At 41.1% G+C, this 114,578-nt stretch overlaps 4 protein-coding genes and 1 long non-coding RNA gene across 8 annotated transcripts; 3 read left to right on the top strand and 2 right to left on the bottom strand.

Moving 5' to 3' along the window:
• Window positions 1-6,258: 6,258 nt before the first annotated feature.
• BRK1 (BRICK1 subunit of SCAR/WAVE actin nucleating complex) lies at window positions 6,259-18,862 on the bottom strand. The gene is made up of 3 exons (XM_036332153.1): window positions 18,704-18,862; window positions 7,840-7,922; window positions 6,259-7,589 (listed from the first exon to the last, which is right to left on the bottom strand). The coding sequence occupies exons 1-3, from the start codon at window positions 18,819-18,821 to the stop codon at window positions 7,563-7,565; spliced, it is 228 nt and encodes a 75-aa protein (XP_036188046.1). The 5' UTR covers window positions 18,822-18,862; the 3' UTR covers window positions 6,259-7,562.
• A 3,281-nt stretch (window positions 18,863-22,143) lies between these two features.
• FANCD2 (FA complementation group D2) lies at window positions 22,144-97,827 on the bottom strand. Of its 3 annotated transcripts, none has more exons than XR_004971500.1 (44): window positions 91,660-91,766; window positions 89,054-89,157; window positions 88,603-88,663; window positions 81,953-82,005; window positions 75,658-75,736; window positions 72,931-73,055; window positions 71,520-71,607; window positions 70,695-70,799; window positions 69,626-69,726; window positions 69,147-69,255; window positions 68,886-68,921; window positions 67,283-67,426; window positions 64,882-65,016; window positions 63,115-63,246; window positions 61,475-61,585; window positions 58,524-58,633; window positions 54,916-54,976; window positions 54,164-54,283; window positions 53,449-53,522; window positions 53,011-53,157; window positions 52,424-52,524; window positions 51,663-51,778; window positions 50,523-50,631; window positions 49,897-50,007; window positions 49,303-49,415; window positions 46,171-46,311; window positions 44,815-44,931; window positions 43,996-44,124; window positions 43,739-43,857; window positions 39,076-39,186; window positions 37,694-37,824; window positions 37,406-37,499; window positions 36,799-36,921; window positions 35,813-35,906; window positions 34,519-34,590; window positions 33,761-33,799; window positions 32,701-32,775; window positions 31,884-31,958; window positions 30,785-30,931; window positions 28,866-28,961; window positions 25,560-25,727; window positions 24,564-24,654; window positions 22,396-22,531; window positions 22,144-22,256 (listed from the first exon to the last, which is right to left on the bottom strand). XR_004971500.1 is itself a non-coding variant. In XM_036332147.1 (44 exons), exons 2-44 carry the CDS (start codon window positions 93,850-93,852, stop codon window positions 25,650-25,652), a joined length of 4,359 nt encoding a protein of 1,452 aa, XP_036188040.1. In that variant the 5' UTR covers window positions 93,853-93,883; window positions 97,685-97,827; the 3' UTR covers window positions 25,467-25,649. The 3 variants fall into 3 exon arrangements, 2 of the variants coding, with proteins under 2 accessions (XP_036188040.1, XP_036188041.1); XM_036332147.1 differs by lacking the exons at window positions 22,144-22,256; window positions 22,396-22,531; window positions 24,564-24,654 and adding exons at window positions 89,328-89,395; window positions 93,789-93,883; window positions 97,685-97,827 and having other exon boundaries at window positions 25,467-25,727; window positions 91,660-91,800; XM_036332148.1 differs by lacking the exons at window positions 22,144-22,256; window positions 22,396-22,531; window positions 24,564-24,654; ... (13 more) ...; window positions 43,996-44,124; window positions 44,815-44,931 and adding exons at window positions 89,328-89,395; window positions 93,789-93,883; window positions 97,685-97,821 and having other exon boundaries at window positions 46,227-46,311; window positions 49,276-49,415; window positions 91,660-91,800.
• Window positions 23,713-24,566, top strand: FANCD2OS (FANCD2 opposite strand). The gene has a single exon (XM_036332152.1). It carries the CDS (start codon window positions 23,720-23,722, stop codon window positions 24,254-24,256), a length of 537 nt encoding a protein of 178 aa, XP_036188045.1. The 5' UTR covers window positions 23,713-23,719; the 3' UTR covers window positions 24,257-24,566.
• A 94-nt stretch (window positions 97,828-97,921) lies between the features above and the next one.
• EMC3 (ER membrane protein complex subunit 3) lies at window positions 97,922-112,684 on the top strand. 2 transcript variants are annotated; one of them, XM_036332149.1, is made up of 8 exons: window positions 97,925-98,279; window positions 103,649-103,706; window positions 104,048-104,141; window positions 106,444-106,548; window positions 107,252-107,333; window positions 108,822-108,901; window positions 109,701-109,783; window positions 111,486-112,684. In XM_036332149.1, exons 1-8 carry the CDS (start codon window positions 98,125-98,127, stop codon window positions 111,612-111,614), a joined length of 786 nt encoding a protein of 261 aa, XP_036188042.1. In that variant the 5' UTR covers window positions 97,925-98,124; the 3' UTR covers window positions 111,615-112,684. The 2 variants fall into 2 exon arrangements, with proteins under 2 accessions (XP_036188043.1, XP_036188042.1); XM_036332150.1 differs by lacking the exon at window positions 106,444-106,548 and having other exon boundaries at window positions 97,922-98,279; window positions 111,486-111,624.
• LOC118668053 lies at window positions 99,010-103,178 on the top strand. The gene is made up of 2 exons (XR_004971501.1): window positions 99,010-99,192; window positions 101,521-103,178. It is a non-coding gene; the product is annotated as an uncharacterized LOC118668053 (long non-coding RNA).
• Window positions 112,685-114,578: the final 1,894 nt, after the last annotated feature.

Raw genomic sequence — 114,578 nt, 5'->3', positions numbered from 1 at the left:
CCCAGGAGGAGTGGAAGAGGCCGAGCCCCGTGCAGAGAGGTCTGTACAAGGACGTCATGTTGGAGAACTACCAGACCCTGGTCTCTCTCGGACTGTCCCGTCAGAAGCCAAATGTGATCTCCTTGTTGGAGAAAGGGAAAGCACCCTGGATGGAGGTATTCGTGAAAAGACACCGTGGCCTGAGATGCTGCAAGGACGCCAGACGCGTTCAGGTGGGCGGGGCTGCGTGCCCGGCCTGGAGGCAGGTCCCGCAGCAGAAAATGCCTGAAGAGCAATGTATCTCCGAAGCCGAAAGAAGCCTGCGTTATCCACAGAAAATGTCTGAAGAGCAACGTGCCTCTGAAGTTGAAAAAAGGCGGCGTCGGTGACAGAATGTATCTAAAGGGGAACTATTGGCACAATGTACCTCATTAAAAATTAGGCTACACATGCGATCATTTCTCCAAAAAAATGAGCAGGTTCAAAAATTAAATGAAGCCCTGGCCGGTTTGGCTCAGTGGATAGAGCGTCGACCTGCGGACTGAAAGGTCCCAGGTTCGATTCCGGTCAGGGGCATGTACCTTGGTTGCGGGCACATCCCCAGTAGGGAGTGTGCAGGAGGCAGCTGGTCGATGTTTCTCTCTCATCGATGTTTCTAACTCTCTATCCCTCTCCCTTTCTCTCTGTAAAAAATCAATAAAATATAAAAAAAAAATTAAATGAAGACATTTTGGATATACTCGATGGAAATTTTTACACATATTTGAATGATGATTTTATTGATTCAACAGATGATGCTGAAAAGGAAAAATTTCCCATCGAATTTCTTAATAGTATTACTCCTTCAGGAATGCCGTGTCATAAATTAAAATTGAAAGTGGGTGCAATCATCATGCTATTGAGAAATCTTAATAGTAAATAGGTCTTTGTAATGGTCTTCAATTTATTATCAAAAGATTGTGACCTAACATAATCGAAGCAGAAGTATTAACAGGATCTGCAGAGGGAGAGGTTGTTCTGATTCCAAGAATTGATTTGTCCCCATCTGACACTGGCCTCCCATTTAAATTGATTCAAAGACAGTTTCCCGTGATGCCAGTATTTGGGATGACTATTAATAAATCACAAGGACAATCTCTAGACAGAGTAGGAATATTCCTACCTGCACCCGTTTTCGAACATTTTCAGTTATATGTTGCTTTCTCTCGAGTTCAAAGAGCGTGTGATGTTAAAGTTGTAAATACTTCAGCACAAGGGAAATTAGTAAAGCACTCTCAAAGTGTTTTCACTCTTAATGTGGTGGAATACAGGGAGATATTAGAATAAGTTTAACCGAGTTATCACTTGTTTGTATGAGTGTTATTTTTCTATCATGTTTTTGGATCATGTTTTGTTGTTTTCATATCATTGTTTTTATATCATGTCTTATTATATCATGTTGTTATTGCTTATTAATAAACATTATTTCAAAAAAAGCCAAAAAACATGTTATGGTTGGGAAATGCAGATCCTTAATAACAGAAGGATGTGGATTAAGGCACAATACCAATCTCACACTTGGTAGTCTCAAGCCCAAGATGCCAAAGGAAACTGTGCCCCCACTTCTTTGCAAATGCAAATGTTAATGCCAATGGACACCACTTAGCTACATGTGACAACTGCCCTTTTACTCTTTCAGGTTGTTAATGAGATCCAGGGAGAGGCTAGTAAAGGACCTGCATGGCACAGAAAACAAAACCGACTTGGGAGACCCTGAATGGATCTGGCTCTCACTTGATCCGGGAATAAGACCTGGGTTTTAGTGTTGTCTTTGCCACGATGTAACTAGATGGGCGTGTCACACAACCTGTCTGGGCTCACTTCTTCATTTTCAAAAGGCAGGAGTGGACTAGATTCTCTCTAAAATTTTTTCCCACCTTTAAGTTTTACGAGCTAATCCTAATCTTTGGACAACCTTTGTTCAGGCTGGTTTTTCTCCAGAAAACAAACTTGAGAGCACTGACCCAACCTGATTTTCTTATTGTATACTCTACTTGACAGCCACTGCCTTCAGAAATCAGCTGTACTTTTGTGGTTACTAATGGCACCACTGCCTGCAAACTTCCCTAACACATTCTTCACAGGCAAGTGGAGGCAAATGTTTTTTTTTGCAGGCAACAGTATGAAACTGAATACAAATGCTGGCAAGGAGCCTAGAGATAAATAATAGGCTCTTGCCCTAGCCGGTTTGGCTCTATGGATAGAGATAGGCCTTCAGGCTGAAGGGTCCCAGGATGGATTCTGGTCAGGGGCACATGCCTGGGTTTCGGGCTCGATCCAGTAGGGGGCGTGCAGGAGGCAGCCGATCAATGATTCTCTTTTTTTTTTTTTTTTTAATATATTTTATTGATTTTTTACAGAGAGGAAGGGAGGGAGATAGAGAGCCAGAAACATCGATGAGAGAGAAACATCGATCAGCTGCCTCCTGCACATCTCCCACCGGGGATGTGCCCGCAACCCAGGCACATGCCCTTGACCGGAATCGAACCCGGGACCCCCCAGTCCGCAGGCCGACGCTCTATCCACTGAGCCAAACCGGCTCTGGCCAATGATTCTCTTTCATTGATGTTTCTCTCTCCCTCCCTCTCTGAAATCAATAAAAATATATTTAAAAAAAATAATTGGCTTTCTATCCACTTAGTATGGCCTATAGTAACACTGTTCACAAACATGGGTCTAGCTTTATGAAATAAAGGTGGAAAGTTCAAAGTAGTGAGTGACTCTGAACTTTAAGTGAACTAAGTGAATCTTGAACAAGAGCAAGACAACAGAACTTGGTACATCTCTAATGCCCAAAAAATCAGTTCCCTATTTTCCTGCTTCTGAAAATCGTTCAAGCTTAGTTTTTAAAAAGATTGAAAAACTGCTTTATTATCAAGATATGTATAATCTATTTATGCCTAATAGCTCACTAGTTCAAACCCCTTACTCTAGTTTTTTTTCCCCCCCCAATAAATATATGAATTAAACCAAATTACCAAGTAGAAAACACTTTCAAGTGTATGGGAAAGAAGAAATTCCCTTGAGGGCTCTTATGAAGAACAGAGATTTTTTCCTATTTAGCTCATTTCCATTCAAGTTAAAAAAAAATAGGAAAAGTTCTTCATAATTATCCTTTAGAAATCATTAAGATTTCATGAGGAAAGAGGCCGAAACCGGTTTGGCTCAGTGGATAGAGTGAAGATTTCATGAGGAAAAAAAGAGAAGCACTAAGTGGATAAGTTCCCTACAATATCTAATATATGAACAAGAAAAAGAACTAATTTTTCATTATGGTGAGATGAATGAAAACAATTTGGACTAATAAAATCTGGGTATATTTAACATATCTTTGAAACCCATTCTCCTTATTGTTCAAATCAAAACTACTATTGCCCTAGCTGGTTTGGCTCAGTGGACAGAGCATCAGCCTGCAGGACTGAAGGGTCCCAGGTTCAATTCCAGTCAAGGGCACATGCTCAAATTGCAGGCTCAATCTCCAGTAGGGGGCATGCAGGAGGCAGCCGATCAATGATTCTCATCATTTTTTAATTATTTTTTTTAATTTTTTTTATTGCTTAAAGCAGGGGTCCTCAAACTACGGCCCGCGGGCCACATGCAAATACAAATATTGTATTTGTTCCCGTTTTGTTTTGTTACTTCAAAATAAGATATGTGCAGTGTGCATAGGAATTTGTTCATAGTTTTTTTTTTAAACTATAGTCCAGCCCTCCAACGGTCTGAGGGACAGTGAACTGGCCCCGTTTAAAAAGTTTGAGGATCCCTGGCTTAAAGTATTACAAAGTGATTCTCATCATTGATGTTTCTCTCCGTTCCTCTCTGAAATCAGTAAAAATGTATTTTAAAATAAAACTATCCTGTCAACACCTTAGTTGTTAAAAAAAAATAGAATGACTTACTAAACATAAGTAAAAATGTAAAATATTAACTATCGTCCTCAGTGAGGGGAAATTTTAGTACAGGAACACACTGGGAATACTGCCGTTTGGGTTCCAGACCACCCCCAGCATCACAATAAAGTGAGTCATAACCTTTTTGCTGGTGGAAGGGCTTGCCTTCAATTTGTAAAATAATGCAACCTTTGTGGCATCTAATAAAATGAGGTATGCCTATAATCAGAACTCTAATTGCTTAAGTTGAAGTGACACATTGAGAATTAAATAAATCATTTAGCATAACACTATTTATAGACTGCAATGACCTGTGAGCAAAGATGTGTATAACTTGAGAGTAAAATCCTTTTCTGGAACCTGACCAAATAAGCTCTTTCAGAAGGGAGTTATAACTGCTTCTGGTGGCTCCAGATGTACCTCTAACCCAGAGATAGAGGAAGTACTGGAATTGACTAAATTCCAGTACTTCCAAGACTTCCAGAAAGTATAACATATTATTAAACCTTCAAAGAAAGGAAGCTGTGAAGTGACACTAGACAATATAAACATCAAGACAGAGCAAAAGCCCATGAAGCCTTCTTTACAAAAGGATGGTGAGGAGGCATATAAGACAAATATAGGTATGTAATAGCCTTAAAAGTATCTACTGTGAATATAGTGAAACAGTTCTGGCCTACATATGAGAAAATAAGTTTTAGATCTGGTTATACCACATTCAGAAGTAGAATGGTTAGAGCAGCCTGAGTCAGGTAGGTATAGGTTCAAATCCCAGTACCTTCACTGATATTGTATGACGCTGGACAAGTTCAAGCTTCTCTAAACTTGTTCTAAACCTATTATGTGGAGTTAAGAATGCCTCCTTCTCAGGGCTTAAAGCTTAAATAAAATAAAGTACATAAAGCACTTGGTAACACTAGCACATGGTAACACTCAATAAATTATAGACAATATTAGCTATATATCCTTGATCAAGCCAAGGCATTTTATAAATGGAGTGATAACACAGAAAATCACGGACACCTTTAAGTGCCAGATAAAACGGAGCAGTTATTACTACTAGAAGAGGTCAGATTTACTTGTCTCCCATAACAAATGTTACCAGTGGCTCTCTTTACAAGCAGCAGATTACCATTAGCATCAGGTATTACTTAGGGTGCTAACTTTTTTAGAAACATTACTTTGATATTAATAAACTAGAGGCCTGGTGCATAGATTCATGCACCCCAGTGCATGGAGTCCCTCAGCCTAGCCTGCACCCTCTTGCAATCCGGGATCCCTCAGGGGATGTTGAACTGCCGGTTTTGGCCCGATCCTAGCAGGCCAGGCCGAGGGACCCCACGGGTGCACGAATCTGTACACGGGGCCTCTAGCATGCATATAAGATCTTTGATTAATCTCTTCCCACCCTTCCTCCTCCCCCTCCCCTTCCCTCTGAGATTCATCAGTCTGTTCCATGTTTCCATTCCAGTGCATTGAGCGTCTGCCCCCTGGTGGTCAGTACGTGTCATAGCTAATGGTTGAATAATCGCTTAGGTTTTTATATAGATTAACTGAGCAATATCTATTGGGCCATAAGAAATTTATCAAGCATTTTCACATGTAATCTCATTGGAGGGCTTTTCCGGCTTATAGGTTATCATCACTTTTGCCCCTATTATTATCTCATGTTATAGTCCTTGTATATAGGAGGAACTCAATAAATATCTGTTAAATTGACTACAGAACACCAGATAACCTAAAACTTGAACTTTAGAAGTATGTAATTCTTTATCCTAAATAGGGGAGATACTATGAATAATGAACTCAAGTGACTCTTAAAAACACTCTGAGGGTGAGGGCATGATTGGGGGAATGAGGGGACATTGGGGGGGATATGGACACATTTGTAATATCTTAATCAATAAAGGGAAAAAAACACTCTGAGATGAGCTCAATAATGTTCAAAAAATAGCACTACCAAATCAAATGTCAGTTTTGTCTCCATTGCAAAATTTGATTTTTATAAAGTTTTGCTTGTTTGTGTGTGGTGTTTTTGTTGTTAATCCTCACCCTAGGATATTTTTCCATTGATTTTTAGAGAGAGTGTAAGGGAGGGGAAAAGACAGAAACATCAATGTGTCATCAACTGGTTGCCTCCCACACATGCCCCGACTGGGGCTAGGAATCTGAGGTACATGCCCTTGACTGGAATCGAACCTGGGACCCTTCAGTCCTTGGGGCCAATCCTCTATTCACACTGAGCAAAACCAGGTAGGGCTAAAATCCATCCCATTTTTAAATGAAGGCACTATTTTCCAAAGGTCTAAGCAAGGGTTCTAAAAGTACAAAGCAGCTTGAGCTCTATAAGTCAGTTCAATTGTTATTTATTGATTACCCACCTTCTGCAAGACATTCAGCTGGGTAATATAAGAAGAGGCACCCAAGTACATTGTAGGAGTCAGACACTAAATTAGAGAATTCATCAACCCAGAGCTGTAGTATTAGCATGGTAGGATGGCAGGGACTGACAAAAGGAAAGGGGCAATACTGAATGACTTCTAGGTGACTGTATAAGCCTTTGAACAAGGTTGCAAACTTTGGAAATGACAAGTTTTACATTCTTCTGTTTAAACTATTAGCTTTAAAAAAAAAGTAGACATTTGGCTTGTACCTTATAAAACCTGGTTTTAAAACCCTGGATTGTGGTTAAATTGTGTGAATGCTGGTAGTGCAATAGAATGTAAGCATCACACTTCATTCAACGATGTATCTTTTATTGGGACATATCTACAAAGTAAGCACTTGGCAAATACCTGCTGAATGACCAAATGATTCCCAGGATAAATTAGTCAGCTCAAAGTCCAAATATGAGAGCTCGGGCTGGTAAGCCACCTAGGTTTTGATCAAGCAGCTACACCTGAAAGTTTTGTTAGAATAATAATTCCACACATCAGATTTCTGTGGAATAGAGGAGTCCCATCTCTAGCTCCTCTCCCACCACAATCACAGCAGTCAGATAAAGTTGAGGAGTTTATTAGGGAAATATCAGAGGTAAACACCCCAAGTGACAGAAAGAAAAATCTGAAAATGTCCCTTCAAGCCAAGTGGAGACCTGGCCTTGACCGCCCCATAAGGACAAAAAACTGGTAGATTAGCAACAACATTCTCTAGCAGCCACCTTGCCAGGGCATGAGTCTCTCAGCCAGGACTGTCTGCTACCTCCCAACAAAGGTAGGGAGGAGAAAAGACTGTTTATAGAATCAATGCAGAGGCAATGAGAACTGTAAGGAAAATCTGAGAGAGAGAGAAAGAGATAGAGGAGAGAGAGAGGAGAGAGAGAGGAGAGAGAGAGAGAGAGAGAGAACACCTTAATAAAGAGTCCCAGGCTTTTGGCTCTGAGTGCCTCAAATACATTGACAAGTAGTTTTACAAAATGTTACTGAAAAGGTAAAATGCCTAATGTTTTCAAGAGTTCCCCTGGACTTCTCCCCACATGCCATATCACACTGCCAGATGAACATGGCAGAGCCCAAAGGCCACATTTTTGAAGAAAGAAAAACAAGAATAAGCCCTGTTGCTCTTTAAGGAGAGAGAAGTGGAAGGCTGCTGGGATCTTTCCCACGTAGGCCTGTGTTCTGTAAAGCAACTTCCCAGCAGCAGTCTGGCACAGTCCTAGGTGAGGGTCTCACCTTTTGTCACCTGTAGAAGGAAAACTGACCATTAGATAAATTCAAAAGGATTAGAGGTATTTTAGATCCTAAGCAATAGAGTGGTAGAAAAGAAGATAGTTTTAGAGTCTCAGAAATCTGGTTCAAATTTAAGCAAGGTACTTAACTTCTCTAAACTATTTCTGCTTGCAGTTTGTTTTAGCAAGACGTAGCAATATGCATTCTCTCTTGCATAGCCACTGACTAACCTCATAAGGAAACATCTTGGCCATCATACTCACCCTTGCTTCAATGTACTCTATTCTCCGTTCAAGGGCTGTCAATTTCTCATTTAGTGTTGCAAGTCTTGAACGACAAGACATATCTAGTAAAAGGAGAATGATATTCAGGATTAATGTCATTCCAGACACACACACACACACACACACACACACACACACACACACACACTCCTAAGCTGAAGAAGAGGGATGATATATCATGTAGAGTACAAATGGGAGCAGGTAGGCAAAGCAGAGGAATGGAGAGGACAAGGTGAGAAGTATCTTAGGAACACAGCTGCTTATAGTGGATCTGTGGTAGGCAGAGAATATGGCTCCCAAAGATGTCCACATCCTAATCCTTGGAACCTGTGAGTATGTATTCTACATGACAAAAGGGAGTTTGTAGATATGATTAAAGTTAAGAATTTTGAGTTCCTGGATTGTCTAGATGAGCCCAATCTAATCACAAGCCCCAATGTAGATGAGGAAGGAAAAGTAAAGGCAGAAAAAGACTCAAAGTGTGAGGGGGCTCAACTTGCCATTGCTGGTTTTGAAGATGGAGAAAGGGGGCCATGATCCAAGAGCTGTAAGTGACCTTTAGAAGCTGGGAACAGCTCTCAAGAGACAACCAGTCTGCCAACAACTCAATGAGCAAGAAATCACATCCTCTCCAAGAGCCTCCAGAAAGGAAGGCACCCTGCTGATCATGATTTCAGCAGTGAGCCAGTCTTAGACTTCTGATCTACACCACTGTAAAATAATAAACTTATGTGGTTTAAGCTGCTATCTTTGCGGTAATTTGTCATGGCAGCAATAGGAAACTAACAGACCAATGCTGTACAGATTACCATTTGGTAATAGGCAAACTAAGAGTTTCAAGAGAGGAAGAATAAAAAGAGGAAGAAAATAATCTCAATAGGGAGGAAAAGCAGATGCCAAGAACGCAGCACAGACTGTAGGAAGAAGGGAAGGTAGCAGTGTTTCTAAGCTAATGGAAGCCACAGCAGTGCCATTGTCTCATCAATATCTGCGAAGGCCTTTCATAATCAGAGAAAACTTGAACATCAAATATCCTGTGAAGTCCACATTCCTTCTGCAAAATTCCTTTTATACCTTTTTCAATCTTCTTTCACTACCTCACCCAAAATGAAATGTAGGTTTTCCTTAAGATACCTTTCTTCTGCAAATTTCTCTAACAGACTTGTGTACTCTTTCTACAACTATTCTCAATACACAGGAGAAAAAGGTTTCTAGGCATGCTAATTATTTCCTACCATTTCTTCCAACACGGTTCAGTCATCTATATATATATATAAAAAGGAAGCAACTGGAACACCGTAACAACTGGAACGACCAGTTGCTATGACGCCCACTGTGAACAGCAAACCAGCCTGATCAGGGGGTGGCGCTGCCAGCCAACCTCCCGTGGCCCTTCCCCACAGCCGGCCCCAGCCCTGATCAGCCTCTCCCACCCCAATAGGGAGTGGGGCTGACCGGCCAATCTTCTGCAGCCCTCCCCAGCTGGCCCCGCCCCCAATGGGCCCCCACCACCCCAATCGGCCCACAGCCCTTTCCCACAGCCCTTTCCCGTGTCAAACCCCACCCAAGATAGGCCCCCCACCGAGATCAGGGGCAGGGCTGCTAGCCAATTGCCTGTGGCCCCTTCCCCCAGCCAGCCCCACCCCCATGAGCCCCCACCACCCAGATCAGCCCGCAGCGCTTCCCCTCAGCCAGCTCTGCCCCTGATCGCCCCACCACTCAGGTCAGGGGCAGGGCCAGCTGGCCAATCACCCATGGCCCCTCCCCCAAGCCGCTGGTCCCCTTGGTCCCCCAACCCCATTCAGGGATGGAGCCAGCTGGCCCACCACCCACAGCCCCTTCCCACAGCCGACCCCACCCCTGATCAGCCCCCACCACCCTGGTCTGCCCACAGCCTCTCCCCCGAGCCCGCCCCACCTCAGATGGCCCCCCCTACCCCAAAAGGGGGTGAGGCCGGCTGGCCAACTCTCTGTGGCCCCTCCCCCCACCTGGTTCTGCCCCTGATGGGCCCTCACCACCTCATTGACCTGAAGCCCCTCCCGCTGGCTGACCCCACCCCTGATTTCCCCCCACCCCAATAGGGGGCGGGGCCAGCCAGCCAACCTCCTGCAGCCCTTCCACCCACCAGGCCCACCCCCGATGGGCCCCCTCCCCCCAGCCAGCTCCACCCCCTATCAGCCCCTCCACTCTGATCAGAGGCAGGACTGGCTGGCCAACCACCCATGGCCTCTCCCCCAGGCTGCTGGCCTCCAATTGGTCTCCCCACCCCATTTGGGGGTAGGGCCCACTGGCCAATTGCCCATGGCTCCTTCCCACAGCTGGCCTGGCCCTGATTGGGACGATCAGGGTGGGCATGCGACCAACTTCCCACCATCTCCTCCTCCTGACAGGCCCGGCCCTACCCATGCATGATTTCATGCAGTGGGCCTCTAGTCTATATAATAAAAGCCTAAACAACCATTACGGCGAAATGACCAGAATGACTGGTCACTATGATGCGCACTAACCACCAGGGGGCAGATGCTCAAGGCAGGAGCTGCCCCCATATGGTCAGTGCGCTCCCACAAGGGAAGCACAAAGCCAGGCTCACGGCTGTCGAACACAGCAGTGGTGGCAGGAGCCTCTCCCACCCCCGTAGCAGCACTAAGGAGCAGCAAGCCGCCAAGAGGTAAGGAGCAGCAAGCAGGCGGGCGGTACAGAGTGAGGAGTCCCGAACGATGAGAGGGTGCAGGCCGGGCTGAAGGACCCCCACCCTCCCACCCCAGTGCATGAATTTCATGCACTGGGCCTCTAGTCTCTCAATAATCTTCACTTAAATCTAAAATATCCACTCACTGAGACACACTCCCACTCAATGATTTAACACTTAGCTCACAACCTTTCTTTTCATCTCTTCCCTGGATGTTATGCAAAAGTGCTTTGGCACCCATTTTGAGACAAATCTTCCTATATCCTGATCTTGCCTTAATTTTCATTTCATCATATGCAAATCTTACTCATCTGAACATTCTCCTTCAAGGCTCAGTTCAAATTGAATTCTAAGAGGTCTTCGACAGATGGATATAATTTTCCCTCCTCTGTTATTTACCTAAATATTTATGGCTAAATTTCTAATTCATAAGTTACTTACATAGTTGGTCTTCAGTTATCATTTCTCACTTTGGATAAAGATTTAACAAACCGTGTTCACCACTATTACTTAGGAATGCTTTGGTAAAGTATGACATATCTATGAGAGACTATTAAACAGTCATTAACAAATCACCAGTTTGAAGAATAATTAATGACATGAGTAAATGTTCATGCAACAAAACCAAGTGATACTTAAATGTTTGTGATTTATAATTTATTTACATGACTGTTTCCCCAGTAGAATGAATTAATAAAAGGCAGACATTCCATTTTTTTTAAATAGATTTTTTTACTGATTTTAGAGAGGAAGGGAGAGGGAGAGAGATAGAAACATCAATGATGAGAATCATCAATCAGCTGCTTCCTGCACTCCTCCTACTGGGGATCGAGCCTGCAATCCAAGCATATGCCCTTGACCAAAACTGAACCTGGGACCCTTCAGTCCGCAGGACAACGCTCTATCCACTGAGCCAAACCAACTAGGACAGCAGATACAGGCAGTCCTTAGGTTATGTCAGACTCCACATAAGTTGTCCCACTTATTTATTAAAAAAAAAAAAAAAAGTTCCATCATTTCGACATATGTACATATGTGCTTTATATTTTTTATTATTTACTTACCACAAGTAAAGGTCAGGAACTGTTAACTTTCTTTTAATTTTTTTTAACTGTTTCACTTCATTACTGCTGTGTATGTGCTCCATGTGAGTGGCGTAGGTGCTTATAGGTAGGTGGGTTCTGACTTATGGCGAAAATCTCCTTACGTCCCAACGTAGGAACAGATCTCCGACATAACCCGAGGACCTACTGTATTGTCTTTTATTAATCTTTGTAATCTTAGGGCTTTGCCTGGCACATAGATGTTTATTGAAAAAAAAAAAAAAAGATTCTGGTATATTAGTGGAACAGAAGTTTGACTCTAGTGTGTCTACTAATTTTTTTTTAAATTTTTATTTATTGATTTTTAGTGGGAGAGGAAGGGAGAAACATTGGTTTGTTGTTTCATTTACTTATGCATTCATTGGTTAATTCTTGTAATGTGCCCGATCAGGGATCAAACCTGCAACCGTGGCATATTGGGACAATGCTCTAACCAACTGAGTTAGTGAGCCAGGGCTCCACTAATTTTACAAGTGAGAAAACGAAGGCCTAGATAAGTGGAGTATCCATGATGGGTAACTGACAGGACACAAGGGTGGCAGAGCTGAGATCAAAACCCAGTTTCCTCACTACCCAGCATGGCATTCTTTCCCATTACACTACCACCATCCTTCTGAGCCTCTGAGGCCATAATTTATTCCCCACATCCCTTAAAATTTGCTTGCAGCCTGACTCTTCCACTTTCTAGTTCATTTTTTTCTTTTTGTTTCATATTAGATTCTTTCTCACTCACCCATCTTCATGGCTACTCTTCATTATTCATTTTTAGAAATAGCTTCATTGATATCTAATTTATTACCATAAGGTTCACCTGCTTAAAATATATAATTCAATGGTTTTTAGAATATTTACAGAATTGTGCAGTGATCACCATAATCTAATTTTCATAATCTCTAAAGGAAACCTCTACTAGTGCTCTGGACAGGTGGCTCAGTTGGTTGGAGCATCATATTATACACCAAAAGATTGCAGGCTCGATTCTTGATCAGATCACATACCTAGGTTGTGGGTTCAATCCCCAGCTGGGGTGCATATGGGAGTATGGATTTGCCTATTCTGGACATTCTTCTTTAATTTTTAAAAATAATTTTTAAAAATTCATTTTACAGAGAGGAAGGAAGAGAGAAACATCAATCAGCTGCCTCCCATACACACCCCTGTCTAAGAATTGAACCCTCCAGGAATTGAACCCCTGACCAGGAATTGAACCCTCCACCTTTTGGTGTACGGAATGACACTCCAACCAACTGAGCTACACTGGCCAGGGCTCTTCATTCTTCTTTTCAATCTTGTCCTTTTATGTGCTAGTACTGCTTCTTCTAATTCCCAGGTCTAGCTTGAGTAGAAGCACCTCAGCACCCTACTTTTCCTGGATATACTTTGCCATGACAGCCCAACAGGATCAAGTCTCTTTCAGTGTGGTTTTTAGAAGCTCAAAGGCACATCATGTATGCTATTCAGTAACAACATGAATGTTATCACTGACAATCTGTCATTTCCCATAAAAAAAGAGCCAAAAATATCCAAAGAAGCAGGGTGGTAAGAGGGAGGTTTCCTTCCTGGATTGCTGTTCTGTTCTAGCTCTGTCAATCTGGTCATGAATCAGAATCCAAGAACAACATGATGCTAGTGGCCTACGTGAATAAGCAGTGTTGAGAAATTCAAATTGTTCAACTCTAGAAACTTCAGTTATATACATTAAATACATACTGGTTCAAATAAAACATAAGGAAAGCATTCAGCAGCTCAACAAATCTGAAACCAGGGTGCATTTATGTGAACATTATCACCAGACTTTAACTGAAAATGCCAGTTGTCCTTGTCAGGGTGCTTGATGGTGTAATATAGTAATCCCCCCTTAACCACGGGTAATGCATCCCAAGTGTAATTTATAAACTGGTCACACAGAGATTAATAATAACTATTAATAAAATGGAACAATTATAACAATAAGTAACGTGTGCGTGGTCTCTCTCAAAATTTCTTATTGTACTACTAGAGGCCTGGTGCACGGATTCATGCACACTCAAAGTAAATTAATTAGAAGGTGGCCAGCAGGGCAGGACTGGGTGAGATGGGCTGGACACGCCCTGGAGCCAACCTTCCATAGTCCCTCCCTGGCCGGCTGCACCTGGGGCAGCGCTGGGGCTCAAAGGGCATCTGTGGACTGAGCGGGATCCCTCCAGCAGATGGGGGTCCCTCGGCCTGGCCTGCGGGGATCAGGCTAAAACCAGCAGTCCAACATCCCCTGAGGGGTTGCAAAGTGTGAGAGGGTACTCTGCAAAGTTGCTGTCGCTTGGCAGCTCCTGCATTGAGCGTCTGCCCCCTGGTTGTCATTGTGCGTCATAGCTACCAGCCAATGGGTGGTTGGCCAGTCGCTTAGGCTTTTATATATCTATATCTATATATCTATATCTATGTCTATATCTATATCTATCTATATATCTATATAGATATATAGATAGATATAGATATAGACATAGATATAGATATATAGATATAGATATTCATCCCTTTTGTGATGATGAAGACACAATGCCCATGTGATGAGATGATGTGAGGTGAGAATGACATAGGCACTGTGATACAGTGTTAGGCTACTGACCATATATAACAAGCACTTTTATGGCTTCTCTTTGGCATACCAGAATTATTAGCATCACTACTCTTGTGCTTTGGGGTCATTATTAAGTAAAATAAGGGCTACTTGAATACAAGCACTATGAAACCATGGCAGCAACCTAGCTGGGTACTAAGTGACTAACAGACAGTATCTATAGCGCAGCTATGCAGGACAAAGGGAGGTGATTCATGTCCTGGACAGAACAGAGTGGGACAGTAATAGATTTCATCACATTGCTCAGAATGACCCACAATTTAAAATTTATAAAATTGTCTGTTTCTGGAATATTCCATTTAATATTTTCAAGCCACAGTTGACCGTAACTGAAACTATAGAAAGTGAAACAGTCAATAAGGAGGGACAATTATATCCATTATCATTGCTGACAAATGCCAGTTAGCAAACAGCTCCTTCTCTGAACTCATGCACATAGCCTTAGCCTACAAAAATCAAATCTTTCTCTTGAATTATTTTTTTAAAATATATTTTATTGATTTTTTACAGAGAGGAAGGGAGAGAGATAGAGAGTTAGAAACATCGATGAGAGAGAAACATCGATCAGCTGCCTCCTGCACATCTCCCACTGGTGATGTGCTCGCAACCCAGGTACATGCCCTTGACCAGAATCGAACCTGGGACCTTTCAGTCCGCAGGCCGACACTCTATCCACTGAGCCAAACCGGTTTCGGCCTCTTGAATTATTTTTGCAGGTAAGTCTTATTTCTCCAACAAAATTCTAATTTTTTTTTAATTTGTCCATTTATTTTTACTTTCTCCTTTCCATGACACCTGACCCACAGCTGGATCACAACAGGCATGGTATATTGCTATATCTGTCGGTGAAGTATAAAAACTGAGATTTAAAAATAGTCACATTCTCTATTTTTTGTTATACTTCTCTAGCTTTAGAACCCAGAAAAAAATATATAAAAATAAAAAACTGTCATCTGTCAGGCCAGTGTGGCTCTGTGGTGAAGCGTCAACCCATGCACCAAGAGGTGGCTGGTTCAATCCCCAATTCCCTGTCAGGGCACATGGCCAGGTTTCTGGCTCCATCCCCAGAAGGGGGTGTGCAGGGGGCAGCCAATCTATGTTTCTATCTCTCTCTTCCTCTCCCTTCTTCTCTCTCTAAAAGAAAATCAATAAAAACATATTTAAAAAAACAAAACCATCATCTACGACAATCTATTTTTAGAAACTTCAGTTCCAAATACAAAATAGGCCTAGTGCTAGGATGTTATCACTGCTTTATAATCTGTGCATTCTTGGGTTCAGGTGGTCCTCCAACCCTGAAGAGAAAACTACAAAGAGATTGTAACTGTACTCTCACCAGCTGGAATCACAGAGTAAAAGCTGTTCTGACAGCTGTTCCATTGGCTATCTTGCAAAAACTTCCCTTTCCAAAGCACAGGGTGAGGATTGTGGGACTGCTGCCATTTCCAAAGAGCCCAGATGTGTCCTCAAAGTAAACTTCTATTAAATCTTTGCACCACCAAACCATAGTATCATAAACTCAATGCAAGCCCCACAGATACACATCAGAACTAAGGAGTTATGCTAAGGGCTTAGAATAGAAAAATACATCACATATACACTCATTTTGAGTCATCCAATGCCAGGACAGTATACTCAAGCGTATTCTTATGATTTATCCAGTTTCTCAGCCTGTTGGTCTTCGCCTAAACTAAAAGTTTTCACCAGCTTTTTACCTGCTAAGTCAGATTGCTTTAACTTTTACTCTTGCTTCATAATTCTGTTCTTACTTATTTTTCAAAACCTGGCATGGTTCAGTGGTAGAGCATCGACCTGTAAACCAGAAGGTCATGGTTCAATTCCTGGTCAGGGCACATGCCTGGGTTGTGGGCTCAATCCCTAGTGTGGGACATGCAGGAGGTAGCCAATCAATGATTCTTTCTCTCTCATCATTAACATTTCTATCCCTCTCTCTAAAATAAAAAAATATATTAAAAATAAACAAGTAAATAAATGAACAAAATTTTCAAAAACCACCTAGTAATTACTCCTAACATCAGGTCATTGCCATCACTTTAAGGGAGAATAACAGCCAGCTAAGGGAAGCCATTTCTTCCGGCACCTAAAGATTAGAATTCTGTGTCTATTTCCTCAGCCTTAGACTTGTTGGAAATCTTGAATAAAAAGAAAAGTTTTTATTCTCTATCTAATCACAAAATGTGACTCACACACATTTGATAAAATCTCAGAGCAGGTATTTCTTTACTAATAAAATAAGAAAAAAATACATTTCTCCTTGGCAAATACTAAGCTCAGATTTTTCAATTTTCAGTCAGTTGCAAGACTCACCCACTATATAAATTTAGTGGCTATGATATGTCAAGAAGATTTATGTCAAAGATAAATGTGAATTAAAAGTTTGTTAATATAGCCCTGGCCGGTGTTCTCAGTGGTTAGAGCATTGCTTGGATATTCTATGTGTACATATCCGATATTATGTACCAGATGAATGAAGTCTTTTTTAATTCTACTTTTTAAAGTTAAAACACTCTGTGTCAGTGATGTTTCCAACTATTTTCCACTGACTTTCCAGACGAAACTAAAGCTATGATCTTGTCATCATTCCATCTTTCCCTTAGCATGCAATCTTTTGGTTTCTCTTACCTGGTCCTTCTTTTGAGGGAATGTTATGAGTAAAGAATGCTGTGAAGAACTCCCTTAATTAATGGAAAAGCAGAAGAAACCAGTTATGAGAACTAACACTGAAAGATTTTGCATGGAATTTTTTTAAAAAACATCTCTGAGGAAAAACTCAGAATATCTGAGTATCAGGGTAGATGTCAGTATTTCTCAAATGTTTTCAGTTCATTAAAATCAGTCTAGTTTTTTTGAATTTCCGTCTCCTGTCTCCAAACCCACTTATCTTTCACTAAACCATGTTCCTTCCCTCAGTCCTCAAAAAATTTCAAGGTATTTGAGATCTATACTTTCTTGATATCATTCCCTATTACAAACTCTATAGCAAGTTTTTTGTATGAATATGTATTATTGACATATAAATTCACACTATTCTCTCAATAATATTACCTTCATCCCCAATCCCTGGAAAGTGAGGAAGTCCACCATATCAAGATACATCAAGCTTATAGTCCTATATACCTTATATGTAAATATATTAATAATTATTTGACTCAGGCTTGGCCAGCAAGGCTCAGTGGTTAAGTGTCAACCTATGAACCAGGAGGTCACAGTTTGATTCGTTGCGGGCTCGATCCCCAGTGTGGGGCATGCAGGAGGCAGCCGATCAATGATTCTCTCTCATCATTGATGTTTCTAGCTCTCTCTCTCTCCCTCCCTTCCTCTCTGAAATCAATAAAAAAAAAATTTTTTTTTAATTATTTGACTCAGGAAATGGTTCTTGTTCTGTGTCCTCCATAGTCCTGAGAGAGTCTTGCACTGAGAACTAGTTTCTCTTGCTGATGCTTTCTGACAAATTCCATGCTCTGTCCTTAGAACTCACCAGTCCTCTAGCTAGGAAATAATACATTTTAACATCTTTTTTAATAGATCATTTCCCCTACTTAATTTTAATTGCTTACTTTTGCTGAATTCATGGAACAGAGCACATGAGTTTGAAAAGATCACTAGATGTGGCCCCGACACCTTGTGATCGATCACTAAGTCTACCCAGTTCTTAAACATCTGAAGGACATGGGATGGGGTTCTGTTACAGGATTGCTGTCCAGAAGAATACGGAATAAAGACTGTCATGAGCAGGCCATGCCTAGGAAAGATTTTGCCAGAAGCAGAAAGAACACCTACTGCCGGTAGATACTAACAACACAGAGAAGATTTCCATGACTCCACACGACCTGGACCTGACCTCTGACCTTACCCCCTACCACTCTCGGCACAGCCAACAGGGGAGACAGGAAGGAACGGACCGGAGAAGGCTGAACTGGGGCAGGCAGTAAAAGGCACGGCGCTCAAGGTTTCCACTCGAAACTGAAGGAGATGGGGAACCGGCACGGGTCTATCCACAGCGCAGCGACACGGCCACGGCTAGGTTCTAGGGTGCACTCTGAATACAAGTGGGAACTGGAAGGGAAGCGGGGCGCCAAGGAAGCAAAAAGACTACTGACGAGAGGACGCCCAGGGTGGATGGGGCTGCCTGACATGCCTGAGATCAGAGGCAGGACTGTCTGGGAAAAGGAAGAACTTGCCAACGGATCCGGAGTAATGGCAATAAGGCCCATGAGCTTAGCGTGGAGCAGGGTAACCCTACAGGGACTGCCCAGTGGAGCCTGGGGTCAGGGAAGGAGGAGGAAGGTGGGGCCTGGAGGAGGAGGAAGAGAAAAGCAAGAGTCGAGGTCTCCCGGAGAGAGCCCGTCAAAGCTTCTCAGCGCCCGGCCAAACCTCCGAGACCTCCCTCCATCCCGCCGCCCGCCCACTGACCGAACGAATTGAGAAAGTCCGCGATTTTCTTGATGCTGCTGGTGATGATTTCAATGTACTCCCGGTTCGCCCAGTCCTGGTGAATTTCCCGCTGCACAGGATCCTCTTGTCCCGCCATGGCCGCCGCCTAAGGAAGTGCGACTGCGCAGGCGCCCCGATCCTCCAGCACGTCCGTGCGCCTGCGCCGACAGCCCACACCCTCCCTCGGCACCCACGTATCAGCTGGCATCGCGGTGCGCCTGCGCGACGTGACGTCCTCGCCGGCGTTGGCTCTGCTCAACTCCGACCCGGAAAATGGAGTGGGCATGCGCCAGGAGCCCCCCACCCACCGCAATACCGGGTCGCTGGCGGTTGGCGGGAGCGTGGGCCCGCGTCACCCTCCCACTCCGTCAGCTGCTCCAGACTTAGGTTATGGTCTGTGTCAGCAATAAGTTGGGCATAATCGATTAAATCACATTAAGCCCAAGTTACTTTTAAAATGCTTTTCAACAACAGAATATGATGTTCCACCTTACATTTATCAAATGAACAAAATGTTTATATATATATCACAATAATACCCAGCGGGGGGAAATTTGTAAATTAATGACAAGATCGAGCGCAGGTGAGTTCAGGGTGGTATGCGGGAGGCAACCAGTCAATGTGTTTTTCTCACATCAATGTTTCTCTCCCTCCCTCCCTCCCTTCCTCTCTTCCACTCTCTGAAAAACAAATGGAAAACAATATCCTGCCCGGCCAGTGTTGCTCAGTGGTTGAGCATCAACCTATGGACCAGGAGGTCTCGGTTTGATTCCCAGTCAGGGCACATGCCCGGATTTCGGGCTCAGTCCTCAGTGTGGGGCGTGCAGGAGGCGGCCAGTCAATGATTCTCTCTTATCATTGATGTTTCTATTTCTCTGTCCTTCTCCCTTCTCTGAAATCAATAAAAAATATATTTAAAAACAACTGTGCAATAAAAAACCCATCTTATTTGCTTTTAAAACAAGAGGAAAATTAAAAACTTACTGAAAAAAAGTTTTGTAATTCAAAATCATTTTAGTCTCTTCCAAGAGTCGTCATTCTCTGCCCTTCTCTGCATTTTGACGACCCCTCCAATCTCCACTTAGCTCTCCTTCGACAGGAACACACACACACACACACACACACACACACACACACACACACACACACACACACAGCATCTGACAGTTCTTAACAAGCTTCTCAGACTATCTGGCCTTCCAAACGAGAATCGCAGCCTGACCCTTCCCCTGGTCCCCAGCCTCCCCACTTCAGCTTCACCCAAAGAGCAAGATGAAAGGTGACAGCTCTAATTTGTGTTATATCAGTGATGGCGAACCTATGACATGTGTGTCAGAAATGACACACGAACTCATTTTTTTTGTTGATTTTTCTTTGTTAAATGGCATTTAAATATATAAAATAAATATCAAAAATATACATCTTTGTTTTACTATGGTTGCAAATACCAAAAAATTTCTAGCCCTAACTGGTTTGGCTCAGTGGATAGAGCGTTGGCCTGCGGACTCAAGGGTCCCAGGTTCAATTCCAGTCAAGGGCATGTACCTTGGTTGTGGGCACATCCCCAGTAGGAAATGTGCAGGAGGCAGCTGATCGATGTTTCTCTCTCATCGATGTTCTAACTCTCTATCACTCTCCCTTCCTCTCTGTAAAAAATCAATAAAAAATATTTTTAAAAAATTCTATATGTGACACGGCACCAGAGTTAAGTTAGGGTTTTTCAAAATGCTGACACGCTGAGCTCAAAAGGTTCACCATCACTGTGTTATATAGTTCCCAAAGTGCAAGGCCAACGTCTGGGTGTTTAAGGGAAGGGCAGGTGGGCCGTTAGTTAATTCCTCCCCAAGTACCTCCTGCATACTGCCAGACACTGTGGTAGCCAGGCACCAGGGATATAGGAGTCAACTGGGTAGATCTGTCTTCCCTCAGCGGTCTGGGTAATTGAGTGATGCTGTCAAAGTTGTCGGATCACTCTTATTATAGTGAAAGGTTCTGTTTTTCAGCTTGTTGAGAATGGGACAGCATCGTCTTTCTGAGGTTTAATAGAAAGCAGAGAAAGGTTTTCAGTCAAGAAGTCAAGGGAAGAAGACATGCATCTTTTTTCTTGTTCTAGATAGGCGAGCATTTATACTAGTACATTCTGTCTCCTTGCACGGGGATCATTCCAATGCAGCAACTAAAGCCTTCAGAAGTCTGGGTAACTCTGCCTGAACACCTACTGAGCAGGTTTAATAAAGACTTTTAAACTAACGATCGGTCCCGGGATTTTGAAGCACGTTCCTGACCACACCCCTTGAAGTGGGTAGGCCCCTGCTCTGCAACTAGATCAAAGGCACATCGATGTAGCGCAGCAGGGAGGTGCTGGAGGGAGCGGGATTCGAACCTGCACTTCTGGACCTGGTATTCCAAGGAGTTGGCGGTGGGGAGTCCAGCCCAGACGGCCCCGCCCCCCTAATACCCCACCCCCTTGCGGCGCTCGGGTCTCTAGCCGCCCCCGCCCCCCTCCCTGGTCCTGGGTCACAAAGGCGGTTGCCAGGCGCCTGGTGGAGAAAAGATGCGGCGGGGACCAGTAGCTTCCACTCTGGAGCGTATGGCCGTGGAGTTCAGCAGGTGAGCTCCCAGCCCGGATGGTGGGACCGGGCCTGGGCTCCCACCGCCACCTCCACCTCTTCAGCCAGAGCCCTCTGGCCCCGGCCCGGCCCGGGGTAGGGGACTCCCAGGGAACAAGTCTGTTTTCCGGCTGGGACGGGAAGCTCCCCCCACAACAGGCAGCTTCAGCCCCTCGGATTGCAGTTTACAAGGACCTCAGCGGCACTTTGACGTTGCCTTCTCTTTCCCAGGTGGGGACATTGGGGGACCCGGTTCCTTGGAACTGGAGGACTAGTATGAAGGGGAACCCTTTTGGGCCAGAACACGGTGTTTCCCATTGGGGAGTTATTAGAGCAGTTTGAATAGACTTCCTAGGTTCAATCCCCCTTGGAGAGGATGACAGTGAGTTCTGGGTGGTAGGAGCGGGGGATGAGGTGAAGGGGGTGTGAACCATCTTTATGTTAACTTGCCTGAAAGTGGTGGAAAGACCTGGGGTGAGAAGTCCTTCTCATCCCATGCCGGTTCCACTGAATACTTAGGCTGGACATTTGACAAAGCCTTTTCTTTTTTTAAATTTTTTTAAAAATATATTTTATTGATTTTTTACGGAGAGGGAGAGAGATAGTTAGAAACATCGATCAGCTGCCTCCTGCACATCTCCTACTGTGGATATGCCCACAACCCAGGTACATGCCCTTGACCGGAATCGAACCTGGGACCTTTCAGTCCGCAGGCCGACGCTCTATCCACTGAGCCAAACCGGTTTTGGCTCTTTTTTTTTTTTTTTTTTTTTAAACACCTCTAGCCCCTTTTGCTAAAGGTGAGTCAGGAAAAGGATACTTATTTTGGTCACCACCTTGCCATGGTTGTGTACCAGAGTGGCACTGATCCTGGTTGTATGCTCCCAGGGTCATGATCTCAAGCATCAGAGGCCTTTGGTAGGCTGTTTGGAATAGATAAGTACCCCTGGGGTGTCAGTTTCTCATCCTAAAGCAGCCCAGATATTTAAACACAGTATGCAAAAAGGCCAACATAGGTCAGGAGACACCAGTTGTAGGAAATCAACAAATCTCTATACTAACCACTGTTAGAGCAGGTCTTCTGGCTTGAAATGTTACCAATTCCTTTTAAAAAATGAACTTTACTGTCTCATAAAGGATGGTGGAGGTGTTAATTTGTCACACCATTACTGGATGGAATCAAATTTGCTGCTGTTTCCTTTTGGAGAAAAGAGAAGGGACAGAGAAATACACTTGGCTAAAAAGAAAAGGGATCTGTTATGTCCCTTAACATAATAGTGCATGCTCAATAAATGTTAGCGTCTCCCGAATTCAGGAAAACCCTTTATATACTGACAATTTTAAGGTAGATTGAAGGAAAATCCAAGTTCTACTTGAGTACATTTTTGAGTTAGCAACATCCTCCCAGACCTTTATCTTCAAAGGGAACAGAAAAATAAAGTTCTTAGCGAGTGGGTCTCCCGTAGGTAAGAAAACAAAAAACACATCTAGAAGAACCAGAAAAATCTTTAGAAATATTTAAAGACTGGCCTTTAGAAACTATTTTCCTACCAGCCTGGTATACTTCCTCTGAGATGGCATAAGTAGCTCAGGGTTCTGAAAGAACAGCTCCCTTGTGTCAGAAAACAGGTTTTTAGGGCCAAGAGACTGTCTTGCTAATTAAAAATAGTGAAAGCCGAAGTTCCTTAAGAGGAGCAGTATATGTTCTCAAACTATAAGTACATCAGAATCCCGAGGGTTTACTTAAGCACAGGTTTCAGGGCCTTACCCCCATAGTTTCTGAGTTTGAAAGGTGCTAGTCCCGGGATATTTTGAGACCCACAGGTCTAAGTACAAGGGATTCAGAGTCCCACATATTGGGTAAGATGGGGCCTTTCTGAGCTTCTAATCACAATTAGTGTCTCATCTTGAAGCGCCAGCAGCCTCTGCAACCTCAGAGGTGTCTTTAGCAGTTATCAACACAGCACAGATCCTAATGGTGAACTGGGATACTCCATTTAGGGCAAATCTACAGGGGTGGGCAAAAGTTAGTTTACAGCTGTGAATACACAAGTTTATTCTTGTATTATTTATTAACTATTGTATATTTATTATTATTGCCCACCTCTGTATTCCTCATCTGTAAAATGGGTTAAAATCTACCTTCAAAGACTTGTGATAAGGTTTAATAAAGTGTTAGTACACATGGCACTTGACAGATTCAAGACTTGTTACCATCCCTTACTACTCTTTAAAGATACTAGTACCCTAACATCTATTGGACTGTTTATGGGGACTAGAGTAAGTTAAAGTCAATGTGAAAAAGATGTGAATTTGAATGGCCATGCCCTCACCAAAACCATGCTAGGGAAATTCCATGTTCTGATTCCTTTCCTTTAGACTATCAATGGCAGGATACCAGCTCTGGTCACCATGGACCCCACTGGATGAGAGCTTCCAATGGCTGCGGCACACAACACCTACACCTTCTTCCAAGCACCCCTTTAGGGCTTCCCCCTGCTTCCCACACACCCCTTCTGACCTTGAAGTGCAGCTGTGCTTTCAAGAGGTCACTCTAGTCCTAGATAGCCCATTCCTGGAACCTGGGGTGAGTCCCAAGTTACCCTGCCACACATCAGAGCTCCGAACCATAAACAACAAGAAAGGGCTGGTCAGGAAGCCCCAGCCTGTCCGCCTCAGTGGAGTGGATTCGGTCTTTGGCAGGGTCATCACAGCTCAGCCTCCAAAGTGGACTGGGACCTTCAGAGTTTCAGACAAGTCAGCCTTTTGCAAAATCATCAGCCGGGAGCACCAGTGGCCCACTGGACTTAAGGAACCTCAGATTCAGATGACAGTGACCATGTGCAAACAGATGCTGCGCTCTATTCTCTTGCTGTATGCAACGTACAAGAAGTGTACCTTTGCCTTGCAACACTCCAAGTAAAGGGCCCCCCACCTGATTCCTGTTCCTCACACCATTCCCTTTGCTATGTGCCTGAAGCTTGCAGAAACCTATTCATGTAAAGGAAACTGGCATTGCCCAACCATCTTGCTTTTCTGTAAAGCAGTGAAAATTCAGGAGCCTCTTTCCTCCCTTCCCCTCCAAAAAAGGGCCAGTGACAGAGCAAGGAAGAACAATTTCCATTGAAATGTTGAACAACCATTTAAAAGAGAGTCAAATTAGCATTGATATGTACATGTGATAAAGAACTATTAAACAAACCATATAAAAAAGCCTAGTGTGAACTCACTTAAAACATCCATAATGAACTGGGGAAACAAAGGTGTGTCAAGGAAGGAGACGTCAATTTCGATATACCTGAGGATGAAGGGGTCAAAAATCTATACGTGGGTTAAGGATTAATTTTAAAAACAAAAAACAAAAAACCTCCTCTACTTGAAAAAAAACAAACATCTAACCAGTCACCTCCTAATACCACTAGAGAATACCAAAGTGGGTAGAAATATTAACAAATATTATAAGAAAGTACCAAAAGATGTTAACAAGTATTAAGCAATATTTGTAGCTCAGCAAAAACTTGGTAGCAGCACTGAAACTGGGCTTTCTGACCAAAGACGTGAGACTTTCCATTTTAGCTCAAGTGTACTCCTAATGTTCTATTTCTAAGAAACTATAAGTAATTAGGTAATAGTTATAACTTGATTATAGGTATAACTCAGAATAATGTGGAAATAACCATTACATATACAAATTCAACATGCGAGTTTGATGGTGCCTTTTCCCCTTTTGTCTTACATCTACACGATGACCAAACGTTTTTTTAAAGCAGCCAAAATATTCATTTTTAACCTTATTTGGGCACTGACAAGAAATTTATCACTCCTCTAAAAAGAACACAAAGATCTTCTTATCGCAAAGAAAGATAATTCTTACAATAGAAAACATGATTTACACTGGTAGAACTAATGTTGGCACCGGTCTTCATTATTTTTCTGCTGAAAACCCAATTCAATTTCATCTAATCCCTAAGTAAAGGAAATCCAGAAAGAGGAAAGAAGTAGCTGAAGCAGAACTTAAAACAATTTATTTGTAAAACTGGTTCAAACATAAATTATAAAATAAATTCAAAACTAGCTCCCAAAGTCCAGAATCATGACTACTCCGCAGTACAGCACTGAATGCTACACTGGAATCCTGAGCCAGGGCCTTTAATGTTAGAGGATCTATAATATTCACTATTAAGTTGAATCAATAAAGCCCCCACTTTAAGGACAAAATAGGATGCTTCTAGTGAGAAAGGTAGACAGATTTCAAATCCTGAACACAAAGTGCTAAGAGGCTGGCAGAGATAAGGAGGCGTCCATCTTTCTGTGGTCTAATCAGTGTCGTCGTCGTCACTCTCATCACTATCTTGCTCCTTTTCTCTATCACTTGCTTCATCTTCTTCACCATCCTAAGGGCAAAGGATAATTAAATACTTTAGGTCATCTGAGTGAGCCTGTATAATACTGCTCTCACAGGACTTAAAACTATACTGTATCAATGTTACCAAAATTAATAAGTTTTAAATCATTCATCTGAAAAATGAGTTTTTTATCATGACCTCTAACCCAAGACTATGGAGGGAGGCCATTTGAAACTGATTAATGCCACTCGGCAACAACCAAATTTGCGTAATTTAAAAATAAGCCATGGTCCTTCTATTCTACTGCATGTATGTGACACAGGAACATAGTGGATATTGAACATAGAATGAAATATTTGTTAAAATTAAAAATTCTGGCCCAGCTGGTGTGGCTCAGTGGTTGGATGTCGACCTATGAACCAGGAGGTCATGGTTCGATTCCCGGTCAGGGCACATGCTTGGGATGCAGGCTCGATCCCTAGTGGGGTGCCTGAAGGAGGTAGCTGATCAATGATTCTCTCTCATCTTTGATGTTTCTTTCTCTCTCTACTTCGCCCTTCCTCTCTGAAATCTGTTAAAAAACCTGAACAAAAGAAATTTAAAAATTCTGGCCCTGGCCAGTTTATGTCAGTGGTTAGGCAGCATCAGCCCATAGACCACAGGCTCGAGGGTTCAATTCCTGGCCAAGAGTATGTACCTCGGTTGTAGGCTCAATCACTGGCCCCAGTTAGGGCATGTGTGGGAGGGAACCAGTCAATGTGTGTCTCTCACATTCATTTTTTCCTCTCTCTCTCTCCCCCTCCTTCCTCCCTTTCACACTCTAAAAAAACCATTGGAGCCCTAACTGGTTTGGCTCAGTGGATAGAGCGTCGACCTGCGGACTAAAGGGTCCCAAGTATCATTCCAGTCAGGGGCATGTGCCCAGGTTGTGGGCTCAATCTCCTGTGAGGGGCGTACAGGAGGCAGCCCATCAATGATTCTCTCTCATCATTGATGTTTCTATCTCTCTTCCTCTCCCTTCCTCTCTGAAATCAATAAAAACAGAATTAAAAAAAAAAAATCAATGGAAAAAATATCCTCGGGTAAGTATTAAAAAAAGAAAAAGAGCCCTAGCCGGTTTTGCTCAGTGGATAGAGCGTTGGCCTGTGAACTGAAAGGTCTCAGGTTTGATTTCAGTCAAGAGCACCTTCCCAGGTTGTGGGCTTGATCCCCAGTGGGGGACTTGCAAGAGGCAGCCAATCCATGATTATCTCTCATCGTGGATGTTTCTATCTCTCTCCCCCTCTTCCTCCCTCTCTGAAATCAATAAAAATATGTTAAAAAAAAAAAGTATGTATATATATATATATATATATATATATATATATATATATATATATTTTCCCGATGAACCCTCTGGCCCGCACCAGGGAGTTGCTGTCATTTCTAAAAAAAAAAAAAAAGAAAAAAAATTTGTAAATTAAAAATCTGGTGTACCTCAGCAGTAATCAAGCATCAAATTTTCTCTGGCCTGTAACTCTAATCTGGGAGGGATTTTAGGAGAAATAGGATACTGCCTGTCTCAAATTTTTTTTTTTTTATGAGAAAAAGGTAGAGAGGTATACTATACAGAGGACCATATAATAGAATTTTTTATACTCGACGACCTTTCTGCAACAGCCTCAAATTGCATTATAGAGATTCCACAGCAAGGGTTCTTAAATCTGAGTTTTTTGGTGTCTATAACTCAGCTGAATTGTACCCAAACTTTATAAACATACTAGAGGCCCGGTGCACAGATCTGTGCACCAGTGGGGTCCCTCGGCCTGGCCAGGGATTAGTGGTGGGCCTCTGTGCTGCCACAGCCCGGCCTTACCCGCCAGCTTGTAGGGCTCCAGCCTGCTGTTCGCATTGATCCCATACAGCACAAAATAGTGTGGTAAACAGCAAGCAGCTCAGGAGGAGCCGGAGCCCGAGCTGGGCGCTACGCCACTCCCACTAATCCTTGCCCCACTGCGCCTGCTGCCGCTGCCACTTGGGCATGCAGAGGGAGTGTCTGAGGGAGAGGCTCATAGGTGCACTCCCAGCCATCAGCCCAGCGCCTGGCACCCATCAGTCAGCTGAGCAGCGCTCCCGCTGTGGGAGCGTACTGACTACCAGGGGTCAACTCATACATTGAGCGTCAGGCCCCTGGTGGTCAGTGCACGTCATAGCTACCGGCCAGTTGCTTAGGCTTTTAGATATATAGTCTAGAGATACGGTGCACAAAATTCGTGCACTTGAGGGGGGTGATCCCTCAGCCTGGCCTGTGCCTTCTTGCAGTCTGGGAGCCCTCGGGGATGTCCGACTGACAGTTTTGGCCACTGCCACTGTGCTCACCAGCCATGAGCCCGGCTTCTGGCTGAGCAGTGCTACCACCACGGGGCAGCTCCTGCATTGAGCGTCTGTCCCCTGGTGGTCCGTGTGTATCATAGCAATCAGTCATTCTGCCATTTGGTCAATTTGCATATTAGCCTTTTATTATATAGGATACCTTTTTCTCTAGCTTTCTTTAAAGTTTTAAAAATATCTGTATTATGCTGGTGTGGCTCAGGGCATATGACCAGGTTGTGGCTTGATTACCAGTGTGGGGTGTGCAGGAGGCAGCTGATCAATGATGCTCTCTCATCATTGATGTTTTTATCTCTTTCTCTCTCCCTTCCTCTCTGAAAAAAAAAAAAAATATTTTGAAAAAGTATCTGTAGTAGTCCAGAAAAGAATAAGGACCCCTACTCTTATTTTAGTCCTCAGTAGTGGCAGTTTTTGATTCTGTGCTTCTACCAAATGTATTCACATTTCTATTTTATATAGAACATTTAAATGATTTAACTCATTCTTCTCAATATTCACAGAACATTCTGTCCTCCCTTCTAAAATGATTTTAGACATGAATTCAGAAAAAATAGGTTATAATGGAAGGGAATTTTCAACTCTATAACACATGCCACAACTTGAGATACTCGAGAATGATTTTAATTGGGAGGGTTTTTTCCTCGCCCCCACAGAACTCACAGAAGCACAGAAGCTTTTTTGGAGGGAGGTGATGAAGATAGGCATAGAAGCCTTTGATTATAAACAGAAACAGGGAAACTTTTGCACTTTACCAACTCAGAATAATTAAGGAAATGCAACATCAATGCCACACTCTGGTGCCTTATGTAGAGATACCTCCGTTGCTTTGCTCTTGGAGACCTGGGATGATGTGTCATCCTCACTCTCATCTGCTCTGCTTTCCTGGGAATTCTGTGATACAATCTCTTCACCCTAAATGTGGACGGTCCAAGATAAATGGTGGGGTTAAAGTGATCACATGTGGGAGAAATGCTTAGCTTATGGACAATACAAAGGAAGATATTCTAGCCATTCAAATGTCATCAAACATGGCACCAAAGTAGGACCCAGCATCTAGAGAAGTGATCCTCAACCCAAAGTTTCTGAGATATGTGTGGCTCTGATACAATACGCAGTTTTTTTTGTTTTTTTATAAATATATTTTATTGATTTTTTACAGAGAGGAAGGGAGAGAGATAGAGAGTTAGAAACATCGATGAGAGAGAAACATCGATCAGCTGCCTCCTGCACATCCCCTACTGGGGATATGCCCGCAACCCAGGTACATGCCCTTGACCGGAATCGAACCTGGGACCCTTCAGTCTGCAGGCCGACGCTCTATCCACTGAGCCAAACCGGTTTTGGCACAATACGCAGTTTTTACAAAAAGTCCACCTTTGTATTCTAATATCATGCTAGATTTTACAAGGCTAGACTCTCTCAGTTAATGTTGAATTTAGTTCTAAAATTTCCCAAATACCTTAAGGTATATAAGCACCAACACACCAACCATGGGTGGCCATATAGAGGCTGAAGGAGAGTAGACTGAAGTGATTTAAGTACTACTACTCTGGAACAGAACTGTATGGACTCAAACCTTGAATCCACTCACCTATTGCTTAATGACTTTAGGTAAGTTACTTAACCTCTCGGAGCTTCAATTTTCTCATGGAAACAATAGTACTTATCTCAGAAGGTTGATGTGAAGAAAGAAAGCTAATTCTATGGGATGCTATTTTTTTTTCACATTTAAGATTATAAAGCTCAGATACCAGTATTATAAGCATGATTAAGGGCTTGGTCTGGCCGGGTGGCTCAATGTTGAGCATCGACCCATGAACCAGGAAGTAAAGGTTTGATTCCCGGAGAGGACACATGCCTGAGTTGTGGGCTTGATTCCCAGTAGGGGATGTGCAGGAGGCAGCCAATCAATGATTCTCTCTCATCATTGATGTTTCTGTCTCCCTTCCTCTCTCTGAAATCAATAAAAACATACACACACATATATATATACATATATATAAAGAAGAAGAGCTTGGACCCTATTTCAAAACTGCTATAACTCCAAAGCAGTACTATAAGCAACACGAGATTTCAGTCAGTCAAGACAACTGAAAGATCTTGGAAATGCTCACTTGTTAAAATTAGTCAAAGAATACTTTAAGACAGACTGGTTTAGAAAAAAAAATCCAAAACAATTTTTTAAAGTTTGTCCATATACAAAAATGTTATTATGAATCTACCCTCAGTAGGACTTATAGCAGAGGTTCTCAACCTGTAGGTTGTGACCCCTTTGGGGGTCGAACGACCCTTTCACAGGGGTCGCCTAAGACCATCGGAAAACACATATATAATTACATATTGTTTTTGTGATTAATCACTATGCTTTAATTATGTTCAGTTTGTAACAATGAAATTGGGGGTCACCACAACATGAGGAACTGTATTAAAGGGTCGCGGCATTAGGAAGGTTGAGAACCACTGACTTATAGGTACCTCTCTGGCTGAGGAGAGAGGTTTTATGGGTCTGGCTTCTCTATATCTGAGGCCTTGTTGGTATCAATGGCATGTTTTGGTGCCTTTGCTGGCTGGGATGAGAGGTGCAGCCTGTGACCAGGGCCCACAGGCAATATACTCTAACTTAAAGAGCTAAACGGCCCAGACTTAAGAGAAAAGCACATCCTCCCTTACATACCTCCCAATACTCTCACAAAGAAAGGGAGTAGGAGATTATCACTGGCAGGGCCCAGGCTTACCTGCAAGTCCCGGTTTTTGAGATTACCCAGCCAGAAAGCCTCCCTGCAATTGTTGAGGATAAGCATGGCTTTTACTCTGCAAACTAACAGCTCCAGGGTCTTTTTGAGAAAAGGCACATGTTTGGTGAGTTTCATGTCCTGATGAATCTGAATGGAAACAAATGCACCTAACTCATCCGGTTTCTCATCATGCTTCCACATTTCCTATAAAGAACTTGCATTCCTGAAATTCTGAACACTGTAGAAGAGCATAAGCCTTGCCAGTATAGGCCAGAGACATGTCCCATCATACAGCAGTAGTTTGGCAGAGTACTACAAGGAGAGTGACAGTTGTCTTTCAAGCTAAGAGGGCTTAGAACACATACCACCTCTAGGTTTCTCTTCATAGCCTCTCGTTGACTATCAATGAACTGACCTAAAATATTCTTGAACATGTATTAATTATACTGATATTGAACAACAGGTATCAATCCTGTTTAGCTCAGAGAGTTCTTAAAATTTCACTGTTCAGTACGTTCTAAAGTTAGAACCAGGGGAGGAAGTGAGTAATAAAAACTGGATCCAAAATCATTTGGTTTGCCAGTGACTGCAGAACTCTATGGTTCAGACAAAAAGAGACAATGGTTCAGCTGTAGTCGGCAAGTGGAAAAGTCCTTTAATGCTAAAATGTTCTCACAGGAGATAGATGTGTTTCTTGACAAGCAGCACAGCTGAAAAGTGCTAAGGATAGCTACTTTTAGAACCACCTCTTGTCTCCCACAGAGTCATTACTTACATAATTCCTCCTACCCTATGTATTTTGTAGCAGTAACACATACACCAATATTCTCTCTCTCTCACCAAAGAAGGAAATAGAGCTATGGAGTTTGGGTCAAATTTCAGATGCAGAAAACTCCTCTCTAGATGATTGTCCATTTTTAACCAGCACCTAAAGATTTGACCACTTTAAATAAACTGCCTTTGGGCAGATACGGTCTCAGAAATAAAAGCTCTAGACATGTAAAAAAGGAAGAAGAAACTGAAGCCTATGTATCTCCCAATCACAACTGTTGATGAAGCCAACAAGCAGGTGGGTAATGTGATCTGCTTTTCCTCTTACCTTGGAATGCCCACACAGGTGATGAAGCAGCCTTGTGTTCAACTGGAAGGTTCCCAGTAAGCTCAGAACATCTTCCTATAACCAACAAAATGCATAAGTGCCATTTGAAATACTCTCATTTCATTTTAGATGCAAGATACCCTTGCAATCAAGGGCTCCAAAAAGGATAAACCCTAGCAGTTCAACTGTGTATCAATAATCATCTTAATTTGGCCCTAAATAGAAGTGCTTTCTAACTGTCCTCCCTCCTTTATTTCTGGGTTATGAGAAAGCAATCAAATTCTGTAAGAGTGTTCTACAAAGTTCAATTTGATAAATATATGTAAGAAATCATGTTTTTATCCTATTTCACTACTCTAGCCCTGGATCCCACTTGACTAAAATAAAAACAAAAAACAAAACTCTCAAGATTATCCATTATAACAGCAAAGAGTTTATGAAATAAGTGGGTTTAAAAAAAAATTATTCCTGAAAGTAGACCCAGAGAAGCACAAAAGAATAAGCAAACAACACACCGATAGAGGTCCTGGGAGTGCAACAAAACAATAAAATCAAGCTATAGGGAACGACCACCCCCCAGATCTGGAGTAGAAGAAGGAAGGTGGGTTTCAAACAGAAGGGGTCTCAGCTCAGCCTACTTTGGAATATTCCATCTAAATGGGTGACAGGTGAAGTAGACCAAAGGTGCCCAGGTAGAAGAGTGGCCCAGAACCTGGGCAAATGTACTGCCCCCATGCCCAGTCCAAGAGACACCATGCATGTATCTTCTGAACAAACTGTACAGAGAATGTTTTAGTTCTCTGCTCTCAGTTCTTACCCGGTGCTTTCTAAAACTGAAGTCTAGGAGCGGCATACACTGCTTCAGAAATACTTCCACAAAGAGACGCCCATACTGCAGAAAAAAGAAACACTGGTGATGACGCTAGCTAAGGTCTTTCACCTAAAAAGCCCCTGCCTGAAGCAACATAACATCATCCAAATACTTTATTTTTGTGCATAAAAAATAAATTGGGAGGTGTCCAAAAGGTTAACTTGGAGAATGTAGCTTAATGTAAAACTAAATGGGCCTGCTAACTATTCGCAGAATTAGGCAGATTTACCTAACTAACCTAGACACAGCTAATGGGGAGGGGCCTTGCTCACCTTAAGAATGAGGGTACAGAAGAACGGAGGGGAATCCCAGCTCCCTGGGGACAACTTACTCCCAAGAAGAAAAAAATTGGGTAGAGCTAAGAAAGCACATGCCCAATAGCCAAATTTACCAATCAGATAAGTCACTCCCCCTACTCCCCCATCTCCTACACTAGCATCAGGATGGAGTGAGTAAAAAGGCAGAAGCCAGGAGATAAGAATACGGTGACATCCACTTTGAAGGAACCATCAGGAATGGGGAAAAGGCATTCTCCCCATAACACTCACTAGCTCTTAACCCACTGGATATACCATCAAATCTTGGGTTACTCAATTGAGAGTTCAGCAGTTATGAGGATATCAGCTCTCACATTCAAGAAGCCACCCATAGGCGTTATTTATTTAGTTTTTATTTTTTCTTACCCATGGCTTTAAAAAGAGGAATCATGTATTCCTCCTTCCTCCCTGTTGCCTGGGAAGGAATGGCAGGGAGTGATTATTGTTCCTGAAGCCACGCCTCCTAGTTCTAAAACTTGAACCAAAAGTTTTCAAAGTCATAGGAAAATTGGTTCTCTTGTTATCCAACTAGTATAAGAAAATGTATCCACTGTTTTTCCTACACTATCATCTGTTAGCACAGATTCTGGAGACTCTGGCTTGTGAGTAAAGTATTAAGCAATTCTTCCCAGCTAATGCCCTGTCCAGAGAAGAGTAAATACCAAAGTGGGCTCTGGTCATCCTCTCACCTTCAGACAGACATGCAGAACAGGACGACTATCAAACACCTGGAGAGATGAAAGGCAAGAAACCAAAGCTGAGGTCTGCTTCATTGAGCACCCCAGCTTCTTTCTCATGTGCAAAGCACAACTCTGGGTATGGTAGAGAATTCTAAAATGAAGAAGGCCTGTCAACAGTTAAATTAATCACAAAGAATAAAGTAATCATCATCATTAAAGTTCAAGAAAAGGAAGAGGGAAGCAAAAAAGAACCAGTAATTGATTCCAAGTGGGATGTTAAGAAGAGGATATTATAGAGGTTCAAAACGTTGATCTGAAGCCTTAAGAAAGAGTAGATGAGAGTGGAAAGGAGAGTCCAACATTGTAAGTTCGGGGAGTAGCCTGAGCAAAATCCCTGAAGAGGTGAGAGCAGAGTGTGTGCAGGATAATGAAGGCATTCATGGTTGGAAGAGGGAGATAGCAGGGTATGTGGCAGATTACAGAGGACCCAAGATGTGGGGGGACTGCGGGAATGACATGTGCAAGGAGCCATTAAATAGTAAGTATTGTGGCACAGATGATAAGGAGGAAGGGAGAGAAGGAAAAAGATGTCACTTGGGGAGAGAAGAAGGGGTGATCCAGGATGGGTAGGTCCACAAGGGAAGACGACAGAGAGAGCAGGTCCCCAAGGCAGGGTAGGGAGAGGAGCAGGGAGAGTCCATTTGGAAACCAGGACCCTTGTTGGTTTCTGCAGCCAGTGAGATGGGTCAAGGAGCCTCCATACTCACCTTTATCAGGTTGATGAGGATGCTGAAGTCTCGAACAGCCATGTTCCAGTAGAGGAGCTTCTCTTCATGAACCTGGGGACAGCCAAATAGATAGGCACCTCTAATCACAACAAAATATGTCTCTTTCTGTATTCCTACTAATACATGGTTCTTGAATCATACAAATATTCAGAGAGATAAGCCAATTATCCTGCTAAATAGATGAGGCAACTAGTGCACCCTCCAGATGGATCTGAGGCCTGTGTATATATGACAACATCAGGATACCTTATGAGACTTTCTAATAAAATGACTCCTCTTCAGTAATATCCAGGTGGAGAAAAGCCTCTGAAATATACCTACTGGCCATCAGCTCCCTGTGGCTTCAGTGATTCCCTATGCAAGCCTGTGCTCTTAGTGGTTCCAGTTTAGTTCTGGTTAGCAGGCTACCAAGGCCCCGGACCACTGCATCTCAAACAGGCTTGTTTACCTCAAGCCGGCTCACGAGCAGCACACTGCCGGGCACATGAAGCTGCAATCAGACATTTTTTTCCCAAAACTAGGGCCTATGGAGCAGTCCAGGCTTTTCCCCGTGCAGTAACCAGGGAAAACAGAACCTAATCATCACTTCCAATTAGAAGGAAAGGATATGCAGCCAGAGAAAAAAATCCTGGCTCTCAGTAAATCAAAGGAAATAGCTTAGGAGAAACCCCGGACCCAAGAAAGTACAGCAGGTCCTTGAGTAACGGCATTATTTTGTTGTAGCAATGGGGGGAAAATCAATTCAAGCCAGGGCCACTTTCTGTACATTTTCCTCATGTCTGAATAGGTCTTTTCCAGCACTCGTTTCCTCCCACATCCCAAAGATGTGCACATTAGCTTAACTGGAATGTCTAATGTTCCTGACTGTGTGTGTGTGAGCTCTGATGTGGAAGAGCATCCTGTCTAGGGTGGGTTCCCTCCTTGCATCCTGAGCTGCCAGGATTGGCTCTGACCATCCTGACTCTGAACTGGTATAAGTGGATTGGAAAATAATTATCTTACTTGTTTTTATCAGTCTTTCTTAAATATATGTATAGCTCATATTCATTTCAATGTTTAATAAGTATTTTAGGTCTTTAATTACAAGTTTGGTTTTGTGATCAGAAATATGCTGTAGAAACTGAAGTCTTGTGTATATCAGTTAGCCTATGGTAAAACTGGTTCAGTTATACAAAGTTTCACGTAAAGGTGCAGTTTCCAAGAACCTATCAACGATATTGAGGACTTACTGTAATCCAAAGTCTATTTCTTGGGGTGGGAATATTTGACTCACCTGCTGAGAGTCTGCTGCTGTGCCAGCCTGAAGACCTTTGACTGTCTTCACTAGTTCAGCCATCATTACACGGAAGAAAATGACAAAGGTGTGCCTAGAAGAGGGAAAGAGCATGCATGCCCACACAATGATGCACTGGTTAGAAAGAGCTACCTGGGAAGAAGCCAAGGAACCAAATGTTATTTCCTTTCCCACCTCTCTGAATGTCCTTTCACTGGGGTTGACTGTAAGAGGAGGGGGAATTGATAAGAATTTAAAAATGAGCACAAAAAGATGGCCTCTGAAACAATGGAATTAACTTTATGAAGGGAGATAGTGTGGTGGTATAGAAAGAGCAGTGGAGAAGTGGTGAGAAAATCAAATTTTAGGTTCCTAGTTCCATATTTATTTTATTGCCCATATAAGCTTAAATAAGTTCCTCCTCTGGCCTTCCTTTTCCTCATTAGTAAAACAAGATTAATGATACACCTTACAGAATCTTAAGAAGATCAACTGAGATAAAGAATGTCAAAAGTGCTTTATAAACTGTAAATACTACACAAATGTAAGATAATTATTAATATTAGGAGACACAAAACCCATTAAGTGAGCCCTGGGCAGTGTGCTCAGTGGTTAGAGTGTTGCCGTGCATGGAAGGGTCGTAGGCTTCATTCCTGGTCAGGGCACATGCCGGGTTGCCAACTCAAGCCCCAGTGAGGGGCATGCAGGAGGCAGCCAATCGTTGATTCTTTCTCATTACTGCTATTTCTATCTCTCACTCCCTCTCCCTTATTCTCTGAAATCAATTAAAAAAAAAAAAAAAAAAGGTCCTTTCACATAATTAGGCTGAGAGCCCCTTAGAAAGAATGCATAATGGACATCCCATGTGTTAACTGAACCTACTACCTCTATCAGGATCAGATGAAGAGTAAGGTAGTTACTTGGAAACTACATATATTGGACAGCATGACCGTACTGAAAAGAACTGGAGGAGAGAACTCTCTTACCTAGTCAGCGTAGGGAATGTGGAAGAAGATGCATCTTTAGAAGAGTTCATCAGTTCTGGAACACCAACACCAGCAATCTCCTCTATGGCCTTCAGAACACTGTCTGTGTGCTCCAGGTAGATGCTGCATTGACAGCCACAGAAGTATGAACAAATGTTACAGAATTTCTAAACCAAGATTTTTTTCTTGATCTATTACCAGGTATTAAGCTTTAAAACAACTATTAACATTAAAAATATTTTAAAATAAAGGTTCCAGAAACATGATAGGAGGCAGGAAAAAAATGTCTCAATTAGAAATAGTTAGACACCTTGGAAGTGATGAATGTCTTGGATATGGTAGGCAATAAATAATTGACTCGCTGGTTAACAAAGCAGGATATAACTGCAGACTCCTCTTCCCCTTTAACTCAATAATAATAAAGATAATGGAAACAGAACTAGAGGATCTTATGATCCACCTTTCCTAAATTTTGTTAATTTCAAATCGACTTCATTGCTTCCAAGTTCTCCCTAACCAAGGTAATTTCTTAGTCTTTGCCCAGATGAGGGACCCCAACAGTGGCAAATGGAAGACTGCTTGGCTCATGGAGAACAGAGCACCTTACCTCAGCAAAGCATGGAGCTGGTCATTAAGAATACTGCTCTTCTCTCTTTCCCCACTTGGCCACATCCGACAGAGGAAATGTCTGGCAAGGGAAGCTGTTGGAGAAACAAGACAAAGTTATCTCATGCAGGCCAGGCTGAGGAAGACCTACCACCCCCCATCCCCCGGCAACCCCCATGCACCAGGCCTCTAGTTTACATATAAGGTCCTAGGAAGCCCCAAGCTTAGGAGCTTGAGATATTAATCCTATTTGTGAAGGGGGGGAGAAAAAAGAATCAGGGTAAATCACCAATTTTTTCTTTGTTCTGAGTAGGATTTCTAGATTTCTCCAAAATGACCATCAAAAGTCTGATGAGATAAAGAGCAGATTGGAAACTAGGAATGCTGTGATGGAAATTCTGCAAGTAATGGAAGCTTTGGCTGTAAGGAAAAAAAGAAGAAAAAAAAAAGCATCACAAGTATAATCTAAATTCATGAGTTATCCAAGTCCATTTAAGTGATGGTTAATCAGAATCCTCATTTTCAGGTGCTTTAGTAGCAACCTTCTTTCCCTGTAAGAGAAAGTCAGAACAGTACAGAGTCCAATGGGTAGAATGCTGGCCTTGAAGGGGTCATGTATACAAAGATTCCCATGTACTAGTCTAGGCCATGTTTATATGTGCAACCTGTATCAATTACTTGCTCTTTAAGGCCTTAAGCAACACATTGAAAAATGTTTAAATTCTGGGTTCATAGGGACAAAGCAAAAGGAAATTATAAAGCAGAGCTTTTAATAAATATACCATATATGGTCAGCTTTCAGTACACTGAGGTAACGGGAGATGGGAGTCACAATTAATCCAAAATTGTAACTGACATAAAACTAAAGTCAACTTCTGATTGATTGGTGGGAAGGAGGTCAAACAAATTTAAAAGTAGTATATTTAAAATGAAATAAAGCATCTTATTTCATCTCTACCTTAAAGGTAGAGATGACAACTACTGATTGCAGATCCAGTGATGGCCTAGGGCCCAGTGGTTGGCAAACTGCGGTTCTCGAGCCACATGCGGCTCTTTGGCCCCTTGAGTGTGGCTCTTCCACAAAATACCACGTGCGGGAGCACACGTACAGTGCGACTGAAACTTTGTGGCCCATGCGCAGAAGTTGGTATTTTGTGGAAGAGCCACACTCAAGGGGCCAAAGAGCCGCAGTTTGCCGAACACTGGTAGGCTCTCAGGGGAGGTGAAAGAATGACTCAATTAACTCTGATTGAAGTTGGGATAGGAGGCTGGGAGCCATGCCCCTTCGATCTCCTCAGCTCCCTCCTCCACTGCCTAGCCCTCAACCGAGGCTCTTTTTCTGCCAAGTTTGGGGAAAGGATACAGGCAATCAGTGACAACTAGCTGCTACCTAATTACCCAACCCTACTGGGAGACAGAGCAGGTCTCAGGATAATCAAGAATTGACTGTAGATGGTCAGTGCTGTTGTCATTACCTGAAAATACAAACTTTATATGATGAAAGATAGATGAAGATTTAGAATGATTTGTTCAGCAGTGTATAATGCTTCAGGATTTATCTGAATACTCTATCAATTTCCCTCTCTACCAAGAGACACCCAAATTATTTCCAAGAAATCTTGTTCCTAGGAGTGTCCTGGGAAACTCTCTGGGATATGTAGTTGGACCCACCTAAGCAGTTCCTCCAAGGACTGGTCACGCTCTCTTGGCTTCAGTCGGTTAAAAAGGACCTCGAGGGCTGAGTACAGTAAATTCTGATTTTCAGCTTGAAAAAATCCACTCCTAAGGGAAAGTCAAAGTAAGATGCTTTAACTTAGTTTTAGTAAGATTGCTTGGACAGCATTTGAAGATCCTGGCCTCTAGTCTGTACCACCAGTAAGTCAACAGAAGAAAAAGCAGAACTAAAGTACTGAAAGTAGTAAAGAGCCAAATTCAGACAGCTCTGTGTCAGACTAGAAGTTGAAATGTACCTAAAACAGTCTTTCCATCAAAACCTAACAGTTCACCTAGGTTTAATTTCAAGGGAAAATGCTCTCCTTCATTCCCTACATTTTAGACTTAAGTCTTAGTCTTCTCTAAACAAACAAACAAACCACCAGGAATAATTTTGTCAAATTGTGAAATCAATGTCTAATCCAGCGGTTCTCTATCTGTGGGTCGCAACCCCTTTGGCAGTCGAACGACCCTTTCACAGGGGTCGCGTAAGACCATCCTGCATATCAGATATTTACATTACGATTCATAACAGTAGCAACATTACAGTTATGAAGTAGCAACGAAAATAATTTTATGGCTGGGTCACAACATGAGGAACTGTATTTAAAGGGCCAGAAGGTTGAGAACCACTGGTTTAATCCATAATAGGTGCTCAATAAAGAACTTACTCCTTCTCCAAGTCTTAACTATTCTATCTTCAGATTATCTTTCCTCTGATCCCTTTCTTTCCAAGCCAAGGCCATCACTCTTGGCCAGGTCCTTATCATCACACGCCTAGATCATCGTGACACATTTTGACTGGTCTTTTTGCATTCCTTTCTAGTCACCCTGAACAATCCTGCCAAAAGGATTTTCCTACAACACTGCTTTCATTATATCATGGTGTGATCATAAAACTCCAAAACTGCTTCCCTGGACAACTTTCAAGTTCTTCTGCCTAATCTTCAAGGCCTAGCACATTCTGACTCCCTAGATCTGCTCTAAAAAAATGTCCACATCACCAGTGACAGTCAGTCTTTCTTCCTTTCAACAAGTATATTCTGAGGGCCTATTATGGGTCAGGTTCTTTTTTCTTTGGACAGTTTTATTGCGGTATAATAATTGCCATACAATAAATTGCATGTATTCAAAACATTTAATTTACCAGTTGACTTACATATAATCCCATGAAGCCATCATCACAATGAAAATAATGAACATATCAATTTACTACCAAAACTTTCCTTATATTCCTTTGTAAACCATCCCTCCCTCCATTCTCCTACCCAATGCTAAGCAACCACTGACCTGTCTTCTGTCACAATAACATGCTTTTTCTAGACTTTCATATAAATGGACTCAAATAACACATACTCTTATGGTCTTTCTTTTTTTCATAGATTTCAGAGAGAGAAAGGGAAATGGAGAGAAAGATGGAAACATCAATGATGAGAATCATTAATCATCTGACTCCTACATGCCCCCTACAGGGGCTCGAGCTGGCAACCCAAGGATGTGTCCTGAGAGGGAATCAAACCGTAACCTCCTGGTTCACGGGTCGACGCTCAACCAATGAGCCACACCGGCTGGGCTCTTATGGTCTTGCTTTTAATTCAGTATAATTCTTTTTCTTCCATATTGTTGTATGTAGTATTCCACCATAGGGATACACCATAGTTTGTTTATCCATTCACTGATTAATGGACATAGAGTGGTTTCTAGTTTGGAGCTATTACAAATGAAGCTGCTATAAACACTTGTGCACAAGACTTTGTGTGGACATATGCTCCTATTTCTCTTTGGTAAATACCTAAGAATGGAATGGCTGGGTTGTATGGTAAGGTGTATGTCTAACTTTTAATTTTTTAATTTTTTATTTATTGACTTGAGAGACAGAGAGAGGGGAGACAGGGGGAAGAAAGGGGAGAGAAACATTGATTTGTTGTTCCACTTATCCATGCACTCACTGGCTGCTTCTTGTATGTGCCCTGACGGGAGAGTGAACCCTCAATCCTGGAGTATCAGGAGGATGCTCTGACCAACTGAGCTACCTGTCCAAGGCTAACTTCCTTTTTTTTTAAAATATATTTTCATTGATTTCAGGGAAGAAGGAAGAGGGAGAGAGAGAGATACAAACATCAATGATGACAGAGAATCATTGATTGGCTGCCTCCTGCACGACCCCCCCCCGCCCCCCCGCCCAGGGAATCGAACCCGCAACCTGGGCATGTGCCCTTGATGAGAATTGAACCCGGGACCCTTCAGTCTGCAGGTTGACGCTCTATCCACCAAGCCAAACCAGCTGGGGCTCCAGGGGTAACTTCTTCTTTATTATTACTTTTTTTATTCTTATTGATTTCAGAGGAGAGAGAGTTAGAAACATTAATGATGAGAGAGAATCATTGATTGGCTGCCTCCTGCATGACTCCTACTGAGGATCGAGCCCCCAACTGGGCATGTGACCTTGACTGGAATCAAGGCCGCGACCCTTGAGTCCACAGCCGACGCTCTATCCACTGAGCCAAACTGACTAGGGCCAGGGCTAACTTCTTAAGGAACTGAAATTTTTTTTAAAAGTGGGTGTACCACCCTGGCTGGTATTTCTCAGTGGTAGAGCATTAGCCCATGCACTGAAGGATTTCGGGTTTGATTTCCAGTCAAGGGGAAGTACCACGGTTGTGAGTTTGACCCCTAGCTCCAGTGGGGGTGTGTGTGTGGGAGGCAACCAATTGATTTCTTACATCAATGTTTCTCTCTCTCCCTCCATCCCCATTCCTCCCTCTCTAAAAAAAAACAATGGGAAAAATATCCTCAGCTGAGAATTAAAAAAGAAAAAAGGTACACCTTTTTAATTTAACCATGCAATGATTTTTAATTGTATTTCCTAAATAATTAATGCTATTAAACATCTTTGCATGTGTTTATTTGCCATAAGTGTATTTCCATGATGAAGCATCTATTCAAATCTTTATCAGGCTCTGTTCTTTAGTATTGAGGATACAACAATGACTGGTCTTAGCCCTCAAAAAACTCACAATCCAGAAGGGAAGATGAATGAACAAATAATTATAACAACAAGTAATAAGTTTCATCGTAAGAGGATACCAGAGTAATAGAAGAGAACTGGGGGGTCAGAGAGGCAGGAAGGAGGCTTACCTGGCTTAGGGGTCAGAGAAGATGCCTGAGGAAGTGAATGCTTTTCTAACTCAGAAAAATCTGAGTTAGAAATGAATGGGGATCAAGAAATGTGGGGATCCTGGTAGAAGGATGAGAATGTGTGAAGCCTTCCAGATGAAAGCTATATAGGGTATAAGACAAGTAGAATAGCAGTCAGATAATAAAAGGTCTTAGAATCTAGGTAAGAGTTTGAACTCAAGAAAAATCTAAGGGGGTCCTAGCTGGGTAGCTCAGTTGGTTAGAGCATCATCCTGATATGCCAAAGTTGAGGGTTTGATCTCCAATCAGGGCACATACAAGAAGCAACCAATGAATGAAAAAACAAGTGGAATAACAAATCAATGTTTCTCTCTCTCCTGTCTCTCTAAAAATCAATCAATAAGTAATAATAAAAAGTAAAATCTAAGGGCAATCAGAAACAAAAGTTGGGATAGGGTAAGACTGGGTTTGCATTGGGAAGATTACTCTGACTGCTGTGTAAAGAAAGGACCATGGGAGGGCACCTGGAGGCAGAGAGACCAAATGTGAAATTAATCTAGTCCAGGTGAGAGATGATGGGAGTCTGAAAACAGTGGAGAATGAGATGGCTATTAAGATGCTATTTAGAACATAAAACAACAGGATTTTGTGATCAGATGTGGGAGAGAAAAAATATGGACAGTAAAGGAAGGCACAAAGAATAGCTTCTGGTTTCTGCCTGAGACAGCTGGTGGTGCCATTTACCTAGCCAGGCAAAGCTGAAGGAGCGCTGGTAAAGATGAAACACTTCATTTTGGATGTGATGAGTATGAGGTGTTAAAGAGACATCTAAGTGTGTTGCATAGGCAGTTGAATATAAGTGCCTGTAGCTCAGAAGACAAATTTTAGCACAAATTTAAGCTTGGGTGAGATTGCCCAGGAAACTTATTAATGAGGACAGAGGAGTAAGGGCCCAGCCCTGAGGAACAAAAGCATTTAAAGAACACAATTCCCTCATTTCTCCTTTAACCCAGTCTGTGCCTTCCCCAGAGGCCATCTACCCTTCAAGGGCCAGATGAAGTCCCATTGCTTCCATGAAGGCACCCACAAATACCCCAGCTCCAACTGTGCTCAGTTCTTTACCACATAATCTGGAATTTATCCAGAGCTTGTTTAATGACAGTTTTTTAAGTAACAATCTCTCCAGTGTTATTACAAAAAGTTTGCCCCTACAAACTCAGCTAATAATTTGATGGTCAAATTGGCTAGCCAAAAGCAAGTCATATAATTTTCAAATAAGTAAATAATAGCAACTCCATAAGATACAGAGGTGCAAGATCAAATAAAATGATGCAGACAAAAGCACTCCAAAAATAAAGCATCATATTTACCTCCGTTTTTGGAGCCTTTTCCTTCTTTTCTATACCTCAGTTCCTTGGTGACTGTCAAGTAAAGCAAGTACATACTGGATTGTCTCTACCTTTCATACCTGCCACATACTCACCAAGCAAAAAGCCCATGAAAAATCTGCAGTAGCCTCTGATAACAGGAAGACATTAGGCGGTACTCCTGAGCTTGCATTCCTGGACCATCAACTACACTGTGATTCTCAGCTGGTAAGCACTAAAAGGAAAAAATGCTTTTAGGACAGTTGCTTCATCAATTGCCCTCATTTTCTTTTGATATTTCTTAACCAAAAATGAAGTATCTTGTTAACTAGGTAATTTCTAAGTCTCCATAATAATAAGATAGGCTTCTGACCTGAAAATAGTTGTGAATGTTCTCCAGATGGTTACACATTGGGGTCAGCAGTTGAATAATACAATGAACAATTTCTTGGCCAGTTCTCTGTTGGACATGTGACAATCCAATATTCTGGTTTCCTTTGCCCTATAATAAATTCAGAGTTACTGGGGAAGAAACTGCTGGATAGCTTCCCTGAAATTAAAAGCTCACTATGGGGTTAGTTAAGCCTATGCCACCAGGAAGGGTGGATAAACAACTTAACCTCTTGCCTGAGACTCTATTCTGAAAGAAGGATCTTTGTCATCAAACAACAAAGATATTGGCTTCTGTAGAGTACAACTACTGTTTGAGAAGTATAGACCCATAAAGCTCACACAGAAATAGAAATAATTTAGGCTGATAAGAATATAGAGCAAATAATAAGTACAAACAAGAAAGGACCAAGTAACTGGGTGTGTTAATGCTTAAATGTTTACACCTAAAATTTTCACATTTTGTTGTTTGCACCACCCAATTGCTTCACCAGATGCTATGGCACATTTGTATGGGCATGGGCTTAGTTTGGGAGGCTGTTAAAACCAAAACCCAAGTACAGAAGAGGATTCAGGAATGCTTGGGCACTTAGAAATATACTTGCCTGTTTTGGGTGGCTTTTTGTTTTCTGTTTCAGAGTTTCTTTCTACACAAGGTGAATATGGTCTGGCAATGAAGCTGCCACCATGCTACCCAGTGACCCAAACATTATGCCAAAGAAAATGCTAACTTATTCATTACTAAGACCTATTTGTTTTCAAGTCCACTAAAGTCAGGGCCTGTGCTTCTGCCTATACTTACCTTGAGGAAGGGGACTCTCCTGGCAACAGAAGGTGTCAGCATATTCTCCACCTTGTGGGAGAGATCTTCCAGCAAGAAAAGCAGCTCAGGGGGCTGAAGTTGCACAACTTCTGTAGCCTATCACAAGGAATAAGGAAAGAATAACTACAACCATGTCCTAGCCATCTACTTAGGGGAGCACATTTTTATGTTTAGTCTTCCCAATGGATGAAGAACCTGACCATTACTAAAAAGGGGGGAAATTTCCCAGACCTCAAATAAATAAATGAATGGCTGTTGTGCTATGTTAACAAATCAAACAGTCAAGCATTTCTGAAGTAAAAGAAAATTTCAAATGATCAAAATAAAATTTTAATAGGCAGTATAGTTTTGGAAGACATAATTTTTCTCTAGAAATAAATGCCTCTGTGTATCTTTCCAGCAGTGGGTCCGAGGCACATTTCCTAAGTACCCTAAGATAAAAAAATGACTAATTCAAGGGAATTTTACTTTTCTCTGTTCATTAAATAATTCTTTCATATTCTTTCTCTTAATGTTTTGCTGCTGTTAACTCTGGGCAGGATCTCTATAAGTGTAGTACATTTCCAGAAACAGAATTGGTGAAATACATTACTCCAAATTGTATACATTTATGGCAAATCTCCAAGTACAAGCTATGTAGAAAGATTGAAGGGGGTGGGGGGTAAAGATACTGTCTCTATTCTGAAGGAGCTTACTGTCTTATAAAAATCTGCTATTTCTCAATTTACTAAACCTGGAGAACCTCTACCCTGGTGAAATCCCACATCAAAAATTAGCTTTTCTGTGAAAATGTCCTCCATTTCCAACTTCCTCATAAATACCATTCTCTCCTCAGTTTCATTGGTACTCAGTTCAGTTCAGACCATCAACATAGCACATAGTGCTAGTTATGTCTACTTCCTTGATTAGATTATGAACTAGCTGAAGGCAAACATCATGTGGTATGAATTACTGAAGTGCCAATGTCTGGATGATTGGCAAATACAAAAAGCGCTGATAAGCATCTCATGGATGCAGATCAAATGCCATGAAAACAGAACTGACCTCTATAAATCAAGACAGAGCTACTCTACAAAAGTAATCTAAACAGCTTATAGGTAGTAACTAAGATAAGAACACCTCATTAGCATGATCTTTTATAAGGTCTAGCACATTGTAAAAAACTTAAAACTTGTAAACATCAAGATGACTATTCATCATTACTTTCACACGTAAAGGCTTTGGAAGCCAGAGTCCAACTTTTCTCAATGTCATGGTGATCTTTTTGAAATAAGATTAGAGCTGAGGCGCTTTCTGAATGAAGATTAATTCTGGGATCTCATCGCTGTCACTTACTTCAGTGTGCATTTCAGTATCTAAGATGAACTTGGTCAGAAGCCCACAACGCAGAATACAGAAGACCTCCATGTCCAGCTCTCGGAATAATAAATGGTGATTCTGTAGTGACACTGTCTTTTCTTCTTTCCCTTTGAACTCCTAGGGAGAAAGTAGCAGCAACCAACAGAATAAATGAGGATTCTACTTAGTCTAATTTTTAATGAAGATTGTGAAGTGCAATCATGCATTTAACTTATGCAAAAAGTTACATTTTCATTGTATCACCAATTTCCTTTCACCAAAGTCTCTAAATATTCCTAAAAGACAGAGCACCTAATTTATATTGGGATATACATCACACATCAAGGTTCTTGATTGTTTTCTACTTAGAGATGAACTATTAGACAGATCAAGGCATTATGGTGTAGTACAGAAAACTACGAGCTTAATGGTCAGAAAGATTTGACTTCTTCAAACTGATGGTCGCCAGATGGGGCAGGGGTAGGGGGTAGGGAAAGATGGGTGAAAAAGGTGAAAGAAATTAAGTACAAACTGCCAGTTATAAAAATAGTCATGGGGATGTGAAGTACAGCATAGGAATATAGTCATTAATATTATAATAACTATGCATTATAGTGTCAAACGGGCACTAGACTTATTGGGGTGATCACTTCATAAGGTATATAAATGTCTATTTTGTACACCTGAAACTAATATAATTTTGTATGTCACTTGTAACTGGAAAATAAATTAATGTTTTAAAAAATGTATTTTTATTGATTTCAGAGAGGAAGGGAAAGGAAGAGCGAGAGAGAAACATCAATGATGAGAGGGAATCACTGACCTGCTGCCTCTTGCACGCCCTCTACTGGGGACCGAGCCCGCAACGTGGGCATGTGCCCTTGACTGGAATCGAACCCAGGACCCTTGAGTCCGCAGGCCAAGGCTCTATCCAATAAGCCAAACCAGCCAGGGCATAAATTAAGTTTTATTTTTATTTTTAATTGTTTTATTGCTTAAAGTATTACAAAGGGTATTACATATGTGTCCTTTTTTTCCCCCCGCCCTTGACAATCCCCTGGCCTCCCCTACCCACCAGTGTCTTATGTCCATTGGTTATGCTTATATGCATGCATACAAGTCCTTTGGTTGATCTCTTATCCCCCTCCCTCCTGCCCCCCAACCCTCCCTGGACTTCCCGTTGCAGTTTGACAATCAGTTTGAGGCAGCTCTGCCTCTGTATCTATTATTGTTCATAAGTTTATAATGGTCTTTATTATCCATGAATGAATGAGATCATGTGGTATTTTTCCTTCATTGACTGGCTTATTTCACTTAGCATAATGCTCTCCAGTTCCATCCATGCCATTGCAAATGGTAAGAGTTCATTCATTTTTACAGCAGCATAGTATTCCATCATGTAGATGTACCACAGTTTTCTAATCCATTCATCTACTGATGGGCACTTAGGCTGTTTCCAGATCTTAGCTATGGTGAATTGTGCTGCTATGAACATATGGGTGCCATAAATTAATTTTTTTTTAATATATTTTATTGATTTTTTACAGAGAGGAAGGGAGAGAGACAGAGAATCAGAAACATCGATGAGAGAGAAACATCGATCAGCTGCCTCCTGCACATTTCCCACTGGGGATGTGCCCGCAACCCAGGTACATGCCCTTGACCGGAATCGAACCTGGGACCCTTCAGTCCGCAGGCCAACGCTCCATCCACTGAGCCAAACCGGTTCCGGCTAAATTAATTTTTTTTAAAATGTTTTAATTAATGTTAGGGAGAGAGCGAGATAGAAACATCTATGTTGTTCAATTGGCTGCTTCCTGCATGCCCCCTGCTGAGGATCAAGCCTGAAACCAGGGCATATGCCCTGACTGGGGGATAGAACTGGTGACCTCTTAATACATGGGTTGCTGCTCAACCACTAAGCAACACCAACGGGGCTAAATTAAAAAAAATTTTTTTAAATATATTTTTATTGAATTCAGAGAGGAAGGGAGAGGGAGATAGAAACATCAATGATGCGAGAGAATCATTGATTGGCCTCTTGCACGCCCTCCCCCCTGTACTGGGGATCAAGCCCACAACGTGGGCATGTGCCCTCGACTAGAATTAAACCTGGGACCCTTTAGTCCACAGGCTGACACTCTATCCACTGAGCCAAACCAGCTAGGTCTAAATTAAATTTTTTAAAACAAGATTTTACTTCAAGCCCTTGAGCAAGCACCTATCAACCATGTGACCTTGGCTAAGTCACTTACCCTATCTGGGTCTTAGTTTCCTCATGCATTAAATTTGAATATGATTACTAACCTTGGATTTTTTTCTAACCTTGGATTTTTTAAAAATATATTTTACTTATTTCAGAGAGGAAGGGAGAGGGAGAAAGTGAGATAGAAGCATCAATGACGAGAGAGAATCATTGGTCGGCTGCTTCTTGCATGCCCCACAATGGGAATCAAGCCCGAAACCTGGTTCTTAAGTCGATGCTCAGCCACTCAGCCAAGCCGACTAGGCCTAATCTTGAATTTTTAGGAGGATTAGAGGAATCAATTATACATAATAAATACTTAATAAACATGGCTTCTCAGCTTTTGGCTAAGATCAAGTGTAATACTCAATAAACAGTAGCTAAGAAACAGAAATAATTAGGATCCATGTGGTTCAGGCAATATCACAAACACATGAAATCCACTTAGTGAGTGGTAGAGTTATAGGAAAAGGGAACTACTGTTTATTAAGTACCAGAAACTGTACAAGTATTTCATGTTATCTCAATTTATCAAGAATTTGACAATCTGGGATTGAAAAGGGGAAAGAAGCTAAAAGGAGTATATTTACAACCACGCCTACAGACAGAAGCTGATAATTACAAGGAAGAATTCAAAATACTGCTAGGATGCAAAAAATGGAATAAAATATCCAAGAAAATAATTAGAAAAACAAGGTGGTAGTGGTAAGAACTTGGAGTCTAATGTGAACTCTGCTACTGACAGGGACACTGTAAGGCCTACAGAAGCTTGTTTGCCTCTCCTTTCCCTAACATTTCTCTGTGAAATTCAGACAATAAAACTGGCCCTCTGTTAATCTCACTGGGCAGTAACACACCTTCATGGATATGCATCATTCCAATACCTTTTCCAGCTGGCCTCTATTAGATGGTGTAGGGTCGCATTCTGAACCATCCTCCTTTGAAATCATCTCATGGGAGGATGTTTTGTTCCCACCTGCTTTTCGATTCCTTCTTCCTTATGTTTCAAAAAGAGAAAAGTGAGTCAAGGAATCAATAATCATGTTTACTAAATATCACTGCCTTTAGTAAACAACCTGCTAAAGACTCCTTAGCGGCATAGGAGGTAAATTTTAAAGAACACTGATTTCAGAGAGGAAGGGAGAGGGATAGATAGATAGAAACATCAATGACAAGAAAGAAGCATTGATTGACTGCCTCCTGCAGGTCCCACACTAGGGACTGAGCCCACAATGCTGGCATGGGCCAGGATCAGGAATTGAACCGTGACCACCTGGTTCATAGGTCAATGCTCAACCACTGAGCCATGCCAGCTGGGTCAGAGGAGGTAATTGTCTAACCCCACACTATAGTTCATTATAAATGCTAAAGAAAGGATTCAAGTACATAATCTCTCCAATACTGATGCCTTAATGCATATAACCTCTTAGGTCAATTCAATGTGACTCATACAGAGACAATAAGATGTAAGAACTTACCTGTAATTCCTTGTTTTTTTATTTTTGCTGAAAATACAGTGCTGGCATGAGGTGTTACAGCTAAAGTTTCCAAGTCAAAGGCTGCAAGGGGAGGACTACAGTCTGGGGTGACTGAAACAGATAGCAGGCAGAAACTCAATATATAACAACCATATACCACTGTTAGGCTGGGAATGCTAATTACCCAACTGGCTAAAAACTAGTATCTAGAACTACCAAGCATGGCCGACTTCCTACAAGATGCATTCAAGTCATCTGGCTGTTTTGGCATAGGAAAATGGCCATAGATAACTTAGGAAGCTCCATGTTTTCCCCCACAGAACCAAGCTAACACTTTAAAAAGACAAGTTTACTTAATGGTCAGAGGTATTATGAACTTTCAGCTCTACTCCTGGTTCATAACTATGTTTAGGAAGTCAAAGGGCACTGCAACTTACTAGTTGACCTCCAAAGAAGCAAAGTAACCTAACCAATGTTTTATATTTTTTTAAGCAGAAAGAGCTCTTGGCGATAATGATGGAAGGAAAAATGGACACACTCATTGCTATCATTGAGCCTGGCTTAAAAGCTAACTTCTTTATCTCCTCACTGCTCTCCAAGTAGGGCTACCAGGATATTTCCCTTACCTGCCAAGTATTTTTCCAGGATTCCCTGTAGCTCTACAATGTGCTTTAACCTGGTGAGCACCTTTCCCTTCATCTCAGGTGACATTTGCCGGCAAAAGGCATTTACAACCTGCAAAGGTAAAAATCATATTCTCATACTTTGAACTGTTCAGATTTTAATCTTGTTCATCCAGAGCTAAGATGCCATTCAGCAGCAGGATCTGTAAGTTTAGTCTGTAATGTAAAAAGTACTCTCAGCAAAATGCTGTAGAGGGAAAAAGCCCTGGGCCAATTCATAAGACTTGACTCTTAATCCTAGTTCTATTTATTACAAGTTAAATGACAAGGCAGAATAGCACAGTGGCTAGAGAGCATACACTTTGGTGAAACAAGTCTTATTCCACTACTTACTAGTAGTGTGACCCTGGCCAAATCTTTAACCTTTCTGAGCTTTTATTTCTTCAACTATAAGATAGGAATGCAGTTGTTATATGAATTAAATGAGTCCAACATTTGGCATGGTAGAGTGCTTGATAAATTTTAATGACCAAATTCTCTGTACCCAGAATTCCATATGTACTAAAAGAGGATAATACTCATTGTTGCCTATGTCATAATATAATTGTGAGGATAAGAAGAGATCATTCAAATAAATAAACTTTCTCAGAGATACTATGCATGAGAAAGGAGATGTAGATATAAAATGATACCATAATTTTCATCATTTCACTTTCCTTATATTTCATATTATTGTGCATTTCATTAAGCACAAATATGTTCTAAAAGAATGGGGAAATTCATTCAAATGATCTCACTGATTTGAAACATTAGGTGTGTACTTAACCAAGGATAAACAGTATTTTTTCACAGTGAAGAAGATGACATTATTCCAGGCAGAAGTAAAAATACTATGAGAAAGGGTTGGAGGTAGTAAAGCATAGGCAACATTAAGTGAATTCTAGTATTTTCATTTGGCTGCATCAGAAGATACATATAATTGGGGGTGAGGGTGGGGGTGGGGAGAGATACACACAGTGAGAGAAATACACTGAGGTTAGTGCCTGGTAGACTTTTTAGGGCATCTTGTGGGAATCAAGAAAATAGTTTCCTTTTGAAACTAACTACAGATAATAGGTGAACTGTTCTAAAAACTCTGCTCACCTCTCGGAACCAATTGAGAGTAAGACATATGAGTGAACATATGAATGAACGTTCTTTATCAGACATGGATTCCAGCCTCTCTCCAGGCTCCAGGTCAGTGAGCAATATAGGACAATCTGAAAGAAAACAGACTTTTTACTCCCTTTGGTTCAAGTCAACAGAACCTGGATGCTGCCCCTAAAGCTAACTTTCCTTCTGTGTAGTTTCCCATTTAACTTGTATGTGAAGATCAAGTCCCCAAATACTTCCATATTAGCAGCAGTCAACAAATATAATAAAGAAGTATTAGCAACAACTATAGAAGCAAAGACCAGAAAGTAATATGAAACTATGATAACAATTGATTGTTAACATGTTGAGAGTCTGATATGTATTATTTTGTCTTTGGAACTCTATTATTACTGCTATACTATTCTGCGAAGTTAGAAAATTCGCCCTATCCGGTGTGGCTCAGTGGATGGAGCGTCGGCCTGCAGGCTGAAAGGTCCCAGATTCGATTCTGGTCAAGGGCATGTACCCTGGTTGCAGGCACATCCCCAATAGGAGGTGTGCAGGAGGCAGCTGATCAATGTTTCTCTCTCATCGATGTTTCTAACTCTCTATCCCCCTCCTTTCCTCTCTGTAAAAAATCAAATATATTTTTTAAAAAAAAGAAAAAGAAAGAGAATTCCTCCCCCAAACACCATATACTGGTCTGCCCCTTCTCTAAGTTTACCAAAGAAAGGTCACAAAGAGGACAGGTTGATAACTTTGTCCTATACCTAACAAACCATCAATCTCCTCCAAGTTTCCATTATGTTGTTTCTCCACACACAGTCTCAGTAACCGGAAATAGGGAGCTAGGCACAATGGAGAGACCAACCTGGGAAGGAAAAATCCATTTCCATATCAGACTTTACAGGCATATTAGTTCACATTTATGGGGAGCCCAAACTTATAATAAAAGAAATTTTTCCCAAAATAACTACTTTTAAGAACATATGACAAGGAAATTAATGGATGCACAGCAGATACATAATGAACCGAATTGGAGGAAGGCAGAGGTGAGTAGAATGAATGACATGTGTTAGGAAGGAGGGAGTGAAAATAGCAGAGGTAGACAATTATGTCCTTGGGAGGGAAACAGAAACAAAAGTAGCTTCACAGAAACCTGCTGGCTGTCATGAGGCAATGCAAATTCCAACTAAAAGGTCCAAGAGGAAAACAAAGATTCTGCTAACCCATCCAAATATTACCTATCTTTGGAGAAACCCTTTTCAATTAAGTTCCCCACAGATTGCAAGAACTATGGAATTCCTGTGAACATTCAAAACATCAGCAGAGGTTTTAGGAAAGAATGTGTACTGACTTGTGGTCTGATTCCTGTGAAGTCCTTCTACCCTCATCTTCTGCAAAGTCCTGAGAGAACAGGAGTGGCAGGAGGTTGATAGCGATCCCATCTTGACTATTGTATTCTTCTAGTCCATAGAGAGCTTTCACAGGAAATGGATAGTTACTGTGGAGAGAAACCAGAATCTGATGCCTCAATTCAAGGGTATACAAGTCTATAGGGGAAACCACTAGAACAAATCAATCTCCCTATTATGAGGAGAAATGAGAAACAGGATAAAGGATAAAGCAGGGAAACATTTTGCAATTCTGGAGCCAGGGGTGCTGGGTTTGGGATGAAAGAAGTTGTGGGAATAGGCTAGATTTGGCTGAGGTCAAGGGCATTCTGATATCTGTACTAGCTACTGACATAATTTATTCACCAGTATAATCAAATCAGGGAGTAAATAGTACTTACCCTTTTGGAACAGCACACAAGTCAACCACAAAGGCATCTTGAAAATCGTTAAAGATGGTTTGCCCAACCCATTCCTTCAGGAAACAAACAAAAGAGGCTGTGTAGCCCATGGTGTACGGACAGTAGAGCCCTAGATAAACTATTGACCTTTCTAAGCCTCAATTTCCTCATTTCTAAAAAGGAAATAACAATACTTCATTATTATGAAGTTGAAAAGACGTAATGCATGAAAAGTGCTTAACACACTGCCTGGCAACTACCAACAACATCAACACTATCAACACCTCATGCTTACTATTATTATATGAAGAAGGCCTCAGAGGAGAGAGGTCTGGGGCAGGGGAGTCAGAACAGCCTTCCCACTTAGAGCTCAGAGGATAATTTATTTTTACAGCACAACAGAGAGAGAGATTGAAGAACGTGTAGTAAAGCAGCACTCATGCTTCGTTGCTTTAAGAAAAGACACCTGGGCCCTCGCCGGTTTGGCTCCGTGGATAAAGCGCCGGCCTGCGGACTGAAGGGTCCCTGGTTGATTCCAGTCAAGGGCACATATCCAGGTTGTGGGCTCGATCCCCAGTAGGGGGTGTGCAGCGGGCAGCCCATCAATGGTTCTCTCTAGCATTAATGTTTCCATCTATCTCTCCCTCTCCCTTCCTCTCTGAAATCAATAAAAATATATTTAAAAAAGGAAAAAGAAAAAGATACTTGGCCTTACCAGGACTTTTGGAGCCAGCTTTACTATTTGAATCATGTTGGCAAATTCATCATAGTACAGTACAGAGGCCTGAGGAGACTGCTTACTGCAGGAATGAACCAACTGCAACAAGGAGGTCACCTGGAGCATCCGAAGACAAAGAATGGTTCAGCCCTTGAGCTGCCACTGCTTCCCTAAAACCATTCACCCCACTTAGTTTTTTCCCTTTCCAATTTCACTGGCAAAGTGCTTATTACCTCTCACCTCAGGTTTTCCTGAGCATCTGAACCAGTCTGTCTTTGTCTAATCTCACCTCTTTTCCAATCCACAAGACACATAGCCATTTGTTTTTCTAAAGCAAAGCTTGGATTATGCCATTTCTAGGCTAAGAAACCCTTAAGGACTACCTCTGAGAAAAAAATTAAAATGTTTTGATTCACATTTAAAGCCTTTTTTACTATCTCCAATATAGCTTTCTCTCCAACTCTCCAATTACACATTGACCATGCTCTGATCAATCTGTCATTCTTCAAACACAGCCCATCTTTATTGCTCTCAGGGAATTCACGATTTAATTAGGGAGATTAGACAGATGCAGAAATAAATACAACACAAGCCAGTAGATTCTAAGTGCCACAAGAGTGGTACAAATCTCTTTGAGTTCTGAAAAACATATATTGAAAAAACCAGCACACTTTCTGATAAACTGACAGTAACCAGAATCAATTCCTCAATTTCTCATAAACATATCCAATTACATTACAATAACTTACCTGTGTGTACTGTTCATTGCTCAGATCTGCTTTCCCTTGGATCAAACTTGAAAATCTACTTCTAAAAAGAAGAAATTTTAGCTTCACTTTTGTAATAATTTGTAATAACCGGCAATTAAGTTTAAGAATCTCACCTTACCTGAGATGAGGGTAATGACAAAAATACATGAAGGGCCCTAGCCGGTTTGGCTCAATGGATAGAGTGTTGGCTTGCCGAAACCGGTTTGGCTCGGTGGATAGAGCGTCGGCCTGCGGACTGAAAGGTCCCGGGTTCGATTCCGGTCAAGGGCATGTACCTGGGTTGCGGGCACATCCCCAGTAGGAGATGTGCAGGAGGCAGCTGATCGATGATTCTCTCTCATCGATGTTTCTAACTCTCTATCTCTCTCTCCCTTCCTCTCTGTAAAAAATCAATAAAATATATTTAAAAAAAAAAACCAAAAACAAAACAAAAAAAAAAACATTTTGAAAAAAAAAAAAAAAAAAAAAAAAAGAGTGTTGGCTTGAGGATTGAAGGGTCCCAGGTTGCAGGCTCAATACCCCTGCCCCTGGTCGGGATACATGTGGGAGGCAACGAATCAATGTGTCTCTCTCACATTTATGTTTCTCTCTCTCTGTCTCTCCCCCTCCTTCTACACACTCTAAAAATCAATGAAAAAATATCCTCAAGTGAGGATTAACAAACAAAAAAAAAGTGCAAAAAGGGACAGAGCAGTATTTATTTAGGTCACACAAAATGTGGATTAGAACAAACAATGGCTATCTTAGATTTTTAAAAAAATGTTTTTATTGATTTTGGAGAGAGATGCACAGCAAAATGAGCTAAATTGGAGGAAGGCAGAGGTGTGTGTTTATTGATCTCTCCAAAATGTTTCTCTCTTTCTCCCTCTCCCTTCCTCCCTGAAGTCAATAAAAATATATTTGAAAGAAAGGAAGAAAGATCAATGATGAGAGAGAATCACTGATCGACTGCCTCCTGTACGCCCCTACTGGGGATCAAGCCTCCAACCCGGACATGTGCCATGACTAGGAATTGAACTGTGACCTCCAGATTCATGGATCTATGTTCAACCACTAAGCAACATCGGCCAGGCTTAGATTTTCCTTTTAAGGGCACACTAAAACTAGTAATAATCATAAAGTGAGCACTAAGCATTATTCTAACCATTTAATGTTCTCAACAACTCTAGAAAGTAAATACTATTATCTTTATTTCACAGATGTGAGAATACAAAAGCACAGAGAGGTAATGTAACTTGCCTAAGATTATTCAGCTAATAAAAAATAGAGCTAGTATTCGACCCCAGGCAAACAATATAGCTCTGGAAAATGAACCAGTACACTATTCAGCCTCTACAAATTACTAATGCTAATTCTAAGGATGTCTTTTGAGGTCTCAGGAATTCCTGACAAATCATTTCCAGGGATCATGAACTGAACTCCAATGTCATTTTGCAGTGGCAGTATCTTATCAAACCCCAAATCAAATGTTCCTTTAGATGCTACAATTGTGGCATCAAAGTGCAGGGGGGAAGGGGGCACCTATAGAAAGACTTTGTGTTAAACATCATGTCCCAGACAAGAATAACAGCAATGAAGAAACCTATATTGTCTAGTGCCCAGACAGAGCAGATACAGAAAAATGCACCCCAGGAGAATCAGGATTTCCCTTTTGTAGAAACATTTCTAGAACTTTATTTCTTGGCAATCCCTAGTTTTTAACCATCAGATTGCAATGACTATGATCACAATTCTGTAAAAATTATATGTGGCACATACAGTCAAGATTGGAAGGGAATGCCCTAGCTGGTTTGGCTCAGTGGATAGAGTGTTGGCCTGTAGACTGAAGTGATCAAGGGTTCAATTCTGGTCAAGGGCACATGCCTGGGTTGCAGGCTTGATCCCCAGTGAGGGGTGTGCAGGAGGCAGCCAATCAATGATTTCTCATCATTGATGTTTCTATCTCTCTCTCCCTCTCCCTTCCTCTCTGAAATTAATAAAAAAGCAATATACACACACACACACACACACACACACACACTAAAGCCCCGGTGCACAAAAATTTTTGCACTCAGGGGGTTCCCTCAGCCCAGCCTATGCCCTCTTGCAGCCTGGGACCCCTCGGGGGATGTCCACCTGCTGGCTTAGGCACGTTCCCTGGGGGATCAGACCCAAGCTGGCAGTCAGACATCCCTCTGGCAGCCCGGCAACCCTTGGGGGATGTCCACTTACCAGCAGGGAGAAGACCTAAGCTGCAGTCAGACATCCTTAGTGCTGCTGAGGAGGTGGGAGAGGCTCTTGCCAACACTGTTGTGCTGGCAGCCATCAGCCTGGCTCGTGGATGAGCGGAGCTCCCCCTGTGGGAGCACACTGACCACCAGGGGCAGCTCCTGCATTGAGCTCCTGCACTGAGCGTCTGCCCCCTGGTGGTCAGTGTGTGTCATAGTGACCAGTGATTCCCAGTCATTCTACTATTAGGGTCAATTTGCATATTACCCTTTTATTATATAGGATAGAGGCCTGGTGCACGGGTGGGGGCCGGCTGGTTTGCTTTGAAGGGTGTCCCAGATCAGGTTGGGGGTCCTGCTGGGGTGCCAGGCCAGCCTGGATGAGGGGCTGATGGTGTTTGCAGGCTGGTCACACCCCCTTCGGGGTGGGGTCCCCCCTTAGGTGCCTGGCCAGCCTGGGTGAGGGATTGATGGCTGTTTGCAGGCTGGTCAAGCCCCCCCCAGTGGGGACCCTCACCCCATGGAGGTTTGGCCAGCCTGGGTGAGGGGTTGAGGGCCATTTTCAGGCTGGCCAAGCCCCTCAGCGACGGAAGCTCTCAGCCTCTCCTTTTTTTCTTTTTATTCTGGGATTTATTTACCTTCTATAATAAGGCTACAACTCAGAACTAGCCAGGGAGGGCGGGAAGCTTGGCTTCCTCCATTGCCAGGGGCAACCCAAGCTCCTGCTCGCTCCAGCTCCATGTCCACGGCCAGCCGAAAGCAGATATCCGGGGTTTATTTATCTTCTATAATTGAAACTTTGCTGCCTTGAGTGGAGCTCAGAGCTGGCCACGGCAGGCGGGAAGCTTGGCTTCCTCCATCACTGGGGCAACCAAGCCTCCTGCTTGCTCCAGCTCCGTGGCTGCTGGCTGCCATCTTGGTTGGGTTAATTTGCATATAGCCACTCTGATTGGCTGGTGGGCGTGGCTTAAGGCATAGCAAAGGTATGGACAATTTGCGCGCGCAAATTTTATATATATATAAAAAATTGGACTTTAATGTGGAAAAGTGGCAACTAACATTTGCTCACTTTGCTTATTATCCTACATAATAAAAGCAAAGTATACAAACTGTCCCCTCAACCGGAGTTCTTCCAGAAGTTCGACCATGGGGCGGGCCAGCCAGGGGAAGGGAGGGAGGCCCTGGTGCTGGCAGGCGGCCAGGGGAAGGGAGGGACGCCCCAGCTGGCGGCTGGCAGCTGCTAGTGACCCTACCAGTGCACAAATTTCGTGCCCTGGCCTCTAGTGGTTTTAATATCTGCTGTTACAATGATGTCTACACAATGTAATACTTTATTCTGTAAGGCAGCAACTTGGTTAACTGACCAATTTCCATGCATACCTGTCTAATGCCATGATGCCAGCCATGGTGATAGCACCAACAATACCAATGAGTTTGTACTTGAATATGGTGCTAGACAGCTGCTTCCTTATCACCAGATGCATGTCATCCTACAAGGAGACAATGATACAGAAAAGAAAAAGAGGAATGGTATAGCAAAAGAACCTACAGATATCAGAGGCTAAGAAACTAGAAAAACAAGGGTTCTATCAGTCATTAACTGTGTGGCCTTTGGCAAGGCATTTCATCTCTCTGAGTCTCAATATTTTTCATCTATAAAAGAATCAGAGACAAATTATGAAATTTCCTAGAACAGTGCCTGGCACATGGTAGATATTCAATAATAAGTTATTATTGTTACTGTTGGATAGTTGCTCGATAAGCATATGTGAATTGTCATAATACTATTTACTGTTCAGCTAATAAAATTATGAAATAGAAATAGTTAGGATATGGACATTCAACACGATCCTTATTAAAATCCCAATAGCATTTTTTGCAGAAATAGAAAAACCCATACTAAAATTCAAAGGGGATTTCAAGGAACCCAAACAGCCAAAACAATCTAGAAAAAGAACAAATTTGGGGCTCACACTTCCCAATTTCAAAATTTCTCAAAGCTATAATAGTCAAAACAGTGTGCTACTAACATAAGGACACACATACAGACCAATGAATAGAAAGAATCCAGAAACAAACCTTCATATTCACATAGATGGTCAATTGATTTTCCACAAATGGTGCCAAGACCATTCAATGGGGAAAGGATAGACTTTTCAAGATGCTGAAAAAACTGGACACTCACAATCAAAAAATGAAATTGGCTCAGCCAGTATTGCTCAGCATCAACCCATGAACCGGTTCAATTCCCGGTCAGGGCACATACCCGGTTTGCCAGCTTGATCCCCAGCAGGGGATGATTCTTTTCATTATTGATGTTTCTATCCCTTCCTCCCTCTCCCTTTCTCTCTCTGAAAAAAAACTCACCAAAAACAAAAAAAGGGAAAAGACAACCCCCAGAATGGGAGGAAACATTTGTAAATCATATATCTAGTAAGGAATTAATATGCATAACACATAAAGAATTATTACACATTAAAAAAATAAAAACACACCCGTTTAAAAACTGAGCAAAGAATGTGAACAAATGTTTTTCCAAAGAAGATATACAAATGACCAATAAGCACATAGATGTTCACCATTAGTCATTAGGGAAATGCAAATCAAAACCACAGTAAGATACTACTTCACACCCAGTAGGATGGTTATAATTAAAAAATTAAAAAATAAGTGTTGGTAAGGATGCAGATAAATGGAAACCCTCAACTATTCACAGGAATGTAAAATGGTACAGTTACTGTAGAAAACAGTTTGGTGGTTCTCAAAACATTAAACATAATCACCATATGACTCAGCAAATCTATTCCTAGGTATATATATATACAAAAGAATTGAAAATAGGGACTCAGTGAGAGACCTGTACTCTTTCTTACATTCCTAGTATCATTATTCACAATAGTCAAAAGATGGTAAAAGCCCAGTGTACATGAATGAATGAATGGATAAAGTAAATGTGGTATATACCTTAATACACATAAAATGGACTTTTATTCGAGCCATAAAAAGGAATGAAGTTCTAATATAGTCTTCAACATAGATGAACCTTGAACATATTATGCTAAGTGAAATAAACCAAACACAAAAAGACAAATATTGTATGATTCTATTTAAATGAGGTACCTAATATGTAAATTCAGAGAAAGAAAGTAGATTAGAGATTACCAGGGGCTAGGGAGAAGGGAAATGGAAGATTATCACTTAACAGGTACCGAATTTGTTTTGGATGATGAAAAAATTCTGAATATAGGTAGTGGTGACTGCTGTACAACATTGTGAATGTACTTAATGCCACTGAATTGTATATTTAAACATGGTTAAAATAATAAAATTTATGTTGTGTATGTACCACAATTTAAAACAGTAATGACATAGCTCTAAATTAATGATATGAAGCTATCTCCAAAATGTACTGCTACATGAAAGACGTTCAGGATGCAAAATAAGAGGGTAAGGAGTAGAATAATAGATAAATACAAATTTGTAAATGCTCAGAACATCTCAGAAAGCTATAAAATAGTAACAGTGATTGTCTTTAGAGAACTAGATGTCTAGAGGACTGAGAGGAGAGACTTATTTTTCACTACCTTCCCATACCTTTTGAATTTTGTATCATGTGCATATTACCTAGCCAATTTATTTATTTTTTTAATTTTTAAAGGGTGTTGGTTGTTCATAATTTAGTATGGATTACTGCCACAGGGTGGCACCAAAGATACAAAAGAGCCATGTGTTAAGATTCTAACCCAGTGGTTCTCAACCTGTGGGCCCGCGACCCCTTTGGTGGTCAAACGACCCTTTCCAAGGGGTCGCCTAAGACCATCCTGCATATCAGATATTTACATGACGATTCATAACAGTAGCAAAATTACAGTTATGAAGTAGCAACGAAAATAATTTTATGGTTGGGTCACAACATGAGGAACTGTATTTAAAGGGCCAGAAGGTTGAGAACCACTGTTCTAACCTAATTTCTTATTTTAGTCCTTTGCCTGGCTTTTTCAATGGTGTTCACAAAAGAAAACAAGCTCAGATGATGTAGAATGCTCTGTGCCCCCTAGGCACTCAGCGCAGAATATAAACTACTTTTCTTAGTTTCATAGTTAGCTGATTACAGACCCATTTCCACACAGAAGGTCTAATACACCTAACATCTCAGTGCTTGCTCCACAGTAAGCACTTAATGTTTGTGGTAAGAAAATAATAAACAAATGCTGGGACTATGACTATGTACTCTATTTCGCCTACAACACAGGCTGGATTTATTTTTTTTTTCTTTCAGTAAATTACAATTAAAAAGGTTTAAGATTCTTTCTCAACACACTTCCCCTTACCTGGATGTGACTGCTGCCGTCAAGCTGTTGGCTAAATGCCAGTGTGCTGAGAAGATAGAAGAGTTTTCGTATTTGCCGAGGGGACATTTTATCCAGATAATCTAAAATGCCCTGTGACCAAAAAATGCAAATGATACAGTTAGGAACTAACATTTTTTTCCTTTAAAAAAAATTAAATCCTTATATGAAGCATATACAGATAGGCAGACATCTATTCCATGAAAGCTCAGGTTCTCTAAAGCTAAGCTAAGACCCCAAAAGGGCAGAAATTCTTAGTCATCAAAACATGTCTCTTCAATCTCCCTATTTTTCCTCTATTCTTCCCTTTTTCTTAGTGAAAACAATATTCTGCCAAATGTTATATCTCTGACCTTTTCCCCGTATCATCTCAGGTTCTATTTCATAAATTATTCTTTCTGGAGAATCACAAGGGAATTATTTACTTTTTTTTTTTTTAATCCTCACCCAAGGGTATTTTTTCATTGATTTTTAGAGAGAGTAGAAGAGGGAGGGAAAGACAGAGAGAAATATTGGGAAACCAATTAATGTGTTTCTCTGTGCCCTTGACAGGAATCGAACCCTGGATTCTTCTGTCCATAGGAAAACGCTCTATCCACTGAGCCAAAATGGCTAGGGCAGAATTATTTACTTTTTGACCTTGGGTAAAACCTCAGCATTCTCATCCCTAATATGGGGATAACACAGCCTACACAGTTACCTTTCAAAGTCCAGACTTAATTATGTTGGCTCCCTCATACAAACCTGGAATAGATTCCTACTGTCTGTAAGATAAAGTTGAGCCCGGCCAGCATGGTTCAGTGATGGAGCATCAATCTATGAACCAGGAGGTCACGGTTGAATTCCTGATTAGGACACATGCCTAGGTTTCGGGCTCAATCCCCAGTGTGGGGCATATAGGAGTCAACTGATCAATGATTCTTTCTCATCACTGATGTTTCTATCTCTCCCTCTCCCTTCCTCTCAGAAATCAATAAAAATATATATATATAAAAAAGATAAAGTTGAAACTCTTAGCGTGGGATTTGAGACCATTCATAATCTGGTCCTGTCCTATGTCTTCTAAGCCTCACCTCCCACCACCTTTCACCATATATCCTCTTTGCCAAGCACGCTCATCTTCTTTTCATCTCCCAGGCACACCACAGACTTGGGTGCCAACCTGCTTCTGTTCAAACTGCCCTGTGCCTATATGCACTTTCTTCCTTTCCCTTATCAAGTAATTCCCAACTTTCAAGAATCACCCAAATGTTATCTCCTCTTTGAAAACTTCTCCAGCTTCCCAGGTCAAATTAATTATTCCTGTTCTGGTGTATCTTTACTAGAGAATTCATCATGCATTTGTAATGACTATAAGTCTTACTTTCTATCATCAAAGGCAAGGACTGACTTTTGTATCCACAGACCAAAAATAGAGCCTATCACATAATCATAAAAAAGTATTTGCTGAACAAATACATAAATGAATTATTTTTTTGTATTATTTCCCATCACCTCACCTCCTCCTACCAAGAATGTCAATAGAGTACAAAATAAATTATTGCTAACCGATAGCAGCTATTTCTCAAATATCTGCAAGAAAGAAAAATGATTCAATATATGTCCATGAAGCGACTAGATACCTTCACAAAAACAGCATTCAGCCTCATAACAGATAGGTTTACAACTACCAGCTCTAGGAGAACATCCAATGCAATATCAACTTCGGCTTCATTCCCACTGCAGATATGGGTCACGAGGGCACCAATCACTTCCTATACAGAAAAGAGTCAACAGGACAGTATGAAGCAAAAATATGGAAGAGTCATCTTAAAGGGGTTTAAGCCTGAGGGCTTCCAATCTCAACTTGGTCAAAATCTCAATCCACCCTATCCCAGTGTCTAATTTTATTATCTAGTTTTCATTTATGTTGGATTCAGGAGGTTAAGATTATGCCAAATCTAACTACACTACCATCCAGTCATTTCCCATAATTATCTAGATAGTGAACATTATCTAAACCATTAATTTTCAACTGGTGTGCCATAAGAATTTTTAAAAACATGCAATACCTGACTATTTAGTCAGGAACACTGACCTCTTTTCCCTTAGATTGTCAAATAAAAAATGACAACAACCAAAACAATAGCCATCTGGTGTGAATGAATCAAAATTATACCTATTTTGCCTGGCCGGTATGGCTCAGTGGTTGAGCATCAACCTATGAACCAGGAGTTGTGGTTCGATTCCAGGTCAGGGCACATGCTCAAGTTGCAGGCTCGATTCCCCAGTGTGGGCATACAGGAGGCAGCCGATCAATGAATCTCTCTCATCACTGATGATTCTACCTCTCTCTCCCTCTCTGAAATCAATGAAAATATATTTTGGGGAAAAAATTATACCTATGTTTTTGTCAGATTGGCAAAAAACATATTTTTTGGAGTGCCGGAGAAAAAGTTTGAAAATTGCTAATCTAAACCCTCCTGATTTTTCTCCGTGGCATAGTCTTTCTCTTTTTCATATGGGTTAAATATTACCCTTTATGCTGTGATTGTATTTAAACTTTTTGAAATTTACTGAAAAGATGGCCTTCGAGGATCTAAAGATTTTGGAAGTTTTTATCTGCTAAACTTGTATGTTTCAAGCAACATGTGCCATGATAGTGTTTTTAAAATAAGATGGTTCAAAAAAAAAATGTCTTAGATGCCATTCTCCCTTTTCTTTATAATGCTGCTCCAAATAGAGTCATCTGGCTTCCTCAATTGCAATAGCTAGTTCATGCCAACTGAATCTATTGCTGGTGTAAGTTTTTAAAACTTTTTCTTCGTTTTTTAAAGAGATCCATTCAACTGTGTTTTAACATTGTTAATAATAGGTATAGAATATATAACAAATACAAAATAAGACACTTTGTTCTTTTCATAATCACTTCCTACAAGTATAGTCCTCCCTCAGTGGATATGTGTTATTAAATTTTGTGTCTCACATTCATGGGAATAGGGCTATGCCCTCAGCCTTTCTTCTTCATTGGTATTTTGCCACATTTTTTTCCTAGGAAACTCCAGGCTCAACTGGCAGTTGACTATTTGCAGCTAAATTTTAAGACTGCAATTCCTGTACTGTGAAGCTTCCTGACCAAAGTTCATTTGGAGCATACTGGATCTGAATCTTCATTTTAGATTCAGAATTTTAGAGCTCAAAACACAGAGTTTGATCCTCCAATCCAGTCTCTTCCCTTTACTGAGACTATCACTAGAACTAAGTTTTCCCAACTCCCGGTACAGAGCTCTTTCTCCCTCAATGCCTTCAATCAACAAGCAATAAACATCAGATCACATTCAAGTCACTTGGAATAGCATTTCTTCCCTTTTCCCTGTTTGCTCTTTTCCAAAATAAATATTTCAACATACCTGCTGGCAGTAAGTATCAAAAAACTTAAATGCATATCTGTATAGGAGACTGCCAAATAAAATTATACTCTGGTCTAGGGAGTGCAACAAATTCTGAGCCAGCGATAGAATGGATGGACAAACATCCTTAAGAACCTTGAGGGGGAAGAAAAGAGAGAAAAAAGTTTTAGCACCAAGAATAGCTAATCATTTTGGAATGTGAGATATCTCCCAGTCAAATCTCATGTTAAATAAAGAAACCTTAATCTTCGCTTTACCCAGAATAATTCTTCATCATTCTAGATTCAGCATATAAATAAGAATTGGCTTTGAAGCTCAAAGAAGTTAAACTACAACCTAATAGCACTGTTTGTATCTGCCCAATATGAGACTAGAATCCAGATCTTTTAAATCCCAATTTCCTCACTCAATTATACAACCCCCAAGTGATATATTAGGCTTGCTCTGCTTTAGTTATGATTTGAAATCAATCTACAAGGTTCAATACTAATTAGATAGATTTCTTTGAAAGATCGAGAACTAGTCTTGTCTTACCAAGAAGGTATTAATGGATGCAGAGTAAAACAGTTACTAAGTCCACCTTTTTTACCAATATCATTACAATAAAAAGAAAATCTTAATTAAGCAATAAACTGCTTTACTGAGAAAAATACAGTAAAAAATGATATATGGTTTCTGCTTTCTGGAAAATTATAGCCCAAAACATATATTATTGCCAGAAATAAGCACAGAAAGAACTGCAAGATAAAATAATACAAACACTGCCCTGGCCGGTGTTCTCAGTGGTTAGAGCATTGGCCTGTGCATTGAAGGGTTTTGGGTTCGATTCCCTGCATTGCAGGTTCAATCTCCGGCCTGGCTGGGGTGCATGCGGGAGGCAACCAATCGATGTGTCTCTCTCACATCAATGTTTCTCTCTCTCTCTCTCCCCCCCACCCCCTTCCTCCCTCCCTTCTACTCTCTCTAAAAATTAATGGAAAAAATATCCTTGGTGAGAACAAAAAAATATCTACAATAATAAAAGTGTAATATGCTAATTAGACCAGAGTCCTTCCGGACAAAGCCATGGCAGTGGGGGCCGAGCCCCTTGCACGAACTTTGTGCATCGGGCCATGTATATATATACATACAAACATTAAATCCATTTCTTTTCTTTTTTTTTTTAATATATTTTATTGATTTTTTACAGAGAGGAAGGGAGAGAGATAGAGAGTTAGAAACATCGATGAGAGAGAAACATCGATCAGCTGCCTCCCGCACATCTCCCACTGGGGATATGCCCGCAACCCAGGTACATGCCCTTGACCGGAATCGAACCTGGGACCTTTCAGTCCGCAGGCCAACGCTCTATCCACGGAGCCAAACCGGTTTCGGCAGATTTCTAAATATAAAATCTTAAGGCTCAACTATATATTTTCATTAGTTCCTAAGTCAAGCCCCAAAGTACTGCTACCAGTGTTCTAAGAAGGCATACACTTAATATCCTAAATATTCACCTGAAAACATCATTCTTAGCTTGTAAAATCCTAATTTGAATGGTTTATACTTCAACAGGAATGATCACCTAAGGTCACAGGGTTGAATAGTCAAATAGTAATGGTTCAATAGATGCATGATTATGTCTCTATTAGCATTTCTTTGCTTGTATGCTGCGGGTTTTTAAAAACTACTTAGGCCCTGGCCAGTGTGGCTCAGTAGATTGGGTGACATCCTGTGCACTACCAGGTTGCTGGTTTGATTTCTGATCAAAGGCACATGCCCAGGTTGCAGGCTTGATTCCTGGTAAAATGAGTCCAAGAGGCAGCTAATCAATGTTGTGCTCTCAGATAGATATTTCTCTCTCTCCTTTCCTCTCTCTCTAAAAATCAATAAACTATTCTTAAAAACAAAAGAAACAAAACAACTTAAAACAGATACAAAAGGTAAGTCTGTCAAGTTGCAGATAACACAGAGCTAGACAGTTAAGATTTGAAAGTCTCAATCAGCTTGAATAATGGGCTGAAATTAACAAGATGAAATATTAGATGGGAGCTGTAAAGCCTTCCATTTTAGGTTAAAAATCATGTTACATTAAGTACGTAATTAAAAGATGAGAATTAAAATACCTTCTATGAAAATGAATTTGGGGTTTACATCTAATAAGCTCAACATGAATCATTTTTGTGACCTTTTCACTAAAAAGTTAAAAAATAATCTTACAATCTGTTGGTTTTATTAACATCATAATGTCTCCATCAAGGTAAGTAATAATCCTACTAGGTTTTGAAATATACTGAGCTCCCTGTCAAAGATCAACAGCTAGCAAAGGTGGTAGTGTTAAGATTCCCACACTGGGTAGGAAAGGTTAAAATGACCTCTCTATACCTTTCACAATAATGTTGTCTGATTCTCTGACACTTACCAAGTAATGAACAGAGAATGTACTCTGCAGCAGATCTTTGTGAAAGCAGCCTGATCGAATCTTATTTCTTAGCACCCTCTCAATGTACTTCTTTGCCTGAGTGTTGGTGCTATAGATGATTAGAAGCATCACCAGGTCAAAAGTCTATTGTCAATAAATATGCAACAACAGGAAAAGAGTTTAATAAGTAAATACATTTACTACAATGAATTAGCAACTTTAAATTTTTCCCCATTAAAACATAGAATGATGGACGACACTCATTTGCTCAACATACCCACGGGAGTATCACCTACATTTCCACAAATCCCAAAGTATTTTTCAGAGAAATAAAGGTGCCACAACAATTAACCACTGGTATATTTTAAGAAAACATTGGAATACAAGTGAAAGTGATATTATTACAGAAAGAACTTCAAATATCTTCACAATTCTTAAAGAAAAAAGATCAAACAACTTGCTAACTTCAGTATATATTTTCATTAATATTAGAAAAATTACTGTGTGAAAAGTTGGACTGTAAATATCTGTCAAATGAAAAAGGTTAAATAAATTATGATAGGCACTTTCAGAATATTATACGGCTATTAAAAATAAGACTCTCTCTCCCCTCCCTCCTTCCCTTCCACTCAGTTGAGCATCCTTCCAGTACCACGAGGTCAATGGTTTGATTCCCGATCAGGGCACATGTCCGGGTTGTGGGCTTGATCTCTGTTAGGAAGAGTGCAGGAGGCAGCCAATCAATGTTTCTCTTTGATCAATGTTTCTCTCTCTCTCTCTCTACCTTCCTCTCTCTCTAAAATCAACAAGAAAAAAAATTTTTTTAAAAAGAAATTCAATCATCTGGCTTCTTGACAGAAGAAGACATTTCCAGAATTAAGAGAGATCCCGTATCATTGCCTTTATAGTGGATGGATTCACTCTGGTCAGATTTACATACATAAAGAGAAGTAAAACATGGAATGCAATTATCTTGACAATTCTATTTGGTGGGAGGAAAGACAATCGGACAGATACAGGGACCTGATGATCCAGGTGACTCTAGTCTTCAACTCCTCAGCAGTAGGGACTTGGCTTCTTTGCAACTCACTATGCTTATTTGGAATGTTAACATTTTCTCTTATGGATATTTTAGGCTTAGTTTATTGCCAGAATAAATGAGCAGGGAAGACAATCTGGCAAGTCACCCACTCATATCATCTTCCCCAGACAGCTTGTGGGTGTGTTTTTTTTTGGTTTTTTTTTTTTTTTTTTAATATTCTTTATTGATTTTTTACAGAGAGGAAGGGAGAGAGATAGAGAGGTAGAAACATCAATGAGAGAGAAGCATCGATCAGCTGCCTCCTGCACACCTCCCACTGGGGATGTGCCCGCACCAAGGTACATGCCCTTGACCGGAATCGAACCTGGGACCTTTCAGTCCGCAGGCCGACGCTCCATCCACTGAGCCAAACCGGTTATGGCCAGACAGCTTGTTTTTATTAGAGCAGCTAGAGAAGGCATTGAAAGGATGACTGGAGGAAGCAAGAAAAAAAAGAAGGAAAAAAACACTAGCCAATTTCACTAATTTTAATACTTAAAATTCATAGTATGTTAACATTACCTTATGCTCAGACTCTGAGGCAATGTGTTCAATTGCCTAGAAAAACAAGGGTCACAAATATATTACAACACATTAGTATGATACTTCTCACTTTATTCAGCATGGCTTGTTCTCTTATTTGAGAACTAATCAACCATCATACATCATTTCTTCCTGAATGACTTTTAAGACTTTTATTTCAACTTACCTTTACTTATATATCTATCACTAATTGCCACCCATTTTTTCCTTACTATTTAAAGTTTCAAAGAGCTCACTCACCTTAATCCAAGCATCAGAAATGGTTTTCTCATATCTAACAGCTGACTTTATTATGTCAAAAACAAGAAAAACACAGTCCTCATCACTGTTTTCTTGGTTTCCTGAAGAACTAAAGAAGCAGAAAGGGAATAAAATCATTCTTCCACTTAACAGAGAGGTACCTGGGTTCCTGTTTACTAGCCAAGTAGCCTGGAACAAATCACAACTTCATGTATAAATGGCTAATAAACTTGTACAGCAGTCTATCTGGGATTGATGTGAATAGCCAAGAGAATACACACACACACACACACACTACACACACACAGACACACACACATATGACTTGAGAAAATGTACAGTAGTCCATGAGTATAATATTACTGCCATTCTTTATAGTTGTAAATATTAAGATCTACTGTCCTGGCTTCAGGATAAATGTCAGAAAACTTTCCTTGCTTATGTGAGAAAAAGGATGGTAATAGTCAATGAGCTTATACCGTGTTTGGCCTTTATTTTTCATCTTGCTTTGGGAAGCCAGAAACCATGGTGGCAAAATACAATGCTGCACATCCAACCTCTTCCGAAGCTCAGAAATTACCTGCAGAAAATAAATATTATCTATGTGTTCTGTTCGTGCATAGCAGACAGGCACAGACCACTCTCTCAAAGGAACTGTAACAATGTCCTGAAAGACTGAGGAAGTAGGATTATTAAATGTTAGACAAGGCATTTTGAAAAAGAGTTGAGGAAAATAGCTAATACAAGTATAGTATGTCATACCCTTTAAAATCCCAGAACTTGGAGGTACTACACTGAAATAGCAAATATATCCTGTAGCAGCTTATATAGAGCAATAAATCTGGTCAATAGCTCCCCTTCATACTATCTGGATTCATGAGCTTTATAAATTAGTTTGTACAGAAAAGAGCGATTAGAACCTATTAATTTAAATAATTTATCTTCATCTAGGTTAGTCTTTTATATATATCAATATATACACACACATATGTGTGTGTGTGTGTGTGTGTGTGTGTGTGTGTGTGTGTGTGTGTTAATTGATTTCAGAGAGGAAGGGAAAGAGAGAAACATCAATGAGAGAGAATCACTGATCGGCTGTCTCCTACATGCTCCCTACTGGGGAATGAGCCCAAAACATGGGCATGTGTCCTGACTAGGAATTGAACTGTGACCTTTTGGGCTCATAGGTCGACGCTCAACCACTGACCCATGCCGGTCGGATTAGATTAGTCTTTTTTTATTGCTGAATTTCATAAGAGCACCACTGCACTTCTCTGTACTCTCTAGGGCAGCAGTTCTCAACCTGTGGGTCGCGACCCCTTTGGCGGTCGAACGACCCTTTCACAGGGGTCGCCTAAGACCATCCTGCACATCAGATATTTACATTACGATTCATAACAGTAGCAACATTACAGTTAAGTAGTAGCAACAAAAATAATTTTATGGTTGGGTCACAACATGAGGAAGTTATTTAAAGGGCCAGAAGGTTGAGAACCACTGCTCTAGGGTCTAGCACCTATTAATGTTTGTTGGGAAATAATAGGGTACCTCAAGTGCATCCATGGCTGTTATGGAATGAAGAATGAACTTGATTATCACAGGTAAGTCCTTCAATTTGACAGATGACAGCTTACTCATTACCAACTGGCGGACCTAATCATAAAAAACATGAAAACATTAAACATTTCAAATTAATACTTCAACTTAATACTGACTTGGTAGGTAAAATTAGAAAAATCACTTCTCTCACTCAGTTTTCTCACATGTAATTCAGGAAGAAAGATACCATGTTTTATTTTGTTCCAAATTATAAGCTTTCAATTGTTAACACCACAGTTCCTTGTGATAAATGTGTGCTATGTTATATTTTGAAGCCCGATTTTTCCACCGTCTAGAGCAGCGGTTCTCAACCTGTGGGTCGCGACCCCTTTGGCGGTCGAATGACCCTTTCACAGGGGTCGCCTAAGACCATCCAGCATATCAGATATTTACATTACGATTCATAACAGTAGCAACATTACAATTATGAAGTAGCAACAAAAATAATTTTATGGTTGGGTCACAACATGAGGAACTGTATTTAAAGGGCCAGAAGGTTGAGAACCACTGGTCTAGAGGAAAGTATAAAAAACTGTTATTTCTATGGAGAGCAGTTTGTAAATATTCAAGCAACATAGATTACCACTAAAACTTACTGCTTAAAACATAGGAGTGAACCTCTCAGAGTACGACACATGAAATTCATTGAAAAAAACAAGAGATCAAATGTCATTCAATATTGTTTCAAAAGGAAATTGCCATTACATAGATTGCTCCCAGGCAATGACTAACTGACACTGGCTGTGGAAGGTGAGAGAGCAGAATCTTCCCTACCTTAGACAGGAGCTGCAGGTCAAGTCGGAGGCTGGAAAGGACATCCAGGATGGGTACAGTAAGTGAAGTATTCTCTGTTAGAAGGTCACTGTGAATGGTGGGGAAAAAAGTTGTGCAACTTTTAACAGAGCTGGGCAGATAACAACTTGGGAAAATCACTAGAGTATGGGAAGAAAGGATATTCTTACTTCCCATTAAGTTTGTTCATAGCATGTTTCATTAAAAATTGTTCTGATTAAAAAAATACGTGTTCATTATAAAAAATTCAAACAACAGAGTAGAAACAAGATGTCCTCCCTCAGCATTCCCACTACCCAAAACAAAGGAAACCCACTATTGAGTTTGGTACATATCCTTCCTGAGAAAAGGAAAAAGAAAATCTACAATTATAATGGCATGTGATAAATATGATAGACATATGTGCAGGGTGCTACAGGAACAAAAGGTAGAGAAGGACAGTGACAGAGTCTAAGAGAAGGCTACCCAAAAGAACAAGCTGGAATTAAGCAGCAAAGTGGACGGTATAGTGCTATACCCAGAGGGAACATCCTGCCCAAAAGCACAAAGACAAGAAATCCCTGAACATTTTTGGAGGTAGCTTTGCAGACAGCTAGAGAAAAAGAAGTATTACAAACCAAATTTTTAAAAACGACTACTTCCAGGATAAGTGAAGTTGCATTAAAACAGAAACACTAGTCCTAGCTCATTTAGCTCAGTGGACAGAGTCGGCCTGTGGACTGAAGGGTCCCAGGTTTGATTCCTGTCAAGGGCACATGCCCAGGTTACAGGCTTGATCCCCAATGGGGGTTGTGCAAGAGGCAGCTGATCATTGATAGTTCTCTCTGTCTCTCCTTTTCCCTCTCTGAAATCAATAAAAATATATTTAAAAAACACACAAACTAGAAACACTATTACATAAGGATACTGTTCTCCTCTTAATTACTGCCCTAGCACAATTACTATTTTTCACATAAATGATAATAAGTACTGAGTCTTGGCAAAGGATCAGATACAGCAATGTGTTTTAGAATGAATCAATTAGGAACCAAAGAATGTAGATGTTTAATAAGCTTCACAAATGATTTGGATATGTACTCATGACTGAGAACCCCTGGGGTGGAGGAAATGCTAAGGAAACAAAGGGAACATGTTAAAATCTCCATAGACAAAATTTATATAACTAATCTTAAGCCAGATTGCATATTCACAATAAGTAGACCTTTAAAAGAAAGTAGATAGGTCTACTAAATATATACAAATTAGAAAAACAAGTCAAATCCCGCACCCTACTTACTGTAGGCAGGTATCCTCTTTTATACAAAAAAGAACACATTACTACTGTTTTCACACTGCAGTGATAAGACTCCCAGAGTGGAGCCTTGCTGAGAACGGCAACAAGGTGCTCACCCACCTGAGTTCTTTCCCCACATCTGCATGCTGAGAATCCCCTAGGATCTCAGGTAGGCTGGTGATAAAGTCATGCTGAAGGTGCACTGGAGCAATACTGATCAGCTGCATGATCTTGGTGGTGAGATCCTACAGTGGAGGATACTATTAGAATTGGAGCATATTACCAGGAATAGAGAAAAAGTTCCTACTCATGAAATGTACAGCTGGAATTATTTTGTGACAACTACACACACATTCAAGCTCGAAGCTAAATTTCAGAGATGAATGACCCAGAAATTTTCATACAAGGGGTGGTAAATAGGAAAAAAAGTAGGGTGGATGGTTTATCTAACTGGTTTGTTATATATTTTATTTCATTTAATCTTCACAATAATTTCCATTTTTAAAATGTGGGGCTATGTGTTGCTCAATTATACACAGTAAATGACAGACCCCAAATTCCAGCCCAGGTGAAACTCCCTAAGCCATGTTCTTCCAAGTAAAGATTAAGCCTTGGAATATCTGACAAAAATTAACAGAATGATTTTAAGACTGTTGAAAAGAAATGGGCCTTAAGCACTATGCTCAAAATAAATTCAACTTCTGGATGAAAAAGTTGAAGAAATTAAACAAAAAAACAAGAACAAAAACAAAAAACAAACCAAAAAACCCTCAGAGACACAGACAACAGTATGGTGATTATCAGAGGGAAAGGGGGGGTTAAGGGGGGTAAAGAGGATATAGGGAGATAAATGGAGATGGAAGGAGACTCGACGGGGTGATGAACACACAATACAATATACAGATGATGTATTAGAGAACTGTACACCTGAAACCTATATAATTTTATTAACCACTAGTGGCCCAGTGTACAGATTTGTGCACCAATGGGGTCCCTTGGCCTGGCCTGCGGCCTCTCACAATCCGAGACCCCTTGAGGGATGTTGGACTGCTGGTTTCAGCCCGATCCCTGCAGGCCAGGCTGAGGGACCCCATCAGTGCACAAATCCGTGCACTGGGCCAGTTCTAGTATGCATATAAGATGTTTAGTTAATCTCCCCCCCCCCCCCCCCAATTTATCAGTCTGTTCCATGTTTCCATGCCTAGGCATTGAGCATCTGCCCCCTGGTGGTCAGTGCACATTATGTCGAAAGGTCGAATGGTTGCTTAGGCTTTTATGTAGTCACCCCAATAAATTCAATACTGAGTTTTTTAAAAGTACAATCATATTAATTCAAATTCATTTGATCAATTATTAATGATGTTGAAAATTTTTTTCTTACTCTTATTAAACATTTGTATTAGCTTTCTTGGGAATAACCTTTTATAATCTTAGCCTAGTTTTCAACTGACCATTTTTAGATTTTTCCTTTTTTTTTTTTTATTTCAGAATCAGTCAATATTTTTCTCATTTGTCATGTTTAATTCATGAGATATACTTGTGACAGAAATTTCTACTTTTTATGGTCTTAATTCAACCACTTTTCACTTTGTGATTTTATTTATGATCTCTTCATGCATATCTAAAGATCACATGATACATGCAAAATTTACTTTCTGTATTTTTAATCTAAATTTTTAAAATTCAATAAAATGGAAGATAAATTTTCGTAAGGAAAAAACAAACAAGATTCACCTTTATCAAGGTGCTTGATAACAAATAACATAACTACAAAACTTCCTGAAAATTTCCATTTTAATATAATCCCCCCTCATCTCTGGTGGATGCCTAAAACCATGGATAGTAACAAACCCTATGTATACAATGATTTTCCTAGTACATACATACCTATGATAAAATTTAATTTATAAATTAGGCACAGTAAGAGACTATAATTTTAAAAGTTATATGCTTGGCCGGGTGGCTAAGTGGTTGAGTGTCGACCTTTGAATCAGGAGGTCGTGGTTCAATTCCCAGTCAGGGCACACGCCTGGGTTATGGGCTTGATCCCCAGTGGTGGTGTGGAGGCAGCCGAATAATGATTCTCTCTTATCATTGATATTTCTATCTCTCCCTTTCCCTCCTCTCTCTGAAGTCAATTATTAAAAAAATTACGTGGTCTAGCTGGTATTTCCCTCTCATCAATGTTTCCATCTTTCTAAAATCATTAAAAAAATTATTTTTTAAAAAAGCAAAACTTGCCCTGACTGGTTTGGCTCAGTGGATAGAGCGTTGGCCTGCAGACTGAAAGGTCCCAGGTTGGATTCCAGTCAAGGACATGTACCTTGGTTGTGGGCACATCCCCAGCAGGAGGTGTGCAGAAGGCAGCTGATTGATATTTCTCTCTCATCAATGTTTCTAACTATCTCTCTCCCTTCCTCTCTGTAAAAAATCAATAAAATATATTTAAAAAAAAAAAAGCAAAACTGCAGATAAGTGAAGACAACTGTATGTAATCAAATTAAAACATTTGCAGTGAAGTGCAGTGGTCTGGGATCCCATCGCTTTTGAGAATTAAAACACAGTAATTTATGTGCTTTGAAAAATTAAATTTCTTTCCAAATATTTAATTTAATAAATGATACCTAGCCATCATAAGTAAATTTCTTTTCTTTCTTTCTTTTTGAAAACGTAAAGGGTGAACTACCAAAAAATATCAAAGCTGGAAAAAGTTAATGGATGAATTTAAAAATGTAAATTTTTCTATTTAGAAAGGGAAGAAAAGAAAACACTGCAAATTCCAAAAGTTTGGTTAAGTATGAAAAACACACACTCTAAATCTAAGACAGAAAAAGTCCAAAAGGCTACCTTGCCATCCACAACTCTGTCAAGCCATTTCAGTTGACTGATGATGAGTCGAGGCATGTTGATTCCGTCACTGTTCATGCTGAAATGTTAGGATGAGAAGACAAGGAACTTGACCTTTCTGACTTATACAACAGTGAGCATTTCAGCCATTCAATTCAATTAACATTTACTTAACACTTACTATGCTTTGTGCACTGTGACAGACACACATGTGATACAAAAAAACCATGATATATGCTTATATACCTTGAGAAAGATGTCAGGAAGAAGAGGCACTAACCATGTTAATCATGGCTATATCTGGAAAGGCTTACAGAGACAGAAGGGTCTCTCGTTTTTTTAAAATTTTATTATTTAAAGTATTACAGATAGTAGTACATGTGTCTCCTTTTTTTCCCCCACTGACCTTCCCCCTGCCTTCCCTACCCCCCGGCACATGACCTCACCCCACCTCCCAAGTGTCTTGTGTCCACTGGTTATGCTTACATGCATACATACAAGTCCTTCAGTTGATCTCTTACCTCCCGCCCCCCAATACTCCCCAGACTTCCCACTGCAATTTGACAGTCTGTTCAATGCTTCTCTGCCTCTGTATCTATCTTTTTGTTCATCAGTTTATGTTATTATCCATAGATGAGTGAGATCATGTGGTGTTTTTCACTTCCTGGCTTATTTCACTTAGCATAATGCTCTCCAGTTCTGCTGCAAATGGTAAGAACTCCTTCTTTTTTATAGCAGCATAGTATTCCATTGCGTAGATGTACCATAGTTTTCTAATCCACTCATCTGTTGATGGGCGTTTAGGCTGTTTCCAAATCTTGGCTACTGTAAATTATGCTGCTATGAAAATAGGGGTGCATATATCCTCTCTGATTGGTGTTTCTGTTTTCTTGGGATATATTTCTAGAAGTGGTATTACTGGGTCAAATGGCAGCTCCATTTTTAAATTTTTGAGGAAACCCATACTGTTTTCCACAATGGCTGCAGCAGTCTGAATTCCCACCAGCAGTGAAGGAGGGTTCCTTTTTCTCCGCATCCTCTCCAGCACTTGTCGTTTGTTGATTTGTTCATGATAGCCATTCTGACAGGTGTGAGGTGGTACCTCATTATTGTTTTGATTTGCATCTCTCAGGTGATTAGTGACTATGAGCATATTTTCATGTGTTTCTTGGCTTTCTGAGTGTCCTCTTTCGAAAAGATTCTATTTAGGTCCTTTGCCCATTTTTTGATTGGATTGTTTATTTTCCTTTTGTTGAGTTGTCTGAGTTCCCTGTAAATGTTGGAGATTAAACCCTTATCGGAGATAACATTGGCAAATATGTTCTCCCATACAGTGGGCTTTCTTGTTGTTTTGTTGGTTTCTTTTGCTGTGCAGAAGCTTTTTATTTTATGTAACCCCATTTGTTTATTTTCTTGTTTTTTAAAAAATGTTTATGTATTTTTTATTGATTTTAGAGAGGGAGAGGGAGAGAGACAGAAACATCAATGATGAAAGAGAATCATTGATTGGCTGTATCCTGCATGCCCCCCTACTGGGGATTGAACCCACAACCTGGACATGTGCAGAATTGAACGGCGACCTACTGGTTCATAGGTCAATGCTCAACCACTGAGGCCTTAAAATAATCCTATATAATAAAGAGGTAATATGCAAATTGACCCTCACATCACAAGATGGCCACCCCCCACACTGTCACAAGATGGCTATCAGGGGAGCAAGTAGACATCAATCAGGCCAGCAGGAGAGTGGTTAGGGGGCAATCAGGCAGGCAGGCTGGCAAGTGGTTAGGAGCCAGCAGTCCAGGATTGTGAGAGGGATGTCTGACTCTGGCAGTCGGATATCCCCCGAGGGGTCCCAGAGTGGAGAGAGTGTAGGGCACAAATTTCATGCACCAGGCCTCTAGTGTAAACAATAAAAATTAAAAAAATAAAGGTAATAAACTTTAACAAATTGAGTAAGACGAGTATTTTCAAAAGGTTAAAACTACATCAATGTGGTGAGTAACGAAAAAGGTAAGAATATACTGCTATAAAAACATGGCGGGTCAAATTAGATTGTTTGTGTAAGTAGTGAAAACCATTTATGGATGAAAAATGTTGGCTCAGTTATTAGTTCCCCCAAAACAACAGTCTCTACCTTCCTCCCAAGCTACTTACTATATCTAAAGTTTTGGAACACCTTCAGTTCATTTTCTGAACAGCATTCTCAGTCTTTGTTTATTACAGTCAAATTTAACTGCTGAAAAAGACTTAGGCAGGACATAAAGCATCTAATGCAGTGGTTCTCAACCTTCCTAATGCTGCGGTCCTTTAATACAGTTCCTCATGTTATGGTGACCCCCAATTTCATTGTTACAAATTGAACATAATTAAAGCATAGTGATTAATCACAAAAACAATGTGTAATTATGTATGTTTTCCGAAGGTCTTAGGAGACCCCTGTGAAAGGGTCGTTCAAGCCCCAAAGGAGTCGCAACCCACAGGTTGAGAACCACTGATCTAATGTGAGCCATCCAGGCAAAGCATGAATTTTTAAGTGTAAGCCTTCAAGCTTATTATCATTATACTAGAGGCCTGATCACAAAAATCGTGCACTGGGGTTGGGGGGGGGGGGTAGTCCCTCAGCCTGGCCTGTGCCCTCTTGCAGTCCAGGAAGCCCTCAGGGGATACCCGAATGACAGCTTAGGCCTGCTACCGGCAGCCTACTGGTCATTACACCATTTAGTCGATTTGCATATTAGCCCTTTATTATATACTAGAGGCCCGGTGCACAAAAATTTGTGCACTTGGGGGGCGTCTCTCAGCCCGGCCTCTGCCCTCTCGCAGTCTGGGACCCCTCGGGGGATGTCCACCTGCTGGCTTAGGCCCGCTCCCTGGAGGATCAGGCCTCAGCTGGCAGTCAGACATCCCTCTGGCAGCCTGGGAGCCCTCAGGGGATGTCCACTTGCCAGCAGGGAGCAGGCCTAAGCTGCAGTCAGACATCCTTAGCGCTGCTGAAGAGGCCGGAGAGGCTCCCGCCACGACCACTATGCTGGCAACCATCAGCCTGGCTTGTGGCTGAGCAGAGCTCCCCCTCTGGGAGCGCACTGACCACCAGGGGGCAGCTCCTGCATTGAGCGTCTGCCCCCTGGTGGTCAGTGTGTGTCAGAGTGACCAGTGATTCCCAGTCATTCTGCTGTTAGGGTCAATTTGCATATTACCCTTTTATTACATAGAATAGAGGCCTGGTGCACGGGTGGGGGCCGGTTGGTTTGCCCTGAAGAGTGTCCTGGATTAGGGTGGGGGGTCCCCACTGGGGTGCCAGGCCAGCCTGGGTGAGGGGTTGACGGCTGTTTGCAGGCTGGTCAAGCCCCCCAGTGGGGACCCTCACCCCATGGGGGTTTGGCCAGCCTGGTTGAGGGGCTGTGGGCTGTTTTCAGGCTGGTCACAGCCCCTTCAGGGTGGGGGATCCCACTGGGGTGCCTGGCCAGCCTGGGTGAGGGCTGATGGCCGTTTTCAGGCTGGCCACGGTGGCAGGCTGGAAGCAGGTATCTGGGATTTATTTATCTTCTATAATTGAAACTTTGTAGCCTTCAGCGGAGCTCAGGGCCGGGAGGGCAGGCTGGAAACTTGGCTTCCTCCATTGCCAGGGGCAACGCTCCAGCTCCATGGCTGCCGCCATCTTAGTTGGGTTAATTTGCATATTTGCTCCTGATTGGCTAGTGGGCGTGGCTGGTGGGTTTAGCAGAGGTACGGTCGATTTACATGTTTCTCTTTTATTAGATTAGACTACTGGCCCAGTGCACAAATCTGTGCACATTGAAAGGAAATTAATGAGAAGAATTATTTTAATATTGCTATTCGTCCTTTCTCTATAATAGAAGTGTCTATCAAGTTCACAATCAACAATAACAGATTGAAAACATGTATGCAATTGGCGCCAGTAAGAGCTTTATATATATTGTGCATGTGCAAGTCAACTTAACCTTTTATAGATGTGGAACAAACTTGCTTAATTAGACCTGCTTTCTGATTTAGCTAAACTTTATCCAGCCCAGTGAAGCACCCCGACGTCTCTTCAGGTAATTGTCATGTACACAGCAGTACAGTGGGGCCTTGACTTACGAGTGTCCTGACTAACGAGTTTTTTGAGATACGAGCCATCTCTCGGCCGATTTTTTGCTTTGAGTTGCGAGCTAAAATTCGGGTTACGAGCCAGCTTCAGATACCCCACTGCTAGTTGGCGCAGCGAATGTCACAGTGAACGCCACAACATCAGCCCAGCATCACGTGTCTCACTGGTTCACTTTTTGATTTGACATACAAGTAATTTGAGTTACGAGCTCCGTCACGGAATGAATTAAACTCGTAAGTCAAGGCCCCACTGTAAATATCAATACAAAGCAGATTATTATTGTAGATCACGCAGGGAGAACAAAGGGTAAAATATTTAACTGCAGCAGTGTTTGACTATATTCTGCGCAGTAAGAAAACGTGAAGTCATTTTCAAGGTCCACCATTTCTTACTTCTTTTCAGTCAGATGAAGTTTCTGAGTTTTCTAAATCTTCGTTTTCTGGCTCATGAAAAGAAAATAGGATTCCACCAAGTCTCCTATCTACCTACTCCAGGACTTCTGTGAGGATCAAATGAGATAAGGCATGGGAAAATGCTTCATAGACATTTGGTTAAAATGTAAAATGTTTCCACCTGGCTATAAAGCAAATCATGTTCCTGGGCCGAAGCAACTGCAAGGAGGCTAGTCGCTAGGGAGAGGAAGCTGGGTGTTGCTATGTGATGTCATTATCCGGATGGGCACTTAGCATATTAGCCTTTTATATATATAGAAGATATAAATCCCTGAAAAAACACATATGAAGGAGAAAATAAAAATGACATATAATCCTGTCATCCCAGATATGCCCACTATTGATATGCTTATGTATTATGTTTCTATGTTTGTGTATGTGTGGATGTATCTAAGAAAAAAACAAGAACAAAAAACATCCCTGGCTGATGTGGCTCAGTTGGTTGAGCATTGTCCCATGCATTGAAAGGTTGCTGGTTCAATTACCTGTCAGGATATATGCCCAGGTTTCGAGTTCAATCCCCAGTGAGGGTTGGGGGTGGGAGGCAACCTATTGATGTTTCTCTCTCCCTCTCCCTTCCTCTCTCTAAAATCAGTAGACATATTTAAAAAAATACTAGGCTGAACTATAAATACTGATTTGTAACCTGACATTTTGCTAATTAATGCACAGTATTAAATAGTCCTCTTTATAATTTTTTAATGTCCACATGATATTCTGTGTGGATGTACCTAATTTACTTAACCAATCTCTTATAGTTGAACATCTCAGTTATTTATAATTTCTTGTTACTTTAAACACTAAATCTTATTACTACTTTCATTCACAAGTTTTATTTTAAGGTAAACTAGAAGACACGTTTGATCATGAAAGGGTGTGTAAAATCTAAGGTTTTGATACATACAATCTACTATCCTTCAGAATGACTGAACCAATTGATATGTTCATCAGCAATGTCTGAGCTTGCCTGTGAATTATACTCAATAGGGAAGATCCTTTGAGAAAGGAAAGTGTATTTACTGTTTTAAATTTGTGTCTTTCATTAAAGAAATTGAACATTTTAAAAAAGGTCTGATGCTCTTATGTTTCTTCTTTATGAACTGTATGTTCATGACCTTTATCTACTTTTCTATTAGGCTGCTCATTTTTCTAAGTAAAAAAAAAAATTTTTTTAAATGTACACTATAAAATTGAAAAAGGTAAAGAATACTATTCAGGGAATATCTGACTCCAGCCAATTGGCTCCCTTCCTTGGAGATAACTACTATTACCAGTTTATTGTGTATTTTTCTGGCACTATTAGTCAAATAAATAGGTGGAAATTTTTTTTACTGATTTTAAAAACAATCCTCATGCAAGGATATGTTTTTCATTGATTCTAGAGAGACAGTAAGGGAGGATCGAGAGAAACACTGATGTGAGAGAGAACCACTGATCAGTTGCCTACTGTGGACTGAACCCAAAACCTGGTTTGTGCCCTGACTGGGAACTGAACCCGAGACCCTTTGGTGCACAGGACAATGCTTCAACCACTTTGTGGTACCTGCCCAGACTAAGTAGGTGAAATTTCAAAGAAAGACAACCCAATAAATCTTAGTAGTTATTTAAGAATACGGCATCAAGATAAATATGACCTTCAAAGAAATCAATGATATTTCAGAGTAATCTTTTCAGAGAGAAATTTAAGTACACTAGGGTAATTTAAGCATTCCAGAATAACTCCACTTACCTTTCAAAAAGAAATTCTGGCAACTTTTCAAATAAGGTTTTGATAATGGCAGGCTGGAAAAAAAAAGACACAGGGAGTTAGGGAATGGTCTTGAAATACACAACAGAAATTATAATTAGTCATAATTCTCTTGGAGGAAGAACCCCTGCTATAATGAAATCCTATTTTTTTTTAAATGGGCACTTTATTTATATTTATTTATTTACTTATAATCCTCACCCGCTCACCGAGGATATTTTTCCATTGGTTTTTAGGAAAAGTGGGAGAAACATCGATGTGAGAGAAACACACTGATTGGTTGCCTCCTGCATGGGCCGGGGCAGAGCCTAAAACCAACGTACTTGCCCTTGACCAGAATTGAACCTGGGATCTTTTGGTCCACAGGCTGATGCTCCCTTCTTCTGAGTCAAACCCGATAGGGCTAAAATCCTCTTATTATTAGAATGTCCACATGAATATTGCCTGTATTTTGAATATAAGCTGTTGGAACACAAAGACTTATCAATAATTTATCTTCTGAAACACTGCAAAATATCTATCAAAACAATATTAAAATAATCAGGTAATAAAAAAGATCAGCCCTGGCCAGGTGGTTCAGTTGCTTGGAGCTGTTGTCCACACACCTAAAGGTTGCAGGCTTGGTCCCCAGTCAGGGCACATATGGAAGGAGAGGCAATGGATCAATCTTTATCTCTCTAAAATCAATAAAAACATATCCTCGGGTGAGGATTTAAAAGAAAAATTCATTACGTATGATGAACCCATGAAATGAAGACTTTAAAGATTATCAAATAGGTTGCAAGGTTTCTTTTCAGAGAAACAACAGGGCTTGGCTCTTTTTTTTTTTTTTAAATATATTTTTGAGAACCAAGATGGCGGCATAGGTTAACGCCGGAGTTTGCTGCTTTGAACAACTACTTCAAAAGTGAAACTAAAAGACGGAAGGGACATCACCCAGAACCACAGGAACGCTGGCTGAGTGGAAGTCCTACAACTAGGAGGAAAGAGAAACGCATACGGACACTCAGAGGAGGCACAGTGCTGAAGTCAAATTCTGAGGTGCGGAGTGCGCAGAGCGGGCTGGCGGCGGAGGGCGCGGTTGGTGTTTTCAATCGGGAGGGAGTCGCAGGCTCTGAGCTCCAGATCCGGGTGAGTCTTTAGCGACCCAGACTCAAACGGGAGAAGCGGGACTGTCTGACTTCGGTCAGAGCGAGTGCAGCTTTCTCTCCGAGCTTTGCAGCGGGTGCTGGGACTCAGAGAGGCAGAGCCCCTGGGGACAGGACTGAGAGCCACCATAACTGCTCTCTCCAGCCCACCCTGTTGATCCTGTGCGACCCGCCCCGCCCCGCCCAAGCCCTGCACAGAGGCATTTGCCGATAGCCTCAGGCAAAGGCTAGATTAGCACCTCCCTAGAGGACAGAAGTTCTCTCACTTGCTGACACAGCTGATTCTCATAGCCACTTGGCCTGGAGGTCAAACCCTCCCTGGAATTAGCTACAACAATCAAGGTTTAACTATAAGACTTCGAACAAAGACCACTAGGGGGTGCACCAAGGAAGCATAACAAAATGCGGAGACAAAGAAACAGGACAAAATTGTCAATGGAAGATACAGAGTTCAGAACCACACTTTTAAGGTCTCTCAAGAACTGTTTAGAAGCCGCCGATAAACTTAATGAGATCTACAAGAAAACTAATGAGACCCTCGATCTTATATTGGGGAACCAACTAGAAATTAAGCATACACAGACTGAAATAACGAATATTATACAGACTCCCGACAGCAGACCAGAGGAGCGCAAGAATCAAGTCAATGATTTGAAATGCGAGGAAGCAAAAAACACCCAACCGGAAAAGCAAAATGAAAAAAGAATCCGAAAATGCGAGGATAGTGTAAGGAGCCTCTGGGACAGCTTCAAGCGTACCAACATCAGAATTATAGGGGTGCCAGAAGATGAGAGAGAGCAAGATATTGAAAACCTATTTGAAGAAATAATGACAGAAAACTTCCCCCACCTGGTGAAAGAAATAGACTTACAGGTCCAAGAAGCACGGAGAACCCCAAACAAAAGGAATCCAAAGAGGACCACACCAAGACACATCATAATTAAAATGCCAAGAGCAAAAGATAAAGAGAGAATCTTAAAAACAGCAAGAGAAAGAAACTCAGTTACCTACAAGGGAATACCCATACGACTGTCAGCTGATTTCTCAACAGAAACTTTGCAGGCCAGAAGGGAGTGGCAAGAAATATTCAAAGTGATGAATACCAAGAACCTACAACCAAGATTACTTTATCCAGCAAAGCTATCATTCAGAATTGAAGGTCAGATAAAGAGCTTCACAGATAAGGAAAAGCTAAAGGAGTTCATCACCACCAAACCAGGATTATATGAAATGCTGAAAGGTATCCTTTAAGAAGAGGAAGAGGAAGAAAAAGGTAAAGATACAAATTATGAACAACAAACATGCATCTATCAACAAGTGAATCTAAGAATCAAGTGAATAAATAATCTGATGAACAGAATGAACTGTTGATTATAATAGAATCAGGGACATAGAAAGGGAATGGACTGACTATTCTTGGGGGGGAAAGGGGTGTGGGAGATGCGGGAAGAAACTGGACAAAAATCGTGCACCTATGGATGAGGACAGTGTGTGGGGAGTGAGGGCGGAGGGTGGGGCGGGAACTGGGAGGAGGGGAGTTATGGGGGGGAAAAAGAGGAACAAATGTAATAATCTGAACAATAAAGATTTAATTAAAAAAAATAAAAAATAAAAAATAAATATATTTTTTATTGATTTTTTACAGAGAGGAAGGGAGAGAGATAGAGAGTTAGAAACATCGATGAGAGAGAAACATCGATCAGCTGCCTCCTGCACATCTCCTACTGGGGATATGCCCGCAACCCAGGTACATGCCCTTGACCGGAATCGAACCCGGGACCTTTCAGTCCGCAGGCCGACGCTCTATCCACTGAGCCAAACCGGTTTCGGCAGGGCTTGGCTCTTAGATTTAAACTAACTAAATTATAGTCAAGATTTCCAATGAAGCCCTAGCTGGATAGCTCAGTTGGTTAGAGCATCATTCTGATACGCTAAGGTTGCAGTTTCAATCTTTGGTCAGGGCACATACAAGAATCAACCAGTGAATGCATAAAAAAGTGGAACAACAATTTGATGTTTCTCTCTCTTTCTCTCTCCCCCCGCCCCCACTTCCTCTTTCCCAAATCAATAAAAAATTTAAAAAAAGAAAGATTTCCAATGAAAAGGAAAAGATAACAGTGGGAAAGAAAAATAGAAAAGATGGAAGATGGGATAGGAGGGAGACTTTTCATTGTATACACGGTTTTATAATTTGAGATGTTTAAACCATATCAATGTATTATCTACTCAATAAATTAAACAATAAAGGGAATAATGACCCAGCAAGAGATAAAGACCTGAAATTATGCAAGAGGATGAGGACTTACATATTTATCCAGTAAAAACTTGACTTAACATTTTCTATGTCCTCACCCAGTTCTAGGCTCTGGGGATCAATAGTGAAAAAGAAAATATCCCTGCCTTTAAAAAGCTTATAATAGAGATTAAAAATGGCGGCAGAGTAGGAGGATGCTGCATGGACATGCTCCCAGGAACAAGCTGGAATTACAACTGAAATACAGAAAGGCTTCCTGAATAATCAATGGAAAACTCACAGGAGAGAACCCTGATACCCAAGGACCAAAGGTGGAGACCACATAGAGACTGGTAGGAGGGGTAGATGAGCGAAAGGGCTGGCCAGGCACCCATAGATGCATAGATGGCAACTGAAGTCCCAGAGAGATATCTCAGCTGTGTGGGGGGGGGGGGGGGGGGGGGAGCGGGGGGGGGGGGGGGGGGGGAGAGGGAGAGAGGGGGTGTGTGCCACTGAAAACTCTGGGATCTAATCCTGAAGCTGGGCTCCCCAGCAGAGAGCACAAAACTGAGGAGGGTACCCACACAACATCTAGCTGTGAAAAGCAGTGGGGTGCTGTCTGCCAGGGAGTGGCAGTTCAAAGTTTGGGCACCCTCTTAAAGGGCCAACACACAAAAATTCCCTGTGGAGCCATGCACCCTGTGCTCTGGCAAAGGAAGGGTAAAGTGGACTGGAGCTGTGAGAGTACAACCCAGGACTGGGGACTCAGGGGATAGAGCTCAGAAGGCAGACACCTCAAGTTTTCTGGGCTGAGTCATTCCCTCACACAGAGGACATCTTTCCCACATAGTCATTTCCCTTGCCTGGGGGGAAGACACATCCTATTGGAAAACACCTTGCCCTGAGGCCATTTAAGAGACTAAAAGTAACAATTAGTCTCCAGGTATAAGCAACTGCCCCACCCTGTTGAAAAAACTCTTGTTGCCACAACCGAGGACAATTGCCTGGGGGCAATTCAAGTTGAAATCCTATTAGTCTGTAGACCAGCAGTTCTCAACCTGTGGGGGTCGAACGACCCTTTCACAAGGGTTGCCTAAGACCATTGGAAAACACACATATAATTACATATCATTTTTGTGATTAATCACTATGCTTTAATTATGTTCAATTTGTAACAATGAAATTGGAGGTCACCACAACATGAGGAACTGTATTAAAGGGTCGCGGCATTAGGAAGGTTGAGAACCACTGCTGTAGACAGAGGCCATCTCTGGAGGTTTTGAGTCTTTGCCTGATCCAATTAGTCAGAAATTGTCCTGCACTAGAGATTGAGAGGTATAGAAGATCTACCTAAAACATAGTCACAAACCCAAACAACCAAAATGAGGAAACAAAGAAACAATCCCCAAATGAAAGAATTAGCAAATTCTCCAGAAGAGGAGGTAAATGAAGCAGAGATAAGAAATTTTTCTGAAACAGAGTTCAGGGTAATGATGTTAAAAATGCTCAACGGTATGAAAAAAGATATAGTAACTATGAAAAAAGAACAGTGTGAGATAAAAAATGACATAATACAAATAAAGAACACACTGGAAGGAATACACAGCAGATTAGGGGAAGCTGAGGATTGAATCAGTGAATTAGAAGACAGAGTTGAAAATATCACTCAATCAGAGACCCAAAAAGAAAAAACAATTAAAAAACAGGAGAACAGCTTAAGGGAGCTACAGGAAAATGTGAAACTTAACAATATTAGAATAGTAGGTGTGCCAGAAGAGGCAGAAAGGGAGAAAGGAATAGAGAAGGTGTTTGAAAAAATAATGGTAGAAAACTTCCCTAACCTGGTAAAGGAAAAAGTCACATAAGTTCAGGAGGCACAGAGAAACCCAAACAAGAAGAACCCAAACAGACCCACACCCAGACACATCATAATTAAAATGCCAAAAATTAAAGACAAGGAGAGAATCTTAAAGGCAGCAAGAGCAAAGAAAACTGTTACCTACAAAGGAGTTCCCATAAGGCTGACACCTGATTTCGCATCAGAAACTCTACAGGCCAGAAGGGAATGGCATGAAGTACTCAAGATAATGGAAAGCAAGGATCTGAGACAAAGATTACTATATCCAGCAAGACTATAATTCAAAATAGTCAAATAAAGAACTTCCCAGACAATAAAAAAAGGCTAAAGGAGTTCATTACCACCAAGCCAGCATTATAAGAAGTGCTAAAGGGATTGCTGAGAAGAAGAAACAGAGAGAGAAACCTAGCCACACAGAATTAAGGCTATAAATAAGTACCTCTCAATTACCCTAAATGTAAATGGATTAAATGCTCCAATCAAAAGGTGTAGGGCAGATGAATGAATACAAAAACATGACCCAACTATATGCTTCTACAAGAGACCCACCTCAAAACAAGACACACATAGGATGAAAGTGAAGGGATGGAAAAAATTTTTCCATGGAAATGGAAAAGAAAAAAAAGCTGGAGTAGCAATACTTGTATCCAACAAAATACTTTAAAAGCATCATGCTAAGCGAAATAAGCAAGTCGGAGAAAGAGAAACATTATATGGTCTCACTCATTTGTGGAATATAATGAACAACATAAACTGATGAACAAAAATAGAGCCGGGGGGGGGGGGGGGAAATATTCTAGAATATAATAGAAGTAATCCTGCTATTTGCAGATTTTTAGTATTTCCTACAACTTTTGTGATATCATACTATGTTAGTACAGTTTTGGTAATATTATTATACTTAAAATCCTTTTATTCTTGAAATATTAATGTTTATTGCATGTAATATTACAGTAAGATTATTTTTTTAAAAAAAATAGAGAGACCACATGATGAAAAAAATAAATTAAATAAAATAAATAAAGGAGAGGAAAGGGCAAAATTAATTTAACAAGCAAATTAATAGCTAAATGGGAGATGAATGACACAGATATGAACACGGTAGAGATATAGAAGGGTATTCAGGGCACACCGGATGAAACTTTTCCAAATAGAAAACAGGCCAAAGGAATAAATGAGACTTTGAAATGTATTGGGTTAATCAGCTCAGTCCAAAGACAAAGACACTGCCCTACCAGATGCATTTCAGCAACAGGGCTATGGTAAACTGCTGCAAACCCAAACACTCCCATTAAGCTTACTCTACCCTGTGTGCTCCAACCGCTTATGCTTGGGCATACACCACAGATCACATCCAACAATGTTCACAAAAAAACAAATGGCACAGTCTCACCTGTAATATGTCAATCCCCAGAAGCAATTTAATGAGGCTCTTAGAGTAAGATGTTCCCATGCTGTAAAAATAAATAAATTTGTTTTCTATTTTGTTTTCCTTGTTTTAATATGCTTCTTATTCTTTCTCCACAAAATCGGTTAATTATATAACCTTTATGGAGAAACTAATCTGGTGGATAAGAAATTCAGAACATCAGAAGATGGCTCTTAAGCCAGGGAAAAGTAGAGTTAAAATTTTATCAAAACAAGTGAGAAACATTATAGAAAACACTCTGGTTCTTAGTCTCATAATTATAAACTTAATAATTTACAAGTCAGGATAAAACTCTGAGGAAAAGAGAACGATAAATCAAAAGTGAAATTCCAAAAAATTGCATTTTGCACCCCCTCCCCCACCAGTTAGTATAACAGACTAAATTTCAGCACTGTTCCATGCTTCCTCTCCACACCTGGCTTCCTCATTCTGCAGACGTTCACAAGACAAAAGACAGTTTCTGAAAATGTCTTGATCCTCAATGTAAGACTCCAGACCATTAACAAATTCTTCTATTATCTTAATGAAATAGAAATAAAAAAAAACACAGAGTAAGATTTTCAGTGTAACATTTGTTGTGGGTTAGCTAAAAATCATTCTAGCACATTCAACTTTATGCCAATGCCTTTAAATTTTCAATTCCAGAGTACTGCTAGCAAAAGTAAAAGTACAAGGGAGAAAATACATACTTTGGGATAAGAAGGATGTTTCCTCAGAGTCTGAAAGAGCTTTCTTTGGAAAACGATTTGATCCACAGCTACAATAAAAGAATAGCTGGTCACCAGAGTCTTTATTTTTTTATATATATATTTTATTGATTTTTCACAGAGAGGAAGGGAGAGGGATAGAGAGTCAGAAACATCGATGAGAGAGAAACATCAATCAGCTGCCTCCTGCACACCCCACACTGCGGATGTGTCCGCAACCAAGGCACATGCCCTTGACCGGAATCGAACCCAGGACCCTTGAGTCCACAGGCCAACGCTCTATCCACTGAGCCAAACCGGCCAGGGCTACCAGAGTCTTTAACCTCTCCTACCAGAGTTTACTTTCCTCAAGACCTAAGTTTCCTATCCGATGAAATGAATAAAGATATTTACAACCTAGCCCTGACCAGATGGCTCAGTTGGTTGGAGTGTTCTCCCATACACCAAAAGTGTGCAGGTTAGATCCCCAGTCAAGGTGCATATGGGAGGCAAGTGATTGATGCTTCCCTATCTAAAATCAATCTATCTATATAAAACCCTAATATGCAAATAGACCAAACAGTGGAACAACCAACCAACCAGTCGCTATGTCATCTGCTGACCACCAGGGGGTGTGTGCATAACATGGTGGGCGTCTGCAGCAGGTGGCAGAGAGCAGAATATGGCGGGCATTGGCCACAGGATGGTGGAACAAGTGAGCAGGGGCGCCAGACTAAGGCGGAGTGCGGATCACTGTCAGGGGGGCAAGCCTTTGGTGGTTACTGAAAATTCTTTGCTCCTGCACACCAGGGTCCTGCTGGGCACTCACACCTGTTGCCAGAGCCTGCATCTGCTGCTGGCGCCGGCCCTACTCATACCCACAGCTGGTGCCCAGCACCCTCCCAATTGCTCGGTGCTGTCAGTGGGTGCGAGCAGTGGCTTCGGCCCCAATCGCCCCTCAGGGCTTCTTCACCTCCTCCTGCTCCTGCTCCCACTCCCCAGAGGCAATCAGGGCCGGCAGCCGCCTTTCGCACCTGCTGCCAGCAATGGCCCGCTCACACCCACTGCTGGCACCAGAGCCACCACTCTTTTTATTATCTTCATCTAAGCATATGTTTTTACTAGGGGCCAGTGGCTGAGCATCAACCTATGAACTAGGAGGTCCCAGCTCAATTTCCGCTCAGGGCACATGCCTGGGTTGTGGGCTTGACCCCCAATATGGGGCAAGCAGGGGGCAGCCAATCAATGATTTTCTCTCATCATTGATGTTTCTCTCTCTCTCTCCCTCTCCCTTAAAAAAAGAAAAAAGAAAAAGATATTTACAACCTATTTCAAAGCCAAATCTTCTAAACCCACAGTAAAACAAAGGCAGCTTTGACAGAGGATAGCTACTAAGTGTTCTAAAAATGACATGCTGTAACCTCAGCAGGATGAAATAATCTATGCCCCAAAAGCAAGCCCTGACATGCTTATATGGATATCAGAGGCAAATTCGTGCACTCGCCTGTGTCCTCTCGCAGTCTAGGAGCCCTTGGAGGATGTCCAACTGATGGTCAATGTGCATATTAGCCTTTTACTATATAGTATATAAATTTTCTTCTAAAATTATTCTGACACAGATCTAATAGTTCTAAGGGTATTAATTTATTTATTTTTTTAAATATATTTTATTGATTTTTTACAGAGAGGAAGGGAGAGGAATAGAGTCAGAAACATCGATGAGAGCCGAGACCGGTTTGGCTCAGTGGATAGAGCGTCGGCCTACGGACTGAAAGGTCCCGGGTTCGATTCCGGTCGGGGGCATGTACCTGGGTTGCGGGCATATCCCCAGTGGGGGATGTGCAGGAGGCAGCTGATCGATGTTTCTCTCTCATCGATGTTTCTGGCTCTCTATCTCTCTCCCTTCCTCTCTGTAAAAAATCAATAAAATATATTTAATAAAAAAAAAAAAAAAGAAACATCGATGAGAGAGAAACATTGATCAGCTGCCTCCTGCACACCCCACACTGAGGATGTGCCCACAACCAAGGTACATGCCCCTGACCGGAATCGAACCCTGGACCCTTCGGTCCGCAGGCCGACGCTCTATCCACTGAGCCAAACCGGTGTTGGCTAATTTATTTTTTTCATAAGAAAACACAAAGCAATACTATTATATAACAGTTTTCTAAAAAAGGGGCAGGGGGTCAGAAGTACTGCTGGCGCAGTTTTACTTAACATGTATTTATCAGGACCAAAGACTATAATAATATTCTCTAAAAAGCAATTTCAATTTTATCTTTGTCTCAAGATGAACCGTGAGAACCCAGAGAAAAGAGTTAGATTAAAATATCACCTAGCTGATTCTGACTCTCTCCTGTTTTAAGAATAATTCCTGATGTCTTAAGAAGCTTTATAAATGCACTGTCATTTTCTTCAACTTCATAATAAACATGTGTTTTCTTTGTCTTTTTGGAGGGTGGTTGCTTTCTGGCATCTGAAAATAGAAAATAGACACAATTTTCAAGATTGTGAAAAAAAATTAAGAATGTGACAAATAGTAAAACAAAGATAAAACTGTAAACCCTACAATAATAACCCTAAGAGGAAAGTTGATAGGTTCCTGAAGAATTATATTAGAATTGACAGTATAGTAAAATTTTATTTCTAACAATGGTCCAATAGTGGCTTCCAAACAAACAGAATAATCAATAAACATTAATTGTTCTCATCTACTGAGTTTTCATTAGAATAATTCAAAATGTGTCATTTTTAACAATAACCATGGAAAATGTTTCCACCCAAATTCTAAAGCAGTCAGGGTCTCTCAAGCTGATGTCTGCAAACCATTACTCTAGAACCACTGGAAACCTTATTTTTTTTTTTTTTTTAATATATTTTATTGATTTTTTACAGAGAGGAAGGGAGAAGGATAGAGAGTTAGAAACATCGATGAGAGAGAAACATCGATCAGCTGCCTGCTGCACATCCCCCACTGGGGATGTGCCCGCAACCCAGGCACATGCCCTCGACCGGAATCAAACCCGGGACCCTTCAGTCCGCAGGCCGACACTCCATCCACCGAGCCAAACCGGTTCCGGCCACTGGAAACCTTATTAAAAGCATATTCTTTGATCACATCCCAGAGTTTATGAAATAAAAATTTTGGGAATTGGGCCTGAGAATCTGAATTTTTAATAAGTTCTCTAGGTAATAATCCTGATGCACACCAAAGTTTGAGAACCAATTATCTTTATCTAGCTGCATGGGTAGAAGACTGGGGCAGATTCTCCTGCATCATATCTTTGAATACAAAGACCAGACTGGTTCCATCCCAAAGCTTTCAACCCATAAGAAGTAATAAAACATAATTAACAAACAAAACAAATAGGTTCTTGATGTTAAACATGATTACATACCTACTCTTCTCCCCTGATACAAGTTAGAATCGCCGTAATAGGGTAGTTGAGTGTAATAAATGGGAAAAACTACCAACTTCTTGTCGGAACTCTTGGGCGTCTGTCAATCACATTCTCACATGCACATAGTCTATTTCTTTGCCTCTGGTATGCTTTCTTTGATATGATGCCTTTCTTTATATATCACTATCAGAGCATTTATCTAGGCCATAACTTTTTTAAGGCATGAGACCATAAGTTTAAGGGTTGGGATTATATTGTATCTTTGTATCCCAGCACCTAGATAATGTATAATAGGTAAGCTCTATAATACTAACTCCTCTTATACATGTGGAGACTGATACTCAAGAGACTGTAGGCATGCCCAAAGTCATACATGGAATCAGAGGCAGAAACTCAATCCCAAATCTCCTGATATAGATTCTGTGTGCTCTATCCATTAAGCCTTGATGACTCCCAGCATTTGAAAATAGGAACATCATATCTCTTTAAGTGCCTCACATGTTTTTTCATTTTATTAATTTTATTGGGGTGACTGGTTAATAAGAGTACATAAGTTTCTAATGTACAATTCTATAAAACATCCTCCGTATATTGCATTGTGTACTCACCATCCAGTGAAGTTTCCTTCTGTCACCATATATTTGACCCCTTCTACCCTCTTCAACCTATCCCTATCCTTATTTTCCCCTTTGATAGCCACCATACTGTTGTCTATGAGTTTTTGTTTGTTTTGTTTCATTTGTTGCTTTCTGTTTTATAACCCACATGACTAAAATCATATGGTTCGTATGCTTTCAATATGACTTATTTCACTTAGCATACTCTCAAAATTCACTCAAGTTGTCACAAATGCAGAACCTTATCTTTTCTTATGGCTGTGTAGAAAGGAATGAAGATTAGAAATGGGAGCACCATTCAACCTACAGTTCTCTGACAGTCAAGAATCCATTATGATTGGATAAAGATGTGGTATAAGGGAAACGTATTCAGCCATAAGAAAAGATGAAATACTGCTATACACATTTGCTATAGAAAATAAAGCAACAAATGAGTAGATACTTACCAGAGGCATTTTCTGTCAGGGTCTCTTTATCCTCAGATTTTGATAGTCGTCTTTTGGAAACCATGTTGACCAATTTTCTGCAGTTAAATTATTTTCTACAGCAAAATCAGAGAACAGAAGTGACCCTCTCAAAGCTATATAAATTGAGAGGTTAAAGCTATAGCTCAAAGAAAACCACTCTATTCAAAACTGAAGTGGTTCCAGTGTTTACACTAATGCTATCTAAATCCAGGTGTTGAGAAAATTTCAACCCCCCTATCTGGTCAATACATTCTTGCTTTCAAGACTTGTTTACCCAGTTGCCTTTTTAGCCAGACCACTTCCCTCTTTTTTAAATCCTTACCAGAGGACACGTTTTTATTGATTTTTAGAGAGAAATATCAATGTGAGAAACATCAATTGGTTGCCTCCCATATGCACCCCAACCGGGAATCGAATCCGAAACCTAAGTAGTATGTGCCCTGACTTGGAATCAAACCTGAAACCTTTTGGTGTACAAGATAATGCTCCAGCTAACTGAGGCACCTGGTCAGGGCCAGACCACTTCCCTCTTTTATTTTATTAACTTTATTGGGGTGACTGGTTAATAAAAGTATATAAGTTTCTAATGTACAATTCTATAAAACATCTTTCTTGCTGAAGGACAAACCCACAGTTCTCTGACAGTCAAGATCCTTCATCTTCTACCCCCAAACTATACCTCTCCAATAATTTAATAATCCAACACTACACATTAGGGACTGTGCTAGGTGCTGGGGTTAAAATTATGAACCAGACATGATGCCTGACCTCAGAAGTTTATAGTATAGTAATGAATAGTCTTAATGTAATTATTTAACTACAGTCATGCCCTGCACAAGGATGTTTCAGATGACAGACCACATATACCACAGTGGTCCCATAAGATTATAATGGAGCTGAAAAATTCCTATTACCTGGTAACAAAAGCTGTTGTAATGTCATAGCGTAACACATTACTCACACATCTGTAGTGATGTTAGTATAAACCAACCTACTATGCTGCCAGTTATAGAAAAGTCGAGTGCACACAATTATGTACGGTATATAATAGTTGATAATGGTAATAAGCAGCTATGTTATTGGTTTATGTATTTATTATACTATAATTTTTTTTATATTTTATTGATTTTTTAGAGAGGAAGGGAGAGAGATAGATAGTTAGAAACATCGATGAGAGAGAAACATCGATCAGCTGCCTCCTGCACACCTCCTACTGGGGATGTGCCCGCAACCCAGGTACATGCCCTTGACCGGAATCGAACCTGGGACCTTTCAGTCCGCAAGCCGACGCTCTGTCCACTGAGCCAAACCGGTTTCGGCTATACTATAATTTTTATCATTACTTAGAGCAGGGGTCCTCAAACTTCTTTTTTTTTTCCTTAAATATATTTTATTGATTTTTCACAGAGAGGAAAGGAGAGGGACAGAGAGTCAGAAATATCAATGAGAGAGAAACACCAATCAGCTGCCTCCCGCACACCCCCAACTGGGGATGCGCCCGCAACCAAGGCACATGCCCCGACCAGAATCGAACCCGGAACCCCTGAGTCCGAAGGCCGACGCTCTATCCACTGAGCCAAACCGGCCAGGGCGGGTCCTCAAACTTTTTAAACAGGGGGCCAATTCACTGTCCCTCAGACTGTTGGAGGGCCAGACTATAGTTCAAAAAAAAACTATGAACAAATTCCTATGCACACTGCACATATCTTATTTTGAAGTAAAAAAACAAAACGGGAACAAATACAATATTTGTATTTGCATGTGGCCCGCGGGCCATAGTTTGAGGACCCCTGACTTAGAGTATACTATTTCTACTTATTTAAAATAAGATTTGCTATAAAACAGCTGTGTACACAGCAGCAGCCTCATACATCTGTTTACCGCTTGATGACATCATTTTCTCTTGTGCTTGATTTAATCTTGTGTTGTGTTGCATAGTAACATGCAATATAGGCTTGCAGCCTAGAAGCAAGAGGCTATATAGCATGTAGCCTAGGTGTGCGGTAGGCTACTGGTATACCCCTAGGTTTGTGTTAAGTACACTCTATGATGTTTGCACAATGATGAAATTGCCAATGGATGCAACTCTTGGAATATATCAATATGATTAATCAACACATGACTATACAGCTATGTACTATAAAAGAAAAGCACAGGCTGCTATGAGGGCTTACAAAGAAATTTAGTCTAGTTAGGGTGGAGGTGATGAAGAAAAGTAGCGACAATTAATCAGGGATAATCTTTTTGAGAAAGTGACTTTAAGCAGGGATCTGAGGGTTGAAACAGGAATTAGAAGAGATACAAGAAGAGTAGTCCAGGCAGAGAAAAACTCCACAGTGAAACAGGAAGGAGCTTGTAGAATTAGAAATGAGACTGCAGAAATAGGGGAGGCCCTGAAACACGGGGTCTTCTAGCCTCTCGTAAACCAGAAAAGTGTTCTTCTCACCCCAAATGCTCTTATTTGCCTGGAAACTACTATTCATCCTTAAAGACTCAATTAAATGTCATCTTCCTTGAAAAATGTTCCTCTAGCCCAGCTGGCGTGGCTCAGTATCAACCTATGAACCAGGAGGTCAGGATTCGATTATCGGTCAGGGCACATGCCCTGGTTGCAGGTTCGATCCTCAGTGTGGGGTGTGCAGGAGGCAGCCAATCAACGATTCTCTCTCATCATTGATGTTCCTATCTCTCTATCCTTCTCCCTCTCTGAAATCAATAAAAATAAGAAATTAAGAACAAACGTTCCTCTTGCCCTGGCTGGGTGACGGTTGGAGTGTCGTCCTATACACCAAAAGGTTGCCAGTTGGATTCCCAGTCAGGGCACATACCTAGGTTGTGGTTTGATCTTCCGTCAGGGTGTATACAGGAGGCAACTGACTGATGTTTCTCTCTAAAAGTCTATGAAAACATGTTCTCGGGAGAGGATTAAGAAAAAAAGAAAAGCCCTGACCGGTTTGGCTCAATGTATAGAGCGTCGGCCTGAGGACTGAAGGGTCCCAGGTTCGATTCTGGTCAAGGGCATGTGCCTTGGTTGCGGGCACATCCCCAGTGGGGAGTGTGCAGGAGGCAGCTGATCTACGTTTCTCTCTCATCGATGTTTCTGACTCTCTATCCCTCTCCCTTCCTCTCTGTAAAAAAACAATAAAATATATATTTTTTAAAATGTTAAAAAGGAAAAAAAAGGAAAAAGTTCCTCCTCTCCCCAATAAAGTTTGCTACTCCAGCTTTCCTGCTCCACTGAGGTGCCTAAGAGCCCTTTCCGCATCATACTCAACTGCAAATCTCCTTGAAAGCAGGAACCCAGTGTCATTTATTTCAGTATCCCCAGGACCCAGCACAATAACTGGTATAAAATTTTTTTTCTGAAAAACATTTTTTTTTTTCTGAGCCCCAACAGCGTGGCTCGGTGGGTGAGCGTCCGTCCGCCTAGGAACCAGGAGGTCACTGTTGGATTCCCGGGCAGGGCACACGCTGGGGTTGCAGGTTCATGTCCAGTAGGGGGCGTGCAGGGGCAGCGATTAATGAATCCCTCTCACCACTGATGTTCCTGCGTCTCTCCTTCCCTCCGAAATCAATAAAATATATTTTTTAAACATGTTTTTCTCCCCTAGCCAGTTTGGCTTAGTGGACAGAGCTTTGGCCTGCGGACTAAAGGGTCCCAGGTTCGATTGGGGTCACCAGCCATTTTGCAGGCGGAAAAACTAAACCCAGTCAGAACCCGCTGACCTCGGGGCCCGCCCTTAACCGTATTCCACCTCCTGGTTTACAGAGAAGCCTAGAAGATGGGAAGATGGGGCCGGTTGCCGGGCCTAGGCCATTCGAGTTGGGGATATAAGTTCTTCTCATTTTGTCATTTTAACGACGCAGGGAGGTACCTGAGGGTCTATCCCACGACAGGGCAGGTGAGGAAGCCGAGATAGGGCGCGGAACCCCGGAGGGAAAGGCCGACCTTGGCCGAGGCCTACAGGCCAGGCCGCAGGCGAGCGAAGCCTCGAGAAACGACGAGCGCAGCTCCAAACACCCGCCGGCTGGCCGGCGCCGCCTCTCGTTTAAGACTTTCCCGCGCGGAGCGACGCGCCCTTGACGTCACCGAGGTGCGCCGCGCCGCGCCGTGACTTCAGGTTTCCGCGCCGGAAGTGGGCGGCCGCGCGGCCCGGCGAGGGTCAGTACGCCGGGGCCGAACCTGCAGTGGGATCCAGCGCCCGCCAGGCTGAGGGCGTGAGAAGGCTCGGAGGCGAGCTCGAGTGGGAGCCCGGCGCCAGTGGTGGGAGGAGAAACCCAGCGACACCGGGTCGGGAGCTGGCGCTGTGTGAAGATGGCGGGGCCGGAGCTGCTGCTCGACTCCAACATCCGCCTCTGGGTGGTCCTGCCCATCGTGATCATCACCTTCTTCGTGGGCATGATCCGCCACTACGTGTCCATCCTGCTGCAGAGCGACAAAAAGCTCACCCAGGAACAAGTCTCCGACAGGTCAGCGCCCTCCGGACCCGGCGACCTCACTCCCCCGTGACCTTGAGCAAGAAAGTGCGGGGGTTCTGTCCGTTTACCCCGATTTCCACATCGCGCTCCCGCTGGCGGGGTGACCCCCTGGGCTGAGTTACCTTCTGTGTGGATGCTAACAGGATATGCCTCCTCGGGCAGGGGCGAGGATTAAATTTTAGATCATGTCTATAAAGCCCTTAGCTGGGACGAATCAAGTGTTCCAAAGTGATGTTGCTATTAATTTTGTTAGGCTAGTCGCCAGCCTTATCTATGAACTATAGGTAAGGTAGTGTGATTATACTCGTCTTACCAAACTACAGTGGTGGTTAGCTGAGGTACCAACTACCCAAGAGCTTGGCAAACAAAACTACAGAGATGTGAGGGATGGTGATTATCATTTCCCCTGCTGGAGTGAGGGCAGATTCTTCCTCCTGTGCTTCATTACAGTATTTGTCGAGAGAGGTCATTTGAGATGATGTGGTATCTAAACGTGTGCCCCTCCATATTAAAGTAAACATTTTCAGTCAGTCGTTACAACTATTTTCAGAGTTTACCTTAGGTAAATGTTAGTATGTCTTTAACACTTGCACTTATTAATCTTCCTTTTTTTTTTAACCATTTTTTAAAGATATATTTTTATTGATTTCAGAGAGGAAGGGAGAGGGATAGAGAGAGAGAAACATCAATGATGAGAGAGAATCATCGATCGGCTGCCTCCTGCACGCCCCACTCTGGGGATGGAGCCCGAAACCCAGGCATGTGCCCTTTTCCGGAATGGAACCTGGGACCCTTCAGTCCGCAGGCTGAGGCTCTATCCACTGAGCCAAACCGGCTAGGGCTTAATCTCCCTTCTTAACAAAGAGCAAGCAAGCTTCAGGCTCAGGACTTTCAACAGGCAACAGTATGCAGCTAAAATTTAATAATTGTGTTTTGTTTTTATTGTATTTATTTTTAACAGTTACTTCCTATTTGTGGAGGTAATACTGGTTTTGCATTTGCTGGTAATTTAAAGATTTCTTTTAAAACTTATATAAGTAGAAAAGTTGATGCGTAAAAAATATTAAGTTTTTAATAGTACAAGTGCTAGGTAAATAAGATAAAAATAATAACCATGAAATGAGAATGCTGAAGTTTGGAAAGGACTGCTATCGTTTTCAGCTGTGCTTTCCAGTTATGCTGAGAATAATAATAATAATAATAATAAACCAACATTTATTAAGCACTTAGTCTATGCTAAGCACTTATATTCATTAACTTATTTAAAATTCAAAACAACTCTGGTAGATGCTGTCCCTTTTTTTAAATTTTTGTTTTAAAGATATATTTGTGTTGATTTCAGAGGGAAAGGAAGAGGGAGAGAGAGAATCATCGATCTGCATGCTTCCTGCACGCCCCACACTGGGGATCAAACCCATAACCCGGGCATGTGCCCTGACCGGGAATCGAACCATAACCTCCTGGTTCATAGGTCGATGCTCAACCACTGAGCCATTTTATAGAAACTAAGGGTTAAGAGGTTCCATGGTCACAGACAGTGACATCCAGGACTTAACACCAAGTCTTCTGGTTCCCAAGTCTGGAGCTTCCCACGATACCACAGACTTTTCTTTGGCATCAGTTTCAGAACTGACCGAACCAACCTCCTGTAGATAACGTTAAGAAGTCAGTTCACCACAGGAAGGGAGGCTATAGAAAGATGTTAAGTAGCCCTGGCCGGGGTACCTCAGTTGCAGGCAATCAATCAATGTCTCTCTCTCACATGGTTGTTTCTCTCTCTCTCTCCCTCTACCTCCCTTTTCCTCTCTTCCTCCCTGCCTCCCCCTCCCTCTCTTCCTGTCCTTCCCTCCCTTCCATTTTCTCTCCCTTCCCCCTCCTCCTTCCTTCCACACTCTCTAAAAATCAATGGAAAAAATATCCTCAGGGGAGGATTAAAAAACACACAAACAAAAAGATGTAAAGTGGAGAGAGCTCAGTCAGCATTTATTTATGTATTGATACCAATAAATTGTTCTCATTTTACCTTCAAATTAACACTGAGATAGATAATCCTGAATCATTTTTACTTTTGAAAAAAAGGGAGCCTGGGAAAGTTAAGTAGCCTTCCCTAAATAACCAAATAGTAAAATATTGCGCCTGTACTTGAACCCAGGACAGTCTCACTCCCAAATTAAATTCTCTTGACTACAATTCCTGCTGTCATAGATTCTCTGCCACAGTTTTTGCACTGGGTTCAATATGTGATTTCAGAGTGATGATGCTGAATGATATCAGACCCAAAACTCCCTTTTATAACCCAAAGTGAAATTCACTGTTGATGCACTCTATACAAGAATATTAAAAAAAAAAGAAAAAAAAAAAGAGGCACATAACGCTTTACAGCAAGCATGTCAAACTCGCTCACGGCCAGCAGACCACATGCCTCATTTAAATAAAGGAGGCATGCAGCCCTCTGGCCACAAGTTTGACATGCTTGCTTTACATAAAGGCAACAATCGTGAGAAATAAAAGGTAGATAACTTGCCGAAGCCGGTTTGGCTCAGTGGATAGAGCGTCAGCCTGCAGACTGGGAGGTCCTGGGTTCGATTCTGGTCAAGGGCATGTGCCTGGGTTGCGGGCACATCCCCAGTGGGGGATGTGCAGGAGGCAGCTGATCGATGTTTCTCTCTCATCGATGTTTCTAACTCTCTCTATCTCTTTCCCTTCCTCTCTGTGAAAAATCAATAAAATATATTTAAAAAAAAAAAAGTAGATAACTTAAATTCTGTTTTGTAAGTACTTGTGCATAACAGTCCTAGAGAAGATGTACTGGAGAAGCCAGATGCAATCACCTAGCTATAAAATCCCTATAAATTGGGGCAGATTCCATTGTAGGCTGATACATTGTGTTAGCTACTTAGATGTAAGAGAAGGCAGTGTTTGGATGTGATTTTCCTAAGTGGTGAACTACCCTTGATAAAGTCCTGAACACAACAAAGTGCAGTTTTTCCTATATTTATAGGCTAGTTGTGTATCTGGAAATTCAGTATCTATAAATATCATCCCTCTCAACCATTGCAAAAAATGGGATTAGGTTTGAGGCTCAGATAATTAGAACCAGTGTGATGAAATATCATAAGTAGTGTGAGACATGGGACAGTTCTTTGTATTGCACATCTGTCCCCAGCACTGAGGGATACTTAGTTGTGTGCTTTCTCTCCATCCCCTAACTTTGACACTCTAAATTCCACAGGTTTCCATTAGGCCCTCTAGAGGGCAGTGCCACTTACATGAAGAACCACTGCTTTAAAGACAACTCAACATTTCTGGTCATAATTGCTCCATCCCTTAAGTGAAGTCATGCCATCTCTGACATGGTATAACTATACCCAACCAGGTCATCATTTGAACCTGAGTAGAATGCTGACCACATGATTCTGAACTGGCCGAAGTCCAAAGCAAAAGATGTCTTTTAATTGTAAAACATTCCTCTAAATACAGTATAAGTTTCCAATAACCTGAATGATCACAAAATGGAATGTTGGGTTTCATAAATTATTAAGCTTTTACTGCCTCGAAACTTATTAAAATTTTTCTAAAATGTATTAAACCAAACCTGAAAAATGCATAAATAAAATTTATTCGACCATATTTAAGGATAGAATGTATGTAAAAAGTAGTTCTCAAGCTTGAAGAATATACTGACTCTTTAAAAGGGAAAAAAAAACAACAAAAACACCCTGATCTTTAAGGATATGGAACTCCACTTTGAGAAATAATAACTTTAAAAACCTAACTTTTAAGAAAATGTCTTTCAGTTGCAAATTACCCCTGTGAAGAAAAGCTTTATCTTTATAGTCAGTACTAGGACTTATTTTTAGATATTAGTGGAAATGAAAATGCAAAATTAAAAATTTCTTGTAGGGTTTGCAAATCTCAGAGAATACATCTGTGGATCTCAGTTTAAGAAAGTGAGTGCTTATAATATACAGGCTAATTAGAGCTTGCCTTGATTTAATTTTTTAATTTCCAATCTATCACAGACTGATGCTTTTATAAAATATTTTGATCACGTATTTGGATCTTATAACAATGTCAAATTATAAACTTTTCTAAACCCTTATCACAGATCAGCATTGGTACATAGGCCACACTTTGAGTAGCTTTAGACTAGCTCCCAGGGAACAGAACATATTACATGTCACCTCTGTAAGCCTGTGTATGGAGCAGTCAACCGTATAGTACAACGAGGTCAGGAGGAGGAACACCAGAGAGAATTGCATGAGGGCACCAGGCATTGGGAAGAGTTTCATAGAAAAGGCGGAGCTTGAAGAAGGTGAAGGAGAGGGGCACTAGAGAATTCCCAGCGTATGGAGAAAGCTAGAACATGACAAAGAGATCCTAAGGGTATTGACCTACTGGTTAGAGCAGGTGGCTTATACTGAGGAGTAGAGAGAAAACCAAGCACAGTTTTCTTGTGTTCATTTCTGTTACAATCTTTTTCCCCACTTTTCAAGAAAGATTTCCATTAAGCTAAGTAGGCTCCCCCTCTAACCCCCCAATTAAGACAACTTTTGAATGCCCTTGCCCGGTAGCTCAGATGGTTAGAGTGTTGTCCCAATACGCCAAGGTTCCTGGTTTGATCCTCAGGGCACGTACAAGAATTAACCAATAAGTGAAACAACAAATCAATGTTTCCCTATCTCTCCCTTCTCTCTAAAATCAGTAAATTTTTTAAAAGCTTTTGAAAACCAAGAAAAAATTAGTATTTTGATCACTATTCTGTTTACTATTTGTAGCTTAGCACCACCCACTTGTATTGCACTGTTATCTTTAATGATCAGTTATGTTAAAATATCACCAAATAATTTCACTTGTTACTTTATTTAATAAATGTTTATTGAGAGCTTACTAACCGTCTGAGTACTGGGTGGGATTTCTATCTGTTGTCTGTCAGATAGCAACCCTGTCAAGTCCTGTACTCATTTCTCTTGGGGACTTAAAAAATTCCCTCAGTCCTCACCCTTCCTCCCTCCTCCTGCCTCCAAATCATCTGAGAAGCATCCAGCTGCTACTCTTTTCACTCAGAGAAAGTGCCTTCTTAGCTCATAAATTAAGAGAAAGGTGAGTGTTCCAAATGTGCCTTCTTCAGACATCTTTGTTCAGAAACACAGTCACTTCTGAAAAATGCTCTTTTGAAAACCTGATTTGGGGGTTGTTAGATTGGTTTTAAGGATACCTGTAGTTTGAAAAGTTTCCATACCGGACTGTGGCCAAATAGGCCCTCTCTTGTGTTTAAATAGGTCTTCTACTTTATTCTCTTGTTTTCTTCTAGTGTTTCGCTTTTATAAAAATCTCATTGTCTTGGTTGTATTTTTCAGTCAAGTCCTAATTCGAAGCAGAGTCCTCAGGGAAAATGGAAAATACATTCCCAAACAGGTACTCATTTATCTTTTATTTAAAGTACCAAGATTCACTGTTGAAGGCAGTAGATATCAGAATGTTTTATAAGGGGACTCTTTGGGGAAAACTGAAGGCTGGCAAGTCAGGAATTAAGCTGTGGCCTGATGGTGTTTGCTGTCATTGTGACCTCATCCTTCTTAGAAAATTGTTTTTAAATGTGACTCAGCTAAAATGTCAGCTCAGCTGCCAAGTGGGCTGTCAGCTCTTAGTGTTAACGGCATATTCCAAGGGCCTTCTGACCAAACCTCTGGGGAATAATTTTACAGTTTGCTATGTCACAGTTTTAAGATTTAAAAAGCTCTTTTTTTTCCTACTAGTCTTTCCTGACACGAAAATATTATTTCAACAACCCAGAGGATGGATTTTTCAAAAAAACTAAAAGGAAGGTAGTACCTCCTTCTCCTATGACTGGTATGTTTATTCTTTTCTCTCATCTTTAAGGAAGATTTTTAACATGAGTGGGGGGAGGAGGGAGTTAGAATGTGTCATTTGATTTCAGTGTTAAATTGTTGAAGATAGTAATTTAAGGGACCGTAGATATCATCTAGTATAGCAATCTGAAGTAGTGTGGAAAAGAGAAGTAGTGTTCTCTTTTCCAAATAAATGTTTTGGGAACTCCAAAATATAAAGTAGATCTAAAAAAGAGCTCTCAGGCCCTGGCTGGTGTTTTTCAGTGGTTAGAGCATCCGCCCGTGCACCAAGGGGTCTCAGACTCGATTCCCAGTCAAGGGTACATACCTGGGTTGCAGTTTGCTCCCCATCCCTGGTTGGGGTGTGTGGGGGAGGCAACCAGTCAATGTGTCTCTCTCACATCAATGTTTTTCTCTTTCTCTCTCCCTCCCTTTCTTCCACTCTCTCTGAAAAGCAATGGAAAAAAATGCCCTCGGGTGAGGATTAACCAAAAAAAAAGAGAGAGAGAGAGAGAGAGCTCTCACGCCCTGGCTGGGTAGCTCAGTTGGTTAGAGTATCGTCCTGATAACACTTAAGTTGGTGGGTTCAATCCTTGTCAGGGCACATACAAGAGTCAACCAATGAATGCATAAGTGGAACCAAAAAAAAATCGATGTTTTTCTCTCTTTTTCCCTTCCTCTCTCTCTCTCTCTCTCTCAAATAAATTTTTAAAAAATAAAATAAAAATAAAGAAAGAAAGAGCTCTCAGCTAAGGGATTGAAAGGACTAGAGCCATCGTCTCTGGGTCTCTTCCCTTTGCTGTTACTCAGGACCCAGGGCTCCACTGAGCACAGTTGGAAAAGCTGGGGCTCCCACCCAGTGCCTGGCTCCTGTTGCTGACAGATGGCCACCCAGCACTGCTCTCTCTACTTCCCCAGACCAGCTATTGGCCATCCTACAATTTTTACTCTAATAGATTTCTTACTTTCACTGATCCCTGTCATGTGAAAAACACAGCATCTTTAAAGTGAAACAAAATTTATTATCCCATATTGACTGTCCTCTCATTTTAGTATCCATTTCTTTAGGTGAAATTACCAGCTATTTTAAACCCAAACAGAAGTTAATATAAATCTTTCAGAAAACCTACAATAAACAAAAGAAACCAATAAATTTACAAAAAGATGCTTGACCTATGGAATCTATGGAATGCAAATTAAAATAAGATGTCCTTTATAGCCCATTAAATTGGCAAAGATTGAAAGCTTGACCAAAGTTGCTACTGTCAAGGTCATGGGAAGTGAGGCTCTCTCACTATTTCTGAAGGACAATCTGACAGTATCAACAAAAATATGCAGACTTATGTACAAGGTAGTTGTTGATGGCATTGTTTATTGGCAAAAAAAAAATTGTGGAAACAATCTATAGCAGTGATGGCGAACCTATGACACACGTGTCAGAGGTGACATGTGAACTCATTTTTTTGGTTGATTTTTCTTTGTTAAATGGCATTTAAATATATAAAATAAATATCAAAAATATAAATCTTTGTTTTACTATGGTTGCAAATATCAAAAAATTTCTATATGTGACACGGCACCAGAGTTAAGTTAGGGTTTTTCAAAATGCTGACACGCCGAGCTCAAAAGGTTTGCCGTCACTGATATATAGGTTCACCCAGTAGTGATGCCTGTGACCACATTGCGGATTCCTATGCAGACATTAAAAATAATGAGAGAGTTATCATACCAATGTGGAAATAGCATTCACAACATATTAATTTTTTAAAATTAAGAAGCAGAATAGTGCCCTGGCCTGGTGGCTCAGTTGGTTGGAGCGTCATTCTGTACATCAAAATGTTGTGGGTTTGATTCCCAGTCAGAGCACATAACCTAGGTTGCAGGTTTGATCCCTGGTTGGGGTGGGTATAGAAGGGAACCGATCAGTGTTTCTCACATCGATGTTTCTCTCTCTCCCTCTCTCTCTAAAATCAATAAACATATCCTCAGGTGAACCTAAAAAACAAAACCAAAAAAAAAAAAAAAACCAAAAAAAAAGAAGAGTAAGCATAGTATCCCTCTGTTGTGTATATACGGAGAGAAGCCACTCTGTGTGTGTGTAAATAAAATGATGGAAGGATATGAAACAGTTAAAAATGTTAGAGAGTGGGCTCAGGGGAACCGTCTACATCCTGTTTGTATGTCATTTGAACTTTTTACAATGAACTTGTATTACTTTATCAAATAAATTTAAAATTGACAGAATCAGGAGGAAGCCCCTGCCAGCAGTGGTAAAATGTCGTGGTCTCTGTGTTTTGTCTTAGACCCCACTATGCTAACAGATATGATGAAAGGCAATGTAACAAACGTTCTCCCTATGATTCTTATTGGCGGATGGATCAACATGACATTCTCAGGCTTTGTCACAAGTAAGCCACCACTGAGAAGACTCAGGTTGTATTTCACCTGTGCTCCTTTCCCTTCTCCCTGTTCCAAGAAATCAAAGTGCTACCATCACGAGTCCTATGTTCTGTAGTGGAAACTGATAACAACATCCTTAGAACAGCAAAAGTATTAATATGCTGTGATTTTATGGCTCTTATTACAAACTGATTGTAAGTTCATAATGTCAATGCTTTTTTACTAATAGGGATTCAAACGAGTGGCTTGCTAGTTTGTATCTGAAACTAATTTAGTGTTCTAGTTGAGTAGGATAAAGGGAAGCCCATTTATATTTTTACTTCATTTTCTAGATGTTGGGGTGAGTCGTTTGTCTATTTGTTTATAAGTTTTTATTTGATTTGAATTAATTCGGTTTCTTGTTAATGTAGTTCTCTGTGTATATACTCCACTTTATGTTTAACAGATTAGTGCATGTTTCTTTTGAGATTTTTAGGTCACAGCTCAATTTGAGTCCCTGCTTCTTAAGCAATAGAGAAGCTAGTATTCAAGGAAGAGTGACATTGGATGTATTTCTCCAGAAAGTGACAAATTTCCTTGTGGAAATCTTTTGCCAAACTCTGTATGGTCCGGAGTTCCCACCTCTTCAGGGAAAGAATAGATGCATTCACAGTTTTACTCTTCTAAAAATAAAGAAGCTGGGACTGATTATGAACTTTTCTTTTTTTGCAGCTAAGGTCCCATTTCCACTGACCCTCCGTTTTAAGCCGATGCTACAGCAAGGAATTGAATTACTCACATTAGATGCATCCTGGTAAGGACTTTCTCTGAGTCTTACAAAAGGAGAGAAGGTTTTAGCCTCTTTTCTCTAGGTGCTGGGGTCTTAGGAGTGCAGGGGTAGATGTATGTATTCCCAAAAAGTTAAAAGATAAAGCTAGACAGACCTTTTAGCAATGCCCTGGAGCATATGGGAGTAGATGTTTGTATTACTTTTTCCAAAATACATTACTACTGATAATAACATTAAACCTTTTCATTGGTACCAGGCACTGTACTAGGTGCTTTCTACATATTATCTTATTTTTATCCTCATAGCAACCCTATGAAATAAGTGGAGAAATTGAGATTTGACCACACCGTCTGTTCAAGTACAGCACTCATGTCTTATTTACCACTATTTTTTATAGCAGAGTAATAAAACACAAAATTTGAAAGGCTCATAGAACACTGCTACCACATGTAGAACCCAGTAGCGCTTCTTCATATGGTCTCTCCAGACTGTTTTGTCTGTGGCTTCCCAGAGACTGGCATTAAAAAGGAAGCCAACCCTAGCCGGTTTGGCTCAGTGGATAGAGCATTGGCCTGTGGACCAAAGAGTCCTGGGTTCGAATCAGTTGCAGGCTCCTCCCCAGCCTGGGCCCTGGTCAGGGCATGTGCAAGAGGCAACCAGTCGATGTGTTTCTCTCACATCAATATTTCTCTCCCTTTCCCTCTCTTCCACTCTCCCTAAAAATCAATGGAAAAATACTCTCTAGTGAGGATTAACAACAAAAAAAGGAAGCCAGGCAAGAGGAGAAGAATGGGTAACTTCCAGTGGTAACTTCCCTGAAGTGAGCAAACCAGTGGTTGTATGAGAGGGGCAGGCCAGACTGGGTGCTAGAGAGTCTTGGCTGTGCACAATTCCACTAGAGGAGAAAAGCTATAGTTATTATAAGTAGCATGACTACTAAACCTCGACCTTCCAGACTCATTTGGGCCAAGCAAAAACTTTATGTGCAAGAAAAACTTTTTAAAATCTTTTCTCAGCATCTGTGACTGACATGCTTGTGTGGACAAAGGAGACTGGAACGTGGGTATACAACTAGCTTACTGTTAGATGTAGATCTACAGCTTGGGAGTCAGAACTTCTTATTGTATGTACTTCTGCATTGTTTGCATTCATTATTTATAGCAAGTGTGTTTTCATTAAATAATGAATGGTTTGAAAACCCATTATGTAGAAAGGAAAATTAAGCAAAGCTTACAGTCCCTGATTAAATGGAAGCACACCAGTTGTGAGTTCAGTTTCTGCTACTGAAGGCAGAATTTATTACATAGCTCTAAGTGGCACTTTACCTGCAGTAAGCTATAACTATTTGTAACATTGCCTTCACAACTTGTATTTCTTCTTTGGTTGTGCTTTGAATGAATATAGCTTACCCCCGGTGATTTCTTACATACTTTGGACAACTTTGGGTGTTAGAAAAGTATGAATTGCATTAGTTCTGACATAACTCCCTACGTTGCTTCACTTTTGCTTTAGGGTGAGTTCTGCATCCTGGTATTTCCTCAATGTCTTTGGGCTTCGGAGCATTTACTCTCTGATTTTGGGCCAAGATAATGGTAAGGAGCACATCAGGTTCAATAAGCAAATACTCTGATAGATGAATCATCCATGCCAGAGTCAAAAAAATCATGTAGGCTGTGCTATTTGTTAGCATAGTCAAATACAGTCCTTCATTCTTTAAACTACTAAGTTTCTGAGGTATTCTGAAAACAGTCTTAAAAATTCCATGGTCAAACTGAAGATGTGAGATCTCCCTGGCAATAACAGGGACAAGATGTAGTCCCTAACAGTCTGATATCCTCAAATGAGGGATCCACACCATCAATATAAGCCTGCAAAATGGAAGCTGAAAGAAGGCCTGGTTTGATCAGTTAGTGCATTGATGAGATTTCTTGCCAGTATTTGTCCTAACTGTTTCACTTAATGGCTGGGAACTCAGGCAAATTACTTAACCTTTCTAATCCTCTGATGTAAAATAGGGACCTTAATAATTATCTTCAGGGTTTGTTGTTAGGAGTAGATGAGGTAGAATCGGTTAAGTACCTAGTGAAGTATTTGGCATATAGTAGTTGTTCAGTAACTGGTGGCTATTGTTATTGTTTAAATTTGAAGTAAAGTTTAGTGCTTTCTTAGTTACCTTTCTTCTCCTGCTATTATCACCCCCATTTTTCACGAGAAGTAAAGTGACTTTTCTGGGGTCACACAGCCAGTGCAAGGGAGGGCCAGTCAGTGAATGTGTCATATGGCTCTAACCCACTACTGAGCATCTGGCAGTTTTGTGTAAGGACCGTTCCTCCCGAGCATACAGGCTGCTGCTAAGCCCTGGGGCTCATATAGGTGCATCTTACTCTGCAGCCGCTGACCAATCACGGATGATGCAGGAGCAGATGACTGGAGCAGCCATGGCCATGCCCGCAGACACCAACAAAGCTTTCAAGGTACACTCACTTCTTCCAGCTTCACTGAAGCTCCAAAAGGCATTCAGAGTAACTTTAAAGATGGGTTCTCTGAAGTGAGTGTAGTGTCCATTATTCCATTATTTAAATTTAGTAAAAATGTATTTTAGTTTACATGTCTCTCTCTCCTGAGGGAATCATCTAAGTAAATTTGAGATTCTTGGTACTTTTTCTAGTTTTTAAATGCTCGCCAAATTCATTCTACACTAAATGATGCTGTAAAAACAGTCCAATCAGAGGCACTGTAAACATTTGGAATATTTTTTAACTTTTGGACCCTGTAGACATCAGATGAAAATTTCATTAAAAAAATTCATTCCCCAGAGCCTTTTCGTGAAATGATTTTATAATTTATAAAATCTAGTATAATTTTTGTACAGCAGAAGTTCTCTAATTTTTCATCATAAGAACTAGGAATAGAAGGGAACTTGCTCATCTTGGTGAAAGGTATCTATGAAATACCTATACTCATATTGAAAGCTTTTCCTCTAAGATCAGGAACAAGACAAGAATGTCCATTCTTGCCACTACTATTCAACACTGTACTGCAGGTCTAGCCAGGAAAGTTAGTCCAGGAAAAGAAATAAAAAGGCATTCAGGTTAAAAAAAATCAAAACCACAAAGAGACACCACTTCACACCCACTCAGTAATAAAAGAAGATGGACAATAACAAGTGTTGACAAGGATGTGGAGAAATTGAAACTCTCATGTATGGTGGTAATGATGAAGCCACTTCGGAAAGCAGTTTTTAGCCTTTCTTCAAAAGTTAAAGATAGTTACCATATGACCTAGCAATTCCATGCTTAGGTAAATACCCAAGAAAATTAAAAACCTATGTCCACACAAAAACTTATACAAGAGTATTCAAAGTCCTATTTATAATAGTCAAAAAGTATAAACAATCCAAATGTCCACCATCTGATGAACAGAAAAACAAAATGGAGCATTTTGGTATATGTGCACAATGTCTAGACAATGGAATGTATACAATGGAATATGATTCAGCCATCAAAAGGGACGAGTACTGAATCCTGGTACAATTAGGGAGGAACCTTAAAAGCATGCTAAGTGAAAGAAAGCAGTAACAACAGGGCGTGTATGATGTGTAGACTAGATGAATCCAAAGATACAGAAAGTAGAGTATTTGAAGAGGTTGGGGGAAAGGGATAAAGAGGAGTGTCTGCTATTTGATAGGAAGTTTCTTTTTCTGAAACCTGATGAAAGTATTCTGGAATTAGGTAGTGTTGATGGTTGCACGTCTTTGTGAATATGTTAAAAATTACTAAATTGCATATATTAAATGAGTGACTTTTATGCCATGTGAATTACAGTCATTTAAAAGAACACACCCATGAACTAACACTTGTCTTGCACGTTAAATTTCACAAAGCATATTTTTAGAGCTCACTAATTAAAGGCAAAGTATTCAGCATTAATAGACTATTTGAGAAATGTAATTAGTTACTAGCTCCGGTGACCTTAAACAAATATTTTACCTTTCTTAGCTTTTGTCTCCTTGTCTGTAAATTGGGGATTGGGGTGGATGGCAGCACCTGAGCTTATACATGTAAACAGCCTCACCCAGCCCCTGGCCCAGAGCAGACGCTCACAAAGGTCAGCGCTGCTCTTAGTAACAGCCCTTCGGCCCCTCTCTCCCTGCCCTGGTGTTCTCTTTCTTTGCAGACAGAGTGGGAAGCCTTGGAGCTGACAGATCACCAGTGGGCCCTAGATGATGTCGAAGAGGAACTCATGGCCAAAGACCTCCACTTCGAAGGCATGTTCAAAAAGGAATTACAGACCTCTATTTTTTGAAGACCAAGCAGGAATTAGCTGTGTCAGGAACTCGGAGTAGCGCTTAACCTTGTAACTTTCGTTTGAGCAGGAGCCTCTCGGAATAAAAAGGAGGATGCATGAGCTGGCGGATGTGCAGCAAGGATCATTCTTGTCTGAGCCGGTTCCCCTTTATGTATGAAACTAGAGGAAACACAAGGAGTGTGTGCTGGGTGACTTACCCAGAAACAGCTATTTTTAAAATGTTTTAAATTTTCCATCTGGTGACTCTAGTAATGAAAGTCAGAGAAAGGGGGAAAACTCAAGCTAGTGATAATATATAAAACTTAGCAAAAATACAGTCTTTGGAAAAGGAGTTTTCAATTATACCTAATTATTATGTGTAGTCAGCCTGACTTCTAACCACAGTAGACTCCTTTTTTCTTGGGATCCAAACACCCTGCATTTTACCTTTAATTTTTTGTTAGTATTTTTATAACTTTCTTTACACAAATAATACATTTTCATTACAGAAAATTTAAGAACTATGGATGAGCAAAAAGTGAAGCCCCCTGTATTCATTTTGAGCCTATAGAATGACATAAAAAGCAAATGTGTCAAAACCTTATTCAGATAAATCTTCTTCAGAGTGAATACCCAGGGCCAGGACAGACTTAGGAAACCTTCGCTATCTCATAATACTGTCCAGTGAAAATCAGTGACGGTGAGACACTGCCGGATTCTCAAGTGCCTTTGGGATCATTAAAAACAGGTTAAATAATGTGAGGTCTTGATCTGGAGTTCAGAATACATCAAATCCATTGACAAATCAATGGTGCTATACTGTATATGGCTGCTCAGTTGAATGAAAGCATTTCCCAGTCATTCTGCATAAGAGAGTTTACGTATCACTGTAAGAAGTGAGAGAGGGCGATTGCTGGCAGACACATAGTTAAGGGTTGCCCAGGAAGAATTCTGTCTGGGTTAACTCCCAGGGAAGTGGCAGGGTGCCATTTCTGTACCAAGAGGTGAATGTAATTTGCATGTTGAACGTTGTAATCAAGAACAAACAACTCTTGACTCTACAAATTAAACCATCCTGTTTTCTCTTCTTTGCCTGTAAAAATGTTGCCTCTGTGGGTCATTAACAGCCTTTGACAATAGGTAGGAGTGTCTGTTGTGGAAAAGTGCTGAAGAGTCTAGGTAAAAAGTGTGATCCTTGCCCTCGGTGAATTCATAAGAGACACACATAAGAAATGGATGTTGTTGGTTTTTTAAGTCAACTGTAAAAATATATTTATATTATGATTTCAGAGAGGAAGGGAGAGGGAGAGAGAGAGAAACATCAGTGATGAGAGAATTATTGATCAGCTGCCTCCTGCCTGCCCTTCACTGGGGATCAAGCCCACAACCCAGGCATTAAAAAAATGCCCTGACCAGGAATTGAACCGTGACCTCCTGGTTCATAGGTCGATGCTCAACCACTGAGCCATGCCAGCTGGGCAGAAATGGGTGGTTCTTAATCTTTGGGTCACAGAACGTCTTTCAGAATCTGATGGAAGCTCTGACCCTCTCCTCCAGAGTAATACACAGACACGTGGGCACAGACACATGTCTCAGGTAACCCCAGGGGTATTGGTAGACCCTCCAGAGCCTATTCACAGTGACACACAGATCGAAGGTAAAAAATACCGATATTCAAAATAGTTGTTTAAACAAAATATTCAAGGACCAAGGGTTCAGTGTAGAAGAGTATCCCAAGCAGAGGGAACAGAACCAGCAAAGGCCCACGTATTAAAATGTCCACAGTTCATTGCATCCCCAGGAAGTGGGCAGTGGTGTGGTATGTATGGAAAGATCGAGGTTGGGATGGAATGTAATAAGTGACTGATGGAGAATTACTTATGTGAGGAACCTTGCAGTTGCAAGTGACAGAAACTGAACTCAACCTAGCTTAAGCAGTTTTTTAAAAAAAGGAATGTGAACTGACTCGACTAAAATGGCCAATGGTCTGTTAGCTTCAGGTAGAGCTGCTTAAAAACAAAAGAACAATGTCTTGAGTAGGGCCATCTAGATAGCGGTCACCAACCTTTCGGACCTCCCGGACCACCGGTTGGCGATCGCTGATCTAGATGGCAGAGAGCTTGTAAATCATTCCACAGAGGAGCACTTGATCCTGATAGGGCAGTGGAAGCCTCTGGGAAGGACTGGTGAGGGGATTTGCTGCTGGGTGGGGAAAGGAATGGAGGGGTAAAGTGGGCATGAGGAGTGTGAGTGTGACGGTGAGATAGATGGTAGTGAAATCAGCGGAGAGAGTGCAGGTGGAGTTGAGGCCGTTTAGGTGATGAGCTCCTGCTCTCGGAGTGTGTAGCTTTGCCTAAGACACTTCCCCTCTCTGGGCCTCAGTCTTGTCTGTGAAAAGGAGATTATATATGGCAATCACTTTGGAAAACAGTCTGGCAGTTTCTCAAAAAGTTAAGCATAAAGTTTCCTTATGATCCAGCAGTTCCACTCCTAGGTAGATATATACCCAGGAGAAATGAAAACATATGTCCACACAAAAACTTAGACACCAGTGTTCATCGAGCATTATTCATAATAGAGTAGACACAGCCCAAATGTCCATCAACTGCTGAATAATAAATAAAATATGATACATCCAAACTATACAATATTATTCCGCAATAAAGAGTGAAGTGCTGACTTAACCTATGATGTGGATGAACCTAGAAACACACTAAATGGAAACCACAAAAGACAGTATATGTGATCCTATTTTTTATGAAATGTTCAGAATAGGCAAATCCATGGAGACAGAGAAGGTGATTAGTGGTTGCCAGGGCTTCGGGGGAGGAGAATGGAGAGTGATTGCTCACTGGATACAGGTTTCTTTTTGGGGTGATGAAAATGTTCTAAAATTGAATGTGGTGATGGTTCCCAACTTTGTGAATATACTGAGAACTGAACAATACACCTCAAGTAGGAGAATTTTATGTATGTGAATTA

Source organism: Myotis myotis, unplaced genomic scaffold (assembly GCF_014108235.1).
Source record: "Myotis myotis isolate mMyoMyo1 unplaced genomic scaffold, mMyoMyo1.p scaffold_m19_p_13, whole genome shotgun sequence".
In the NCBI taxonomy this organism is placed as follows: domain Eukaryota; kingdom Metazoa; phylum Chordata; class Mammalia; order Chiroptera; family Vespertilionidae; genus Myotis; species Myotis myotis.
This window is presented reverse-complemented; position numbering and strand designations above follow the sequence as displayed.

What these genes read in the sequence shown, in the direction of transcription:
- BRK1 (XM_036332153.1), bottom strand. Translation starts at nt 18,821, where the DNA reads ATGGCGGGACAAGAGGATCCTGTGCAGCGGGAAATTCACCAGGACTGG. An exon ending in GGACTTTCTCAATTCGTTCG is followed by an intron (nt 7,923 to 18,703) that starts GTCAGTGGGCGG and finishes TCCTTTTACTAG; the next exon opens with ATATGTCTTGTCGTTCAAGA. An exon ending in TAGAGTACATTGAAGCAAGG is followed by an intron (nt 7,590 to 7,839) that starts GTGAGTATGATG and finishes TTCCTTCTACAG; the next exon opens with GTGACAAAAGGTGAGACCCT.
- FANCD2OS (XM_036332152.1), top strand. Translation starts at nt 23,720, where the DNA reads ATGGCAGGATACCAGCTCTGGTCACCATGGACCCCACTGGATGAGAGC.
- FANCD2 (XM_036332147.1), bottom strand. Translation starts at nt 93,852, where the DNA reads ATGGTTTCCAAAAGACGACTATCAAAATCTGAGGATAAAGAGACCCTG. An exon ending in CTGCAGAATGAGGAAGCCAG is followed by an intron (nt 88,664 to 89,053) that starts GTGTGGAGAGGA and finishes TTATTTTTACAG; the next exon opens with CATGGGAACATCTTACTCTA. An exon ending in CCAGAATTTCTTTTTGAAAG is followed by an intron (nt 75,737 to 81,952) that starts GTAAGTGGAGTT and finishes CTAACATTTCAG; the next exon opens with CATGAACAGTGACGGAATCA.
- EMC3 (XM_036332149.1), top strand. Translation starts at nt 98,125, where the DNA reads ATGGCGGGGCCGGAGCTGCTGCTCGACTCCAACATCCGCCTCTGGGTG. An exon ending in GAAAATACATTCCCAAACAG is followed by an intron (nt 103,707 to 104,047) that starts GTACTCATTTAT and finishes TTTTCCTACTAG; the next exon opens with TCTTTCCTGACACGAAAATA. An exon ending in GATTTTGGGCCAAGATAATG is followed by an intron (nt 108,902 to 109,700) that starts GTAAGGAGCACA and finishes CTTACTCTGCAG; the next exon opens with CCGCTGACCAATCACGGATG.